This window comes from Pongo abelii, chromosome 3, assembly GCF_028885655.2.
Source record: "Pongo abelii isolate AG06213 chromosome 3, NHGRI_mPonAbe1-v2.0_pri, whole genome shotgun sequence".
NCBI classification, from domain to species: domain Eukaryota; kingdom Metazoa; phylum Chordata; class Mammalia; order Primates; family Hominidae; genus Pongo; species Pongo abelii.
Genome location: NC_071988.2, coordinates 64,082,463 through 64,226,641, shown reverse-complemented (window position 1 = coordinate 64,226,641; position 144,179 = coordinate 64,082,463). Strand labels below are relative to the sequence as shown.

The 144,179-nt window shown below is 40.1% G+C and overlaps 1 long non-coding RNA gene across 1 annotated transcript; it reads right to left on the bottom strand.

Annotated features, from left to right (window-relative positions):
• Positions 1-64,098: 64,098 nt before the first annotated feature.
• On the bottom strand, positions 64,099-96,803 carry LOC129058993 (uncharacterized). Its single transcript, XR_008524536.2, has 3 exons — positions 96,497-96,803; positions 74,098-74,372; positions 64,099-64,963 (listed from the first exon to the last, which is right to left on the bottom strand). It is a non-coding gene; the product is annotated as an uncharacterized LOC129058993 (long non-coding RNA).
• Positions 96,804-144,179: the final 47,376 nt, after the last annotated feature.

Genomic DNA, 144,179 nt, shown 5'->3' with positions numbered 1-144,179 from the left:
AGATGTAGGCAATGAAGGCCGCTGACATCCTATTATGACTGAGCAGCAAGTCTGCCAGGAAATAAACATTCTAATGTAGATTTCTAGGATTTGCTCCAATTTTTTCATGAAAAGAAAGCCATCTCTGACAATTTACAGATCATTTGGCTTCTCCACATGATGTGCTTTGATTCTCCTTTCTCCCCTTTCCTCTTCTTACTTGAGTCTGCCACCACCGGCTATTGCCCTGGTTGTGTTTGTTACTGTGTGTATGAGTGTGCGTGTCTCGGCATGTAAGTAACCTTGAACTTGTACATTAACATGCTTATGATTCTCTGGGATCGTTTTTCTTTTCAAATATGGAGACTGCCTGGTCCCTCCCCTCCCTGCCCTCTTCTCCTCTTCCTACCAAGCTGCTCTTCTGTGCCTCTGTTGTAACTGGGTCATGTTTTTGACTCTAGCAAGAGGAAACAAGGGGCCTTCAGTGGGAAAGCAAGAGGTTTCCAGTGCTCACCAAATACAGATGCTCAGGAAATGGGGGACTCATGTGGCTTACATATAGGGAACTTCACAGCTAAAATACCATGTCCTGTGTAGGAGGCCCAGATCACTTCTTGGCGTGTCCCAGCCTGCCTGCCTCCAAATGTCCTCTGGAATAATTCAACTTCTTATCTAAGGTACGAGCCAGCTTCCTTGAACTGCCAACTGCTCGATTGCACAACAAATCGGTTATATAAGAGGATCTTAAGAAAGAATAAAATCATGAGCGCCCCATAATTGCCTCTCTCCAGTCTTCAGCCCTAGACCCAAGGAAGAGGGCCCAGTAGGGGCAGCTGGTAGATTTGTAAACAGAAACTGCAGAGTGGACCGTTGGCTTTGTCGAATGATGTTCAAAAGCTGCACGTTGTCTTTAATGTTTCCTTGGACTTCCCCCACCCCCACTCCACCTCATCACCCCAAATGCAGGCCCTAATTATCCTGGATGAAAATAGAAGGCTTCTCATCATTTATTTATTTTTAGCACTTGCTCAAACTAATTGGTAGCCCTGCAACCCATACATAATACAGTGATCTGGAAGAAACTGACAGCTACTTAATGACAAATTCTATTGTACGAGGACAGAGAACGTGAGGCTTAATCTGCAGTAGGGTCTCGTTTCTGATACATTTTGCCTTTAAGGGTTATTACCAGAAAGTATTCAGCCAAAGCTCAGGGAGGCCAGCCCAGCCCTCTCCCTGCTTCTCCTGGCTTGCAGTGGTGGGTTGGCTGGATCTGAGCCTTTGAGGGAATGAGGCCTGGTATTTAAGAGGGCCATGTCCTGGAAAGGCCATGTCTTGATCACTGTATAAAGAAGGTCATGAAGAATCTGGGAAGAGCAGGAATTCTGGAGGCAGACAAACCTGGGGAAAATCTCAGCTTGAACATTCATCATCTATGTGACTTTGGAGAAGTTGCTTAACCTTTCAGACCCTCAGTTTCTTCATGTCTCAAAATGGGGAGCATAAGATCTGCCCTTCAGAGTGCTTTGGAGGATTAATGTGGAAACACCCATTATGCTGCATAATACAAGCTTAGATATCCAATAAAAACTTCTTTCACTCTATGAATTTACAGCATCCACAAGATTTCTTACATCTACAGCTATATTTCTTAGACCTGTTTGCTCTAGGGAGCTATGAACACCAAGATTTGCACTTCCATTTTGTTTTTTATTGGGAATATAATATAAACAAGATATCAAGCTACCATGCAAGACATCACCAAGAAGATTCTGGAATTCTATGACTGATTCCACTTGACCATGTGCTCAAGCACCGTGAAATCAAGAAGGCCTACTTTTGAATCCTGGACTAAATGTGTAATCTTTGGTAGATTATTTAATCTCTCTAAGCCTTAATTTTCTCTTTTTAGTTTTAGGAATTTTGTGAATATTAAAAAGAATAACAAGTATAAAGTATCTAATTAAGTGCTTGAAATAGATTAGGTGCCCTTAAAATATTACTTTCTTCTCTCCATTGATTAATCTTTCATATTAATTTTCTACTGTTTTGAACTGAAATAGATATTCAGTCATGTAACAAATGTTTATTGAGCATCTACTGTGTGGCAGAGATGGTTCTAGATGTTAGAGACCTAATATTCTGGCTGAGGGAGAAAGAAGATAAGCTGACAAACACAAATTTATATAGTTTTGTTTTAAAAGCATACTTATATAGTTTTTTTTAAAAAAGAGACCAGAGGAAGAGCTGAATTTGTAGACTGCACTAACCTGTTAGAGATTTTTTCAGACAGGCTTGCTCATGTGAGTATGCTATCTAGATCAAACATAAATGCTACATAGTGCTTACATCATTAAGCCTTCTAGGTAAGTGTCATGTAGCAGTAGCCCCTTGATTTTATTTGAAAACAATCTGAATATCAGACCTGTAAATTATTTAATGGACCTCCTTCCATGAGGTTTATGTTACATGTTACGTTTTTCACTCAACTATGTTTCATTTCATGGAGGAACATTTACATAAGCATATAGAGAGCTTTTTCGTCTGTTTATATAGCTGCTTATAATTCCAAAATATGTGTACACACACACACACACACACACACACACCCCATTATTTAGCCATCTCCTTATCGATGGGAATTTTCTACCTGTTTTGGGGGGAGGAAAATTAGAAAATTGATATTCTTGTTCCTATATTATTATGCTCATATGATAATTTGTGTAGGATATATTCTTTTTATATTTTGAATTTTCAAAATGTCAATCACATGAACCCAAAATAGTATCAACTGTCATGGTTTTCACAGGTAATTTCTCTTTTTCAATTGCATTCATCTCTCTTGACTATTTGCCAATAGTTCATCAATTATATTAGTTTTCTGGAAACTCTTGGACAAGGTTTTGTTGGGTGCGCCTTTCCGCTTTCCCATGGATTTCCTCTGGGTGGGCTGCAGAGCACTGGGTGAGTGCTGGATGCAGGGTGAAGCAGATTGGGGGTACAAGCTTCTGGGCTGCTTCTTACTAAGCATGATCATGGACACATTTCCTCACCTCTCCAGGTCTTACTTCTTTGTCTACAATCTGAGGATAATTCCCTCCCACTTTTATTCACTAATGCATGCTATTCTTTTGGCCATTCACCTGGGACATCAATCTCCAATTCCTAGAAGTATCCAGGAGAGTTGGTGCAGAAGACTCTCCCTCTTTACTGTCCTCCACAGTAACCTCTGTTCCCTCACATAGCTGCCTTCTGAGGAAATTTACTCTTTTAATTTTAAAAAATAGACTTTATTTTTTAGAGCAGTTTTAGGTTCACAGCAAAATTGAGCAAAAAATACAGAGAGTTCTCATCTGCCCCCAGTACACAGCCTGTACCACTAATAATATCCCTGTATCAGAGTGGCACCTTTGTTACAATTGATGAACTACATTGACACACCATTATCACCCAAAGCCCATAGTTTCATCGTTTATATCAGGGTTAACCTTTGGTGTTGCACAGTCTATGGATGGCATGTGTCTACCATTATAGTATCATACAGAATATAGTTTTGGTGCACTAAAAATCCTCTGTGTTCCACCTATTCATTTCTTCTTCCCCTCTAACTCCTGGCAATCAGATTTTTAAAATGTCTTCCTAGTTTTGCCTTTTCCAGAATGTTCTATAGTTAGGATAATATAGTATATAACCTTTTTTTTTTTTTTTTTTTTTTTTTTTGAGATGGAGTTTCACTCTGTCGCCCAGGCCGGAGTGCAGTGGGCAATCTTGGCTCACTACAGGCTCTGCCTCCTGGGTTCACGCCATTCTCTTGCCTCAGCCTCCCAAGTAGCTGGGACTACAGGTGCCTGCCACCACACCCGGCTAATTTTTTGTATTTTTAGTACAGACGGGGTTTCACTGTGTTAGCCAGGATGGTCTCAATCTCCTGACCTCGTGATCTGCCAGCCTCAGCCTCCCAAAGTGCTGGATTTACAGGCGTGAGCCACTGCACCCGGCTCAGTATGTAACCTTTTAAGATTGATGTATTTTACTTAATAACATGCATTTAGGATTCTCCCATGTCTTTTCATGGCTTAATAGCTCATTTCTTTTTAGTGCTGAATAGCTCATTTCTTTTTAGTGCTGAATAATATTCTATTGTATGGATACACCACAGTGTTTTATCCATATACCCACTGAAGGACATCTTGGTTGCTTTCAATTTTTGGCAAATATAAATAAAGCTGCAATAGCCATCTGCGTGCAAGTTTTTGTATAGAGATAAGTTTCAGATTAATTTGGGTAAACACCAAGAAGCTCAATTACTGGATTGTATGATTAAAAAATATGTTTAGTTTTGTAAGAAACCCCCATCAACTGTCTTCCAAAGTGGCTGCACTCTTTTGCATTCTCATCAACAATTAATGAGAGTTTCTGTTGCTCCCTATCTTTGAAAGCATTTGGTATTGTCAATGTTTTGGATTTTTGGTAATTCTAATGGGTGTGTAGTGGTATCTCTTTGTTTTAGTTTGTAATTTCCTGATGACATGTGATGTGGAGCATGACTCTTAATTTTCTTACTTCATTTTATTGATTTTTGGTTTGGCTTAGTTAGTAATGTCTTTATTGCAAAAAATAATACTTGCCTCACGGGATTATTATGAGAAATAAAGGAAAGAATCTGATAATTTCCAATACAGAGGTGAATTTATAGACTTCATTTCTACATCTTGCTCAAGTTTGATAAGGCTAGAGCTAGAGGCCACATAGGTAGAAAGTTAGTGCCCAGCAATGGTGTTTAAGTTGCATAGGACAGTGGATCTCAAATATTTCGGTCTCAAGATCCTTTTATACTCTTAAAAATTACTTAGGACCCCAAAGAGCTGTTGTTTATGAGAAATAAATTTCTTGATATTTACCATATAAGAAATTAAGAATTAGAAAAATTCTAAGTATGTATTAATTTATTAATAACAATAATAAACCCATTACATGTTACTATAAATAACATTGTATGAAAAAAGTCTATATTTTAAAAACAAAATAATTAATGAGAAGAATGGCATTGTGTGACATTTTTTGGAAATCTTTTTAATGTCCAGCTCAAGACTTCCAGTTTCTCAGATCTACTTATGCATTCAATCAGTTGCTGTATGTTGTTTTGTTTCAAGCACATAAAGAAAATTTGGCTGTACATAAATATGTAGCTGGAAAAAAGATATGTAGCTCCATGAACACCTGGGAAGGATCTGCAGAACTACAAGGAATTCTTGTGCCATGCTTTGAGAACCACTGACATAAGTGCATGGTATCTAGTCCACACTTTTACATATTCTCAGTTTGGCCAACAAGTTCCCACAGTTATGACTTTGCAGCAAAGATCTTGATAAAACAAAAAACTGGACCCTAATGTGAGAAATGATGTACTAGATTCTCTGAGGCTTTGAAGCCTAAAGAGTATTACCCACAAGACACGCTTACCACTTTATATTATGCCCAAAATAACGAACAGTGCTGAATAAGAGCACAGGCTCTGGAGACAAAAGAAGTGGGCTCTATTCCAAGTCCTACCATGTAAAAGTTGTGTGTCTTGAGAAATGGCTTAATCTACCTACACCTTAATTTCTTCATCTGTAAAATACTCAATGTCATAGGGTTCTCATGAAGATTAATGAGATAATGCATTTGAAGTTTTTCATATAGAGTTGATGTTAAATACTTCACAAATGTTAGTTCTTAGATCAACAGCACTCTATTTCTCACTAACATCAACATTCTGCGAGCTTTAATACAAGCCAACAACAAGACCTTTCTTTAAAAAGACACCAAGAGTGGCTGGCAGGATGGCCAAATATGAACAGCTCCGGTCTGCAGCTCCCAGTGAGATCAACACAGAAGGCAGGTGATTTCTGCATTTCTAACTGAGATACCTGGCTCATCTCATTGGAACTGGTTAGAACAGTGAGTGAAGCCCACGGAAAGTGAGCAGAAGCAGGGTGGGGAGTCACCTCAATCTGGAAGTGCAAGAGCTCGGGGAACTCCCTCCCCTAGCCAAGGGAAGCCATGAGGGACTGTGCTGTGAAGAACAGTGCATTCTGGCCCACATACTATGCTTTTCCCATGGTCTTCACAACCTGCAGACCAGGAGATTCCCTTGGACGCCTACACCACCAGGGCCCTGGGTTTCAAGAACGAAACTGTGAAGCCATTTGGGCAGACACCGAGCTAGCTGCAGGAGTTTTTCTTTCATGTCCCAGTGGCACATGGAATGCCAGTGAGACAGAACTGTTCACTCCCCTGGAAAGGGGGCACTGAAACCAGGGGGCCAAGTGGTCTAGCTCAGCAGATCCCACCTCCATAGACCCCAGCAAGCTAAGATCCACTGGCTCGAAATTCTCACTGCCAGTACAGCAGCCTAAGTTGACCTGGGATGCTCTAGCTTGGTCGGGGGAGGGGCATCCACCATTACTGAAGCTTGAGTAGGCAGTTTTCCCCTCACAGTGTAAACAAAGATGCCAGGAAGTTCGAACTGGGCAGAGCCCACTGCAGCTTGGGAAAGCCACTATAGCCAGATTGACTCTCTAGATTCTTCCTCTCTGGGCAAGGCATCTCTGAAAGAAAGGCAGAAGCCCCAGTCAGGGACTTATAGATGAAACTCCCATCTCCCTTGGACAGAGCACCAGGAGGAAGGGACAGCTGTGGGCACAGCTTCAGCAGACTTAGACATTCCTACTTGCCAGCTCTGAAGAGAGCAGTGGATCTCCCAGCACAGCGTTTGACCTCTGCTAAGGGACACACTGCCTCCTCAAGTAAGTCCCTGACCTCTGTGCTTCTTGACTGGGAGACACCTCCCAGCAGGGATCGACAGACACCTCATGCAGGAGAGCTCCGGCTGGCATCTGGTGGGTGCCCCTCTGGGATGAAGCTTCCAGAGGAAGGAACAGGCAGCACTCTTTGCTGTTCTGAAGCCTCCGCTGGTGATACCCAGGCAATCAGGGTCTGGAGTGGACTTCCAGCAAACTTCAGAGACCTGCAGCAGAGAGGCCTGACTGTTAGAAGGAAAACTAACAAACAGAAAAGAATAGCATCAACGTCTACAAAAAGGACGTCCACACAAAAGCCCCATCCGAAGGTCACCAACATCAAAGACCAGAGGTAGATAAATCCAAGAAGATGAGGAAAAACCAGTGCAAAAAGGCAGAAAATTCCAAAAACCAGAATGCCTCTTCTGCTCAAAAGGATCACAACTGCTTGCCAGCAAGGGAACAAAACTGAACAGAGAATGAGTTTGATGAATTGACAGAAGTAGACTTCAGAAGGTGGGTAATAACAAACTCCTCCAAGTTAAAGGAGCATGTTCTAACCCAACGCAAGGAAGCTAAGAACCTTGAAAAAAGATTAGAGGAATTGCTAACTAGAATAACCAGTTTAGAGAAGAACACAAATCACCTGATGGAGCTGAAAAACACAGCAAGAGATCTTCATGAAGCATACACAAGTATCAATAGCCAAATCAATCAAGCAGAAGAAAGGATATCAGAGGTTGAAGATCAACCTAATGAAATAAAGCTTGAAGACAAGATTAGAGAAAAAAGAATGAAAAGGAATGAACAAAGCCTCAAGAAATATGGTACTATGTGAAAAGACCAAACATACATTTGATTGGTGTACCTGAAAGTGATGGGGAGAATCGAACCAAGCTGGAAAACACTCTTCAGGATATTACCCAGGAGAACTTCCCCAACCTAGCAAGACAGGCCAACATTCAAATTCAGGAAATACAGAGAACACCTCAAAGATACTCCTCGAGAAGAGCAACCTCAAGACACATAATTGTCAGATTCTCCAAGGTTGAAACAAAGGAAAAAATGTTAAGGGCAGCCAGAGAGAAAGGTCAGGTTACCCACAAAGGGAGCTCATTAGACTAACAGCAGAACTCTCTGCAGAACCTCTACAACCCATAAGAGAGTGGAGACCAATATTCAACATTCTTAAAGAAAAGAATTTTCAACCCAGTGTTTCATATTCAGCCAAACTAAGCTTCATAAGCAAGTGGGGGCCAATATTCAACATTCTTAAAGAAAAGAATTTTCAACCCAGTATTTCATATCAAGCCAAACTAAGCTTTATAAGTGCAGGAGAAATAAAATCCTTTACAGACAAGCAAATGCTGAGAGATTTCATCACCACCAGGCCTGCCTTACAAGGGCTCCTGAAGGAAGCACCAAATATGGAAAGGAAACACTGGTACCAGCCACTGCAAAAACATACAAAATTGTAAAGATCATTGACATGATGAAGAAACTGCATCAAGTAATGGGCAAAGCATCATAGTTGGCTAGCATCATAATGACAGGATCAAATTCACACATAACAATATTAACCTTAAAGGTAAACACGTTAAATGGCACAATTAAAAGGCACAGACTGGCAGATTGGATAAAGAGTCAAGATCCATTAGAGTGCTGTATTCAGGAGATCCATCTCACATGCAAAGACACACATAGGCTCAAAATAAATGGATGGAGGAATATTTACCAAGCAAATGGAAAGCAAAAAAACAGGGGTTGCAATCCTAGTCTCTGATAAAACAGACTTTAAACCAACAAAGATCAAAAAGACAAAGAAGGCCATTCCATAATGGTAAAGGGATCAATGCAACAAGAAGAGCTAACTATCCTAAATATATATGCACCCAATACAGGAGCACCCAGATTCATAAAGTAAGTTCTTACAGACCTACAAAGAGACTTAGATTCCCACGCAATTATAATGGGAGACTTTAACACCCCACTGTCAATATTAGACAGATCAACGAGACAGAAAATTAACAAGGATATTCAGGACTTGAACTCAGCTCTCGACCAAGTGGACCTAATAGACATCTACAGAACTCTCCACCCCAAATCAACAGAATATACATTCTTCTCAGCACCACATCACACTTATTCTAAAATTGACCACATAATTGGAAGTAAAACACTCCTCAGCAAATTCAAAAGAACAGAAATCATAACAAACAGTCTCTCAGACCACAGTGCAATCAAATTAGAACTCCAGATTAAGAAACTCACTCAAAACCACACAACTACATGGAAACTGAACAACCTGCTCCTGAATGACTATTGGGTAAATACGAAATGGAGACAAAAATAAAGATGTTCTTTGAAACCAATGAGAACAAAGACACAACATACCAGAATCTCTGGGACACAGTGTTTAGAGGGAAATTTATAGTGCTAAATGTTTACAGGAGAAAGTGGGAAAGATCTAAAATTGACACACCCTAACATTACAATTAAAAGAACTAGAGAAGCAAGAGCAAACAAATTCAAAAGCTAGCTGAAGACAAGAAATAACTAAGATCAGAGCAGAACTGAAGGAGATAGAGACACGAAAAACCCTTCAAAAAATCAATGAATCTAGGAGCTGGGTTTTTGAAAAGATCAACAAAATTGATAGACCGCTATCCATTCTAATAAAGAAGAAAAGAGAGAAGAATCAAATAGACACAATAAAAAATGATAAAGGGGATATCACCACTGATCCCACAGAAATACAAACTACCATCAGATAGTACTATAAACACCTCTTCGCAAATAAACTAGAAAATCTAGAATAAATGGATAAATTCCTGGACGCATACACCCTCCCAAGACTAAACCAGGAAAATGTTGAATCCCATAACAAGCTCTGAAATTGAGGCAGTAATTTATAGCCTACCAATGAAAAAAAAAGCCCATGACCAGACGGATTCACAGCCGAATTCTACCAGAACTACAAAGAGCAGCTGGTACCATTCCTTCTGAAACTATTCCAAACAATAGATAAAGAGAGACTGCTACCTAACTCATTTTATGAGGCCAGCATCATCCTGATACCAAAACCTGGCAGAGACACAACAGAAAAAGTAAATTTCAGGCCAGTATCCCCGATGAGCATTGATGCAAAAATCCTCAATAAAATACTGGCAAACCAAATCCAGCAGCACATCAAAAAGCTTATCCACCAAGATCAAGTCGGCTTCATCCCTGGGATGCAAGGCTGGTTCAACAAACACATACCAAAAAACGTTATCCATCACATAAACAGAACCAAAGACAAAAACCACATGATTATCTCAATAGATGGAGAAAAGGCCTTGGATAAAATTCAACACCTCTTCAAGCTAAAAACTCTCAATAAACTAGGTATAGATGGGACATATCTCAAAATAATAAGAGCTATTTATGACAAACCCACAGCCAATATCATACTGAATGGGCAAAAACTGGAAGCATTCCCTTTGAAAACTGGCACAAGACAAGGTTGCCCTCTCTCACCACTCCTATTCAGCATAATATTGGAAGTTCTGGCCAGGGCAATCAGGCAAGAGAAAGAAATAAATCATATTCAAGTAGGAAGAGAGGAAGTCAAATTATCTCTGTTTGCAGATGACATGATTGTATATTTAGAAAACCCCATTGTCTCAGCCCAAAATCTCCTTAACCTGATAAGCAACTTCAGCAAAATCTCAGGATACGAAATCAATGTGCAAAAATCACAAGCATTCTTATACACCAATAATAGATAAACAGAGAGCCAAATCATGAGTAAACTCCCATTTACAATTGCTTCAAAGAGAATGAAATACCTAGGAATACAACTCACAAGGGATGTGAAGGACCTCTTCAAAGAGAACTACAAACCACTGCTCAAGGAAATAAGAGAGGACACAAACAAATGGAAAAACATTCCATGCTCATGGACAGCAAGAATCAACATTGTGAAAATGGCCATACTGCCCAAAGTAATTTATAGATTCAACGCTATTCCCATCGAGCTACCATTGACTTTCTTCACAGAATTAGAAAAAAACTACTTTAAAGTTCATATGGAACCAAAACAGAGCCCACATAGCCAAGACAATCCTAAGCAAAAAGAACAAAGCTGGAGGCGTCATGCTACCTGATTTCAAACTATATTACAAGGCTACAGTAACCAAAACAGCATGGCACTGGTACCAAAACAGCATGGCACTGGTACCAAAACAGATATATATACCAATGGAACAGAACAGAGGCCTCAGAAATAATGCCACACATCTACAACCATCAGATCTTTGACAAACATGACAAAAACAAGCAACGGGGAAAGGATTCCCCATCATTTAATAAATGATGTTGGGAAAACTGGCTAGCCATATGCAGAAAACTGAAACTGGACCCCTTCCTTACACCTTATACAAAAATTAACTCGAGATGGATTAAAGACTTAAATGTAAGACCTAAAACCATAAAAACCCTAGAAGAAAACCAAAGCAATACCATTCAGGACATAGGCATGGGCAAAGACTTCATGACTTAAACACCAAAAGCAATGGCAACAAAAGCCAAAATTGACAAATGGGATCTAATTAAACTAAAGAGCTTCTGCACAGCAAGATAACCTATCATCAGAGTGAACAGGTAACCTACATAATGGAAGAAAATTTTTGCAATCTATTCATCTGAGAAAGGGTTAATATCCAGAATCTACAAGGAACTTACGCAAATTTACAAGAAAAAAACAAACAACGCAATCAAAAAGTGGGCAAAGGATATGAGCAGACACTTCTCAAAAGAAGTCATGTATGTGGCCAACAAACGTATGAAAAATAGCTCATCATCACCAGTCATTAGAGAAATGCAAATCAAAACCACAATGAAATAACATCTCACGCCAGTTAGAATGGCAGTCATTAAAAAGTCAGGAAACAGATCCTGGAGAGGATGTGGAGAAATAGGAATGCTTTTACACTGTTGGTAGGAGTGTAAATTAGTTCAACCATTGTGGAAGACAGTGTGGCGATTCCTCAAGGATCCAGAACCAGAAATACCATTTGACCCAGCAATCCCAAAGGATTATAAATTATTCTGCTATAAAGACACATGCACACATATGTTTATTGCAGCACTATTCACAATAATGAAGACTTGGAACCAACCGAAATGCCCATCAATGATAGACTGGATAAAGAAAATGTGGCACATATATACCATGGAATACTATACAGCCATAAAAAAGGATGAGTTCATGTCCTTTGCACAGACATGAATGAAGCTGGAAACCATCATTCTCAGCAAACTAACACAAGAAAAGAAAACCACACATGGCACGTTCTCACTCAAAGTGGGAGTTGAACAATGAGAACACATGGACACAGGTAGGGGAATATCATACACCAGGGTCTGTTGGGGGTTGGGGGGCTAGGGGAGGGATAGCATCAGGAGAAATATCTAATGTAAATGACTCGTTGATGGGTGCAGCAAACCACCATGCCACGTGTACACCCGTGTAACAAAACTGCATGTTCTGCACGTATATCCCAGAGCTTAAAGTATATATAAAAAAAAGACACCAGGCCGGGCGTGATGGCTCATGCCTGTAATCCCAGCACTTTGGGAGGCCGAGGTGGGCAGATCACGAGGTCAAGAGATCGAGACCATTCTGGCCAACATGGTGAAACCCCATCTCTACTAAAAGTACAAAAATTGTCTGGGCATGGTGGCACTTGCCTGTAGTCCCAGCTGCTCGGGAGGCTGAGGCAGGAGAATTGCTTGAGCCCGGGAGGCAGAGGTTGCAGTGAGCCAAGATCACGCCACTGCACTCCAGCCTGGCAACAGAGCAAGACTCCGTCTTAAAAAAAAAAAAAAAAAAAAAAAAGACACCAAGAAGACATACACATATAATGACTGGTAACAAATAATTGCTTAAGGAGGAATTTTTAAAAGAAGCCTAGATAACTTGTTTTTATTATATCATCAGTTTTTTTTTAAGGGACACTGATAATGGCTATATCTACAAATGCAGAGAAAAGATGCAAATTTGGGTAAATTTCCAGTTATATTAGCCAATGTCCACAATTTTGTCCAGAAATACCTACATAATTAAAGAATTAAATATCAGGCAACTTGAACCATTCAACTAATTCCCTCAATTCCTCATAACATTTTATGATTGTAAATTTAACCAGTTTACAAAGAATTGGTCTTCCACAATCCAAATGGGAGCTGGTTAAGAAGCCTCTGTAAGGTGTTTGCTTCCTATCTGCTGCTGAAGCACAAAGTCTGCAGGGCAGGAATTCAGGAAGGGAAATTAATCACTATCAGGCCAGAATCCACAAGCATGAGCTGACCCTCCATAAGAATAGACTGAAACCATATCCATTCTTGTAGTTTCTAATCTTGGAGATGCAGGTATCCTGCTGAAGCTGGCCCCTTGTCACAGAGCTAAACAAACATACCTGGTCCAGGAGTCAGTGACACTGAAGGAAGATCCAGGAGAAAAGGGGAATAATTGAGGCCCAGCTCTGCTTTATTCCAAGGTGAGTTTGCAGATCAGCAACAAAGTGTGTGAGCTACAAAATGGCTTTTGCTTTCTTCCTGCCTTCCAGAGTAGCATGACACGTGGCTCATGCTAACTGGAAACATAGAAGAAAGGGAAGTCTGAGATGGGTAGTTCAGCCTAGCCAAACTGACACATTACAAAGCTATCACAATAAGTATGAATTTAGGCCTAGTATATGGTCAGTTTCCATCAACATTCCATGTCTGCTTAAAAAGAATGTTTGTTTTTCTATTGGTGGATGCAATGTTCAATGTATACACTCTGTCAAGCTTGTTGACTATGCTATTTAGATTTCCTTGGTTTTAATCACATTTTAGTTAGCTTGATCTATCAGTTACCGACAGAAGCAGATTAAAAATTCAAGTTGTTAGGAAGGATTTGATTTGTTTATTTCCTTAAAGTTCTGTCAATTTTCTGTTTTGTGTATTTGGAAGCTATGATATTAAGTAAACTAAGATGCTTTTAATTATATTGTTTGTCTCTGGTAATAATTTTTGGCTTGGGGCCTATTCACTCAACAGAGATAAACCCAGAACACAAAACAGTAAAACCATAAAAATTGCTCTTTTTTGGACTTTACCTGTCTTGACTTTAAATGATGGTGTCAAGGAAAAAAAACCACCTCTCATCTGAAAACTACTGTAAACCAAATAACTCTCTTTTGAAAACTACTGTAAACTTCTCGTCACATGATATACATCCAAAATTCACGCCACCTGTATGGTACAGACACTTTAGATAGATAATTATTTTAATATAATTCTAGGTTGATAAGTTGCCCAGGAAACTGGCAACAAGCAAAGGCAATCCCAGCCAGTAAGAATTCCAATAAATAGAGTGAATATGATCCAAAGAACATGATTTTGCAATAAAAAATTACAACACATATACAAACTAAATAAAATGAGTGGTAATCAGCATAAACAATAGCAAAATCAGATCCATAAAACTATTGGTAGTGGAATGATCACAGAGTTGTTATTTTATATATGATTATTTAATAGTAAGTTTCAGGAAATTAAAAAGAGGTTTGCAAATATAAGCAATTACAAAAGACCATAAGAATGAGCAAGTAGCTCTGAAAAAGAATCAAAGAACATGCCCAGAAATTAAAGTTATGATAATTGAATTTTTCAAAGTAATTGCAGCTGGCAGTTACTCGAAAGTTAAACATAGAATCGCTATATGACCCAGCAATTACATTTCTAGGCCTATACTCCAAAGAACTTGAAAGCAGGCCCTTAGACAAATACTTGTACATAAATTTTTATACCAGCACTACTTACAATACCTAAAAGCTAGAAACAACCCAAATGTCAATCAACAGATGAATGGATGACAAAATGTGGTATATCCATACAGTGGAGTATTATTTGGCTATAAAAAAGAGTGAAATTCTGATACATGCTACAACATAGATGAACCTTGAAAACATTATGCTAAGTAAAAGAAGCTACATACAAGGGGTCACATATTGTATAATTCTACTTACACGGAATATCCAGAGTAGGCAGACCCATAGAGAAAGAAAGTAGATTGGTGGTTGTCAGGAGCTAGGGGAAAGAAGTAATAGGGAGTGAGTGCCTAATAAGCACAGGGTTTTCTTTTGGTTTGATGAAACTTTTTTCAATGAACAAGACAGAAGTGATCATTGCAGTTATGTGTATGTCCTAAAAGCAATGGAATCATGCACTTTAAAATGGTTGATTTTATCTTATGTGAATTTAATTTCACCTCTATAAAATACTCATTGGGTATGTTCAACTGAAGATTTGGCACAGCTGAGTAGTGAATTAGTGAAATGAAAAAGTGATGCCATTAAACTACCCAGGATGACATAGATAGACACAGATATGCAGGATATGTTAAAATACACAGAGGGCAGAATGATATGGTCTAGAATTTCAAAAACAGATTAAAAATTAAAATGGAAAGAAGTATATTTGAAGGGAAAATAACAGAATTTTTCAGAGCGGTTTGTTCAAAGATTCTAACCCTCAGAACCAGGAAACCCAAAAAGTTCCAAGATAAAGGAAATTCACACCTAGACATATTCTAGAAAAGCTGTAGAAAGCCTAAGGCAAAGAGGAGATCCTAAAAGAAGCCAGAAAAAAATTGACTTCCAAAGCAATGACAATTAGACAGATGGCTAACTTCCCAACAGTAACAATAAAATACAAACAACAGGAATAAAATATTCAATGTGCTGAGAGAAAAAATGCTATTAGCCTAGACTTTCAAAGAAAGCAAAAATATCTTTCAATAATGAAGGAAAAATACTTTTTTTAAAGACAAGCCAACAAAAAATCGAGAATTTTACCACCAACAGATCCTCTCTGAAGACAATTCTAGTTGGACATCTGGTTATGGGTCTGACATGTACAGAGCTTAGAAGTTGCCACCCCATCTTAAAAACAAGCAAAAAGCTGAACAAACTGAAAATCAATCACCCTTCTTAGATCCAACAAAGAAGTGAGGTCATAGGGCAAACTGCAGTCCCCCAAATTGGAGAGACAGAGAGATGGGTTGAAAGAATAGCAACTTAACCCAGCAGCAGAAACCTTCGTGGGAACCAGTGCCAGTGTAGGAAAACCTGAACTGTAATTGATGAATTGCCAGAGGTTCAGTGTGGACAAGTCTGAGAGTTAAAAGCTCCAGGAAGACCTAGTCACAGGGGGCCCTAATCCTAGGGGGACTCCACACTTTTATGAGTTTGACCTCCAGGAGCTTTTGGCAAGGAGAAGAAAAATGGAACCATTTAAAAATGCACAAGGGCATTCTGTTCTTAACAAGACCTGATGTCGGGAGAAACTATTTTACCAGAATCTAATTTTCTAGGGTTTTATCAGAGCCTAACCTACCTAGGGAAAAGGAAATATCCAACTTCAGCTTAGACTTCCATGTAGGGAAAGGGAAATACTCAACTCTAGTCCTCTCTAGCTTTCTATGTGTGAGAAAGGAAATACCAAACTCTAGCCCACCCCATCCATCTTGATGCTTCTAAGGAGATTTTTAAAACTGAGAAAGAAGCACTGGTGACATTCACAGCCCAGTGACTTAGGCTCACCAAAAGACTGAGACCTAATCATAGGGTGATAGAAGGCTTTCATTCCCTCCCACACCTTACAACCACATTACTAAAAGCTTGCTTATACCAGTTCCTTGAAACCAGTATATTATGGTCACTTTTCAACAAAAAATTACAAGGCATACTCAAAGGGAAGACACATAGTTTAAAGAAACTGAAGAAGCATTTGAATCAGAGTCAGATATGGCAGGAATGTTGAAATTATTAAAGCAGGAATTTTTAAACAAACTACAGTTAATATGTTAAGGTCTTTAATCGAAAAAGTAGACAACATGCAAGAACAGATAGATAATGTCAGCAGAAAGATGGAAATTCTAGGAAAGAATCAAGAAAATTCTGAAAGATACACTTTCAGAAAAAAAAGTTTGGGATATTAGTTAATATTAGATAAATCTAAAAATAATTTGACTGGATAAAACAATAAGTTAATATCTAACTTGTGTGACTAAATAAAAGATATAACTGAAATATTTGATATGAAAGCATTTAAGTTGTGGGGAAGATGATAAGGGTTAAAGTGTCATAAGGTTTTTTATTGTCTGAGAGGACAGTAAAGGTGTTAAGTATATTAAAATACTAGAGTAGCCACTAAAGAAGACTGCTTAATGTCCCCTATATCTATCCTCTTTCTTGTATAATGATGAAGCCTCAATTTTTAGCTAAACACATTTATTAATCTGTTCTCATGCTGCTAATAAAGACATACCCGAGACTGGGTAATTTATAAAGGAAAGAGTTTTAATTGACTCACAGTTCCACATGGCTGGGGAGGCCTCAAAATCATGGCAGAAGGCAAATGAGGAGCAAAGTCACGTCTTACATGGCAGCAGGCAAGAGAGTGTGTGTGGTAGAACCCCCCTTTATAAAACTATCAGATCTCATAAGACTTATTCACTATCACTAGAAGAACATGAGAAAGACTTGCCCCCATGATTCAATTACCTCCCACCAGGTCCCTCCCATGACACACGGAAATTATGGAAACTACAACTCAAGACGAGATTTGGGTGGGGATAAAGCCAAACCATATCACCCCGTGACAAATTTTCAGCCTCTGAGGCTGTAGTGATTGAGATGTAGTGGACTGCATTTTTTATTTATCCTTCTTGTGGGAGGATTTTACCTCCCATTCTACTGACATGAGGTTTGGCTATGTAATTTGTGGTGCCCTTATTTTAGGAAGATTGTTTTCCCACTCTGAGGATGTCAGGCTTGGCCAAGTGACTCATTTAGCCAACGAACTCTCAGGGGGAGTCAGTTTTCAGCACCATCATGAAGGTTTTCAGAGCAGAGTTTGTCAGGACCATGATGAAGTTCTGCCATATCTCTTCCTTCCGCCACATTCTTAGCAATGTTTCAGAAAAAGACTGGTTCTTCAGCGTGGGCCCAAGAATGAAGTGGCAAAGCTGTGAGGAACATGTAATGTAAAAGAGAAATGAACTTGGGTTATGTAATGCCATCTAGATTTTGGAGTTGTTTAGTATTGCAGCATAACTTAGCCTGATACAGAAATTAACATTTACAAATACAATGCTTCTATCATAACAACAACTACAACAAAGCAAGCAAACAAACAACTTCATATTTAAAATATAGGTATTGGCTTTCAGACTGTGAAGTGGGTAGCAAGGCAACTTACAGCAGCCTGGAAAGATGGCAGTTTACACTATGCAGTGGTAAACCATTGAGTAAAACGATTACCTTTGCGAACTTGAAAGGCAAATAAGGTACCTAATGAACTTATGATTTAAGTGAAGAATGTGTGAAAACAGAATGAGATTCTAAATTTGTATTTTACCACAATATAATTCAGTCTGAAAGGACTAATAGACTACGTATGACTCATGCAACTAAATATATCAGTAATCACAATAAAGTGCATAGACGCTACCTTGAAAAGACAAGATTTTCAGATTAGAGATTTTAAAAACTCCAGCTACATGCTATTCCTAAGAGACACATCTAAAGCATAAAGGCACTGGAGAAATTGACAGCGTAAGGAAGGAAAACAAACAGGCCCACAAGAACAAAGGAAAACTGATAGAAGTTTCTAATTCCACGTACTTCAACTGCATAGATATAGCTAGAGCATTCTCAAACTAAGACAAATTTCAATTAAGAACAAAATAGTTCAATTTCAATTCAAAAACAGCCTCAGAGGTCTTTGTCATGGACTAAATGAATTATATCTCCCCAAAATTCATGCTGAAGTCCTAACCCCTAGTAGCTTTAAATGAGAAAGCATTTGGAGATAGGATGGTTTAAATAGGTAATTAAGTTAAAATGAGGTCATTAGGGTGGGCCTTCATCTAATACAACTGGTGTCCTTATAAGAAGAGGAGATTAGGACACAGACAGGTAGAGAGAAACCATGCAAAGATACAGGGAGACAGTGGCCTTTACAAACCAAAGAAAAAGACCTCAGGAGAAACAAACCCTGCTGACACCTTGATCTCGAACTTCTAACAAATTTCTGTCTTTCAAGCCACCCCCTCTATGGTACTTTGTTATGACAGCTCTCACAAGCAAATAGAGCCTTAAGGAAGAGTAATTAATTGTGATAGAAGCAATAACTTACTTGATCTTTTCAGGCCATTTGCTTTGGATAATTCTAAAGATCACAAAAGTGACCATGTGCTATGGAAAGATGTCTTCTGGCAACTCTGTCCTTACAAAGACACTTTTAATAATGGGTCTTGGCACAGAGGTAACCAGTATTGTGCCCTGGGGCAGGTCTCACCATTGTTCTCCTCTGTGGGCAGCCACAGAGAGCCAAAGATGCAATGCTGTCCAAGGGAGTGCCATCTGGGAAGAAGTTTCTAAAGAAAACAGGGGGCTCTGGCTCCTAGATTTGCCATTCCTATCCAGTTTAATTGTAAACATTTATAAGAAAAGAAAGTCCTCTTTCTTTCACATTACATTGGGCTGGAGCCAAATGTGATTCTACATGCTGATGGTGTTGAGTAATAGCAATATCATAATAATCATTTTAGAAAACAATTCTCTCCCATCAGCTCTTGCTGAACATATTTAGATGCCGGAGATAGCATTAGGGGGTGAGAAACATTTGTCCTTTAAAGACTTCAATTTCAAGACTTTGATTGTTCACTGGCTTTATCATTTGTTATTCATATGTGCTAATCAAGTTATTCCAATGTTTTTATTTCTTCCTACAAATGCATTCATTTAGAAAACACTTCATATCATCCCCAAGCTAATTATTTAATAAGAAAAGGCTTCTTTCATTTTTCACTTTCTCATCTCTCTTCTTTCAACACTGAGGTCAGGTTTCTCATCTGAAACTTCAATGTTTCTATAAATTCATACATTGAGGGCATTTTGTTTTGGTCCAGTGTTTTTTCCCCCCGGAAAAAGAAAGTTGTATTTATATGCTTCTAATAAATGCAAGACTTTGTTCTGCTGATCTTTTCTTTTTTCTCACCCCCTCAGGGGGGTGGCTAGAAATCTGTGCAATCCTTGTTTAAAAAAAAATAAAGAATGAAAGACAATATGATACAGTTGGTCTCTGTCGATTACTTAAGGAGTCTGGTGACTGTGAAAATCCTGATCAAAGGCAATGGACAATAAAAGCCAAGATTGTGGGGTTAGAAGCTGTAGGTCAGCAGGATTTAGCAAATAGCGACAGAGCATTGCTTATGATTTTTAACATCTTCTTATACCTTTCTTTTTCCCTTGTTTCTTTTTTTCTTCCTGCTTTTTTATCTTTCTGTCTCTCTTTATTTTCTGCATTTCATTTCCTCTTTTTTTCTTTCTTGTGAAAAAGGAACCTACTAGGCTGAATCATATATTTAAAATGGTGATATATCTGCCAAAAGCAATTGCAACAAAAACAAAAATTGACAAATGGGATCTAATTAAACTAAAGAGCTTCTGCACAGCAAAATAAACTATCAACAGGGTAAGCAGACAACCTACAGAATGGGAGAAAATATTTGCAAACTATGCCTCTGACAAAGGTCTAACATCCAGAATCCATAAGGAACTTAAACAAATTTACAAGCAAAAATCAAACAACCCCATTAAAAAGTGGGCAAAGTATATGAACAGATGCTTTTCAAAAGAAGACATACATGTGGCCAATAAGCAAATGAAAAGTGCTGAAAATTACTAATCATTAAAGAAATGCAAGTCAAAACCACAATGAGATACCATCTCACACCAGTCAAAATGATAGTCATTCACTATTATTAAAAAGTCAAGAAACAACAGATACTGGTGAGGTTGTGGAGAAAAGGGAACACTCATACACTGTTGGTGGGACTGTAAATTAGTTCATCCATTGTGGAAAGCAGTGTGGCAATTACTCAAAGAACTTAAAACAGAATTACCATTTGACCCAGAAATCCCATTATTAGCTATATATCTAAAGGAATATAAATAATTCTACCATAAAGACATATGTGCACATATGTTCATTGTAGCACAATTTACAATAGCAAAGACATGGAATTAACCTAAATGCCCATCAACAGTAGACAGGATAAAGAAATGTGGTGCTTATACACCATGGAATTCTATATAGCCATAGAAAAATGAGATCACGTGTTTTGCAGCAACATGGATAGAACTGAAGACCATGATCCTAAGCAAACTAACAGAGGAACAGAAGAAACCAAATATCATACGTTCTCACTTATAAGTGGGAGCTAAACAATGAGAACACATGGATACTAGGAGGGGAACAACAAACGCTGGGACCTGCTTGAGGGTGGAGAGTGGAAGGAGCGAGAAAATCAGAAAAAATATCTATTGGGTACTATGATTATTTTCCAGGTGATGAAATTATCTGTACCCCAAACCCCTGTGACCTGCAGTTTATCTATACAACAAACTTACACATGTATCCCTGAACCTAAAATAAAAGTTTCAAAAAGGTCAAATATCAGCAATTTTACATACAACAATCTAAGACAACAAACAAAATTCAAGATTTAAAATGTTTATTTATACATGCCAAAAAAGAAAATAAAAGTACTATTTTTTTTTTAATAGAGTTTTTTCCTTATTAGAGAAGGCAACATGATTTAGGACTGACAGCAAAGGCTACGGATTTAGCCAGGCCTGAGATGGAATCTCAGTTCTACAAGCTGCTCTTTGCAAGGCCTTGATCAAGTGACTTGATCTTTCTGAGCCTCAGTTTCCTCATCTATAAAACGAGATGAGTTATCTATCTTACAGGGTTGTTCTGAGGTCCAAATTGAGGTAAACATAAAAAGGCATGCCATCTTATAAAGTGACCCATTATTGTGGCATGAAATACATGTGTGTCTGTTTTATGGCATGTTTAGATGTTTTGATGATTAGTAAAATGCAAATTAATTCAAAAGCATTACTGAATACTTATAGTTTTTAGCCAATACATACAGGGTAATTCAAAAAGAATTAAACATTGAGAAATATGTTACTCAATGACTAGTAACATATAATAAGCACCAACTCAGAACCACTCTTACAGTTCATGTGTCTTGAGAAAGCTGTGAATCATTTTTGTTTGACATTGAGCCTAGCCCCCAAGAAATCAATAAAGAGGGCCGGCAGAGATCTCTGTGTTCCTCAGGCCATGGTCTAGAACATTCTCTGTAAATGGTAGAAAATGAAACCTTCTTGCACCCTCTGCAGGTCATGATAGAAGCAGATAAAGTAAAATGATAAAACTTCAGTTGTTGTTTCTAAACTCATGTGGACGATGAAGAGCTTGTCTCAAATTTAGTGAGGTCATTTCATTTCACTGGAAAAGTTAATTTCCATAGCGTCCATATATGAGGCCCCAGATAACAACCTGTCACTGAAATGTAAGGGATTCCCCAGTAGTTAATGCTGTTTGTGCTGTATCACACACGGGGCTTTGGGCCAGTGTGTGTGTGTGTGTGTGTGCATGCACACACACACACATGTGCACACGTGTGTGTGGGAAGAACATAGTGTCAGGAGTCATAAATCAGGATATACTGAATGATTTTTCCCACAGCTTCAGGAAATCTCTGGAAACTAAATTTTCCAGCAGAATAAGGGTCCCCCTCACTTCCATTGTACAGTCTAGAAATATCATCATGAATATATTTCAGGGCGCTGGGTAGGGCTTACTGCTTAAATATTTACTTGACTCTGGAATAGTGGCCACCCAGGTCCCCAGACTATCACACCATTGCCATCTTGTGGGGTGAGGCAAGAATCTCCCAGTCCTGGAGAAATGAAGGGCTGCATCCTGGCAGCCATTTCAGACATGGACATATGTGCCACAGCCTGGGGTGAATGAACAAGAGGAGTGTAGATTTGCCTGATTTTTGTAAGAATTATTGTGATAGTTCCTTTACAGCACCAGATTTGACTACATGTGATGATATAACTTGATTACCAAGTAATATGCCTTTAAATATTGTTAATTATTGTTGAATCACCTTTCATTTTCTCAATCAGCGGGTACCGACAGTGTGCTGTAGGTGTCTGCATGATTTTGGTGTTTGCAAAAGAGACTTCTATTCTCTAGGAAGTTCGGAACCCTTGCCCTAGGCCAGCTCACTGAGCTCTGCCTGGATCTCTGCCATGCTCTGGTCTGAACTGACCTGATATGTGAGCCTAATATTTGCCCCTGGGACATTTTCTGGAATGTGTTCTACCCTTGCTGGTGCAGAGTTCTCTAGAGCAGTGGGTAGCGTCTTCTCAGGACCCAGAAGGTCTTCTACAGGACATTTTGAAGAGCAAGGCTGACCACCAGCCCTGTGGCACCATTTCCTCTAGTTGGGTCTGAAGACCTGATTCTTTAAGGGAAGGAAATCATTTGCTTTTTAAAATTATGACCCCATTAAAAAAAAAAAAAGAAAGAAAGAATATGTCATATTCTAGCCCACAAGCAAGCAAACGCTGAGGACAAAAAAATATATAAAAAACAAAAAAATAAATAAATGACCAAGCCTAGATGGCCTAAGGAAACTCAGGATGCTTCCCTGGCTTCCACAGGGCTTCTGACACCTTTTAGAAGATTGTTCCCCCGACATCCACCACCTTTATTCATGCCACCTACCCTGCCTCTTGAGGCCTCTAGATGCCATCATCCCAAATGCCTCTTCTGACCTACAGCTGTAAGGAGGACATAGACAGACACACGTGGTCTTTCACAGCCCACACCAGATCAGGAAATATTTGGCTATGAGTGCTCTCTTATTTGTGGTTATTTCTTGCTTTTAATTTTGCAGCCAGCACCAAATCTCCTACTAGAGGATACTGCCTCACAAGCTGACAGCTCTCAAAGAGGGGAAAAACGTCAAAACTCAGCAAACTGCCTGAGCTCATTGCTGGAAGCAATAAAGGTTGTCTAATTAAAAGGTTGACAAAAGCTTGGTTTCTTGGAGCAAACCTGAAACACAAACAGAAAAGCTGGTGGACCTGACCTGCCACCTTGTTATCTGCACCTCCTGGGTGCTGTCTAGCTCTCTTCTTCTTTTGTTGTGGCCTAAGTACTTATTTGTCTTCATTCTTGGGGCTGCTGCCATTGTGACCCCTTTAGGTTGTGGGTACCCATTGTGTGACCTGCATTTTGTGTCCATTGTGTGACCTGCATTTTGCCCCAGGAGAGGGTGTCAGGTTGAATCCGTGGATTCAGATACTGAGTCTGCTGAAGTCAGATTGTCTGACTACAATCCACCTGGCATCCATCAAAGACAAATAAACAAGCTGTGCTTATCACTGAGTTGCCTGGTGTAGCCAAACTATAAATTAGAAATGTAACGGCCTCCTTCACAGTGTCATCTGGCTCAGGCAAGGCCCTGGTAGTCCTTGCTCTTAACTGCATATATGTGTCTTTGAACGTCATCCATCATGGGATTAGCTTGGGTGCAAACTTTGTTTGATTTTGTCCTTTTACATTTAGAATATATGCATTGTTTATATTTTGGCCTGAAAGCAAACAGGCCAAAATATAAACAAGGGTTGCCTTTGTCTGGTAACTCTAGGCACTTTTTTTTCCCTTTGGTTTTATTTTATCCAAAGTTTCTATAATGAGGACTGAATAATGCCTGTAATGTAGGAAAACATGAACAGTTCCTTTTATTTTTAAAATTTTGAAAATAAAAAATCCTAACTTAGGTGTAGATGAGGGGAGCTGGAAGACAAGGGGAACTTAGTTGAAGGAGTAGGCAAATTCTGACTGTCAGATCAGAGCACCCCTGGGAGAAAGTCAGAGCCAAGTTGCCACTCCAGCAAACTGCCATCAGCCGTTTTTGCACCTCAGCTCTGTGTCCTGTCGGAGGCCTGCCTATTGCAGCTGCCAGGCTCAGCCTTCCTGCTGTGACAGTGCTGATCTTCTTGCAGGATTTCAAACCAAGGAGTGATGTTAGTGAAGTGCTTTCTCCTACCTGCCCCCACCACACCAGTGCCAACTTTGCCTAAGGGAACAACAATCACAGGACTTCTAGAGTGAAGGCTGTGGGGCTTGTCAGTTATTTTTAAATGCACCCTTTGACTCTTCCTACTTTTTCTAAGCAGTCTCATAGGTGAGTATGCTGGAGGAAGGTGGTTTTCCAATGGGTTTTTGTTTTTTTAGAGTGCCTCAATCAATTTTTTGAAACAGAGGGCAGATCTGTGTCAAAATCTGTGTCCCTTTGACTAAACCCACCAGGTCACTCCCTTCCATCAGTCCTAGGGATCTCATCTACACAGAGCCTTGCAGAGTTGACTGAACAGCATGGTTGTTTTGGGAACTACGTACACACATTTCTAGTTAAAACATCAGTCCCTTCTGTAGGAAGATAAACTAGCCATACTGATTGTTTGTGGCAAGTGTATTTGGATGATGATAATATTTGAACATTCCCTTTTAATCTGATTGACTTGGTACCTGAATTGAGACTGAGGATGGAAAAGCTCACCCAAAATACTCTGATCCTTTGATGTAAGTAAAGATCAATAGGAGCTCCATTCAAAGCACATTTTTGACCAAAGGGTTTTTTTTTTTTTTAATTTAGAAGTTATTTCAGAAAACTTCTTCTATAGAATTTGAGAAAGTTAATTTTGAACTCTGAGAAAGCAGAGCCTTCATTTATTGTCTGCTTGCTTCTAAAATGGTTCTGCCAAAAGTTTTGCATACAAATACACTGCGAAGAGATAATAGTGATACAAGTCATGCAGCCAAGAATCACTGGGGGAAATGCAAATCCGCTGGCTTTTCAGCTCGGAGGCAGCAAATGCTGAAGTCATCTCATATTCACCCGAGGCCCTCAGATCTGCACATCGATATATGAAATTGGAGGCTAATATGCAGATATTGATTTCTCTAAGGGGGAGTGTCAATATTTACAGTCCCAAGAGGTGGCAACTGGCTGAGGCAAAACCAAAGTTGTAATGGTGACTGCCAAGGTCATGGCCGAACTGTAACCCTGCTCTTCACAAGACCGATCAGAGCCTACACCCCCAAAATAGTGCCAGATGATTTAGATGGAAGGTGAAATTTTCGTCTGGTCCTCTAGACATGACCAGTCCATCACTTCATATCCAGGTATCGTGAAACTCCAGATGACTGACTAGATGTCTTCTATCACATAAACTTAGTCAAATTAAAATCATCTTGGGCAAGGGGGGCTTTTTCAAATTAATTGTTCAGGACAACTGTTCCCAAAATTGTGATGCTACTATAGCAGTGCATGCCCCTTAGAAACATTGACATAATTTTCTAAGGAAACAACAGTGATCCCTAACCCTGGCTGCTCATTAGAATCTACCTCCAGAGATTCAGAGTTAACTGATCTGTGCCAGGGTGCAGGCATCTGTAGTTTTTAGGAGTGCCCTAGCGAGTCTAATGGGAGCTAGTGTCGAGGACCACTGGTCTACAGGTTCTCCACCTCCCTTTCCCATTTCATCCCCGCTTCTCCACTAGCTACACCTCATATCCGAGTCTTATGTTTGCACTTACCTACTTTTTATGTTTGTGTATCTTTGCTCAAGTTATGTCTCTTGTGAGAAATTATCCACCCATATCGGGGTACTTATTCTTCCTTATATGAACCATTCTCTGAGTAGGTCCCAACTCAAATCATGTTAGAATTTTCCCACTTCTCCATGCCTCCAGCAAGCCATGCATCACACCAGGGCAGTTTCAAGTGGACAGACCTGTTTCCCCTGGAAGTGGGTGGGCTCCTTGAGGTGAGAGACCATGCCTCGCTTCCCTGGGTGTCTAAAGCATGCCAACCCAGCTTAGTGCAAGTCACAGTAGCCACTCTGTCGATATTGGTTGCAAAGATGGATGAAAATGCAGGTTCATGTTTGGTATCAGGGCTTTTTAGAAATCAGGGAAGACTAGAATCATTGTATATTTGAGGGTAGTTAAAATTTTTTTTAAGTAAAAAAAAAATCCCAATTTTAAATTTGAGTTTCTTGGCGCACATGAGACCAGGGTCAAGTGTCCCCCAGAACCCTCTCTTTATGATGTCATCTTTGGATATCATTAGGATAACTCAGATTGGTTCAGCCCCAAGTGCCCCCAGTTACCTCAGTAACACATAGAATATAACTTTGTCCTCTAATGGGAAAAAATGACAGATTTCTATGCCAACCAGAAGATGGATGGATGTCAAGACAGATGGTGGAAAAGTTGTGAGGTAGACTATTTATATTGGGTGGGCGGTTCTTCCTTCTATTTCAAGACATGCCCCCACTTCAGATTCCTCTTTTTAAATTTTTTATGTAACTCATTATTGAGTGCAAAATTTTTACCACATGAATCTGCATCAACATAATATTTATTTCGTATACAAAAAGCGATGAAACAGAGCAGCAGGGTCAAAACAATGTCAGCATCAAAACTTTCAGGATGAATATCTGTGGCCTGAAAAAGATTTCAGAGACAACAGTGGTGCCTTGTTTGAAAAACTGCTGCATCACCAACACTGTTGACGGTAAAGAAGATAACTGTGTGAAAAATCACAGATTTTAACAAAGCATTTTAGAAAAGTTATACTCTAGGTGAAGAAGTTTTAGGAATGCCTTCACTCACGTATTTCGCTTATGATTTCCTTTTTGTGTATGCACAAAAGCTAAAGTAAAAAGTCAAAGCTGTGGTTCTTATTTAATTTGCTATGTTTATTCTTACTTCATGGTACATAAAATAGTGGTGTCTTTATTAGTTTGCCAGGGATGCCGTAAGAAAGTATCACAGATTGGGTGGCTTAAACACCACAGATGTATTTTCTTTCGGTTCTAGAGGCTGGAAGTCTGAGATGAAGGTATTGGTAGGGTTGGTTTCTTCTGAGATCATAGTTTGTAGATGGCCATTTTCTTTCTGTGTCCTCACGTGGTCTTCCCTTTGTGTGTGTCTGTGTCCTAATCTTCATTTTTTTTTTTTTTTTTTTTTTTTTTTTTGAGATAGGGTCTCAGTCTGTCGCCCAGGCTGGAAAGGATCCTCCCACCTCATCCTCCCTAATAGCTAAGACTACAGGCATGTGCCACCACGCCCAGCCAATTTTTGTATATTTTGTAGAAACAGGGTTTTGCCATATTGTCCAGGCTGGTCTCAAACTCCTGGGCTTAAGCCATCCACCTGCCTCAGTCTCCCAAAATGTTGGTATCATAGGCATAAGCCACTGCACCCTGCCCTAATCTCCTCTTCTTATAAGGACTCTTGTCATATTGGACTAAGGCCCACCCTCTTGTCCTCATTTTCACTTCATGACCCCTTTAAAGACCCTATCTCCAAATATAGTCTTGTTTTAAACTAGGAATTAGGACTTCACATATGAATTTTAAGGGAACACAATTCTGGCCATAACAGTGGCCTTACTTGATGGCTTCTTACTTTCAGTGAAATTTAAAGTATACACTTCAGAAGATTGTAATGATATTAAATGAGTGTCTGCAGCTGGAATGCACTCCCTGAGCCTTAGCTGTTTATCATTACCTATTTCATAGCGTGGTTGAAGGGACTAAATAAGATAGCACTTCCAAAGTCCTTAGCACAGAACCAAGTATATAGTGAGTGCTCAATGATTGTTGGCTACTATGATCATTATTAATTTGGAAGCATTTTCATATGAGTAAGAAGTTACTGAGGAAAAAAAATCACAGTACTCTCTTAAAATAGGTAGTGATCTTTTTAAAAAATCTAGAATTTGATGATGACTTTGAAAACCCTAGTGTACAATAAAGAAAGCACTAAGTTGGCAGCCATGATTCAGGCATAATGCTTACGAGATTACTTTAATGTACAAAAGTGTTTTGTAATTACCTAATTGTCTGGCACCACTTCAAGTCCTATTTTTTAACCCCTTTAAGCCAGGCCAGAAACATCGCCAGTGCGTGTGACACAGTGATGCAAAATGCATTAAGCTTTTACAGCAGAGCCTCAAGACCCCCAATAGCATCAAGAGATTAATAATTGGAGTAAGAAAGATAGATGTATTTTATGAATAATTCAGTCTATCATTAGAAATTAGAAACTTGAGAGCCTTGCTACATGGGAGAGTAAACAGAAGCTTGCCTTAATGGGTTATAATTTTAAAATGAGGAAGACTTTGCCAATTGTCACTTAGGTAAGCTTCAAGCACACTTCTCAATGAAAAGAAACTCCCTAGAAATGAGGTCACCCACTGGGGTCAAGTTCAAGATAAAGAGATGAATACTTTCCTGCTCTGGTTTACCAACTGGTTCTTTGTCATCTTGAATAAAATAATTAACCACTTTATAAGTAAACCTGTGAAGTTTTAAAGCCACGCACATGTTTTATCTCTAAACCAGGCATCCTTCACCAAGCCACACCCTCAGATTGCTTCTTCCATCCTCAACACCCAGAGTTTTTCATGGAGTCCACCTTTATTAAAATTTCCCAACCAACCCTGGAGCTTTCTAATACTGTCAACAAAAGAAAACTAGTCATGGTAATCCTAGGAAGAGTTTGTACACTTTGCACCTGGCTTTAGGTGTGTAAAACTCCCATCTTTGCCTTCAAACTCAAAGGAGTCACTCAAATGATGGACATTTCCATTCAAGCCTGAGGGAAGGATTTTGTTAAGAAAATACTGTACAAGTCTGTACATTTCCATCTATTAAAAACAGGGTATGGATCGGTGACAGAGACAAAGCTGTGTGCTCACTAAACCCATTTCACACTCTTCCTGGGTACATAGCAAAGCCACTCTTCCCAGTCTCCCTGTGCAGTCGCTGGGGCCTTGTTATGAGTTCTAGCCAACTTAATGCATAACACTCTCAGGTCTATACCTAAAGCTCCCAGAGTCATCCTGTCCTCTCTCAGCTACCATCTTCCACCTGGATAATGATGCAAGCTTGGAGACAAGAATGCTCAGGGCAACCTCCAGAGACAAGTACTGAAAATGGCACAAGCACTGTTTGGAAGGAGCCTGGATCCTGAATGTCTGCAGAGTGCATACTCTCCACCTTTACTGACCATATCACTTTATCATATATGGGAGAAAGTCATTTTGACTGTGGTTAAGCCACTGAGATATAGTGGTTGCTTTTTTACAGAAGCTAGTTGTGTTTACCTTGAATACTATAGGTATTGATTTTCCTGATAGGACTAATATAAGGATTAATTTACTTGTTCACTTTTTAATTTATTCAACAAGTATCCTTTCAAATCCACTAGCAAGAGTCATGCTGCTAGATGCCAGTTCATGAAGTAGAGTCAACTGTGATTCAGAGCTTGGACTTTGGAATCAAAATAGGGGTTCGGATCCTGGCTCTGTCACTTACCAGTTATGTGACTTTGAACATGTTACTTAATTTCTCTGTGCTTCAGTTTTTTCACCTGTAAAATAGGGGTAATAACACTATCTACCTCATGGGGTTGTTGTCCTGAGAATTAAATGAACTAATTAATGCATGCAAACTATTTTGTTCCTTATCCATCGGATATCTCAATGAAACTTGATATCATTGCAGAGTCAATTATTGCAAATCTCCAATTTTCTAAATTAAACATAAAATAAGCTGTTATTAGTAGTCAAATTTATAAGTACAACCTACTTGTGTAGCCAAGAAACTCAAATCCAGTGATAACCCTTGAAGGGACTGAAGGAACGGGATCACCAAGGCAGGTTCCCAGCACCTGCTCTCCTTTGGGTAAATAGGCATGGGCTCTGGCAGTGCATGCCAGGAAATCTCATTTTAGTTAAGGAAAAGTATAAAGTTACTGGTGAGTTTATTTGAAGATTTGGAAGAAGAGGAAAGAAAATGAAAGTTAGAGGAGGTTTTCCTTCCTTCAGGTTGCTGACACAAACATTTCCTTGGTTCTCTGGAGGTTTTTCCAGTGGGGTTGGCCCATTAAATAAATATATGTTTCTTTTTGCTTTTACAAAATCCAGTAATGCAAACTCTTATGTTTATTTAATATTTTCCTATTTGTTTTCATAGCCAAAATAATGTCTGCTGGGCAGGCGGTTCCTTGAGAAGATCCAGTATACCCTGTCCTGACACAGAGTCAAGAGTTTTCAGGAAGAAAATACAAAATGCCATTTTAGAGAAAGAATTAGATGGGCTGGTATTCAGAGAGTCCATTAACCTGGAGTAATAGCAAAACACACACACACAAAACAAAATAAAACTCTGGATAAACTGGCATTGAAAGACTCCAGGCCCAGAAAATATCTTTTCAAAACGTTTATAATATATATATTTCTGCGGGCCCTTTGTTCTGATTTCAATTGTCAGTAGCTAAAGAAAGTGAACTTTTATGATGTGAATAAAGGAACTAGAGAAAATGGGAGATTATGTTAAAACAAAAAGCTGGTGACTTGCTTTGGGAGAGAAGTAAAACCCAAACCAGTTTACAAATAAGCCCTCCTTGACTATACACAATGCCCATGGGTTGTACCAAAAAAGACAGTTTGAGCAAAGATCTCAGGGCATTAAAAATGGGAAGGCTGCAACTTCCTAAAAAGCAAACCAGGCAGGTAGCTTAATCTATTTTCCATTACGAACTGAAAGGATTGCATTGTCCCAAGCACCAAAAAAGGTCAGTGTGAGCTTTAAAACTTCCATTTTATTTGTTCAGCATTTTGCATGGGACAGAGCCATTTGTGAGCAAGAAAAACAATTTTGTGACTAGAACCTCAAAAAGTTGGAGGAAGATAGAAGCAGCCTCTTCTTGGCACTGCCCAGGATGTGACCAGATAGGTCAGCAGCTTTCTGTGCCTTTGTCCTCCAGTACTGTGCGTAGAAAAGGGTCTGGGCCAGGCGTGGTGCTGCATGCCTGTAGTCCCAGCTACTCAGGAGGTTGAGGCAGGAGAATCGCTTGAACCTGGGAGGCGGAGGCTGCAGTGAGTCGGGACAGCGCCACTGCACTCCAGCCTGGGCGATGGAGCGAGACTCTGAGACTCCATCTCAAAAAAAAAGAAAAAGAAAAGAAAAGAAAAGGGCTTGGGAACCAGCTGCCCCCTGTGGGATTAGATCCTGCAATTTCTGAAAAGTTTTTTGAACATTCTTGATTAAGGCGAACTAATCATGTTTACTTTTCAATGGTCTTTCACTTTAAACAGAGTGTTTTCTACTTTTGAAGAAAGAAAATCTGTCTACCATTTGAAGTCAGAAAATGAGCTTAACAAACTGAGTTAAGGGGTTACCTTTTGAAACCAGTTTTCATTCAGATTGGGCCCAGCATTTCCCTAGCAGACCAGGACCCCCAGGAGAAAGGAACAGCTCTGTTTTCATTTCATTCTCTCATGTTCACATTCCACCACAGTTGTGAATCTCTGGAGTTGTCTTCGGGGAATTTAGGACTGATCAAGACCTTAAAAAGGCTATACAGCAACAGGAAACTCCAGAACAAATCCTTCCCAAAAAGAACTTTGAAATAGCTCCTTCTCAACCTGACTACCTAGCCACCACCATTGGCTGTTCGTGGAACTTCAACCCCAAGTTAGAAATTTGGTAACAGATCAGATCTGTGTGTTTCATATGTCACCTCAATTTAATCTTCACAATAACCCTAATAATAAATAATAAATATATGAGGCAAAACAATAATAAATATATGAGGCAGAATGATTATTATCCCATTCTATAGGTGAGGAAGCTGAGGCCCAGAGAAGTTGGGTAACTTACCCCAAGCCATACAGCTAGTGAGTGGCAAAGCTGGGATTCATATGCAGGGAGCATGACCACAAAGCATACGAACTTAGCCACTAACTATATTACCTCTCCTAACATCTGAAATCTGTACCATAAAACCTAAAGTATAATAATAATAATAATAATAAGATAAAATAAAATAGCATACTTTCTGAGATCTCTAAACAGAAAAAAAAAAAGAGAGAGAAGAAAGAAGGTATCTCTGACATTGAAAATGCAGGCAAATTGATGGGGAGATTTTTTTTTTTAAGCAGAGTAGCACTCCTAGCACTCTTTATTTCACACTTTGCAGGGGCTTGTCCATTCCTGTAAGTCTCTCCTTGGTGACATCCACAGGACTGCTGAGCTTCAAGTAGTTTCTACTGGGTCTCACAGTACACTTGCCTAGGACATCATTATCCTGGCAGATCAAGTACCATGGGAGGAAGCTGCTCTCAGTCCCTCCAACCAAACAAGCTATTCACATTTTCCAAGATCCCTGATTATGTGCCTGAATAGAAAATTTGGTTTCTGATTAATAAGCATCCTTGCTTTTATGCTTCTACAAAAAGCATTTGTGCTAATAATGTGATGCTTAATAATGAGATGTCTGTCACAGGAAGGGAAATGGCAATGGGGAAACAATGATGTTGGGCCGAGTTTAAATGTCATGCTTTTGAAAAAACCTTCACCCCAAAGAGTCACACCGAAGTCACTTATGTGTGTTAAAGGTATTGCAAAGCAGAGATTGTTTTTTTTCTTTCCTGTTTCATTGGTGATTTCAGGGTGCTTTCCCATTTTTCAGAAGGGTCCTCGATCTAGAAGTGTCTAAGCATCAGGCTGGCAGAGCTTGGCAGAGTGACATTCCTGCCAAGTTCAGGACAAATCTATTTCTCCCTCTGTTACCATTAGAACCTTCATCTCTACATTTAGGACCTGACACGTGCCAAACTGCCCAATTACTCCTTGCCTGTCATTAAAGTGTGCAGCTAAACACTGGGTTTGGGAATACATCATTGCAACTGTCTAAACACAAGCCCAAGTGTATTCAAGAGCCCCAGAGAGGATCAGGGTACAGGACTAAAACAGTTCAAATGAGCCAACATTCAAAATGTCATATACAGTCATGCACAAAAAAAGGTTGTGCCTGTGGAGAAAACTGGATTGACATCCATAAAGCATAAAGGCATGAGTCTTGTGTTTTCTGAGCTTTTGGGAGGGCCCGCCCTCCTCTGCCTTGCCTGCATGGCTCATTGCCTATGAGGGAACAGTGGGAAAGGCTTTGTTTTGGAAAAAGCCTGGCCAGATAGATGACACTAGCCAAGTACCCTGGCAGTCCTGTAAACCAACTTGATTCCAGTCAAATCAGAGGGGACTGATAGAAATAAGAGGAGAGTGCTGGAGGGGGCAACTGGTTAGTATAAAAAATAAAAACAGCCATTTTGACTAATTATATTGGAGAATCTAAAATATAGAACCACTGCGAAGAGTAACCTAGCCTATCTCGTCAGCTTAGGTTAAATTATGACACAGTAATAAGCAACTCTAGATTTGTGGTGGCTAAACCTGACAAAGGCAGATTTCCTGAAATACTCCTTGTTCATCACTATTCAGTAGAGAAGCTCCACTCATCATGGCCCTCATAGATCCAGGCTGATGGAACAGCCACCATCTCCAATACCATGCTTTCCTTTTCCAGAGGGAAAGAAAGCCCTGTAGGGTCTCAAAGTAGCAACTAAATGATCTGGCCTGGAAGTGATGTCATCTCATCTGCTCAAGACTCATTGGCCAGAATTAGTCACATGGCCCCAGCAACCACAAGAGGGCCATGGCGTGTACTGCCATCTACCATTAATGACTACCACAGCCACCCTAGTCACATCTCTAAGCAGCAAAGTTGTAGTCCTAACTTTGCACAGTCTATGACTAACACAGAAGCAGGGGCCCACAGGCCTTTGGCCCAACCTGGCTATAGAGTTGATCTAGGGGCCTCTGATGATGGGGAGAGGCCCTTGAGAATGGGTTGCTTTCCACAGCCTAGAACTCTAGCTTTGGTCAGAGACCCCATTCTTACTCCTGAAGAGGTCAGAATCCCTAGCTTAGTCCTACAATAATTGATCCCTTGCTTGTCTTTGTGGAGTTCTCCAGATTGGGGAAAATTTGAAAACATATTGAATTCTTTGGACTCTTCCTGGCCCAGGTGCTCCTGCCTTCTTAGTAGGAGAGAAACAGATCCCCAGAGCAGGGGCTGTAGGGAACTATTTTCTGACATTGGTTCCAATCCAGAATTCCTGCAAGAGGTCTGTGATAGCTGCAATATCTGTAAACTGCTAAAGAATACACCTTCCCAGATGTGTATTGCTATTTTTAAAATGCATGCAGCAATTGTGATCCATAAAATATACATTCGATTTAAAAAAGGTACTGAATTCATTTTATCATTGCACATTTTCTCAATCTGCAGCTCCTCAAAGCAATTTTTAGCATAATTTGGGAGGGGTGTGAGAAGTGGTGGTGGTCTGCCAGGTTTTGTTTTGTTTTGTTTTTTGACATTATAAAGATATAAAGAAGACCTTGTACTGCTGGAAATCTCTGCTCCCTGAATTAAAACTGATTTACATAGCACCATTACCATATTACAGTATTCTGTATTTGCCTATATATTTATTTTATCAGTGGCTTTTATGCTTTCGCATGCTTTCATATTGCTTAGCATCCTTTTGTTTAACTTGAAGAGCTCCCCTTAGCATTTTTAATAAGGTTAGTCTAGTAATGATGAAGTCCCTCAGCTTTTGCTTGTCTCAGAAAATCTTTATCACTCCCTTATATTTGAAGGACAGTTTTGCTGGGCATGTTAGCTGCATAGGGTGCTTTGTGAGGGTCTTTTTTCTAGGCTTCTCAGACCTTTTTGGTGAAATTTCTGGACAACTAATAGCAATATGTAAACATTTCAGTGGTTGCTTTTGAAGCTGATATTTGTCTTCTGAGAGAATTATCCCATTGAGAGTGGGATAAGGCAGGAGGATAAGTAGCATCTTGAGAATACCAGACTAAAGCTTCGTATAAATAGAACCACTGCCTGCTGGGAGGTCAGTGCAGGTAACATTTGGTCAAGGGGCATCAACAGAAGTACTAAATCAACAATTAGGGAGCTGGAATAGAGGGGATTATACACACAAACCCTCCAGCGCCCATTGCAATAACTACATGGCTGGCATCACTTATTTCAGGTGGGTCAGAGTAATCTGCCCAAAGTTGTAAGTGGAGTGAAGGGCAGATGAAGGTCAGGATTATAGCAATATTCCAGCCCATGATTTTCTGTCATGTTAGCACAAAAGATAAATCCAACTGTCTGGCCACTTTCATTTGTGGGTAGTTTATCACACAAACTATGTCAAATAAACCAAGCCTCCTGCACCCATCACTGCATCACCATATATGGGACCAAGGAAAGTTTTATGTCCTGAAGGTCACTATTTGTGACCTAGGCCCAAGGGAGGCCCCCTGCTCTGAACCTTGCTTTGAACCCTGCCCCATAAGGGGTCACCAGTGTGACTGCTTAGCCAATAAGGCCAAGGACATGACTTCTTGTGTTACTCTGAGTCCCCATGTGTCTTTGTAATAAGTTCACATCAGTTAGTATGTGACTCTTACTTTTGACTCTCTCCTTAGAGGTCTGTCACCATTATTCATTTGCATGGTGGCAGTTCTTTTTTCTTAATGGTATACAATGAGCAAAAACCAGAATAGAAATTCCACCTTTGGCCGGATGCAGTGGCTCACACCTGTAAACTCAGCACTTTGGGAGGTCAAGGCAGGCAGATCACTTTAGGCTGGGAGTTCAAGACCAGCTTGGGCAGCATGGCGAAACCCTGTCTCTACTGAAAATACAGAAATTAACCTGGTGTGCTGGTGCATGCTTGTAATCCCAGCTACTCAAGAGGCTGAGGTATGTGAATCACTTGAACCTGAGATACAGAAGTTGCAGTGAGCTGAGATCGCACCACTGCACTCCAGCCTGGGTGACAGAGCAAGACTCCTGTCTCCAAAAAAACAAAAGAAAAAGAAAAGAAGAACAGAGAAAGAAAGAAAGAAAGAAAGAAAGAGTCCCTCCTTTGTGTCTCAGTCCTTCTTATTTACGTGATTTCCAGCCAAAACCCCAAGGTGGTTGTCCTAAGCTCCCCTCTCAAGGCTAGGAAAGAGAAAAAGGAAGATGGGGTTGGTCTGCAGCTAATGGGCATAGGAAACAGGAAGTCAAAGGCATTATTTGGTGAAAAGAGAGACTTGGAGGAAAGCTACAATCCAAAGCACCACATACACGGGGGGCTGGCAGGCCCCCAATCCCAAGAGAAGCACCTGCAATCTGCCAGATGATGGTAGCGAGGATTCTGAGAGCCGAAGGTGGAGAAATTACTCCAGCATTGATTCACAGAGCCCAGCCCCTCTTATGAGGCTCCCGGGTGCAGCTGTGGGTGGAGAAGGAACTGGTGAAGGAGAAAATGTTTGGACTTTACTTTCTGTGTTTAGTGCAAACCCAAGGGCCCCTTGGAGTCCAAAAATTATTGGAGAGTAAAAGAGCACTGGCAGCCATGGGGATTGCAGCCAGTCTTTGCTCAGCAGGCTGTCTTCCAGTAAGATTAGGATCACAGAGCTCATCAGGCAAAACCCATCTCTGAATGTCCAGGGTGAATGGTGTGCACACACAGAAATAATCTATTGCCGTGGCCCTGGGGGACAATCCTGCGGCCAGACCCGGGTTGAGGTCAGGGCCTGCAGGCTGCCTGAGAAAGCTAATAGGACATCATGAGCTAATGGTGTGAACCCAGATGAAAAGAAAGGGCTTAGGAGGGACAGAAGAATAGCAGAGCATCTCCTTGCTAATGAAACTCCTTGAGACATGCAGAAGAAAGAAAGTTTTGGGGGGAGCAAGAATCTGCATTCTTAACAGCTCCCAAAGTGATTCCACTGCAGGTGGTTCCACGAGCCACATTTCGGTAGATGGCAGGTTTCGCAGGACTGATGCGTGGCATCCTGTTGACATAGGAAGCATACTTTTCAATTTTCAAATGTTTTTGTAAATCTCCAGGAGATAGCAGTTTGCTGAGTTGGCAAATGGGCAGCACTTGGGCAGATAATGGGCTGAGCTTGTGGGGCCAGGGGCCAGCCTGCTATAATCTTCCAGGCCTCTACATTCTCTTCCCAGGCACAATGGCAAGACCAAAGGGAACAGTAAAAAGGATCTTTGGGGGACAGGGAGATAGCTGGGAGTCCTGTGCCGAGGGTATTGTGTACCGGCCTCCCGTGCGAGTAGGGCCCTGCACACAGACTCAATCACATGTAGTCATGGCAACTTTTGTGTCTAGGACATGTGCACGCCAGCTTGCTTACTCTCTTGTGCAGATTTGCCCTTGGCCTTACTGAATGTAAATCTGTGAAATGAAGATCAAAAGTATCTTCGTACAAGGACCTGGTCCTCTGCCTCAGGGTCTCACCTTCATCTTGTCATGAAGCCTGCATCCTGAGTCTATGACCTCAATGTTTCTGAAACTGGAGTCTGCGTAATTTTTAGAAACCCTAGACATTCTTCATTTGGGGTTTTGTCTTAATGATAATCGTAAAACAGAAGTTTTACCAGTTATAAAGACAACAGTTTTCTTTTGAAGTAGCAATTCCCATTTGGAAGTCCTCTTCCATCAAATAAAATTTGATTTTTTTTTAAGTCAGTCTCTCTCTAGCTGTGGTCTTCAAGAGAATAGCGGATCTTTCTGTACATTCTCAGTGATCTATGTGAATGGTCTTTTTCTTTCCTCTCTTAAAAGTGGAAAACAATGTTTTCCTTGCAATGTGACAATAGTTTAGATACAAGACCCAGAAGTGAAATTCTATTTGGCTTTGTAATGACTTTGGATGGAAAATCTCCAAAGATGAACTACGTCTTTTGCCAATTCATTTGAACTGAATTCAATCCAACAAGTATTTATGGAACTGTGGTCTTGATGCTATGGCAGGCGCAAGGGAATAGAGAGTGCTAAGGATCCTGGTCCTCTTGGGGGAGAATTATTGTACAAGGATCTATGGGAGCATTCTCCCTGGAGGAGGCAGAAAAAGCTTCTCAGAAGGATGAGTTCACCAGAATGACTGGGAGAGAGAGGGAGAGAGAGGGAGAGAGAGAGAGAGAGAGAGAGAAGCAACAGCAGCATGGGCAAAGGCATGGCACCACCAGTAGTCTACCATGACTAGAATATAAGGTTGGAGGGTAGATTGCCTAGGAAGGTAGAGAAATAGTCAAGAACCATGTGTGCTGTGCTGAGGAGCTTGAGCTTGTTGGCAGAAAAATGAGGCCACTGTTTAGGGTTATAATGCCTTTCTGAAATCTCTGCCTCTGTATGTCTTCATCACCCTGTTTTGATTGAAAAGCCTGAACTCTCTCAAGGGCCATGTTTTATTGGTCTCACACTCCTAGTTATAAAGAGGTAAAAAATACTGTCATCTTAGCAATCAGACCAGAGTTCCAATTAGGAAAAGACATGTCTTTGTGTGAAAAAAATATGCTGATAAGAACTCAAGGTAGATTCCAAATACCTGAGTACCTGAGAATTCAAGGTTTTAAACATCAGAAGAAGGGAAATCATTTTGCGTAGTTGGAGAGAAAGAATTTGGGGTTTTGGTGGAGATTTCAGTGGAAAAGGGAGTTGCTAAGAAGGGAGGGGAAAGGGATATGGAATATGGTGGAGGGATGTCTCCCAACTCAACAGTCAGGGAAGTCTTTAAAATTCATAAATGCTGTGTGCAAGTGATGTTTCTGTCATAGGATATTGAGGACAGGTTTGAATTTTAGGGCAGACTTGACCTGGGGTATAGAATGGAAGCTGCAAAGCAGAATGTGTTGTAGCACCTGAGGTGGCCCTGAAAACATAAGCCCCTGGGAAGTGCAGCTACTTTGGAAAAGGCTTTGCATTCCCTGGGCTATGGTTTTGGACTAGATCTTGAGGGTTTGACAAAGAATTTTATGTGTCAACTTGGCTAGGCTATGATGCCCAGTTGTTTGGTCAAACATAAATCTGGATGTTTCCATGAAGATTAATTTTAGATGTGATTAACATTTATAATCAGTAGGCTTTGAGTAAAGCAGATTACCCTCCATTATTGAGTAGGCATCATCCAATCAGCTGAAAGCCTTAAGAGTGAGCAAGCACGTGCATGCACACACACACACACACACACACAGAGAGAGAGAGAGAGAGAGAACTGAGTTGCCAAAGAAAAGGCAATTCTGCCTCCCAACTTCAAAATAGAAACCCTGCCTGAGTTTTTTGACTGCTGCCCTGCCCTGGAGATTTTGGACTCAAGACTGCAACACCGACTCTTACCTGAATTTCTGGACTACCAGCTCACCCTACGGATTTCAGACTTGCCAGTCCCCACAATTATGTCAGCCGATTTAAAATAAAAATATTGATAGATGATAGATAGATAGATAGATAATGATATCCTACTGGTTCTGTTTCTCCAGAGAATCCTGAATGACATAGTTCTATAGTAGATATTTCCAGGTTCGGGGGAGGAGAAAGCCTTTTCTCACAATTTGAGAACATGCCCAAAGGAAAGGGATTCAAACATGTCTCTTCCTCGGCTCGTTAGGATGTAAGTGCTCTGTGGCAGACACTGCTAGATCCCAACCCTAAAGCTATTTTCTCTTATTCCTTCCTTACTAAAATAACTCTAATTTGGCTGGCACATTTCTTTACTGATTTGGCCTTCCCTCTCTCCCACTCTTCCTGTCTGGAATATAGATGCAAAGCCTCATGGTACAGCAGCCATCTTGGAATCATGAAGATAAAAGCCACAAAGACTGGTAGCTCAGGAGGTGGAAGGACTCTGCATAGTTGAAGACACTATGATTAGATGTGTCAGCCCTGGACTTAAGTACCTCTGCTTTACTTAATAGGAGAAAAATAAACCTCTTCCTTCCTTATGCCAGTCTTCTCGAGTTCCTTGCTACTTGCAGCTGAGTCCATCCACTCTTGACTGATATCACCTAATCTCAGTTGCTATCAGATTAAACAATGGCATTACTTTCAGAGGGCCACCAAGAAAAAATTGCCTGGGAGAAGAGTAAGGAGCCTGAAGATCTGACTAACTTTCTCTGTAGCCCTTTACTGAGTAGCAGATTAGCTGAGCTCACATGATCATATCAACTAGTCATCACTTTGATTAGAACATAGGAGAAGTAAGTGTTCGTGGATTCAAACTGAAGAGTCAGATGGAGGAGTGTCAAGGACATGTCATCATAATGAGGCAGAAAGTGAGAGGGTATCTTTAACTATAAGTGATGGTTTTATAAAGTAGATGCACAGTTTTAGAAAGCAGGAAACCCACTACAAATTAAGTGTCTGAACCTATAGTCCAGAAGGTGTCTGGTTTAAACAAAAAAGAAATTACTACTTAGGGGCATGAACAGCACCCTATCTATAAATAAAGACTGCCATCATATCTGTTTTCTCCTACACTTGCCCTTCATGTTTTTCTCCTTATTCACTCAATCATTCATTCATTCCACAAACATTTATTAAGCATATAGGCACTAGGGGCACAAAGATGAATAAGACAAAGTTCATGCCATTCAAAAGGAAAAATTGGGTGGAAAAACAGAATTGTGAGCAGATAAATAACCAAATTTGTTTAAGTGCTATAGAAAAGATAAGAATAATAAGTCATGAGCCACAGACTGTTCCCAGAGGACTTAGGAATGACCCCATAGCATAGAAGACATTTGGAGCTGAACTTTGAAGTTTAAATAGGATTTTCCTGCTAGAGACTGGGGAAGGCCATTTCCATTTCCGACATCCCTGTCTTTGAAGCCATGAATATTGAAGGGTATTTGACCCATCCACTATCAGGAGAGGCTTCTCTGCAGTGAGCAGGAGTTAAGAGGAAGGAAGAGAATTCTGGGCAGAGGGAGCAGCTTACACAGAAGCCCTGTGGAAGCTGGAGTTTAACAGGCAAGAGGAAATGGAACTCAGATGGTGAGGGGGAGAGCAGTATGAGATGAAGCTGGGGACATTTTTAGGGGATCAGAATGATATGGGGATAGACCATGTTAGGGAATTGTTGGGTGTTTTGTTTTGGTTTTTGTTTTTTTCACAAGCCAATGAGAAGTCACTGAACTGTTTTATGTACGTAGACCACATGATCATCTTAACTGTAATCAGAAGCTCTTAGACTAACAAACTGTGGTTTCTTCCAGTAGCCTGGGATTCTGAGTTTTCCTTGCCACCTTTATAAATCTAAGGTGTAGACTCATTGGTGGGAACAGTTATAGGTATCAGAATTTCTTCTCATCTCTCATAGTCTTATATTTTTCTTCTCAATAAAGGCAGGCACAATGGCAAACTTTAATAACTGTCAGGTGTAATTAAGAACAGCCACTCTCCTTTAGACTTGCATAGGAAGCCCTTTCCACTGAGGAAGCCACCCAGTCAGTCTCTGGGTGGCATCCGATGAAGCCAAGGGTTAGAAAAAGCATCAGGAAAAGATGTAGATAATAGCAGGAGTTAATGATATCTACATATAAGACAATGTCCAAAGAGCAAGACCTGGAGCCCAGCAGATATCACTGCATTGACAGCTGCATTTTATTCATACCCTCCTGAATATGTCATTTTCCATAGTGTGTTGCCTGTACCATCAGCCATTAGCTTGCAGCAAGGCAGGAATTTAAGTATGTATAGTGGGGCTTGCATATTCAGTGTTTTAGGTAAGGAAGATGACTTGGATCTTGGCCCAGCTGAAAAGGAGTTGCCTTTCTTTTGCATTAATATGGTCTTACTTAAAAGAACATATTTACACAAACACACATAGAACACATAAAGAAAATTCTCAAAGGCTTTCTAGGGAGGACCTTTTAAGAAGCAAAGCTCTCAGAAGCATATTTTATTTGCAAAGGTAAGGAGCTAAATTGTAGGGTTAAAGGCAAGAATGAAAGGATTGAGAAATACTATGCCAGAGACATGATGATTCCTCTGGAATCTCAAATTTTTCTCTAGGGAAAGAAGGAAGCAAGGTCAAATAGAAAAGCATGGGAAAAAATTAAATATGGCTCTGCTTTAAATTGCAAGCAACACTTTCAGGAATGCTTGGCTGCACTATTGTTAGGAGGTAGGGGAACTAGGGTTCTTTTCCAGAAATCTGCTTAGGGTATGGGAGTGGATTTTGAAAACAAACAAAATCCATTTTAGCCTCAAACTTGAAAGGGCTAGGAGTCCTGTATTCCCAACTGCTGAACATACTCTAACTGCTTACCTGGACTTTGTTTTGCCCTGTGGCAAACAGGCCTTTTGATGACCAAGGCTGGCTGTGACACCCAGAAGTGAGCAAACAGATCACCATGTAATCGCTTAAACACATCAAGTGGCCAGGTCTTTTTTGAAGAACTCAGTCTTGTCATTTGACAGAAATAAGCAGTAGTTTCTAGACAATCTCTTCTGCTGCTGCCCAGCCCTCGAAGGACCCCTCTTTTCTTCCCCATTCCAAGCATCTTTGTGCTGTTTCTCATTCTTCTTACTTTCATCAAAACATTTTCTAAAGCACTTTTAACCAATGATAGCATTTTAAATGAAGAATCTATTCTATCAAAGCAGCAGTGGGAACATGGCTTGTTTGTGGGTTTAAGTTCTGAAATTTTAGTTACACTTTGCATTGAGCATCTACTATATACATCGAGGACTTTTTTCTTTTGTTGTTTGGTTCCCATATGGAAGTATGATTTGTCTGTTCAGCATGCTTTCCTTTGGAGAATTACCCCTCCCTAGTCTATAACAATTTTGCTCAGCCTGTATGATTTAGGTGAAATTTCCCTTCCCTTCCTCTTCCCCTAGGAAAGGGCTTTTGACCCAGTCCTGGCCAATCACAGTATTCTAAAATCTTTTGCTAAGTGATTGATTCAAGAGTGAGCATGTAGCAGTTGCTGGCATTTGAATATTCTCGTTTCTCTTTGACTGCAGCTCTCTGTGCCCTGTTGCAATAAAAAATTCAGTTAATACAGTAATTAGCTCTCTCTTTTGTTCCCAAACAAAATTGAAATTTAAAATGGATATGCATAAACAAATAGATTTTGCTTATAAATGGAAAACTTGGCTCAGGTAAGGGCTCCTGGGAGCTCCACAAGGACTTAAAAGACAAAACTGACATGAGCCATTTCAAATAAACTCTTTCACTCTCCCATCTAAATACACACAATTTGACTTAACGAAACTTGCATATACACTATTTGGTGTTTGTTTCGTTTTCTCAAAAAAGACTTTTGCTGCTGACGATAAAACAACTCTGAAAACATCCCATTTCTTTGGAATAGAGAATCAACCCCTTTACACACAGCTTGGGTTATGGAAACTGTTTGTGGGTCCATTTATTAGTAAATCCATAATGACACTGGGCATTTGTCATTTTTTCTCCACTTTCGACTTAAAATTGTAATAGTATACCTATGTTCAACACTCCTTTCACATTTATGGCTTTTTTACTTACTGGACATGATGAGGTTAATAACCTTTGGAAAAATGCCTCAGAAATCAAGCAGAAATCAGCAAAGTGGTCATAGGTGAAAATGACTGGACATTGTTGCTTTTGCCTTTTTTGGTGGCAAGCAGAATTGACACTTTTTTTCCCCTTATGCAAAGCTTTGTTCCTATTCATGTAATTAACAAAATTTCGCAAGTAGAAGAGCTTCTGTACTGATTAAGCCAGTGTTATGTTAGCCCTTCTGCAAAACTTAGGATCAGAAGATTTGAAAATTAGTTAACAGGTTTGGAATAGTATTGCTGTTCTAAGTTTGCTTTCCAACTCCAGGAAAGGCACTTACTGTAATGAAAAATAGAAAGGAAACTTTGTTGATATCCCCATGTGCAGAATACTAAAGAAGAAACAGAGATTGCACTGGGTAGATGCTAATGCCACCCCAATTCTGAGTCTTTGGTTCTATTTATTTTCTTTCTCCACCCATTGTGAGCAACCTTGATCATACAGCTTGCCTTTAGGGAAGCCAGAGAACATGAGGGCCTGGTCCTCTTTGCAGCTCTTAACAAGTGTTAAGAGCACAGGCTTAGTAATCAGAGAGACCTGGGTCCACATTCTGTCTGTTTTTTTTACTAGATGTGTGACCTCAAGCATGTGGTCACATTTCTGAGCCTGTTTTTTCAATCTATAAAATGAGAATACTAATGAATGCCTTCCTCATTGAGCTGTTATGATTAAGTGACAATGCTTGTCAAGTTCCTAGAACATATCTTGGAACATGATAAATTTACCCGTATTACTACTATTATAGATAAATCATTTGGAATTCTGGTTTAAATTTTTCCTTGTGGAAAAAAAAAAAGTTTTTGAGGGAAAACCTCAAGGAAGCAGAAAAGCAGAGAATAGTATAAAGAAGCCCCCATGTACCCATTACCCAACTAAGTCAAGTCATCAGCTAATAATAGTGACTCTTGCTTTATTTATGCCCCAACCCCCACCCCCACCCACCACTTATCCACCAAAATCCCAAACATAAATAATTTCATCTGGGGCTTATAGACGTCTTTGTTAGAGAGTGTCTGCCCTAAAAGACCAATCTACTCCAGCTGTGTTGGCAAGAAAGACTCTGGATTATCATAGTGAATTTTCCTAGGTTTACCTTTTCCAAAATGAATCCCAAAGAATGTTTTTCCACAGTGTGTTAATAGGTTTTTATGCCAAAAGTATACAGTTCTCTGGTCAAGTAAATTCTCAAATCATTAAATTAAGAAATGTGATTCTTCCTTATGCTACATGTTTTTTGGAACATTTAATAGGCTGTTATAAAATCAGCCTCTAAGAAGATGATAGAGGGTGCAGAGTTTCTTACACATTAAACTCTGCAACTACCTTCTCTAGTGGCATCTTGGGGAACAAATGCTCAATGGAACATACTTTGGCCAGCACAGAATCAGACAAATGTTATTTTGTGGGATTTTGCCACTATTTGAGTAGCCAGATGGCCTGCTCCAGACCACAGATCTGCACTTTCTTTGAGTTTCTTTGAGCTTCTGCAGTTTCTATTTGCTTAGTGCAACTAGAAAGAAGCCAGAATCTTGAGTTCTGGGACTACTGTGCTTATTAGTAAAGGAGACACGGTATAGATTCTTTCAGTATCTTGACACACAGGGAAGGGCCATCAAAACGACCTGGAAAGTGAGAGAAGAGTTGAATAGAATTGAATTGAATGTGAGATATAATATCCCAAGTGCCTCCCAAGTCCTGAATTCCTAAACAACAGCAGTCCACATAAGCAGAGCCCTGTGAACTTGAGGATTTGCATATTACACTGTCATTGACTGTTGGCATTAGATTGGGATTTGTGCTTAATGACTTAAAGAAGGGGAGAAATGGGGAACTTGGAAGATGTTTTAAAAATGTTGAGTCAGGCTGGGCTCAGTGGCTCACGCCTGTAATCCCAGCACTTTGGGAGGCCAAGGCGGGTGGATCAGGAAGTCAGGAGATCGAGACCATCCTGGCTAACACGGTGAAACCCCGTCTGTACTAAAAATACAAAAAAAATTAGCCGGTCGTGGTGGCACATGGCTGTAATCCCAGCCACTCGGGAGGCTGAGGCAGGAGAATCGCTTGAACCTGAGAGGCAGAGGTTGCAGTGAGAAGAGATCGCGCCACTGCACTCCAGCCTGGGCGACGACGGAGCGAGACTCCATCTCAAAAAAAAAAAAAAAAGTTGAGTCAAAGTTCCCCTCTGAAGTGTGCCATCAAGAACATGGGATGCCTCTTTGGTTATGAGATGACTGTGCTGTCCTGTGTGCCTCTGTGAATCTTACTTTTCGAATGATACTGAGAGAGAGTCACCTGGGAGAAAGGGGAAAGCTGTGAGATACAGTAGGTATTTACTGAAGTCCACTCACGTCCAGTTCTCCTCTCTTTCTGGGAGCCTTAAAGTTGTATTTCTCGACTCTCTTACAGTCAAGTGGAGCCATTTGACTAGTTCTCTCAGCCATTTGACTAGGAGCAGAAGTAAAATAAGTCACTTCCAGGCCTAGTTAGTGAGAGGCCCAGACATGATTCTACAGGCTTTCATTTCCTTGCTGCAATGACCAGGGAGTTGTCTGCATATTTTGGATGGTACAGCTATAAATGGAGTAGCATCTGCCAACCTGGGGAACCTGAATGACTCTGCCGAGCAGAGCTCCTCCCTCACCCATGATGGACAAATAGTGTGAGCAAAAATAAACTTTTGTTGTGTTAAGCTACTAGGTTTTGGGGGTTCATTTTTCACCAAGGCATAACTGGTGCTTCCTGATGATATAGGAGGCATAGCTGTGTGTATTATACCCCACTTATCTTCCCCACACTCAAACAGGCTAGCACCTAGCATGGGTGTCTAACAGCAAATCTTAATGAAATAGAATTATGAATACACTACAGCCTGGTCTCTGATGATAAGTTAAAATTATGAAAAGCGTATCAAAGGATGATATGGTGTGAATGTGTCCTCTAAAAGCTCATGTGTTGGAAACGTAGTCCCCAGTGCAGCAATGTTGAAAGGTAAGGCTTTTAGTAGGTGACTGAGTCATCCAGAGGATTGAATTAATTCATTATGGATTAATTGGTTATTGAGGGAGTGGGATAAGTGTTATGAGAGTGGGTTTTTTTTTTTTTTTATAAAAGTCAGCTTTGCTATCTCTCTCGTGAGCCCCCCTTTGGGACTCTACATAGAGTCCCCACAAGCAAGAAGGCTTTCACCAGATATAGTTCCTCAATCTTGGACTTTACAGCCTCCAGAACTGTAAGAAATAAATGTCTTTCCTTTATAAATTACCTAGTCAAAGATATTCTGGTGCAGCAACAGAAAACAGACTAAGACAGATGGATATATATTTCTGAGCCTCCTCTCTTCATAGTCACTAAGTAGTCAACTCAGCTGAGTTCTCTGACATTCTTCTTTATTTATCATAAAGATGAATCAAAGAGAGGGGTTCTGAAGCCTCTAATACCTGCCAAGTAATACATACTAATAGCCAACTAGTTTACTAAGTGATTACTAGTACCAGGCAGTTTCCCAGCACTTTAGACACATGTTTATTTCATTTAATCTTCATAACAACCCAGAAGTTAGTACTAATATCATCCCTATTTTACAGATCATTGCCTTACAGAGAAAACATAGGGAATTGAGTAACTTGCCCTAAGTCACAAAAAGTAAGAAGCACTAGAAATGGAATAAAATTCAAGACAGCCCACACTCTAACCACTATATTTTATGACCCTCACAATTATCTTTTAAAAGTAATGTCTCCAGCTATTTTTCCACTTCAATCTCTTCCTGCCTTCCCCTACTTCCCCATTAACCAGCCATTTCTTCAACCATCACTGATTGAATAAAGAGCAGAAGCATGAATTCCTAACTTCATCTACTTTTTAAATTGACATACATTATTTTACGTAGGCTGAGGTTGTTTATGTGATAGGTGGGGGATCCTGGTGCAAAGGTGGATAAACTGAAAGGGCCCATCAGGGTGTGCAAAGCCTGACCAACTAAGGTTGACCTTCTCATTCTTGTTTAGCTATCCTACTAGATGGGGAGGACAAAGTATGCTGAGTATTTGAAGCACACAAGACCAAATTGTTGATTAATGAAAAGAATTTTTAAAATATTTTATTTTTTGATATAAAAAAGTAATTCTTTTGTAAGAAATATGAAAAATACAAAGAGGTACAAAGAAGCAACTTAAAATCACCTATAACTGCACCTAACATGCATTTAACCTACAGTTAATCAGATAGTCCCATAGTATTTGTTGAAAATATTTTCCTTTCTCTGCTGAATTGCTTTGGTGATCTTGTTGAAAATCAATTAGCCATATATATAATGTATTTATTATTAGACTCTCTATTCTGTTCCATTGATCTATTTGTCTATTTTTATGAGCAAAAATAATGTCTAGATTTCTGTAGCTTCATAGTAACTCTTAAAATCAGATAATGTGGGCCTCCTCTGTTCTTTTTTTTCCCATTTTGATTTTTAGTTTATTTTTTCGAGACAGGGTCTGCCTCTGTTGCCCAGGCTGGAGTATAGTAGTGTGATCTCGGCTCGCTGCAGCCTCAACCTCCCAGGCTCAAGCAATCCTCACACCTCAGCCTCCCAAGTAGTGCGCACCACCATACCTGGCTAATTCTTGTATTATGGGGGGAGATGGGATTTTACCATATTGCCCAGGTTGGTCTCAAACTACTGAGCTCAAGCGATCCACCTGCTTCAGCCTCCTGAAGTGCTGGGATTACGGGAATGAGCCACCACGCGTGGCCCAAAGTTATTTTGACATTCTACATCCTTTGTTTAAATATACATTTTACTATTAATTAACATGGCAATTTCTTTTAAATAAATGTCTGTTGACATTTTGATAGAGATTGTGTTGAGTCTATAGGTCAGTTTGGGAAGAATTGTCATCTTACCAATATTAAGTCTTTCAGTTCAGGAGAATAGTATATCTCTTCATATATTTAGGTATTTTTAAAATTCTCTCAAGAAGTTTGCTATTTTTAGTCCAGAAGTCTTGCACTGCTTTAGATACATCTTGCAAATTTTGATATGTGGTTCAAATATTTTATAATTTCACTTGCCATTCCTTCTTTAACACTTGGGTTATTTAAAGGTATATTGTTCAATTTCTTAATATTTTGGCTTTTTTCTTTTAGATTTTTTACTGACTTCCAAGTTAATTCTCTTGAAATAAGAAAATATGTTATGTAAAATTTTAATCTTTTGAAATTTATTGAGACATTTTGTAGCCCTGCATATGGTCTATCTTAGTGAGCATTTGATGTACACTTGAAAAGAAGATGTATTCTGCTATTTTGAGATGTTGTGTTCAAATAGGTCAAAGAAATCAAGATGACTAACAGTGTTGCTCAAATCTTCTGTATTTTTTTTATTTTTTTATTTATTTATTATTATTATTATTATTATTATACTTTAGGTTTTACATGTGCCATGCTGGTGCGCTGCACCCACTAACTCATCATCTAGCATTAGGTATATCTCCCAATGCTATCCCTCCCCCCTCCCCCCACCCCACAACAGTCCCCGAAGTGTGATGTTCCCCTTCCTGTGTCCATGTGTTCTCATTGTTCAATTCCCACCTATGAGTGAGAATATGCGGTGTTTGGTTTTTTGTTCTTGCGATAGTTTACTGAGAATGATGATTTCCAATTTCATCCATGTCCCTACAAAGGACATGAACTCATCATTTTTTATGGCTGCATAGTATTCCATGGTGTATATGTGCCACATTTTCTTAATCCAGTCTATCATTGTTGGACATTTGGGTTGGTTCCAAGTCTTTGCTATTGTGAATAATGCTGCAATAAACATACGTGTGCATGTGTCTTTATAGCAGCATGATTTATAGTCCTTTGGGTATATACCCAGTAATGGGATAGCTGGGTCGAATGGAATTTCTAGTTCTAGATCCCTGAGGAATCGCCACACTGACTTCCACAAGGGTTGAACTAGTTTACAGTCCCACCAGCAGTGTAAAAGTGTTCCTATTTCTCCACATCCTCTCCAGCACCTGTTGTTTCCTGACTTTTGAATGATTGCCATTCTAACTGGTGTGAGATGGTATCTCATTGTGGTTTTGATTTGCATTTCTCTGATGGCCAGTGATGGTGAGCATTTTTTCATGTGTTTTTTGGCTGCATAAATGTCTTCTTTTGAGACGTGTCTGTTCATGTCCTTCGCCCACTTTTTGATGGGGTTGTTTGTTTTTTTCTTGTAAATTTGTTGGAGTTCACTGTAGATTCTGGATATTAGCCCTTTGTCAGATGAGTAGGTTGCGAAAATTTTCTCCCATTTTGTAGGTTGCCTGTTCACTCTGATGGTAGTTTCTTTTGCTGTGCAGAAGCTCTTTAGTTTAATTAGATCCCATTTGTCAATTTTGGCTTTTGTTGCCATTGCTTTTGGTGTTTTAGACATGAAGTCCTTGCCCATGCCTATGTCCTGAATGGTAATGCCTAGGTTTTCTTCTAGGGTTTTTATGGTTTTAGGTCTAACATTTCAGTCTTTAATCCATCTTGAATTGATTTTTGTATAAGGTGTAAGGAAGGGATCCAGTTTCAGCTTTCTACATATGGCTAGCCAGTTTTCCCAGCACCATTTATTAAATAGGGAATCCTTTCCCCATTTCTTGTTTTTCTCAGGTTTGTCAAAGATCAGATAGTTGTAGATATGTGGCATTATTTCTGATGGCTCTGTTCTGTTCCATTGATCTATATCTCTGTTTTGGTACCAGTACCATGCTGTTTTGGTTACTGTAGCCTTGTAGTATAGTTTGAAGTCAGGTAGCATGATGCTTCCAGCTTTGTTCTTTTGGTTTAGGATTGACTTGGCGATGTGGGCTCTTTTTTGGTTCCATATGAACTTTAAAGTAGTTTTTTCCAATTCTGTGAAGAAAGTCATTGGTAGCTTGATGGGGATGGCATTGAATCTGTAAATTACCTTGGGAAGGATGGCCATTTTCACGATATTGATTCTTCCTACCCATGAGCATGGAATGTTCTTCCATTTGTTTGTATCCTCTTTTATTTCCTTGGGCAGTGGTTTGTAGTTCTCCTTGAAGAGGTCCTTCACATCCCTTGTAAGTTGGATTCCTAGGTATTTTATTCTCTTTGAAGCAATTGTGAATGGGAGTTCACTCATGATTTGGCTCTCTGTTTGTCTGTTATTGATGTATAAGAATGCTTGTGATTTTTGTACATTGATTTTGTATCCTGAGACTTTGCTGAAGTTGCTTATCAGCTTAAGGAGATTTTGGGCTGAGACAATGGGGTTTTCTAGATATACAATCATGTCATCTGCAAACAGGGACAATTTGACTTCCTCTTTTCCTAATTGAATACCCTTTATTTCCTTCTCCTGCCTAATTGCCCTGGCCAGAACTTCCAACACTATGTTGAATAGAAGTGGTGAGAGAGGGCATCCCTGTCTTGTGCCAGTTTTCAAAGGGAATGCTTCCAGTTTTTGCCCATTCAGTATGATATTGGCTGTGGGTTTGTCGTAGATAGCTCTTATTATTTTGAGATACGTCCCATCAATATCTAATTTATTGAGAGTTTTTAGCATGAAGGGTTGTTGAATTTTGTCAAAGGCCTTTTCTGCATCTATTGAGATAATCATGTGGTTTTTGTCTTTGGTTCTGTTTATATGCTGGATTACATTTATTGATTTGCGTATATTGAACCAGCCTTGCATCCCAGGGATGAAGCCCACTTGATCATGGTGGACAAGCTTTTTCATGTGCTGCTGGATTCTGTTTGCCGGTATTTTACTGAGGATTTTTGCATCAATGTTCATCAAAGAGATTGGTCTAAAATTCTCTTTTTTTGTTGTGTCTCTGCCAGGCTTTGGTATCAGGATGATGCTGGCCTCATAAAATGAGTTAGGGAGGATTCTCTCTTTTTCTATTGATTGGAATAGTTTCAGAAGGAATGGTACCAGCTCCTCTTTGTACCTCTGGTAGAATTCGGCTGTGAACCCATCTGGTCCTGGACTCTTTTTGGTTGGTAAGCTATTGATTATTGCCACAATTTCAGCTCCTGTTATTGGTCTATTCAGAGATTCAACTTCTTCCTTGTTTAGTCTTGGGAGGGTGTATGTGTTGAGGAATTTATCCATTTCTTCTAGATTTTCTAGTTTATTTGCGTAGAGGTGTTTGTAGTATTCTCTGATGGTAGTTTGTATTTCTGTGGGATCGGTGGTGATATCCCCTTTATCACTTTTTATTGCATCTATTTGATTCTTCTCTCTTTTTTTCTTTATTAATCTTGCTACGGGTCTATCAATATTGTTGATCCTTTCAAAAAACCAGCTCCTGGATTCATTAATTTTTTGAAGGGTTTTTTGTGTCTCTCTTTCCTTCAGTTCTGCTCTGATTTTAGTTATTTCTTGCCTTCCACTAGCTTTTGAATGTGTTTGCTCTTGCTTTTCTAGTTCTTTTAATTGTGATGTTAGGGTGTCAATTTTGGATCTTTCCTGCTTTCTCTTGTGGGCATTTAGTGCTATAAATTTCCCTCTACACACTGCTTTGAATGCATCCCAGAGATTCTGGTATGTTGTGTCTTGGTTCTCGTTGGTTTCAAAGAACATCTTTATTTCTGCCTTCATTTCGTTATGTACCCAGTAGTCATTCAAGAGCAGGTTGTTCAGTTTCCATGTAGTTGAATGGTTTTGAGTGCGTTTCTTAATCCTGAGTTCTAGCTTGATTGCACTGTGATCTGAGAGATAGTTTGTTATAATTTCTGTTCTTTTACATTTATTGAGGAGAGCTTTACTTCCAAGTATGTGGTCAATTTTGGAATAGGTGTGGTGTGGTGCTGAAAAAAATGTATATTCTGTTGATTTGGGGTGGAGAGTTCTGTAGATGTCTATTAGGTCTGCTTGGTGCAAAGCTGAATTCAATTCCTGGGTATCCTTGTTGACTTTCTGTCTCGTTGATCTGTCTAATGTTGACAGTGGGGTGTTAAAGTCTCCCATTATTAATGTGTGGGAGTCTAAGTCTCTTTGTAGGTCACTCAGGACTTGCTTTATGAATCTGGGTGCTCCTGTATTGGGTGCATATATATTTAGGATAGTTAGCTCTTCTTGTTGAATTAATCCCTTTACCATTATGTAATGGCCTTCTTTGTCTCTTTTGATCTTTGTTGGTTTAAAGTCTGTTTTATCAGAGACTAGGATTGCAACCCCTGCCTTTTTTTGTTTTCCATTTGCTAGGTAGATCTTCCTCCATCCTTTTATTTTGAGCCTATGTGTGTCTCTACACGTGAGATGGGTTTCCTGAATACAGCACACTGATGGGTTTTGAGTCTTTATCCAATTTTCCAGTCTGTGTCTTTTAATTAGAGCATTTAGTCCATTTACATTTAAAGTTAATATTGTTATGTGTGAATTTGATCCTGTCATTATGATGTTAGCTGGTTATTTTGCTCATTAGTTGATGCAGTCTCTTCCTAGTCTCGATGGTCTTTACATTTTGGCATGATTTTGCAGTGGCTGGTACCGGTTGTGCCTTTCCATGTTTAGAACTACCTTCAGGAGCTCTTTTAGGGCAGGCCTGGTGGTGACAAAATCTCTCAGCATTTGCTTGTCTGTAAAGTATTTTATTTCTCCTTCACTTATGGAGCTTAGTTTGGCAGGATGTGAAATTCTGGGTTGAAAATTCTTTTCTTTAAGAGTGGCGAATATTGGCCCCCACTCTCTTCTGGCTTGTAGGGTTTCTGCCGAGAGATCTGCTGTTAGTCTGATGGGCTTCCCTTTGATGGTAACCCGACCTTTCTCTCTGGCTGCCCTTAACATTTTTTCCTTCATTTCAACTTTGGTGAATCTGACAATTATGTGTCTTGGAGTTGCTCTTCTCAAGGAGTATCTTTGTGGCGTTCTCTGTATTTCCTGAATCTGAATGTTGGCCTGCCTTGCTAGCCTGGGGAAGTTCTCCTGGATAATATCCTGCACAGTGTTTTCCAACTTGTTTCCATTCTCCCTGTCACTTTCAGGTACACCTGTCAGACGTAGATTTGGTCTTTTCACATAGTCCCACATTTCTTGGAGGCTTTGCCCGTTTCTTTTTATTCTTTTTTCTCTAAACTTCCCTTCTCGCTTCATTTCATTCATTTCATCTTCCAGGGCTGATACCCTTTCTTCCATTTGATCGCATCGGCTCCTGAGGCTTCTGCATTCTTCACGTAGTTCTTGAGCCTTGGTTTTCAGCTCCATCAGCTCCTTTAAGCACTTCTCTGTATTGGTTATTCTAGTTATACATTCTTCTAAATTTTTTTCAAAGTTTTCAACTTCTTTGCCTTTGGTTTGAATATCCTCCTGTAGCTTGGAGTCATTTGATCATCTGAAGCCTTCTTCTCTCAGCTCGTCAAAGTCATTCTCCGTCCAGCTTTGTTCCATTGCTGGTGAGGAACTGCATTCCTTTGGAGGAGGAGAGGTACTCTGCTTTTTAGAGTTTCCAGTTTTTCTGCTCGGTTTTTTCCCCATCTTTGTGGTTTTATCTACCTTTGGTCTTTGATGATGGTGATGTACAGATGGGTTTTTGGTGTGGATGTCCTTTCGTTAGTTTTCCTTCTAACAGACAGGACCCTCAGCTGCAGGTCTGTTGGAGTACCTGGCCGGCCATGTGAGGTGTCAGTCTGCCCCTGCTGGGGGGTGCCTCCCAGTTAGGCTGCTCGGGGGTCAGGGGTCAGGGACCCACTTGAGGAGGCAGTCAGCCCGTTCTCAGATCTCCAGCTGCGTGCTGGGAGAACCACTGCTCTCCTCACAGCTGTCAGACAGGGACATTTAAGTCTGCAGAGGTTACAGCTGTCTTTTTGTTTGTCTGTGCCCTGCCCCCAGAGGTGGAGCCTACAGAGGCAGGCAGGCCTCCTTGAGCTGTGGTGGGCTCCACCCAGTTCAAGCTTCCAGGCTGCTTTGTTTACCTAAGTGAGCCTGGGCAATGGCGGGCGCCCCTCCCCCAGCCTCGCTGCCGACTTGCTGTTTGATCTCAGACTGCTGTGCTAGCAATCAGCGAGACTCCGTGGTGGGCGTAGGACCCTCTGAGCCAGGTGCGGGCTATAATCTCCTGGGGCACCGTTTCCTAAGCCCCTCGGAAAAGCACAGTATTCGGGTGGGAGTGACCCGATTTTCCAGGTGCCGTCTGTCACCCCTTTCTTTGACTAGGAAAGGGAACTCCCTGACCCCTTGCGCTTCCCGAGTGAGGCAATGCCTTGCCCCTGCTTTGGCTGGCGCACAGTGCACTCACCCACTGACCCGCGCCCACTGTCTGGCACTCCCTAGTGAGATGAACACGGTACCTCAGATGGAAATGCAGAAATCACCCGTCTTCTGCGTCGCTCACGCTGGGAGCTGTAGACCTGAGCTGTTCCTATTCTGCCATCTTGGCTCCTCCTCCGTTACAATCTTCTGTATTTTCAATGAGGTTACACATCATGTGCACACACACACTCCCCATCTTCAGTTTCAAAAGTTGTATTTTTGCTGAGTACAAAACTCATGATTAACAATTTTTTTTTTCTTCTAACACTTTAAAGACATCATTCCAATTTTTTCTGGGCTCATTTTTTCTAAGGAGAGGTCCATCATCATACAGATTGTTATTTTCCTATGTGTAGTGTGTCTTTTTGCACTCTGGCTGCTTTCAAATTTTTTCTCTTCATCTGACATTCATCTGTTTGATGATGATGAATCTATTTGTGATTTTGTTTGCATTGATTCTGCTTGTGCTTCATTGAGCTTCTTGGCTCTGTGTGTTGTTATTTTCATCAAATTTAGAAAGATTTTTCACCATTATTTTTTCAAATATTTTTTCTCTCTCTCTTCTCCACTTGGGAAATCAATTAAATGTGTGTTAGGCTTTTTGATATTGTCTCACAGGTCACTGAGTCCCTGTCTATTTTTTTCAAACTTTTTTTCTCTGTTACTTTGATTATATTGATTTGTCTTCAAGTTCACTAGCATTTCTGCTGTCTGCAGTCTGTTCTTAAGCCTAACTACTCAATTTTTCATTTCATATATTACACATATTAATTCTAGAATGTCTTCTTTTTGATTTTTCTACTGAGTTTCCACATCTAGTCTCTTTTTATTACCATGTTTTTACTTAAATCTTTGAGAATGTTTATAATAGCTGCTTTAAAGTATTCTTCGGCAAATTCAAATGTATGAGAAATTTCAGGAGCTGTTTGTGTTGGCTTGTTTTCCTGTTTCTTTTCATGTCTAGTAAGTTCTAACTGTATACTGGACATTGTGGATAATATACTGTAGAAACTCCAGATTCTGTTGTCTTCCCTGAAACGGATTTTTTTTCTTTCAACAGTGTAATTGCTAATCATTCCCCATGAATATGTAATTGCTTGGTTTTAAGCTTTATTAGTAACCTGCTTCAGTTTTTCCCTATTTTAAAGCTTTTACTCAGCCTTGAGGGACATAGATTTTACTACAAAATCATGGTCTTCATGGAATTTCAAAAGGAAAGCCTTACCCAGCAATTGCTCTCCTGGACATTTAGTTCAGAGAAATAAAAACTTATGTTGCAGAAAAACCCATACACTAATGATTATAGAAACTTTACTTGTGATAACCAAAAACTGGAAACAACCAAGATATCCCTCATTAGGTGAATGGCTAACTACACTGCATTGTAGCCATACCATGAAATGCTGCTCAGCAACAAAGTGAAACTACTGACACATGCAACAGTTTGGGTGGATCTCAAGAGCACTACACTGAGTTAAAAGACAAAAAAGCCAACCTCAAAAGGTCACATACTGTATGACTGCATATATATAACATTTACTAAATGACAAAATTAGAGAGATTGAGGACATTTTAGGTCACTGCCAGGGGTTAGAGAGGGTTGTGGAGAAGAGGTTGGGCATGACTATAAAGGATTCACATGAGAGGTTTTTTCGTGGTGATGGAGTCGTTTTGCATCTTTTTTTTTTTCTTTCTTTTTAGGGACTGAATCTCCCCTTTCACCCAGGCTAGAGTGCAGTGGCACAATCACTGCTCATTGCAGCCTCTAACTCCTAGGCTCAGGTAGTACTCCCACCTCAGCCTCTTGAGTAGCTGGGACTACCATTGCACCGCACCATGCCTGGCTAATTTTTAATTTTTTTTTTTTTGGTGGAGATGGGGTCTCACTATGTAGCCCAGGCTAATGTCAACCTCCTGACCTTATGGTCTTATGCTTATGGAGAACACAGAGAGTGAAGCACTTGTAAAAGACTGAAGAATGATCAGAAAATGAGTAGGAGGCCCAGGGTAATTTGTAAAAAAGGTTAGATATCTTTCTGCCTTGGCCTCCCTAAGAGCTAGGATTACAGGAGTGAGCTACCATACCTGGCATAGTTTTGTATCTTGATTGCAGTAGAGGTTACATGAATTTACTCATAGGATGAAATGGCATAGAACTGTACACATGTATTGTGCTAAGTTTATAGACTGGTTTTGTTATTGTATTCTAGTTATGTAAGATAACCATGGGAGAAACTGAGTGACAGGTACATGAGACCTATCTTTGTAACTTCCTGTGACTTTACTATTTATTAATTCTAAATAAAAGGCTTAGAAGAAACAAAGAAAAGCCTGAGATTTTTGCCAAGCCCTTCCAACTTCAAAGTCTTTTTCCTCTGTATTGAATAACAGCTAAAATTCTGCCCAGCTTTTTCAGACTTCTAGCTATTGAGTTCTGCTCAGCAAATTGGAATCTTCCTCTTGCCTCTAGTTTATCCATGGATTTGAAGAGAGTTTGTCATCAGATCTGCAGGTTTCTTCTTTTACAAGTGCCTCCTTTTCAGGATTTCCCTCCTCAATTTCCAGCCACTCTTGCAGGCCCACATTGCATCTTCAGATACCTCAAGTCAATAAGATGGTAGCTTTTTCTGCTTGATTTCCAGCCACTCTATACTTTGTAAAATGCAGAGTGCCCTCAGAAGAACAGTCAGATAAATGCAGACCTCACCCACTGTTGTTCCCTTCTTCCAAGGGTTGAATCCCTTAGAAATTCTGCCCACTTTTTTTCAATCTCCAGTGCCTTCAAATCATTATGTCACATAAATGTATAGGCAAATACACACATATAAAACAGTGCATGCATAAAAGCCAATTACAAATTCATAATATTATTCTACATCTTTAGAATTTTTTACAGATTACAAACCACTTTTCCATTTTATGAATATCAATTTTGTGAGTTAAAAGGAATATTATTATACACTGTCTGGTTTTTATACAAATTATCCTGGGCCTCTTTCTCATTTCCTGATCATTCTTCAGTCTTACAAGTGCTTCACCCTTTGTGTTCTCCATAAGCATTTTGGTTCACTAGAGCTCGCCCCTCATTCTCTGGCTATTTTCACTTTGCCTATTACCCATAGGTAATCTCATAATTTTAACTACTTCCTATGAACTACCAGATTCCATCACTGTATGTAAAGTCATGACCTCTGATTAGATACCAACTCATAATTGCCTATTGGGATTCTGAGTATTGAGAATCAGAATATCTAATTGCCTACTGGAATCTCCACAGGCATGCACACAGACCTCAAAGAGCATGTTCAAAATTCAACACTATATCTTCCCCTAAGATTTTATTTTCTTCCTATATTTTCTGTTTCTTGGAGCGGTACCACCACTGTTAGCACTCACGCTAGAAAAATATAAGTTGTCTCTCACCCTTCAGGTCCAAATACTCATCAAGTCCTGCCAAGTTTACACCTTATTTGAGCTCCACCTCTCCTTTCCATCCTACCTCTACCCTAGTTCAGTATCTCAGCATTTCTCAACTAGACTATTGCAATAAACTCCCAATTGGTCTCTTCATTTCTAATCTTGCATGGTCTAGGCCAGGGGTTATAGGTCTAAGAGGGCAGAAAGCAAACTTGGACTGTGATCTAAGTTAAAGAGGAACCATGGATTAATAAGTGTCTCTATGGCAATATAGAAATCCCCCAAATTAGATTGTTAACATCAGCAAAAATTAATATGTTTGTTCTCTTTTAGTGAAGGCAGACAGATTTAATAATAGTAGGTTCTTGGGTAGACCGTGGGTAGGCAGACCACAGCTTCTGATGGCCCTGGTCCATTTGAGAAATAAAGTTGTATATAATATATATAAAATATTACGTATGTAATAAGTTATACATAAAACTTTATTTCTCAAATGGCTAAAGTTGAGGGATCTCTGAGGATTTTTCTACGACCTTCATGCTAGGATCTGGTGCTATTTTATAAGGAATAAACTTATCAGGAGCAAAATAAGTCCCAGATATACTTCTGCTATGGATGACCAAGTTTGAGGCAAAAAAAAAAAAAAAAGCCAGCCTCCTCCCTAACCCAAAAGGAAAGGCTCCAAGCTCTTGTTTTCTTACTTCTCCCCTCATCTTATTATGTTCTACCAGCAAGTTTCTGGTTAAAAACTTTCACCAAACATCTTTGCATCAGGCACCATGCATATCAAAACGGAACAATAAAAGTGAGGCATGAAGAAGGAAGCAAACAGAAATGAGCAGCAGGTCCATTGAGATTTCCTCAGTTTATGAGGATCAAATCCCACACATGGGAACATCGTAAGGCAGGATTGCATCCCAGCTTGCAAGGACCAAGAGTGTTTCTTCATGTCTCCTCTTTTTCCTGTTTCCCTTTCCCAATACATATTCCCTTTCTTATTTGTTTAAAGGGAGAAATTAAATGCATACTCTGATGAAATCTTTGGGTCCTGGTCAATTCGTTTTCAATTACACTGGAGTAGGGAGGATGCGGTGAAGGGGAGACATATCAACTCCCTCAGCTCTTTCTTGTTTTCAGTAAACTTCCTGAGTCATGCTGGAGGCAGTCTTGGCCACAGGGAATTTCATATGCTGAGAAGATGGTTTTCTAGAGCAGTGCTTCTCAAACTTTAATGAGAACGTGAATCACCCAAGCATCTTCTGAGTCAGTAGGTCTGGGCTGGCACAGGATGATCTGCATTTCTAACTAGCACCCAGGTGATGCCAATGCCGATGGTCCCTGTGCCACACTTGGAGTAGTGAGGTCCTATCATTGACATCATAGGACATAGCATTTGCTGAATATCTACCTGCACTAGGCTCTGACCTAGATGTTGAATTGACATTTATTTTCAAACCAGAAACAGTCTCCTAGGTCCTGGGGAAGGTACAAAGATGAATATTTGATTTCTACCCTCAATGAGTTTCCAGACCATATCTAAGCTCAAAGCCAAGGACATAAAATAGCACTATGATTATAACGTGAAAAGGCCCTATAATAAGGGCATAGGACTTACTGCCAAATCCATGGTAAGCAATTTAAAATGTACCTGTAAATGAAATTCTCTTTTTCTTTTCTCTCTCTCTCATTCTCACCATTCTTAGATCTTAAAGTTAGTTATATTCTATTTACCTTTACACAGGGGGCGGGGGAGAAGTAACAAATTCTGAAGGTAGATCTTGAAGGGCAGGAATGTAAAACACTGGAAATTTTTTAATTGAAATTGTCCCCAAAAACCTGTTTTCTGGAATATCCATAGTAAGTATTTCCTATTGCCCATTACTGCTAAATTTGGTCATATCTTGGATCTTACTCTCAATTTTGCTGGAACCCCTGTTCTTCATTTATATGTGTGGTATAAGTTCTGATATTAAGGCCCAATATTATGTGCTGCCTTCAGGTGACATCAGAAGGGCTTTGAATGGCCTAACTGCAAGTTCCCCTCCCCAGTCTGCTTCTGTGAATAAGGTCCCTTAGCCAAACAGCCTGCCTTGTCAAAGGGACCAGGTGCAATTCCTGCTTATCCCTGAGTAGTAGATTTTGTTTCCTTTCCAGCCTAGAGAATTATTCAAACAAGCCAATCACTCCTCCCATGAAAACCAGGGGTCACCCATCCTTTTGATACTACAAAGCCTGCCTCACAGCCCCTGATGGCTCATTATGCTCTTGAGTGCGATCCCCATGTGGCCCTTCAGGGTGTGCGCTGCCCTTCTCTCCCAGGGTTTGAATTTATGGACATGGAGTATAATACACTCCTGTAGATCTCATCTGTCCAGTGCTGGATGTTTTGTGTTCAACCCCAGAGCAGGAATCCCAATGAAGTGAATAGGAAGCCATTAAAACATGTGATTTAGCTTTGAGTGGGATTTTAGTTTGATGAGTGTACTAAATGGCATACTGGTGTAAGTTTGCTGCACAGAACATGGATTTCAGAAAGCTTTGAGATTCCCTTTATTACCATCATTACCTCCAACATTCAGGCATGGGCTTATGCTAACTCCCAGATGCCTTGGTATTTAAAACCTTTTGACTGGACATTGGATTTTCATCTCAGTAATTCTTTCACTTATACTAATAGTGTTCACTGTCTAACACAAAGTTAGAAACATTTTAACTGTTCGTATGTATTATAATTTATCCTGAAATCAATTTGGACTATGTTAAACTCAATGTCGTAATCAGTACTAAAATGCAAATACCACAGAAGGATGTTTATGGCAACACTATTTGTAAGAGTCCCAAACTGGAATGTCCATGAAGAGCCAATCTCTCAAGCAAAATGTCCATCAAGAGAAGAATGAATAAATAAACAGGAAATATGTATAGAGTGGAATACTATTCAGTGATGAAAATAAGCAGGGCCAGGCACAGTGGCTCATGCCTGTAATCCCAGCACTTTGGGAGGCTGAGGTGGGCAGATCACTTGAGGTCAGGAGTTCAAGACCAGCCTGACCAACATGGAGAAACCCTGTCTCTACTAAAAATACAAAATTAGCTGGGCATGGTGGTGCATGCCTGTAATCCCAGCTACTCAGGAGGCTGAAGCAGGAGAATTGCTTGAACCAGGGAGACAGAGGTTGCAGTGGGCCAAGATTGCACCATTGCACTCCAGCCTGAGCAACAAGAGGGAAACTCCGTCTCAAAAAAAAAAACAAAAAACAAAACAAAACAAAAAAAAGAAAATAAGCAAAGTACAGCCACATTAAATAACTTAGATAAGTCTCACAAATATAATACTGACCGAAAGAACCAGATACCAAAGAAAACATATGTGTGATTACATTTTGTAAAATGTTAAGAGTCAAATTAATCTATGGTATTAAAAGTAATCCTAGTAGCTAGTTTGGGGAAAGAAGAATGAGGTAGCAATTAGGAAAATAAATGAAGGAGAGATTCTATGAATGTGTTTAATGTTCAATTTTTTTTTTTTTTTTTTTTGAGACAGAGTCTCACTCGGCCACCCAGGCTGGAGTGCAGTGGCATGTACTTGGCTCACTGCAACCTCCACCTCCCAGGTTCAAGTGATTCTGTTGCCTCAGCCTCTGGAGTAGTTGGGATTACAGGTGTGTACCACCACACAGGGCTAATTTTTGTGTTTTTAGTAGAGACAGGGTTTCCCCATGTTGGCCAGGCTGGTCTCAAACTCCTGACCTCAAGTGATCCAGTTGCCTTGGCCTCCCAAAGTGCTGGGATTACAGGCTTGAGCCACCGCTCCTGGCCTTAATGTTCAATTTCTTGACCTGAGTGATGGTTTAATGAGAATATTCATTTTGTGATAATTCATTGTGCTGTACACTATTCTCTCTTTTCTGTATGTTATATTTCAATAAAAAGACTTATAGCAGTAAAAAAAAATCAATATCCATGTAACAATTATTTATTAAGTGCTTTCTATATGCTTAATATGAGGATGAGGTTTCTATGGTTACCAAGACCAGCATGGTCCCCTATAGTGTGTCAAGATGAGTATTGGTCACTAAAAATTACTGCCCTAGGAAGTAAGTGATAAAGCCCATAAGAAATGGAAGTGCAAACTGTTGCAGGGGTTCAAGGGAGGGCACGATCAGTTTTGGCTGCGGCATCAGGAGAGGTTTCATGGAAGAGGTGACACAGCAGGTGGGCCATGAAGGACAGGTGAAATTTATATATGTGGAGATGGTAGAAGACTTTGCAGGTAGAGAAAATGGTACCCATAGGGTAAGTATAAGGTGAATGGGGAGAGTATAAGATGAAATGCTTTAGGGTGGCTGAAGCACAGGAAGATGGCAGAGTGATGGGAAATGAAAACAAAATCCAGTCCTGGAAGTCTCTTAAGGTTAGGCTAAAGAGTCAGGCTCCATCCTGCGGAGGGTGGGGTTTTAATGAAGGAGAAGTGAGCTTTAGGAAGATAAAAATAGCCACAATATGGCCATTAGATCTTAGGTGGCAAAAGCCAGCTATGGAAAGCCAGGTAAGAGATTGGCTACAATCCAGATCTGAGGTGTTAAGTGCTTGGATTCATGTACCTACAAGTGTGACAGAGAAAGGTGCTGAGTATGCACTTCAAAGGAGCAAATGAGTCAAATGGATCTGATGTTTCAATCCCAGGTCTACCACTTTACTTATTTGTAAACCTAGGGGAAACTGGCTGGGAGCGGTGGCTCACGCCTGTAACCCCAGCTCTTTGGGAGGCTGAGGCGGGCGGATCAGGAGGTCAGGAGGTCAGGAGATCGAGACCAAGGCGAAACCCCGTCTCTACTAAAAATACCAAAAACTCGCCCGGCGCAGTGGCAGGCGCCTGTAGTCCCAGCTACTCAGGAGGCTGAGGCAGGAGAATGGCATGAACCCAGGAGGCGGAGCCTGCAGTGAGCCGAGATTGCGCTACTGCACTCCAGCCTGGGGGACAGAGCGAGACTCTTGTCTCACAAAAAAAAAAAAAAAAAAAAAACTAGGGGAAACTAACATTTCCAAGCATTAGTTTTCTTCTTTGTAAAGTGGAACTAACATAGAGTTGTGATAAGGGTTATGAATATCAATGAATATAAAGGAGCAAGTACACTGCTCATAATAGCAAGCTGATAAATGGTAGTGGTCATTGCAATCATTATTACCTCAGTTTTCTTTGTGTCTAGCCTAAGTTAGATTCCTTTCACCCAGAAGTTGAACATCAACCTTTAAGTGTTGCAACCCCAATTTTGGGACTCCCCTCCAGAAGATTCTTGGTTTTGCCTAAGAAGGAATTCAAGGGCGAGCCAGTGGTGGAAGGAAACAGCTTTATTGAGGGAGTAGTATTAGCGCTTCATGACTGCTGCTGCAGAGCAGGGCTACCCCATAGGCAGTGTGTGAAGAGTAGCAGCTCAGGGCAGTTCTACAGCCACATTTATACTCACTTTTAATTATGTGCAAATTAGGGGGCAGGCTATGCAGAAATTTCTAGAAAAAGGAGTGGTAACTTCCAGGTAGAGTTGTTTCCAGAAAATGAGTAAACTGTCATGATATTGGAAGGCCTGTCTTATAGAGCCAGTCTTCAATGTGGTCCAGAGCCGAGCCCTGCCCCTTGAGTTGAGTCCCATCTCCTACCCCATAAGGAGGCAATCTCTTTCAACAAATTGAAGCCCTCATGAAATTCCTTCCAAACATAGTGTATAAAAGAAGACAAAAGAAAAGAAAAATGTGTGTGTGTGTGTGTAAATGTCTCACTGCAAATTCCCAGCATTAACAAAAAAATAACCATGCTCTAGAAGTCAAAAACCATGATCAGGTCTTTAGGTGGACTAATGACCATCTTCCACCAAGTCCAAATGCAGCTTCAAGGTCATGAGTCACACCAGTGACTGCCCCTGACTAAAAGAGATGATTTTTCACAAGAGAAATTTTTATTTATTTATTTAACATCAGACACCACTCTGTCTGACTCAAAATGTGGTTAGCTTCTGTAACAAAATCCATGTAAATAGATCTCCCATGAGCCATTGCAAAGACTCTCAGCAACTTCATGCATAATGGAAGCTTATGTGAGTGTGGGTTGCCTCAGGCGGGCGCTTTTTCAGATCTCCTTGGGGTTTCTCTTGTGATTTTTGTGTTCTCCCTCCTTCAGATGTTTGGGTTCTCCGAGATGTCATCCCACAGAGATGATTTCAATCCTGGATTGAAGAGCCAGTCAAGAAAGAAAAAAAAAAAGAAAGTGAATATTTTTCCTTTTGGAATTAATTTGTCTGACATAAAACTCACAAAATGGATGTCAAGAAAATAGGCTTAGCTTCACCAAAAACTGAAAAGTTGTCTGTATTTTAAAAGGTATCTTGTGAAAATGATAACTTTAGGCTGAAAGATTAATTTCCACTAAATATATTCTACTTACTGGCGTTTGTTATTTTACATTTTACATATTCATGACAATTAAACAGACTCAATTGAGTTCTGGTTTGGCTTAAATTTGGGCTGAGTTTGATACATTGTCTCTTCTCTGGAGGCCATTTATCTGATAGCCATATCAACCTAGAATTTAGGGGATAAACATTCCCCATCACTGTATACACAATTCTAACCAGCTTGAATATCTGGTTTCCCATGTTAGAGAAGGTTAAAAGCAAGAGGGAAGCTAGAATTAGATGCATTGACAACTGTAAGCAATGTTAGCTGACAACCTGACACAGAGGGAAATAAGCACATCTATGAAAACATAAAACCTAAAGTTTGGAGTCATTACATGTAGGGATAAATCAACAGCTACTGACCTCCAAAGCATACTGAGAAATGTTTCAAATAGTCATCATACATACATCATAAAGTCATCATACATTTAAAAATGCTCTCCATTCAAAATGATTTAAATTGATTTTCACTGTTCCTGGGGGTAATAATCAGACATTTAAAATGCTTACTTATGTGTACAACACTTATTCTTCAATGTCAATGGATAAAAAAGATGTTAGTATATATTTATAAATATGGCAGCATCTATCAGTTTCATTAGTTTTAAAAATATAAACACATTGTGAGAATTACTAAAGCATTTCTCTTTTAGGTCAATTTCCAATACAGTGCCTAACACTGATACTGTATTTCTTTTTTTCTTTCTTTTTTTTTTTTTTTGAGATGGAGTCTCACTCTGTCACCCATGCTGGAGTGCAGTGGTGTGATCTTGGCTCACTGCAACCTCCGCCTCCTGGGTTCAAGCAATTCTCCTGCCTCAGCCTCCCGTGTAGCTGGGATTATAGGCATGCACCCCCATGCCCAGTTAATATTTGTGTTTTTAGTAGCGATGGGGTTTCACCATGTTGGTCAGGCTGGTTTTGAACTCCTGACCTCAAGCAATCATTCCCCCTTAGTCTCCCAAAGTGCTGGGATTACAGGCATGAGCCACTGTGCCCGGCCCCTAATATTGTATTTCTAAAATAACTCCATAGTAGTGTTTCTTGGAAAACTGGTTGCAATAGAAGTTTTATAGAAAAAAAAAGGCCATGAAAGTTTAAGGTATATCACAAAATATATTACCTATATAAAATGTTTTAAGATGTCCTACAGTAAAGAAACATCCCTATTTTTGTTAGATTTAGTTTTTCTTAAACATTTGACCAATGAACCTTCTTCAATGTGAAAATTATCTACATTTTACAGTATTTGTCTTCTACTAATTGCACTTCTGAAAGTACTGGTCTCTGGAGATGGTGCCTGTATCAGTCAGGGATCCAGTAGGAAACAGATGTCAACTCAAAAGGATTTGACTGATGTGAGTCTAATGAAGGGACTATTCTGAAGGCATGGCTAGAGTTAAGAGAACCAACAAGAATCCAGGTGTTAACAGTGAGGGGAAACCGTTATCATCCATAGGCCTGAAGACCCAAAGGCAGGCCGTAGCATTCCTAGGGCCTGAAGAGAGCTGAGATAGTGGAAGAGGAGCCGTTCATAGTAGCTGGAGCCAGTGGTGTGCCTCCTGGGAAATGTTTAACAGCCTACTCTTCAGGAGAAAAAAAAACCTACTTGTAATACTGATTTTTATGCAGTAAATCCTCCCACTATGGACAATTTCAAGCTACCAATGTGGTCAGTGAACGTGGAGTTTGGAAGAGATGCAGAGTATCACATCATTATGTATTTTGATCACACAGGTAGACGTAAGGAACTTCAAAAGCATAGATAATAGTAAAATGCAGTAAAATAATTAGGAAGTCATGGGTTTTGAATATTTGTTATTTTTAATGTAATATATTTAACTGTACATATATATGCGCTTTACTTTTTAATACTGACTATGTTTAGCAACTGGCCCACAAAATTACTGGAAATTTAACAAGCCACAGCAACAGCAAACCACTGGCTGTGGCCATAGAGGGAATAACCACTATCCAAACCAGAACTCCGAGAAGGATCCTAGGAAAGAGATACCAAGCCCTCTAATCTCTAACCAAGGAGCTGAGAGAACACTGCATCCATGAGAGTATGCTTTCTGCATGAGTCAGCCCCCAGGGTACAGGGCTGGCAGTAAAGGATAGAGAATGAATCTAGTGGGTGGAGATAAATGACAAATAACCATTGGAATTCCTAAATATATATGTTTGAGATTCAGGGTTAGGCTAGTTGTGTGAGGATTCCCCTAAAGTACCTTTAAAAGTACATAATGAGGCAAAAATCACCAGGAATCTTTTTTTTTTTAATGCTCCTTAGGTGATTATGGTATACAACAAGATTTAGAGTAAGGTCTTGCTTGAATATGGCTCTCAAGTATTAACGGTGCCACAAGTGACTGTTTTTCTTTTTATTTGAGCTTAACTGTTATCTAACTTGTCCATTTGAGAACATCTTCCTAGATTATCTCATTACTTCAGGAGGTGAGATAAACATAAGTGGTGGTTTTAGGATTCTAGGATTCAGATGGGAGTTGTACTTTAGCCAGGAGCTGGAAAGGCTAGAGCCAGGACAGAGAAGAGACACTTAGGCAATTTAGAGCCCTGCCTAAGCAGCCAAGCAGAGTACAGTGGTCTTTCAGAGCTGAGGAGGCAGAGATCAGAATTTGGGGCAATTTAAATGGGTAGAATCTGCAGAAGAGGTATCTTAGCACGGGCTATTATAACAAAATACTATCAACTGGGTGGCTCAAACAACAGAAATTTATCTCTCACAGTTCTGGAGGCTGAGAAGTCCAAGATCAAGGTGCCCACTGAGTCTGTTCCCCAGTGAGGGCTCTCTTCCTGGTTTGCAAATGGTCACCTTCTTGCTGTGTCCTCACATGGCATAGAGAGATGCAGAATGCTGATCTTTCTTCCTCTTCTTCTAAGGACACTAATCGCATTATGAGGCCCCCCACCCTCAGGACCTCATGTAAATCTAATTACTTCCCAAAGGCCTCAACTCCAAATAACATCACAATGGGGGTTAGAAATTGAACCTATTAATTTTAGAGGGACACAAACATTCACCCCATAACAAGAGCACAGCAGAGAAGAAGGACCTGTGCAGAGGAAGAGCCCAGGAGTTCTGTGGTTCTATGGATTTCATCCATGAGTTTTTGACTGAGGTCTAGTATATACAGGCAAGGGGAAGACTTCCCAGAGAGTGGTTACTAAAGGATTGATAGAGGAAAAGAGATCGTAGAGATCAAGCAGTACTGGAGGATGGGAATAGTAGCTCAGCTGAAGAGAAGAGATCTTGTTTTGTTAACACCTCTCTAACAACCCAGGCATTCAGCTGAGACATCAAAAAGCACATGGCTTAGGGGTAAGTACTTTCTCTCTTAGCCTCCTCAGCAGAGTTCCAAGAGAGAATTAAGGCCTAACACCCCAATGAATCCATTGAATATAATGAATTAACTTCCTTCCTAAGCATCTAGAACAAGGGTCAGCAAATTTAAATGGGCCAGATAGTACATTTTTGGTAGGCTTTCAGTCCAAGAGGCAAAACCTAGACCATTACATAAGCACTTAAACTGTATAACCATTTACAAATGTAAAAACTATTCTTAGCTCATGGGTCACACAAAAATAGGAGATGGGCTGGAGAGGGACCAAAGGCAATAGGATGTAAAGTGAGTCTTGGTGAACAGATGGTAAATTAGTGACAGAAATATAATAGGAAAGGGTATTTGTTGACAGAAAAATATATTTAAAGGGCACAGACATGGATAAGGGCTAGGAGCGAGGGGGATGGAACAAACAAGGACACTATGGCTGGAACAAGAGTTAGTTGCCGGAAGCGGAGGCTCAGAGATAAGCTGGATGAACACTTATATGGGATGCCAGAGTTAGTACGAAGTGGAAATAAACTTCCACATTTCTGGTTGGATTGTTGATTTCCCACCTCTTAAAGTTAACTCTTAGTTTTCCTTCTCAAAATTTTCCTCCCATCACATATCTATTTTAGTAATGATATCGTCTATTCTGTTATTTATGAAGGAAAGCAGACTCCTAAATACTGCACTTCTCATCACTCTATAGTCAAATCAGAAAGACTCGCATTTATCCATCTTCACTGTCACCACCCAAACCTCACGTACTGCATCTTTCTAACCCAACTACTTTGCTAACGTCCTGTTTCCATTTTGTTTCCCTTGCATCCATCCTTCACAGAGTAGCCACAATAATTATTTAAAAACATAAATTGGAGTCTGTTTCTTTCCTATATAGTACCCTTCAATGTTTTCTCCTTTTGCATAGAGTAAAATCCAAGCTCTGTAATTGTTCTTCACACACTCGTGTATGTTTTCAGCACATGCTTTCCTCTCCCACTAAATCTCACATGTCCCCAGTGCTGTCCTCCCTCAAGCTCTCTGGTCTTCTTCTGGTTTTGCCAGGTACATTTGTCAATAGCATTCCCTTCTTGGGTCTTCCCCCTTCTCCTCACATAGCCAGATTCTTTTCATAGTCTTTTCCTTCAAGTTTCATCACAAAGTCACATTCTCAGAGAGACCTTCTTTGAACATTAATTTTCTATAGCGATTACAGCGATTATAGGGTTTGTTTTTTAATTTTAAAAAAATGTTCTTACTTGTCGTTGTCAAATAAAACACAAATAACACAAACCTGCATAAAAAATATTACTTAATGAATCACTATATAGTGAACACCATCGCAACCACAAACCAGCTGAAGAAATAGACCATTGACAGCCTCCCAGAATCCTTTTCACTGGCCCTGTACCCAACACAGTCCTCTCTCATACCACTAAAGTAACTGTTACAATTGCTTCCACACATTTCTCTATAATTTCATCACTCAAGTCCTCATCCCTAAACATTATAGCCTTGTCCATTTTTTTGTTTAACTTGATATGTCTTTTAATTCTCTTTATTTACAGTTCCTTTTTTTATTACCATTTTTAAAACTTCAACAAATTAAGGAACAATTTACATATGATAAAGTTCATGAATTTCCAATGTATAGTTCTATGAGCTTTGACAAATGTATATACCTATGCAACTACCATTCCAATCAAAACACAGCCTGTCTCATCTCTCCAGAAAGTTCCGCCTTGCCCATTCCAGTCAGTTGCCTCCCCTACAGGCAACCACTGTTCTAATCTTTAGCATTCTTTCTGTTTATCTCATCCTAGAAGTATGCGTAAGAGAAGTCACACAGTATGGACTCTTTTGTGTCTAATATCTTTCACGCAGCATGTTTTTGAGATGCATCTCTATTGTTTTGTGTATCAGTTCTTTTCTTCTTCATATTGCTAAGTAGTCTTCCATTTATGAATATACAACAATTTGTTCATTCTTCTGTGGATAAACATTTGGGCTATTTTTAGTTTTTGACTATTGTTAATAAAGCCATTATAAACATTCTTGTAAAAATGTACATTACAATATTATTTAACACCCAGAAATGACTTAAACATCCAACGATAAGGGATTGGTTAAGCCAATCTTAATATAATAATACGAAAGTATGAAATCATTTAAAATTCTGTTTACTAAGAATTTTTTGAGGGATACAAAATATTTATAATAGAAGGTTAAAGGAGAAAAGTAGAATGCAATTTTTTTTGCAATATTATTCTCAACTCCGTTAAATATATGCTTACGCATATATGAATATATATTTTATATAAATGTGAATGAAAACTCACCAAAATATTAATGAAACTTTTCTTAAATGGTTTGGCTACTGGTGACTTTAGTTTTATTCTTTATATTTCTTTGTATTTTCTCAGCTATTCCCAATCAGAATATTATTATAAGAAGTTATAATATACATATTATCTATAAATATACACTTATAGATAACTATGGTAACTTTATAAGTTATAAATATTATTTAAAAATAAAAATGCTGTAAGGGAAATTTGTATTTAGCTATAATACAAAAAATAGTATACTAGCTACTTGGCTAAATGGCTAAATGACAGAGCCATTTTAACCCAAAGTTACACTGAATGAATATTTTACTTCTGGGATCCTGATGTTTCTTTGGCACCACTGTCTACAAACCCAAAACAGGATATGTAAGGAGGTTGTTAGTATTTGTGAAAACATTTACAACAGTAAAACAAACACACACAGAAACAGTGTGGATTTGTAGGGGTGGGAGCGCTCATAAACCAGCATTAAATTTCTGCATTACTAGGCACCCAGTGCCTAACACATAGCAGGTTTTCAATCAACACTTATTGAATTCATGAACAGACATGTACAAAACCTAGTGAAATAATTTGACATGATAAAAAGACTGTATACACACCAGCGTAATTAAAGAGATGCTGATATGATGATATGAGCACAAAGTTTTGGAAGATGAGGGAGCAGGACTTGAATGAAATCTTTAAGAATTAGTGGGAAATGCATGAGATAAACAAGAGAAGAGATGGCCTTCCAGGCAAAAGAAAACCCATAAGGAAAGAGACGAATTTGGGTCAAGCCTATCACATTGCGGGAAATGCCAGGGCTAGAATAAAGGGTTTACCAATGCAGACAGTTGGAGTTCAAGCTTGAAAGAGTTGGGAGGAAATAAAGAATACCAAATACCAGTTTGAAGTAAAGTGAGCTTACTAGTCTATTTGATGAGTGAGTTGCACACAGGAAGGTAGCATTCAGATATCTCATAGCCCATGCAGGGCTCAATATGCCTGGCAAAGACGAGGCATAATACTCATGCGTGAGTTCAGCCAGTTTCCCAACAGAATAGGTTGCATATAGGGTGAAAAGAAGGAATCACATCAGATCAGGCAAAGACTATTCTGATCTCAAGTCTCCGATTGGCTCCAAGGTGGACTCTAAATTTTGCATAATCAATTGGCTCCCTTCAGATTTCATGTCACTGATGCTGGAAAGATGGATTTTAAGTGTTGTAGGATGAGTTGGGTGAAATTCAAGAGGGGTAGGGTTATTTCATGGACACCTTTGATTAAATTTGCCCAATGTTCTTAAATAGGAGAACACAGAGAGAGTGTAGCAGGACCCTGTGTGGCATGCTAAGACATTTCAACTCTTTTTCCTGGTCTATTCTCCAACTTCCTAACTGGTCTCCTTTCCTCTGGTCCCGCCCTCCTCCAATACATTTTCTGTAGCTTATAAACCACAGGTTGTTGATGTCCATTCAACAGATATTGACTGAAGACCTAGCAAAAATGGGATGCTCTGATTTCCTTGCTCAAAATTGTTCAGTGGTCCTTGTTGCATATTTACAAAGTCCAAAGTCTTTAGTGGGGCAGCCAAGGATGTCTAAGATCTGATATCAGCCTCCATTCCTGCATTGTCCTTCACCCTCATTCCCCTGACTAAGTTACCTCTCAAATGCTACTGGTGCTTTGAAGTTAGACATGGCTATCAATTTCAGCTGCATCACTTACCTAGTCATGTGACTTTGGGCATATTTCTTAGCCCCTTGAAGCCTTAGCTTCTCTATCTGTAATATGCAGACATAACACTACCTTCCTTATAGGATTGGTTTGATGATCAATGCTGATCTTGTTCATAAACTAGCCCAGTGCCTGGCACATAGAATTCATTTTATGTCAGCTATTATAATTACACCAGGTAGGGCTCCACAGAGGACCAAAGGAGACATATAAGTGCCTGCCTGCCCCCAACTTTTCCCCAGTAAAGCTGAACAACCTGATGCCACTTCAAAACCAATAGTCTTTAAATGTTCAATATTCATTTTGAAGAGTGTTGAGCCCTGCGTGGGCTGTGAGTTAGCTGGGTGCTTCCCTCCTGTATACATCTCACTCATCAAAGCAAATACTCAGCCACTGATCAGCCCACTCTTCTCAGAAGGTAGCTTATCATCCTCCAGCATTACTTGAACTTCTCCCTGGGAAGAAGATTGTAAACCCCTCTCACTCAACTCAATTACCCTCTGTCTCAGGGCTATGAGAGTTCCTTGGCAAGGGAGAGATACAGAGGAATTTACCACCAGCCTACAGCCAAGTAAGCATAATGTTCCAGCAAGGGGAGCAGGGAAAAGGCTTTCTTTTCTTATGTTTCATGGAACAGATATGCAATTACAACTTTCTTTTACCATATTTGGAATAGAAAATAACAGATTCTTTTTAAATTTTAAAGAAATGCATAAAACAAACAAGTATGTGTAATAGTGTGTTTACAGATTTTAAATGTTCTCCCTTATTGTAGATATGCAGGTAATATTTTAGAAAGTCTAAGCTGTCATTTGCCCGAGACTAACATAGAGTGGTAATAGCCTATTAATAGTAGGGTCAGGGTTCTAAAACCCCACCTACAAATTGTTCCTGAGGACCTTCCATAAGCAGATGCCTAGGCTACTTCACAGCCCAGGCCTTCACTGTGCTGAGTCTTCTGTCTACTGTTTACTTCCATGTGCAATCTATATTAGTTTCCTAGAGCTGCCATAACAAATTGCCACAAACTTGGATGGTTTAAAACTGCAGAAATGTATTATCTCGCAGTTCCAGAGGTTAAAAGCCCAATGTCAAGGTGCCAGCAGGTTTGATTCTTTCTGGGGTCTAGAGGAAGAATATGTTGCATGCCTCACTCCTAGTTTCTAGTGGTTGCTGACAATCCTTGGCATTTTTTTGACTTGTAGATACATCACCCCAATCTCTGCCTCTGCCACCATGTGGTGTTCTCCCCATGTGTCTCTGTGTCCAAATTTCTTTCTTCTTTTATAAAGATACCAGTCATTGGATTGGGGCCTACCCTAATCCAGTATGACTTCATCTTAACTTGATTTAATCTGAAGACTCTTTATTTCCAACTAAGGTCACATTCACAGGGGGGTTAAGAGGAATATATATTTTGAGGAGGCCCAATATAACTCAAACCACCATCCATCTGGATAGCTTTTAAACTTCAGTTTAATGGTACCTTAGAGACGATGCATCTGATTCTGTCCTCCCAGGTAGAATTGTTCACTCCTTTTTTATGCTTTTTCTGAGCCTCTGTTCAACTTTCTGTTGCCTATATCCTATAACTCTCTTTGCCCCTGTCAAAATATTCAAGCAGCAAAAAACATTCAAGTGTCAGCAACAAGAGCTTTCCTCTTCCTCTTTCCGCTGCTCCTTATCCCACTCCAGCCACCTCGAAGAGTATCTGTGTTTGTGTTGTGATCCTTTATGTGTAGATCAGGATAACAGGTAGAGCTGAAAAATAGACAAAATCTAAGGTAGGTGCTAAATTGATTTACATTAGCAATGGAATTAACCTCTATAGAGGAAAATAATATATTCAGTGGTCAAAGGGAGGATGAAAGTGGGATCTGAAAGCCTCTTGATATTCAACACAATGTTGTATATCTTTTTGACTCACCAGTAATAGCATAGTACCTGGATCTTGGCAGGTAATCGTTGAATAAATGGTGTTAATCTTACAATCTTTGGGAGCTACTGAAATATGAGGTTGTGAGAATGAAGGCACAACAAGTTTTGTGCTTTAGAAAGATCACTGTTGCAGAATGCTGGAATTTGCAGAGCTATATCCCAAGGATCTAGAACTCAGATTTCTTTTTTTTTTATTATTTGAGACAGAGTCTCACTCTGTCACCCAGGCTGGAGTGCAGTCACGCGATCTCGGCTTACTGCAACCTCTGCCTCCCAGGTTCAAGCAATTCTCCTGCCTCAGCCTCCCAAGTAGCTGGGACTACAGGTGCCCGCCACCACACCTGGCTAATTTTTCTATTTTTAGTAGAGACGGGGTTTCACCATATTGGCCAGGCTGGTCTCAAACTCCTGACTTTGTGATCCGCCAGCCTCAGCCTCCCAAAGTGCTGGGATTACAGGCATGACCCACCACGCCTGGCCTAGAACTCAGGTTTCTTATATCTTTCATAAATTGTGTTTGGTTTCAATGTAAATTATTTTGTCTTCTTAGAGTTCCGAATCTTTATAGAAAAACAGCATAAAAATCTAAATTGACAGACATTCAACAAAATGCCTGACAAATACCCCTCAAAACTATCAAGGTCATCAAAAACAAGAAAAGGCAGAGAAAACTATTAGAGACTCGATGAGGCTGAGAAGGCACAACTGCTAAAGTAATGTGGTATTTTGAGTAAAATCTTGGAACAGGAAAAGGACATCAGGGGAAAACTAGTGAAATCTGAATACATTGTAGAGCATAGTTAATAATAATGTGTCATTATTGGTTCCTTAGCTGTGACAAATGTCTCATAGTAAAGTAAGATGTTAACAGTAGAGGAAACTAGATGAGGGAATACAAGAACCCTCTATCTTTGCATTCTGTAAATCTAAAACTATTATAAAATATAAATGTTTATTTTTTAAAAGTTTGAGGAAAAATGATTTTATTTACTTCCTAGAAATAAAACCCCACTCTCCTGCCTTACTAAATGTTTTAAACATTCTTGAGACTTTCTTTAACATTTGAGGATCTTATCTAAAGCTCAGAGACATCATTCTATTAAGGGACACTTTACAGGATTGTGTAATTGTGATATGAAGCAGAGGCCTCTCAACTCTCGAATTCAAAAACCAGTGAAAGTTCAGGAAAAAACTAGGAATCTATCAGAGTGTTTCATATTATTCATTGTGTCAAATAAGACTAATACTCTTTTAGAAAGACTACTATTCTATTATTGCTAACACATTATAAAAGACTGTTTTAACAACACAAAATGAAAAGAATAAAAGTAAGAATAAAGAAAAGACCTTTTCACTGAATGTTATCATTATGAAAAACTTCCATATAGTTCTTATATGTCTTAGTTTGCTGCAGACTGGCCAAAACTATTTCCTAGGCATTGACCAGCATTTGGGAACCACTGGATAAGGGATGTGGCTGAATCTGTACTGAACCCAAGGAAGTCACTGGAAGGGCCTTCTGTTTTGCTTTGTTTTTAATAAAAATTGCTGATATCCTTGATTTAGCTCCTTTTATTGATTAAAAAAAGATCTTTTTGGAGCATTTTCTCCTTAGAACATCAAATCAGAGTTTACTGCTGGTTTTTTAATTTGCTAGTTTTGAGGTGTTGATCAATTTGCTTACTCTCTTTAACCTCCCTTTTTCTTCCACTATAAAGTGGGGATGATAATGCTATGGTAAGCAAGTCCTAACGTGGCCCCCAAAAGTCCTGCTTTCTGTTATTCATATATAATCCACTCCCTGGAGTGTGGGTTGGATCCAGTGATTCACTTCTACCAAATACAATATGGTGAAAGTAATAAGATATCACTTCTAACATTAGAGTACAGAGACCGTGCCTCCCAACTTAAGAACTCGCTTCACTTTCTTGCTCACTCACTGTGAGGGAAGCCAGCTACCATACTTTGAGCTGCCTTACGGAGGAACCCACGTGGGAATAAACCGAGGGAGACCTCAGCTACGTTAAGATCTGAGGTCTTCTCACAGCTATGTTATGAGTTCAGAAGATGATTTTCCCCCAGTCAAGCCTTTAGATGAGACCACAGCCCAGACCGACAGCAGGACTGCAACCTCCTGAGAGACCTTGACCCAGAGGTACCCAGCTAAGCCACAACCAGATCCCTGACCCACAAAAATTGTGAGGTAATGAATATTTGTTGTTTTAAGCTGCTAAATTTGTGTAATTTGTTATATGGCAATAGATAAATAATACATATGCTTTTGCAAAAGTTTTGTGAAGAATGATAGGGAAACTGGGTTTAATTAGATTCCATATGCTAATGAACTCAAATATATGAAGAAGGGAGCACCATAGCTGGCTCATAAAATGCAGTCTACAAATGTTAGTTTCCCCTCCAGTCCCCTCTCAAATGAGAACAATGATACCTGCTCTATTGTGAAAATGTTTTGAAAACTGTAATGTACTGGGCAATTATAATACATGTAGCAATGTAAGGTATTATTGTAATAGTAAAGAAAACATTGTTACTTTAAAAGCTGTTTGCAGTTTACACTAGTTGACTCAGAAGAAAGGCAAAAATTATTACGAAGAAAGCAGTTGTTTTGTTCAAGGAGGGAGGGAGACTAAGCAGGTATGATTATGAAAGGGAAGAAAATTTTAATGGGAGCTGGAATTCAAAACAGGAGGTGACCCTGATAACGTGTCACCCCTGAGAAGTACTGGCAATCTTGGGAAGGTGTGGCCTTTTCATAACACAGGAGAGGGGGCCTCATACTATTTAATGTGTATGTGAAAAAAAAAGCCTGTCTCTAGAAAGGTGGAGAGCCTGGAACATATGGGCAGGGCATACATGGATTACACAGGGCATACAGGACTGCAATTTAGCCCCAGAATAAAGCTTAGAATTGAGTCTGGGGACAGAATCTAAACTGCAGGCATAAAGCAAATTATTCTATTAACACTCAAGAAATGTGGTCTTTCTCAAAGCATGGAGGACAATAAGGTTTTTACTACATCCTCATTTTATTTATTATTATTAATTATTAATAGTATGAATTTCAATTAATTAACCCTATTACTCTCTTATTAATGAGATACAAAGGAGATGTGTTATTTACTAATCAAGGAACTAAGTCAGCAGTAAGTTAAAATTTTCCATAACTTACATCATTTTAATAAACCTTTGTAGTTTCTTGGGTTTTTTTTTTTTTAGTATATATATTTTTAAAAAACTAAGAATCTAGAAGAGTTCAGAGAATAAGACACTTATATAATCACATTCAGTGTTTTGTTCTGAGATGCGGCTGTATCTCTCCTTTATTTAACTCTTTCACAAGCCTTAGGACAAAGTCTAAGCTGCTGGGTACAGCATTCAAGGCCTTTATGATCTGCCTCATGGGTATCTCTCCAATCTCATTTCTCACCCAATACTTACTCCTCCTACAACACACTCCAGCAACACCAAACTGCTAGAGTTCCAGAACTCACCCTGCTATTTCAGACTTCTCTTCCTATAATTTACCACCCACTTCATCCTTAGGAACTCAACTCCAAGGTCACCTGCATGGGGAAGCATCCTCTACCTCCATCAATCCTTTCTCCTAGCCCCTGCCGTCCTGGGTTTTCTGTTTCCATAACTGCACTTATGGGTCAGAATGCGGGATGTTTAGAGCCACCACTTACTGGCTGTGTGACCTTGGGCAAGTTACTTAACTATTCTATCCTTCAATTCCTTGCTTACAAGAGGAGGATAATACCGGGCGCGGTGGCTCCCGCCTGTAATCCCAGCACTTTGGGAGGCCGAGGCGGGCGGATCACGAGGTCAGGAGATCGAGACCATCCTGGCTAACACGGTGAAACCTCGTCTCTACTAAAAATACAAAAAACTAGCCAGGCTTGGTGGCGGGCGCCTGTAGTCCCAGCTACTCGGGAGGCTGATGCGGGAGAATGGTGTGAACCCAGGAGGCAGAGCTTGGAGTGAGCGGAGATTGCTCTACTGCACTCCAGCCTGGGCCACAGAGCAAGACTCCGTCTCAAAAAAATAAATAAATAAATAAAATAAAAAAAATTAGGATAATACTAGTGCCTGTGACATAGCTTTATCATGAAGATTCAGTGAATTAATACTTGTAAAGCACTTAGAACAGTGCCTGGCACAGACTTAGTGCTCAATAAATGTCAGTTATTATTTTTATTGAAATTCTTAATTTACTTATCTTTCTGTTTGCTGATTTGATTCTGAGCTCCTTGAAATAATAATAATAATAATAATAATAATAATAAAAGATAGAGTAAAAGAAAAAAAAAAAAAGAAAAGAAATTAAGGACAACACAATGCCCAGCACAAAGTAGAATCTGAAAATACATTTCATGCTAATCAAAATTTTAATTTAGGTAAAATACGTGCGTGTGTGTATATATGTCTTTTTTAATTAAAAACTTCTGTACCTATGCATACCTTGGTGAATTGTGAGCTAATAATGCCCAGAGGTTATACACTTGAACTGAATTTCTTTTTTGATATTCCATGGGCATCTATTAATAATAATAATAAAATTCTATTTTTGTTTAAAAACAAGCTCTAAAATACAATGCCCACAGTCCATGGAGAAGCAAACAAGGTAATCCTTATATTTTCCTTCATGTAAACAAAACACCAAATTTAATTTGTATCCGCATGAAGAAGAGGTTTTCTTTTAAAAAAAATCATTAAAAGCAAAATATGGCATTTAGAAAGAATAATTAAATGCATCTGAAACTCAGGAGATAAAAACGGATGAAGAGTTTTGTAATAAAAATGGCCTAGCCAGATCCCCTCCCTCTCCCTCTAACTTTAAAAATGACGGTACTTGGAAGACAGAAGGAGCTTTTCTTTTAGCGTATCCCTGAAGGCTCTGAGTGTGGATTTTGACTCTGAGAGCCTCTACCTCCTCTTAACGCACAAAGTAGATGTTGTCACAGAATTAGCTTTGACCCCTAAGAAGAAAGATGTTGTCACAGAATTGGCTTTGACAACTTAGGAAGTTTGGTTTCTTTCACCTTCCTTCTCCTTGCCTCTCTTAGAGAAACATTATGGGGCTTGTTTTCCATCCCTCCCTCCCTCTCTCCCTCCCTCCCTTCCTTTCTTTCTTCCTCTCTCCTTTCCTCCCTCCCTCCCTCTCTCTCTTCCTTCCTATCTTTTTTGTATGTATTTTGGACTATATTTCTGAGAGAGAAATTTCCTATAATCTCACTGAACCAGCTAACAGAACGCCAGCAATGATTAGTGGAGACTGACATCCCCAGGAGAGACTGCCAACCTTTTTCCTGTCTCTGGTGAACTTCCTTAGACAGCACCCACTCCCCCTCCTACCCTTAGGTCATCGATATCTCTTTCTTCACTAGATCCTTCCTCTCTGCTGCCAAGCAGGCTCATATCTCATATCTGTCTGTCTTTGTTTTTTTTTCTTTTGAGACAGGGTTTCACTCTGTCACTCAGGCTGGAGTACAGTGATGTGATCTTGACTCACTGCAACCTCTGCCTCCTAGGCTCAGGTGATCCTCCTGCCTCAGCCTCCTAAGTAGCTGGGACTACAGGAGCAGGCCACCATGCACAGCTAATTTTTGTACTTTGTGTAGATATGGGGTCTGACTATGTTGCCCAGGCTGGTCTTGAACTCCTGGGCTCAAGCCAGGCCTTCCAAAGAGCTGGGAATACAGGCATGAGTCACTGTGCCTGACCACATCTCCTTGCCTTAAAAAAACCAAATAAAAGCTTCACTTGTCTACCTCCTCAAGCTACCGTACTATTCTTTTCTTCTTTCGGAGCCGAATTTCTTGATTATGTCACAGACTACTTTTGTCTTCCTCACTACCTATTTAATCCATAACTCCCTAACCTTCACTGCTCCACTAAAACAGCCATCTAGAAAAGCTGTTCTTAAATTCTGGGGAGGATTCAAAATCCCTTTGGGAATCTGGTGGATGTTTAGATCATCTCACTGTGGGTGGGCAAGAGGGTGTAAACTTTTTTTGCATACAAAATTTTGCACATAATTGTAGGGATTAAAAAACTTCCTGAAGTTTATCCAGAGAGCCCTTAAGAACCAAAAGTTAAGACCCTTTGCTCTAAATGGTCACAAGAATCTTCTAACCATCTTCATTTCCACTCTTGAAAGGTTTAGGGGAAGAGCAAACACTTTGGATTAAAACTTAGCACCTGGGTTCAAATTCTTCCACTTGATATCTGAATGACCTTGGCCAAGTTACTTAGTATCTCTGACCATCAATTTCCTCACCTGTAAAATGAGGAAGAAGCCATCTTGCTCAAAGTGTGTTGTAGATAATCCATGTACTGACATGTAAAAAATACCTAAGACCATACTCTACACCTATGAGGCACTAGATCAATGAAATTCTCCAGCTTCCTTCAGTCCACCTTATAATATACTGTCCTCTTCCAAGCTTTCTGACTGTTCCTTCTTTGTTTAATTCATTGGCTCTGTCTTATCCTGCTGCCCCACCAGATTAGGTGCTCCCCACAGTTCACCGTGTAGCTGGACTTTCACACCCACGCTTTCCCTCAGAGTATGTCCTCATCACCAGTCCTTCACCTCTTACCTCAGCACCAACCAAACCTCTGCCCCTGGTCTTTTTATCTCTAGTTCTCACTGCAATGGCATATTTCCACCATGACTGAAATTCGATACATCAAAAACCAAACTTACCTCTTGAAGACTTGCAAAATGGGGTCTTCCCTCTTGGCTTTCCTCTGTTTTCCCATCATTCCCCCAGCATCCCAGCCCTGTGAGATCCTCAGCATGTTTTCCGCCTCCTCCAACTGCCTCACATCATAAGCAACCAGTGGCTGGAGTCCCTTGTGTCTTTTGTGGCATCTCTTCTTGGCTAGAGTCCTGTGTATCTTTTGCTGCATCTCTTTCCTTTCATTCTCATTTCCACTGCCACTGTCACCACACACACTACAGCTTCTTCTAATAGCTTCCCTGGCCATTCCTCCCTCCAATCCATCCTGAATAACACTATAAAAATAATCTTCCTAAAATGCCACTTGCTTTCCTACCTCACCACTGCTCTGTACCAAGAATTTCCCCATTGCCTGCTGCTTGAACCCCAGTTCCTTTTCCATTGCCCATTCCTCCAAACTCAACACTATTACCAATTGGGTTGGGGAGGAAAATGATTAACAAAATTGACCAGAAACTTTATTAACATGTTCATGTTCAAGCACTCTCTAGAAATTGATGTGTGTTCTGTGGAGAAGATATAGACTTGTTCCCCAAAAAAGTATGAGAGAAGGACAATTTTTTTTTCAGACGGAGTCTCGCTCTGTCGCCCAGGCTGGAGTGCAGTGGCGTGATCTCAGCTCACTGCAACCTCCGCTTCCCGGATTCACGCCATTCTCCCACGTCAGCCTCCCCAGTAGCTGGGACTACAGGCGCCCTCCACCCCGCCTGGCTAATTTTTTAAATATTTTTAGTAGAGACGGGGTTTCACTGTGTTAGTCAGGATGGTCTTGATCTCCTGACCTCGTGATCCACCCTCCTCGGCCTCCCAAAGTGCTGGGATTACAGGCGTGAGCCACCGTGCCTAGCCGAGATAATTTAAAAATCGGTTTGCTTAACAGCAACTAATGTCACTCAGACGATGAAAACAGAATTTAGGGTTTTGGAGAAATTTAAATGACAGAAGCATATTGCGGTTTGCCATGATGAATGCCAGCTGGCATTGGTACTATTCACCAAGGAAGAACAACACTGGCACCAAAGGCATAGACCAGTGCACCAAACCACTCTCCAGAGTACAGCATGTGTTTTGAGATTCTGGAGGCTACTCTGCTCTATGGCTGCTGGCTCCACAGTGTGGGTCCTGCCTGGCACAAAAGCAGTCCTCAGCAGAAGCCTGTGCAAATTCAAAGAACAACCAAAGAGAACAGAGAAGTGGAAGTTTTGAATAGACATGTCAATCTAAACATATATTCTTCATGCATTTTAGAAAATCTTGAATAAGCAGCCACATCGTTTCCCTGCAGACCTGTCTCAGATTCCATGTCCTTCACATGACCTTAACTGACCTCTCCAGGCCTCTCTGAATTCATAGTACTTATTACATAACCCAGAGGTTTCCCAAACTTCCTCTATTCACAGGGTCCTAAGTGTCTCTTCCTTTCTTCCATGGGGTCTGTAGACCAAAAAAAAAATACCTAATAGCTTCATTACTAAGTAGTTATGCCCAAACAACTTAATAAGTAATCATGTTCTAAAAACTTAGCAGCTGTTTAAAAAAATAGTGCATGTAAATTGAAAGAAAGTATATGATCTTATTGCTGGAAAACCCTAAAGACTCCACCAAAAAAACTCTTAGATTTGATAAATGAATTCAGTAAGTTTCAGCATACAAAATCAGCATACAAAAATCAGGAGCATTTCTATATACCACTAACGATCAAGCTGAGAACCAGATCAAGAAGGCATTCCCATTTACAATACCTACCAAAAGAATAAAATATCTAAGAATATATTATATTAACTAAGGAGATGAAAGATGTCTACAAGAAAAACTATAAAACACTGTTTAAAGAAGTTAAAGATGACACAAATAAATGGGAAAACATCCCATGCTCATAGATCAGAAAAATCGATATCATTAAAATGATTCTATTGCCCAAAGCAATCTACAGAGTCAGTGCAATCCCTATCAAGATACAAACATATTTTTTCACAGAATTAGAAGAAACCTTTTTTTTTTTTTTTTTTTTTTTTTTGAGCTGGAGTCTTGCTCTGTCTCCCAAGCTGAAGTGCAATGGCGCAATCTCAGCTCACTGCAACCTCCGCCTCCCAGGTTCAAGCGATTCTTCTGCCTCAGCCTCCTAAGTAGCTGGGATTACAGGCACCTGCCACCACATCCAGATAATTTTTGTATTTTTTAGTAGAGACGGGGTTTTGCCATGTTGGCCAGGCTGGTCTCAAACTCCTGACCTCAGGTGATCCATCCATCTTGGCTTCCCAAAGTGCTGGGATTACAATTCTAAAATTCACATGGGACCAAAAAAAGAGCCCAAACAGCCAAAGCAATTCTAAGCAAAAAGACAAAGCTGGAGGCATTACATTAGCTTACTTCAAATGATACTGCGAGGGTAGAGTAACCAAAGCAGCATGGTACTAGCATAAAAATAGACACATAAATCAATGGAACAGAATAGAGAACCCAGAAATAAAGTCACATGTCTACAGCCAACTGATCTTTGACAAAGTCAACAAAAATATGCACTGGGGAAAGAAGCTCTTCTCAATAAATGGGGCCGGGAAAATCAGATTGCCATATGCAGAATAATGAAATTGGGCCCCTTTCTTATACCGTATACAAAAATCACTCAAAATTGATTAAAGACTTAAATGTAGGACCTGAAACTATAAAAATACTAAAAGAAAACCGAGGGGAAACTCTTCTGGACATTGGTCTAGGCAAATAATTCCTAAGACCTCAAAAGAACAAGCAACAAAACCAAAAATGGACAAACAGGACTTAATTAAACTAAAAACTTCTGCACAGCAAAAGGTATACATCAACAGAGTGAACAGCCTACAGAATGGGAGAAAATATTTAACAAGTATGCTTCCAATGGGGGACAAATATCCAGAATTTACAAGAAACTCTAACAACTCAACAACAAAAAACACAAATAACCCCATTTAAAAGTGGGCAAAGGACATGAATAGACATTTTTCAAAAGAAGACTTACAAATGGCCAACAAAAATATGAAAGAATGCTCAACAACAGTAATCATCAGAGAAATGCAAATTAAAACCACAATGAGATATCATCTCACACCAGTCAAAATGGCAACTATTTAAAAACTCAAACAAATTACAGATGTTGGCAAGGTTGTAGAGAAAAGAGAATGCCTGTACACTGTTGGTGGGAATGTAAATTAATATCATCTCTATGGAAAACAGTATGGAGATTTTTCAAAGAACTAAAAATAGAAACTTCTACTGCATCCAGCAACCCCACTATTGGATATCTACCCAAATGGAAAAAAAATCATTATATTAAAAAGATACTTACCCTCATATATTTAGCACAGCACTATTCATAAGAGCAAAGATGTGGAATCAATGTAAGTGCCCATCAGTGGATGACTGGATAAAGAAAATGTGATATAGCTGTATATATATGCGTGTGTGTGTGCGCACGTGTGTATATATACACGGTGAAATACTATTCATCCATTAAAAAGAATGAAATTATGTATTTTGCAGCAATGTGGGTGGAACTAGAGGACATTATCTTAACTGAAACAACTCAGAAATAGAAAGTCAAATACTGCATGCTCTTACTCATAAATGGGAGCCCAATAATTGGTACACTCCAAAGTGTGGGAGGGTGAGAGTGAGGTGAGGGATGAAAAAATAACTTAATGGGTACAATGTACACTATTTGAGTGATGGTTACACTGAAATCTTAGACTTCACTGCTATGCAATATATCCATGTAAAAAAACTGCACTTGTGCTCCTAAAATTTATAAAAATAAAGAAAAAAATGTTATTCTTATATAACCACATTTGCTTACTAATGGGATGTGTGTGCCTGTCAGGCCACAGCACAACTTCTCAGACTTTGGGCTCAGATTGGACACCACAACCCTCATTGCCTGTTCCATATTGATTTTTGCACATTACTTGCATTTTCATCACAGCAACTGCCAAGAATCCAACATTGCAAGGATGTGATAAGATTGAAAGGAATGTAGTTTGATCTAATGTTAAAACTATACATTACCTCAAACTAGTAGTTTACATGGCAGAGGATGAGCATCACTGTGTTTTGTTTTATTTTAAATTTTAAAATATCTCGTGGTGCCCTTGTGAATTTAGTACAGCACCTGGGATACCTCAGCATACAATTTAGGGATCTTAAATCTAATCCCCTGCTACTCATGGGCCAACAACATTGGCATCAATGGGGAACTGATTCTCACCTTATTTCCACTCCCAAAGACTTCCTGAATCAGAATGTGCAGTTTAACAAGCTGCCTAAGAGATTCATGTGTATGTGACAGTTTGAGAAGCATAGTTATAAACCATTACTCATCACCTAATCACATCCTTCTGTTGTAAGATCTCTGATATTATTATACATTTCTAAAATTCTTGCATTATTTAGCCTTTTCTGTGCAACCTTCCCAAGTAGATAGTTATCTAGATGGAAGGCAGAGGTAGTCTTGTGTTTTGAGATTCTCCCAAATGTCCAGCACAGAGCCTTGCATGGAGTAAGAGGCTCAAATATCTGCTGAATGAGTACATCCAGTATCTAGACCTCCCAGCTGTCCTAGGCAGAGTTGTTTATGCAACAAAATTATTGACAAAACCAGATAAAGCCAAGATCCCAAAGACACAAAGAATATTTTTCGTAGGTTTAGAATGAACATGGCATTTTTAGAATGTCAGTTTGATCATGTTAGTCCTTTAAAATGGACACACCACATAATTTGAGTCATGGCAAGAAGAAAATTATATTCTACTGTTTATCTCAATAGGAAGATAATTATGTTTTAGGAACAAGTGTCCAAAAACTACAGTGAAATGACTAAATAAAAATGAAAGCAGAGTATAAATTGTTAAAGGTTAGGTAGACTGCATTTCCTGAAAACATAATGCACTAAGTGTTCCAAAATAATGCTGCCATTTATTAATTGCACTCACGAATCATTTGAATGCCAAGATCTGCATGTGTGCAAAATGTCATGGAAATTGGATTCAATTCTGTTTGAAACAGCTGTCTCTACTACAGCCAAACTGAATGTACCAAGTTCTTGGGAACAAATTTGAAAGGGAAAGGAAGCAGAAATTTGCTTTGTCAGAGGGTTCAGGTTTGCCTGAATGCCACCACTACTCCCCACTTTGATTTTCTCTCCAGAGATTATCTCTCACATTGAACATTCCATTGGCTCATTGAGATGAGGCAACAAGCTAACAGATGCAAGGTCTCTCTGTGATCTCCCTGTAGGCTAACTTGCATTAGTCTTACTAACCACAAACCACCTTTCTCACCCCAATCAGCCACTGCTTAGATGTGGGAAGAGAGAGAGGCAAATTCAGATAGGAGCATAGAACAATGGAATCTTAGAGGCCAATAGCTCAGTCTCATAAACATCCACTCCTCAGCAAGCACTCACAACTACAGCTCTGTAACATATCCCAACTCTTTTTCCCACCACCTCCGTGGCTACCATCATCTCTCACCTGGATTACTGCAGCAGGCTCTTATCTAGTGCCTGCTTCATTTTCACCCCTGCTACAACAGTCCATCTCCACAAGCAACCTTAAAAAATAAAGTAAGACAAAAAGAGACCCCATCCCTACTTGCCTAAAACTGTCCAATGGTCCAAAATTGCTCATGAATATGAGAATAAAATCCAAACCCCTCTCCATAGCCAACCAGACTCACAGGATCCAGCCACTGCCCACCTGTTAGCCCTCACCTCATGTCACTTTCTCTCTCTCATTATGCTTCAGCCATGCTGAGCTTCTTATTCCTGGAATATGCCAACCTCCTTCAGTATTTGGGACCTTGCTCTAGGTAAACACTCCTAGCCTAAATTTTGTATGGATAACTATTTCTCATCACTCAATCTCAGCAAAGCAGGAACCTCATCAGAGTTTTCCTGACTACCACTGTATATAAATATTTTATTTGCAAATATAAATGTTTACTCCCAACAAACTCACATCTCTTTATATGCCTTTCTTCCATTTCTTTTTCTTTATACTCTTACCCTGTCTGAATGTATCCTATTTGTTTGTTTGTCAATGGCAGTTTTATAAATCACGTTCCCTCATAAGAGTGAATGATCAATGTGTTTTATTCATTCCCACACCCCTAGAGCACAGCCTGAACATAATAAGCACGTGCTTGGAAGGCCTTAGGAATTATCTATTCCTGCTCCCTTGTTTTCTGAGAATAATTGAGATCCAGAGAAGCTATTGGTTCGTGATGCAACACACACAGCCAGTTAAGAATGAAGCCAAAGTGAGGGCATGGTCCTGTAGTTTCTAGACAACTGCTATTTCTGCTACACCTTCTTGCTGTTCATTTAAATGAAAATTAATCTTATTTTGAGTAGTTTTTTAAAATTGTTTAAAATAAGTTCAGGTGACTCTGATTCAGGAATGCCCCATCTTTAGGTATGAAAAAAGTTCTGTGAAAGTTCATCATCCACGCCCTTCTGTGCAAAAACTTCTTTAATTCACCAGACTTCCTTAAGGTATTAACATACAAGTTTTTTTAGACTTCAAGGTGGAAAGCGTTTTTTTAAACTTTCTTTTTCCATTATTGAAATAAATCTGTTGACGAAATTAACATATCAGATGGAACAACAAAACTAGAAATAACTAAGATCTCTAAAGATAATTTATTCATTAAATTAGAACTTTTAAATACAGGCAAAAGAGAAAATAACTATTATTAAAATGTTCCAACCAAATTGCTGCTTATCTTACACTATGCTAATTAGTAACAGCACCCAAAATTCACTCTTTCACAATAATCAGAGAAAACTGGAGATTATAGAAAGGCTGTGGGAAGAGGGAGATGGTGGGGTGCTACTAGTTATTAGAAAGGCTCAATAATCACCATTAAGGTTTGAGTTCAAATTCCATCCTTTGGGGTTTGTGCCTGGATTCTGAACACCTTTATCCTCTTCCCGTTACTCTTAGGACAGCCTTTTAATATTTGCATGATAGGTTTCTCATACAATTAAATCCCCTCCGACCCGTTCTCTGCACTGCAGATAGAATGAGTCTAGTAATACACAAGTCATATCAGGTCCTTCTGCTACTTCCAACTCTTCCAAGTCTTTCCATTACCCTTCTGAGAGAAAAAATGCAGACTCCTTAATACGAACTGCCTGTCCCATTGCAGTCCTATCCTGCTCATTTCTCAAGTGTAATCCATCCCCTGTGCTGTCTGCCTCCACCACACTGGGGTCTATTTAGTGCTCACCTGAGAGCCATGGTAGATGCTGACTTCTTTGCTGGATGTGTGTTTTTCTTTTAAATTCTGGAGATAGTACATGCTGTGAATTAAATTGTGTCTTTCTCCAAAAAAGTGTATGCTAAAACCCTAACCCCCTAGTGTGGCTATATTTGGAGACAGGGACTTTAGGAGTGGTCCTAAGGGTGGAGCCCTGATTCAAAGGGATTAGCGTCCTTATTAAAAGATACCAGAGAGACTAACCAGCACACACACTGTCTCTCTCCCCACCCTGCCTCTCTCTTTCATCACACATACACAGATCCTTGAGCACACAGTGAGATGGTGGCCGCCCACAAACCAAGGCAGGAGTCCTGAAAATGAAACCTACATTGCTGGCACCTTGATTTTGAATTTAGCCTCCAGAACTATAAGAAATATATTCTGTTGTTTAAGCCACTCAATCTATGCTATTTTGTTATAGCAGCCCAAACTGACTAAGATATTATACATAATATTAAGATATAATATCACTATAATAATAATCTACTTTATGTGTTTCAGGCATTGTGATAGCCATTTTATATGGGTTATCTTACTTCATCTTCAAGACAACCTTTAATGTGGCTATTCTTGTCTCCATTTTCCAAATAAAACAACTGAAGTTCAGAGAAATTATATTTTTCTTTTAGCCATGATAAGCCTGAAATTGAGAATGGTTAGGTGATATAAATGAAGCACGGCTGCCTTCGGGTGCACTGAGGAGCAGAGACTGTGGCTTGGCTCTATCCGGCTGCGTGTCCTTTGCACTAAGTAGCTACCTGACCCAGTCTTTGCCCTAAAGGGGATTAAACCCTAATGTCCCATGAAGGACTGCTGAAGAACCTTGAGGTGCTTTGCCTGGAAATATGCCATAGCTGCCTCAAGTATCTGAAGGACTTGGAAGAGGGATTAGATTTACTTGGAAGAAGGATTAAATCTATTTTACAAGAATTTAAGTGAGGGCATTTGAATCATTGGCAGGAAGTTTCATAAAACAGCTTTCGCCCTAGTATAAAAAAATTTGTCTAACTGTCCCTAGGGGGAATGGGGTGTCTGGAGACCTAGACCTCTCTTCATGGATGGGTTCAAGAAGGACCTGCAAATTAATTTAAGGGCAGTTATGGAGATGATCCGGCAGCAGGTAGTAGTTGAACCAGGCTGCCTCTAAAGTTCCATCTAGTTCTGGGACTAAATGACACTTGGTTTTCACAACTAATGGACTCTTCATGATCTTATTATTGTTACAATCACTACAGTTGGCAAAACACACAGCTCTAAACCAGCCAGACCAGTTTGGTGAAGATGTGGTTGCATTTTTCAAATATTATTATAACCAGCCCTCATTTTACTGAATGCCTGAGCACTGGTACAAAGCTTTCCCTCTTGTTTAGGAATGAGTCATCCTGCTTGTGAGTTGGTGCAGACCATTACATTCTCCACCTCATTTTATCTTCTTTCCCTGCCTTCCAAAGCCCAAACTAGGATGGTGAACTACAACAAGGCTCAGGGAAGGGAGTTAAACTCCCCAGTTTTCATACTTAATAATCAAAATCACAATTATATCATTTTGTTAAAGGTAGGTAATGGCAATTAGATAAGAAGGAAAGAAAAGGAATATTTCTAGCTTTCTATAATTCACTTTGCCAAGTTGGCAACAGATTCATTCTTTTTCCAGAACTGTTCTGCTTTTCACTATTTTGTCTCACATTGAATTGTACAAATCATCAAGTTCCTGTTCTCTCAATCACCTAAGTGACACTGGATTTTTTTTTTATTTTTTAATTTCAAGCACAGTCCTCAGTAAATTTAATTCGACTAATTTATATTTTTCTTCAAAGCAATAAATACCTTGAGTCCCTACTCTGTGTGAAGATCTATAGTAGTCTTTGTGATACAAAAATGAAAAATTCCTGACCTCTTCACTGGAGGAGAACCTTACAGGATTCTTTTTTTTTGTTTTTCTTTTTATTATTATTATTATTATTATTATACTTTAGGCTCTATGGTACATGTGTGCAACGTGCAGGTAAGTTACACATGTATACATGTGCCATGCTGGTGCGCTGCACCTACTAACTCGTCATCTAGCATTAGGTATATCTCCCAATGCTATCCCTCCCCCCTCCCCCCACCCCACAACAGTCCCCGAAGTGTGATGTTCCCCTTCCTGTGTCCATGTGTTCTCATTGTTCAATTCCCACCTATGAGTGAGAATATGCGGTGTTTGGTTTTTTGTTCTTGCGATAGTTTACTGAGAATCATGATTTCCAATTTCATCCATGTCCCTACAAAGGACACGAACTCATCATTTTTTATGGCTGCATAGTATTCCATGGTGTATATGTGCCACATTTTCTTAATCCAGTCTATCATTGTTGGACATTTGGGTTGGTTCCAAGTCTTTGCTATTGTGAATAATGCCGCAATAAACATACGTGTGCATGTGTCTTTATAGCAGCATGATTTATAGTCCTTTGGATATATACCCAGTAATGGCATGGCTGGGTCAAATGGAATTTCTAGTTCTAGATCCCTGAGGAATCACCACACTGACTTCCACAAGGGTTGAACTAGTTTACAGTCCCACCAACAGTGTAAAAGTGTTCCTATTTCTCCACATCCTCTCCAGCACCTGTTGTTTCCTGACTTTTGAATGATTGCCATTCTAACTGGTGTGAGATGGTATCTCATTGTGGTTTTGATTTGCATTTCTCTGATGGCCAGTGATGGTGAGCATTTTTTCATGTGTTTTTTGGCTGCATAAATGTCTTCTTTTGAGAAGTATCTGTTCATGTCCTTCGCCCACTTTTTGATGGGGTTGTTTGTTTTTTTCTTGTAAATTTGTTGGAGTTCATTGTAGATTCTGGATATTAGCCCTTTGTCAGATGAGTAGGTTGCAAAAATTTTCTCCCATTTTGTAGGTTGCCTGTTCACTCTGATGGTAGTTTCTTTTGCTGTGCAGAAGCTCTTGAGTTTAATTAGATCCCATTTGTCAATTTTGGCTTTTGTTGCCATTGCTTTTGGTGTTTTAGACATGAAGTCCTTGCCCATGCCTGTGTCCTGAATGGTAATGCCTAGGTTTTCTTCTAGGGTTTTTATGGTTTTAGGTCTAACATTTCAGTCTTTAATCCATCTTGAATTGATTTTTGTATAAGGTGTAAGGAAGGGATCCAGTTTCAGCTTTCTACATATGGCTAGCCAGTTTTCCCAGCACCATTTATTAAATAGGGAATCCTTTCCCCATTTCTTGTTTTTCTCAGGTTTGTCAAAGATCAGATAGTTGTAGATATGTGGCATTATTTCTGACGGCTCTGTTCTGTTCCATTGATCTATATCTCTGTTTTGGTACCAGTACCATGCTGTTTTGGTTACTGTAGCCTTGTAGTATAGTTTGAAGTCAGGTAGTGTTATGCCTCCAGCTTTGTTCTTTTGGCTTAGGATTGACTTGGCGATGCAGGCTCTTTTTTGGTTCCATATGAACTTTAAAGTAGTTTTTTCCAATTCTGTGAAGAAAGTCATTGGTAACTTGATGGGGATGGCATTGAATCTGTAAATTACCTTGGGAAGGATGGCCATTTTCACGATATTGATTCTTCCTACCCATGAGCATGGAATGTTCTTCCATTTGTTTGTATCCTCTTTTATTTCCTTGAGCAGTGGTTTGTAGTTCTCCTTGAAGAGGTCCTTCACATCCCTTGTAAGTTGGATTCCTAGGTATTTTATTCTCTTTGAAGCAATTGTGAATGGGAGTTCACTCATGATTTGGCTCTCTGTTTGTCTGTTATTGATGTATAAGAATGCTTGTGATTTTTGTACATTGATTTTGTATCCTGACACTTTGCTGAAGTTGCTTATCAGCTTAAGGAGATTTTGGGCTGAGACAGTGGGGTTTTCTAGATATACTACAATGTCATCTGCAAACAGGGACAATTTGACTTCCTCTTTTCCTACTTGAATACCCTTGATTTCCTTCTCCTGCCTAATTGCCCTGGCCAGAACTTCCAACACTATGTTGAATAGAAGTGGTGAGAGAGGGCATCCCTGTCTTGTGCCAGTTTTCAAAGGGAATGCTTCCAGTTTTTGCCCATTCAGTATGATATTGGCTGTGGGTTTGTCATAAATAGCTCTTATTATTTTGAGATACATCCCATCAATATCTAATTTATTGAGAGTTTTTAGCATGATGCGTTGTTGAATTTTGTCAAAGGCCTTTTCTGCATCTATTGAGATAATCATGTGGTTTTTGTCTTTGGTTCTGTTTATATGCTGGATTACATTTATTGATTTGCGTATATTGAACCAGCCTTGCATCCCAGGGATGAAGCCCACTTGATCATGGTGGATAAGCTTTTTGATGTGCTGCTGGATTCTGTTTGCCAGTATTTTATTGAGGATTTTTGCATCAATGTTCATCAAGAAGATTGGTCTAAAATTCTCTTTTTTTGTTGTGTCTCTGCCAGGCTTTGGTATCAGGATGATGCTGGCCTCATAAAATGAGTTAGGGAGGATTCCCTCTTTTTCTATTGATTGGAACAGTTTCAGAAGGAATGGTACCAGCTCCTCCTTGTACCTCTGGTAGAATTCGGCTGTGAACCCATCTGGTCCTGGACTTTATTTGGTTGGTAAGCTATTGATTATTGCCACAATTTCCGCTCCTGTTATTGGTCTATTCAGAGATTCAACTTCTTCCTGGTTTAGTCTTGGGAGGGTGTATGTGTTGAGGAATTTATCCATTTCTTCTAGATTTTCTAGTTTATTTGCGTAGAGGTGTTTGTAATATTCTTTGATGGTAGTTTGTATTTCTGTGGGATCGGTGGTGATATCCCCTTTATCATTTTTTATTGCATCTATTTGATTCTTCTCTCTTTTTTTCTTTATTAATCTTGCTAGCGGTCTATCAATTTTGTTGATCCTTTCAAAAAACCAGCTCCTGGATTCATTTATTTTTTGAAGGGTTTTTTGTGTCTCTATTTCCTTCAGTTCTGCTCTGATTTTAGTTATTTCTTGCCTTCTGCTAGCTTTTGAATGTGTTTGCTCTTGCTTTTCTAGTTCTTTTAATTGTGATTTTAGGGTGTCAATTTTGGATCTTTCCTGCTTTCTCTTGTGGGCATTTAGTGCTATAAATTTCCCTCTACACACTGCTTTGAATGCATCCCAGAGATTCTGGTATGTTGTGTCTTGGTTCTCGTTGGTTTCAAAGAACATCTTTATTTCTGCCTTCATTTCGTTATGTACCCAGTAGTCATTCAGGAGCAGGTTGTTCAGTTTCCATGTAGTTGAGTGGTTTTGAGTGAGATTCTTAATCCTGAGTTCTAGCTTGATTGCACTGTGATCTGAGAGATAGTTTGTTATAATTTCTGTTCTTTTACATTTATTGAGGAGAGCTTTACTTCCAAGTATATGGTCAATTTTGGAATAGGTGTGGTGTGGTGCTGAAAAAAATGTATATTCTGTTGATTTGGGGTGGAGAGTTCTGTAGATGTCTATTAGGTCTGCTTGGTGCAGAGCTGAGTTCAATTCCTGGGTATCCTTGTTGACTTTCTGTCTCGTTGATCTGTCTAATGTTGACAGTGGGGTGTTAAAGTCTCCCATTATTAATGTGTGGGAGTCTGTCTCTTTGTAGGTCACTCAGGACTTGCTTTATGAATCTGGGTGCTCCTGTATTGGGTGCATATATATTTAGGATAGTTAGCTCTTCTTGTTGAATTAATCCCTTTACCATTATGTAATGGCCTTCTTTGTCTCTTTTGATCTTTGTTGGTTTAAAGTCTGTTTTATCAGAGACTAGGATTGCAACCCCTGCCTTTTTTTGTTTTCCATTTGCTTGGTAGATCTTCTTCCATCCTTTTATTTTGAGCCTATGTGTGTCTCTGCACGTGAGATGGGTTTCCTGAATACAGCACACTGATGGGTCTTGAGTCTTTATCCAATTTTCCAGTCTGTGTCTTTTAATTGGAGCATTTAGTCCATTTACATTTAAAGTTAATATTGTTATGTGTGAATCTGATCCTGTCATTATGATGTTAGCTGATTATTTTGCTTGTTAGTTGATGCAGTCTCTTCCTAGTCTCGATGGTCTTTACATTTCGGTATGATTTTGCAGTGGCTGGTACCAGTTGTGCCTTTCCATGTTTAGCGCTTCCTTCAGGAGCTCTTTTAGGGCAGGCCTGGTGGTGACAAAATCTCTCAGCATTTGCTTGTCTGTAAAGTATTTTATTTCTCCTTCACTTATGAAGCTTAGTTTGGCAGGATATGAAATTCTGGGTTGAAAATTCTTTTCTTTAAGAATGTTGAATATTGGCCCCCACTCTCTTCTGGCTTGTAGGGTTTCTGCCGAGAGATCCGCTGTTAGTCTGATGGGCTTCCGTTTGATGGTAACCCGACCTTTCTCTCTGGCTGCCCTTAACATTTTTTCCTTCATTTCAACTTTGGTGAATCTGACAATTATGTGTCTTGGAGTTGCTCTTCTCGAGGAGTATCTTTGTGGCGTTCTCTGTATTTCCTGAATCTGAATGTTGGCCTGCCTTGCTAGGTTGGGGAAGTTCTCCTGGATAATATCCTGCAGAGTGTTTTCCAACTTGGTTCCATTCTCCCCGTCACTTTCAGGTACACCAATCAGACGTAGATTTGGTCTTTTCACATAGTCCCACATTTCTTGGAGGCTTTGCTCGTTTCTTTTTATTCTTTTTTCTCTAAACTTCCCTTCTCACTTTATTTCATTCATTTCCTCTTCCAGGGCTGATACCCTTTCTTCCATTTGATCACATCGGCTCCTGAGGCTTCTGCATTCTTCATGTAGTTCTCGAGCCTTGGTTTTCAGCTCCATCAGCTCCTTTAAGCACTTCTCTGTATTGGTTATTCTAGTTATACATTCTTCGAAATTTTTTTTCAAAGTTTTCAACTTCTTTGCCTTTGGTTTGAATATCCTCCCGTAGCTCGGAGTAATTTGATCGTCTGAAGCCTTCTTCTCTCACCTCGTCAAAGTCATTCTCCGTCCAGCTTTGTTCCGTTGCTGGTGAGGAACTGCGTTCCTTTGTAGGAGGAGAGGTACTCTGCTTTTTAGAGTTTCCAGTTTTTCTGCTCTGTTTTTTCCCCATCTTTGTGGTTTTATCTACTTTTGGTCTTTGCTGATGGTGATGTACAGATGGGTTTTTGGTGTGGATGTCCTTTCTGTTTGTTAGTTTTCCTTCTAACAGACAGGACCTTCAGCTGCATGTCTGTTGGAGTACCTGGCCGGCCATGTGAGGTGTCAGTCTGCCCCTGCTGGGGGGTGCCTCCCAGTTAGGCTGCTCGGGGGTCAGGGGTCAGGGACCCACTTGAGGAGGCAGTCAGCCCGTTCTCAGATCTCCAGCTGCGTGCTGGGAGAACCACTGCTCTCCTCAAAGCTGTCAGACAGGGACATTTAAGTCTGCAGAGGTTACTGCTGTCTTTTTGTTTGTCTGTGCCCTGCCCCCAGAGGTGGAGCCTACAGAGGCAGGCAGGCCTCCTTGAGCTGTGGTGGGCTCCACCCAGTTCAAGCTTCCAGGCTGCTTTGTTTACCTAAGTGAGCCTGGGCAATGGCGGGCGCCCCTCCCCCAGCCTCACTGCGGACTTGCTGTTTGATCTCAGACTGCTGTGCTAGCAATCAGTGAGACTCCGTGGGCATAGGACCCTCTGAGCCAGGTGTGGGCTATACTCTCCTGGGGCACCGTTTCCTAAGCCCGTTGGAAAAGCACAGTATTCGGGTGGGAGTGGCCCGATTTTCCAGGTGCCGTCTGTCACCCCTTTCTTTGACTAGGAAAGGGAACTCCCTGACCCCTTGCGCTTCCCGAGTGAGGCAATGCCTTGCCCCTGCTTCGGCTGGCGCACGGTGCACTCACCCACTGACCTGCGCCCACTGTCTGGCACTCCCTAGTGAGATGAACACGGTACCTCAGATGGAAATGCAGAAATCACCCGTCTTCTGCGTCACTCGCGCTGGGAGCTGTAGACTGGAGCTGTTCCTATTCGGCCATGTTGGCTCCTCCTCCAAACCTTACAGGATTCTTAAGTTGCAAATTATAAAAACAAAACTTAAATTAGCTGAGGCAAAAAAAAATGTATTGACTAACATGTTCAACTGCAGAAGTGGAGACATGAACTAGACCCCCCGAGCATTTTCCAGATGTTTTCTTCCCATCTTGTTATCTCAGCTTGCCCTGTGTTCTGGCAATTCTCCCCTTGAAGGTGACATCATAACCACCCAGTTGACACCAGGAACTCCAGGTTCCACCTTTCCAGATTCACCACCCAACAGGAAAAGTCTCCTCTACATATTTGCAGGCTAAAAACTAGTAGGGAAGCACTTGACTGCCCCAACATGGGTCACCTGCTAGCAATCACTATGGCTGAAGAGGAAGAGACAGCTATTATTCAAATCTCATATTGGAACAAAGAGTTTTGGCAAGGAGTGAGAGAAGGAGGAACTTTCCTAAAAAGAAGAGGTGGGGTGCTACTCCTTGAATAAAGAATGGCTGCTGGGCAGAGAAAAGACCACAAATCTACCTCAAGTAACTTACTCTTTTATAGGGAAAACAGATATGCAAAAAAAGTAATAATAATGCAATGTTATACATGCTTCAATGGAAGTACATTCAAGAGTTAGGCTGAAGGTTATAAAAACATGAGAAAGGAATTAATTCAGCCTAAGAGTTTAAGTAAAACTATAAAGAGGAGGTAATTTTTGAGTTGTAAAGTTTATGAGAAAATGAGAAAAGATGGGAAATATGCTGAAATTGAGTTGTGCTTGTCCTTGGGTACAGAGGTGAGAAGGATAGATACCATTCAGTGGGCTACAGAGTGAGACTTCAGAACTTTACACAGACTGAGTGGCATAGTGGCATAGTATTGTCTTTAGACTGAGACAAGAGTGATCTTCACTGGAACACAGCCTTTAGGAGACCCAGCTCTGACTCTCTTATACCACACCAATTTCCACAAGGTGAGGAGTCCATAGGGCCAACAGGATATGCCTATCCAGAGCCTATACTCTAGATCACAGTCTGCTTTCTCGACAACTGACATTTTCTGGTGAGAAAATCATAAGCCTGTTTTTGGGGTTTGTAAATTGTGCATTCCTCCACAGGTCCATCCTTTATGCCAAGAGGTGGCTGTTTTTTGGTGGGATTTGGGAAAGAGCTTGGATATGTAGGCTGAACTGTCCACCTATGTGAGGCCCTTTGCAGTGGGACGGCGATTGGGTGGGAAAAGAAGGAGTTGGGCAATGGACTAGAAACCTCCATTTTAACTCTTCTTTGGACCCCACAAATGTTAGGAGTGGGACTGAGATGTACATTATCAGGTAACAGTGTGGGAAATGCCTGGTAGTGGGGAAATGGTGGAAGCAGAAAGGAGCATATGGGTTTGAGAGAAAATTCTGAAGTAGCTTGCTAGGATTTAATGATCAATTGAATGTGAGGCATAAGGAGAGAAAAGAATTTAAAAAGGCTTGAGTTTCTAGCTTAAGTAACTGTGATGCCATAACAAAATGAATAGTATAGGAGGGTAAACAGGAGTGGAGGAAAGATAATATTATGATAAAAATTATTTTCTTGTGACTTCAGTATGAATGTGGATTACCAGTGTTCCTTTGGAGAGATGGCAATAAGAGCCAGAAAAAGTTACGTAATTATTTTAAAATACATATTTAAAACTCTCCTCTCAATCCTAATTTACTTTCATATTTGACCACTCACCTATTCTTTCAACATAATCATGCTTCATTACTTCGAGCTCTGGTTACAAGGGATAGAAAACCAACTCAGTAGCATAAGCATAAGCAAAAATAGGATTTCGTGGCTTACGTAATTTAAAGGTCTAGAAATAATGTTGTTTTCAGATCCAGCTTGGTTCGGGGTTTCAAAGGATGTCATTAGGCCCCAACCTTTTTTATCTCTAGGTTCAATTTCCCTTTGGCTGGATTCCATTCTCCTGATGGCTGCTGAGAACATCAGGCTTATGTCCTCACAGTGCCAATCCTTTAGGAAGAGAAAACACTCCTTTCTCTGTCATTCACAAAACAGGGCAAAATTAACTAGATTGGACCTGACTGGCTAGACTTGTGTCACATGCCCTTTCCTGATCCAATGACTTTCCTGGGGAATGCCATGCTCTAATGGGGCAGGACTGGTCATATGTCTACTCCTGAAGCAAAGAATGGAGTCAACTTCATCTGAAGCACATGCCTGAAAGTAAGGGTGATTGACTAGGGCAATGTTACTAGGAGAATGGGGGAACAGAGCCCAGGCCACGTAAACAACGGATGTCCACTAGACTCACCATAACACTAAGTCTTATTTTTTTAAGTGGATATAATAATTATAAATCTCACTGGGATGTCAGGAAAGTTAACTGTAAAGTAAAATTGACAAACCAACTAGACCTTACAGTCACCTTTAGAACATTCCACCCAACAACAGCAGAACATGCTTTTCTCAAATGCTCATGGAATATTCTCTAGGATAGACTACAAGCTAGGCCATAAAATTCAATAAAACTCAATAAATTTTAATGAATGAAAATAATATGAAGTATGTTCCCGTACTGTGAAGAAATGAAATTAGAAATCAGCATCGAAAGAAATTCGGGAAATATACAAATATGCAGACAGTTCTAAATAACATGTGGATCAAAAATGAAATTAGAAAATACTTTGAGACAAATGAAAATGAAGGCACAGCATGCCAAACTTATGCAATATAACTAAAGCAGTGCTCAAAATGAAATTTATAGATGTAAATACCTCTCTTAAAAATGAAGAAAGATCTTAAACTAATAACCTACCATTTCACTTTCTGATACTGGATAAAGAAAAATAAACTACATTCAAATCAAGCAGAAGGAAGGAAATAATAAATATTACAATGAAAATTAATGAACTAGACAATAGAAAAACAATAGAGAAAAATCAGTATAACCAAAAGCTGATTCTTTGCAAAGGTAAAGAAAACTGGCAAACCATTAGCTAGACTGGCCAAGAAAAAAAGAGAGAAGACTCAAATCACCAGAGTCAGAAATGAAAAAGGAGACATTACTATCAACCTTACAGGATATAAAGGATCATAAATTAATAATATGGACAATTGCCTGACAGTAAATTAGATAAATGAAATGGACAAATTATTAGAAAGATCCAAACTACTGAAGCTGACTCCAAAAAAAAGTAGACAATATGAACAGACCTGTAACAAGTAAAGAAATTAAATTAGTAATCTGCCCACAAAGAAAATTATAGGTCCAGATGTCTTCACTGCTGAATTCTACCAAACATTTAAAGAAGAATTAGTACCAACTTTTTCACAAACTCTGCCAAGAAATAGAAAAGAGACAAACTACACCACTATAAGATCAATATGACTCTAAAATCAAAACCAGACAAAACCATCAGAAGAAAAGAAACTATAGACCAACGTCACTTTTAAATGTGGAAGCAGATATCCTCAATAAAATACTAGCAAACTGAATCCAGAAATATATAGAAAGAATTATACCCCATAATCAAGTGAGATATATTACAGGCAGGCAAGGTTGGTTTAACAAAATAAGTGTAAAACTTACACTCTAAAAACTGCAAAATGTTGTTGAAAGAAGTTAAAGATCTAAATAAATGCAAAAACAACCCATGTTCATGGATTTAAAAATGTAAGATTGTTAAAATGGTAATATTTCCAAACTTACCTACATATTCAATGCAATCCCTATCTGAATCCCAGCTGATTTCTTTGTGGAAATCAACAAGCTGATTTTAAAATTCATATGGAATTGCAAGATACCAAAATAACCAAAACAATTATGAAAAAAAACAAAGACGGGGTCTCAAACTTGCGGATTTCAAAACTTACTACAATGCAATGGTAATCAAGACAGTGTGGTACTGGCATGTAAATCAATGGTATAGAATTGTAAGCTCAAAAATAAACCATGTGTCTATGGCCAACTGAGTTTTGATAATTGTCCCAAGACCATCAAATGGAGAAAGAATAATATTTTCAATAAATGGTGCTGGAACAACTGGATATCCACATTTCAAAAAGAAGTTGGACCCTTATTTCACATGATTAACAGAAATTAATTCAAAATGTATCAAAGACCTAAAAGACCTAAATACAAGAGCTAAATTTTAAAACTCTTAGAATATTGGTGTAAAGCATAATGACTTCAGATTTGTCAATAAGTTCTTAGATATGATATCAAAAGCGTGAGCAACAAAAGAAAAAATACATAAATTGCACTTCATTAAAATTAAAAACTTTTGTGATTCAAGGATCACTACCAAGAAAGTGAAAAGACACAGAATGACAGAATATATTTGCAAATCAAATATCCGATAACAGATGTATCTAGAATACATAAAGAACATGTACAACTCAATAATTAAAAGACAACACAATTTAAAAATTAGAAAATAATCTGAATTAACATTCTTCCAAAGACAATATATAAATGGCCAATAAGCACATAAGATGCTCAACCTCCTTAGTCAACAGGGAATTGCAAATCAAATCTACAATGAAATATTACTTTACATCCACTAGGATGGCTAGAATTAAAAAGTCAGATGATAACAAGTGTTGAAGATCTGGAAAAACAAGAACCTTCCTCCATGGCTAGTGGCAATATAAAGGTGTAGCCACTTTGGAAAATATTTTGACATTCTTCAAGTGGTCCCTATGACCCAGCAATTACACTCCTAGGTATATACACAAGAGAAATGAAAACATGTCCACACATAAACTTGTACACAGATGTTTATAACCAAAAGGTGGGAACAACCCAAATGTCTATCTCTTGATAAGTGCATTAACAAAATGTGGTATATCTAAACAGTGGAATATTATTTGACCATGAAAATGGATGAGGTATTGATACATGCTACAACATGAATTAACCTTGAAAACAGTGTGCTAAGTGAAAGAAGCCTAACACAAAAGACCACATATACATGATTCTATCTAGATTAAATGTCCAAATCTATAAAGACAAAAAATAAAGTAGTTGTTGCTTAGGGCTGGGGGGGGGATGCAAGGACAGGGAGATGATAGCTAAAGGGCACAGGGTTTTTTCAAAAAGTGACAAAAATGCTCTAAAATTGGGTGTTGTGATAGTTGCTTATAACTGTGAATATACCCCAAACCATTGAATTGGATACTTTAAATGGATGAAATGTGTGCTATATGATTTATATCTCAGAAAAAGATGTTTAAAAAAATTAAGGCAGTTTGATAGGAACAGAAATAAATGAATAAACAAATAAATACAATTGACACATATTTATGACAAAATGTCCATATTCTCTTTGAGGACAAGAATTGCCAGAGATATTAAGTTATTCTGGAACTAAATAGACAAATAATATTTAGGAATTAAAATTCATAATTTCTTGAAAGCTTAAAAATAAGAGGCGTTCCAGCCAATCTAACTGCATGTGATGAGGTAATCCACATTCTCCAGGGCTCAAGTTTCCATGTGGGGACTACTTCCAGTGTAACCCTGCTGGCTTGTCGTAGTCCCCTCCTGGCTTGTCATAGTCCCCTCTCCCCAACTCAGGAACAACTTATCTGATTGGCGAATTTGAAAAAGAAACGAAGCATTTTCTGTCCTGGAGCCCTGCCTGCCTGCAGAGAGGGCAGTTAGTAAGCTTCTTATATCAATCTTTGGCCTAGAAGAGGTAAGTTTACTGCTTGAGGCTAAGTTCAGTTCAAGGGGAGAAGGTTCTAAAGACTGATGTGGTGGTTTTAAAACATGTCTGCAAATTCCTTGACATTCTTCCCATCAAGATGTGTAGTGTATGATCCCTCCCTTTGAACCTGGGTGGGACTTTGTGACTGTCTTAATAAACAGAATGCTGTGGTCGTGGTTCAGCTTGATTCCTGGGGCTGTTAGAAAGCCACGCAGCTTCTGTTGGTTTCTCTCGGGACTCTCACTTTGGCACCCTTCGGTCTCTGTGAAAGAAGTCCAGGTGCCCTGAGGTCACCATATGGATAGGCGTAGGGGAGTGATGTCATTCCAGCCCCAGCTGATGGAGTCTTTCCAGCTCAGTTGCTAGACGTGTGCATGTATACTCCCATTTCCAGCCACTTTTAAGTGCAAACACAAGAGAGACCTGAGTGAAACTTACCCTGATAAGCCTGGCCAACTTTCACATCAGAAGGAAATAAATGATTACTTCATGTCACTGTTTTGGGTGGCTTATTACATGGCAAGAAGAAGGTAAAAAAGAAAAACATCTGGAACATACATTCTCTACACCCTAGGCTTTACTAGTAATGAAGATGTACCTCCTTTTAAATCCCCTTTCTTATTTCTCAATTGGTTACAAACTCAGGAAAGAAAGAAATCTATTTTGTGGCTCCCTAAAACTCCAACTGTAATTGCCCAGTATACGAATTTCTCCCGCCCCACTCTGTAGGCATGGATGGGCCCTAGGTCTCTGTCTGACTCTCTCTAGTGATTGAAAATGCCTCCTAAAATGTTCAAATTACAATGGCTGTTTCTTAGAATATTCTTTCTTAAGTTTATTAAAAAGCTTCTGAAACAGCACAGAACAAAACTGTTCCATCTTCTACATACACATCTTTCAAACCTTTCATGACAGACATCACATATTTCTCAGTCAATTATCTCAATTTCCTTCCACTTTTCCTCTTATACAAGGTTAAAATAGTGCAATGGTCCTTAAATTCGAGCATGCATCTGAATCATCCAGAGGGCTTGTTACAACATGGATTCCAGGACCTCATCCTCAGAGTTTCTGATTCAGGAGATCTGTGGTAGGACTGGAGAATTTTCATATCAAACAAGTTTCCACGCACTGCTGATGCTGGGATCCAGGGACCGTTCTTTGAGAACCACTGGGCTTGAGATGTATAGGATGGTAGAAAGAGTCTTCAATGAGAAGTTGAAAGACATGGGTTGTCATACTGGCTGTGCCATCTTCTAAAAAAAAAAAAAAAAAAACCAAAGGTTTCTAACGAAACAGAGATCCCTAATAAAAACTAAGGTCCCTGCCAATATCACACAGTTGTGAGGATGGACAGTGATAACAGCACATAAGTGCTTTGCAAACTGTCTGGGGCTATGTAGACAGGAAATATGGCTTGAAGAGATTTGCCTATAGACTCCATCTAAGTGTTAATATCCTTTTTTCAGAGTGATGTGAGAATTCAGCAGCACATGACAGCTGAAGACTGTAGCAGAATCCACTAACCCATTTCCTGTTTGCTCCTTCTACAGATTCCTGTTCTTCCCAGAAGCTCTTGTAATCTGGAAATAAAAGTAAATTGTGAACATGTACTGAGTGGTTTCCACATGCACATGGAAGAGGTTACCTTCCAAAAGGAGAAGAGCTGAGCTGCTTCCTAGCTGGAACAATTAATTATTCTGAGCCTCAGTTTCCTTTGGGGAAAGGGATAACAATAGCCCTACCTCAAAAGTTGTTGTGAGGATTAAATGAGTTAATATATGTAAAGCCCTTAGAAACAGGCTTGGCAAGGATTAATTACTGTTGTTATTGTTGTTTCTCCATTTTAAAAATGAGGATTGAGACTTTGAGAGTTTGAGTAATATAGCTTAAACTCTCACAGCTGGGAGCTCTCTGCAAGCCTCTTTCTCAGTTAAACAGAGAAATTAGAGCAGGGATGTCAAAATAAAATGTGAAGACTACACCTCTCGCATCATCACCTCTGCTGGTGAAAGGCATTGCTAATTGATCACAGCATTCTGCCCTGTAGAGTCTGGACAAGGCTTCATAACCCTTTTGGAGACTGTGCTGTGGTTGGTGAGAGCTGCTTCGGACTCCATGAGACAGACATGTTTGGCCACACCAGAGCAGGAAAACTGAATCCTGGGACACTTTTAGAACACTAAATTGGAAGCACTAAAACTCAGTAATGGAAACCAGGAATTAAAGTCTCAGGCTACCAACTGATGCGGGAAAAATCCTAGTGCTGGCCCCTCTTCTCCTTCTAAATTCATTTCCCTGACTCAGAGCCTTCCAGATCTTGGAGTGAAGTCAAAGAAAAGAAAGCCATTTCTACTGCCATTCTACCTTTGGTATATAGGCCAATGGTTTCTTTATCACTTAAAATAAAACTTCGTGTTTCAAAAGACACGCTTCAGTGACTCAATTTTGTCCAAGGCAAACTTCATATTAAATGCTTCCTGATCAGCAGCAGGAACTCCATTAAAACCAAATAAAAAGAAACACATTTTAAGGATCAAAGAAGATGAAACATTACAGAAATGCCACCATCATATTCAAAGGTCCAGTAGTTCTACATTGTGAGTCCTCGATTCTTTACAATAGTTCTAGAAAAAGTAATTGTTAATCATGATGAAGACATGGCTATAAGTAATATTAATTAATTTGCCTTGGGCCTACATTTAATTCTTCTACCATACTGAGAAGGGGATTATTATGCATAGTAACGGATTATCTTCAAAGCAATGTTTTAGCATTCCCCCACCCCTTCTCCACCATACCCACACAGGCACTTTCTCTTACCACAGTTTCCTGGCCAGCTTCGTAAGTTCTCATTCTAGTCCAGAGCTCAGAACAGAGCTAAGTTCTCCTTGAAGGTGGACACACTTATAATCAGAACTAACATGTATTAAACTCTCAGATGTTCCAGGCAGAGTTTTGTTCATTCAACAAGCACTCATACAGTGCCTTCTAGGTACCAGCTTACTTTTTTCTAAGCATTTCACAAATACTAACTCATTTCATCCTCACAACAAACGTATAACATTTTACAGAAGAACAAAACTAGGCACAGAAAAGGCAAACAACTTGCCTGAGATCACACAACTAGAAAGTGGCACAACAATTCCATGAGGAGCAGGGGTGATAATATAGCATGGTGAAGGTGTAATATTAGGTGTTCATGGCTATCTGCAGATGAACTTAGCAATTTTTAGTTAGCCCAACAAGGTAGGCACTGTTAATTCTTTCCATTTTAGAGTTAACAAGAACCAAGACTAAAAAGGCTAAGTAACTTGCCCATTACCACACAATTAATATACGCAGTCTCTCAGAGTGCAGAGCAGGCACCTGTACCCAACAGGCTGTATAGGAGAGACTTCCACCTCTGTTCCTGCTATGGTTTGTTACAGACATAATTCCCCTGTTTCTGGCTCTCCAGTGAAGGCTTTCTGCCACCACCATCATCACCAATGCTGCTACTGCATTGTTATGTGGCTCTTGAATAAACTGTTTCAATCATTCGAGCAACCCAACTTCCCACCTCCCGGGTACCACACACAGTTGCCCTCAAGGCAAGTCCAGACACAGGAGTCTGTTTGTCTCCCCTCAGGGTGAAGGTTAGTCCTGCAATAGCCGGGACTTAGTCATGCTAACTGCCAGGCACTCCTCAGAGCACCTCATCAAACCTGCTCAAATATAATTGTTGTGCCAAGAAACAGACAGCTTCGTATCGCATAACCCTTAACCTAAGAATTTGCATTTCCCCAGCAATTAAATTTTCTGGCATATACAGTTATCTATGGCAGAGTCTGAAACACATAATGCAGTTAAGTTTAGCCTTAAATTGAAATTGGGGAGAGAGAATTGCAAAACAACGAGCAATGGAAATACAGTATTAGCTGCTCAACCCTTTAATGTATTTACCATTTGGAGAACAGGGAGTTTCTCTGGAGGTGTTGGTAACCAAAACACTTGGATGGTAAGGAACGGGCATAACCAATAAGCCAGGGGGTTGGGCTACCTTTGAGATTCTCTCTCTCTTTTTGATTCACAGAAGTGAAGCAGCAATTCCTGTTCATTTCCTGGCGGCCCACTCCTAGGAGTTGCAAACAAGATGTTTTCTATGGATGCTCTTTATCTTTGGAATCCTCTTCCTTCCTGGACTGGCAACTGCAGAATCAAAATCTCTTGGCCTTCCACAAAGCCTTTTCCAAGGTTTGTCTTTTTAATTGAGCTTCCACTTAAGGATACTTAAGACTCTCTTTGTTTACTACAGACAACACCATGAAACTTCACCATAAAATGGTGCGGGATCCTCTTTTTTTTTCTGATTTTTGAAGATCCAACTCAAGGCTAAATTTAATAACCACTCCTTCCTCTTGTACTTTTCTATTAAGGATTTTTTTTAGACCCTAGAAAAGGTCTTTACAATAATTTGCTTAGGACTTAGTTTTGACTCCCAGAGGAGTTTAGCCCTTTCTAAGAGGAATGCACAGACATAAAGTCTGTGGAAGTCAAAGTCCAATGGTCATGCTAAGCCAAACCTAGGCATCAGTGTAAGTTCCAACTAATTCCATAGGGGAAAAAATGTTTTTAAACATCCAGGACAAATGAGAAGCCATAAATTAATTTTAAAATGTTTTTCATGACTTTAAAAGCTTAGGAAAGTTAGCTGCTTTTTCTAAGCTTGTCTTGCACAAAAAAATTGAAATACTGTTTATATGTCCATATTTGAGAAACCAAGCTGAGCTAAGATCATTAAACTTTTAGGAAAAAAAAGATCATATAAACACAAACTTTCCAAAAGCAACATATTTAGTAATGAACGAAGTTTATTTCCACTACTGAAATTCATTTTATTGTGTGTCCCATTGTCCTAGTAAAACTTTAGTGAGGAAATCAACATGGATGTTAAAATAGGGATATGACATTTTGTGATCTAGCTGGCTCTTATTAACTCTTGATTTGCACATTTCCACAGGGTTCTGTTAGTCAATATTGCCCACTGCCTGCAAAACCATTCATCCCTTTTTCTAAAACCCATTTATAGCCAGGACGCAGATTCACACTCACACCGGTTTGTCATCATACTGCTATTTCCCAGCACCTGTCAAAACCCTGCGATGGGCTTGTAAAGCACAAAGGTCACTTGTGGTGATCCAGGAAGGCAGGAAGGCCCCATAATGCTTTCAGATTAGAGTATCCTCTGCACCTTGGCTTCTATACTCCTGCTTCCTGCCTGCCTGCCTGCCCTTGAAGGCGTCCTGGTGGGACCATGGACTGGAGGATGCCGTTTCCACAACTCACACACTATGAAGACTCCAGTTCTTGGATTTTTGATGACCTCTGGGTCCCTCACTTGCCGACTCCCCATCTCCACCCCTGCTAGCCTTGTGTTTGAAATGACAAGCTGCTGTTTATTTATAGCTCCCTTTCCCACTATTAAAAGAAACCACTGGTTAAAGATGTGCCAGGTGGTGCTGTTGATAAACAACAAGTTCTAATACCAGATTTCCTCCTGGGAATTCAGACCCCATTTATTCTGGCTGCTGATCGACATGGGAGGAAACTTGGCTGTGGCTTCAAGACATTTTTCCTTTGGTAGCTCATCTCCAACCCCCACAGAGTGACAGAAACTGGCTGTGCAGGAGTCCCTGGGGCTATTTCTGATAGTGGCCAACATTTACTCTAATGTTACCCAACTTAAAAAGTTTCTGAGGCCAGGCCACCTCCTCCCTGAGCACCCAGTCTTAGGATGGTAACTATGTGACTCCAGGATTCCCCTGGTCATGCCCCTTTATCTGCCATAGCCAACCAAAATCCATCCTTTAGACCTATTGCACTTTCCACCAAAACATTTATCTCTGTTCCTGGACATAGTATATGCTCAACAGATATATTTCAAAGTTGAACGAACTCTATCCATTCTTTTCCAGTTTCACTGATATTCCCTCATTCTAGAATTAGTGCATCAATCCATCAACTGTTTTTCTTATTGCTAAGCTTCATGAGAGACAGTGGGGTGCGCTGGAGCCTGAAGGTCTGATCAAGATCAGCTTTGCCACTTCTTGATTATGTGGTCTCGGGCCAGCTTCCTTACACGTGCGAGCAAGCACTAATTGAGCGGTTACAGGTCAAGGACTATGCAAGACACAGGAGATGGAGAAATGAAAGACAAAGTGCCTTCCCACAAGCTGCAAAGATCCCACAGCCTAGTGGAGAAAGCATAGAAACAACAATTGCTGTATAGCGTGGTGGAGGCATGTGATAGAGACGTTATGGATGCACAGTGAAGGGTCTGAGGCCAGCTGTTGGTGGAAGGGGCTGCAGTCAGGGAAGGCTTTCCAGAGGGAATGTCACAACAGCTAGGTCTAGAGTTATGAATTAGCCATTTGGAGAAGAGGAGAAAGTAATTATCTGGCACACAGCACAAAATATGCAAAGTCAAGAAATTTCAGGGGGCTCAGTGTCAGTTTGAAAAATCTGGCGCAAAGAGTTCATATGGAAGAATGGTTGGAGATGATGCTGGAATGCGCGGTAAGCAGCCTGTGTTCTACAACAGGGCATTTGATTTTTACCCCATAGATCGTGGGGAGCAAATGAAAGATTTAAAAACAGAAGTAGCCTGATCAGATATGCATTTTAGAATGCTCACTCTAAGGAACAGAAAGCAGTAAAGGGAGTTAAAATGCATTCATTTAACAAATATTTAGTGACATCTTCTGTGTGCCTGGCACACATTTGGCAGGCACGGTTTCTGCCAACCAGAGCGTGCAGTCAAGTTTAGAGACAAGAGGAAGACTTGGAGGCCAATATAAGGCAGTGTGAATGAAGAGAAGAATATTGATTTGAGAAATATTTCAAAGGCAGAATTAATAAGACCCAGTGACAGCTTAGCTGGGTGAGGGGAGAAGGGACAAGCAGAGATCTTGGATGACATCCAGGTGTCTAATTTGGGCAATTGTGTATCCAATGATGACATCCATACAGTGTTTCTTAACAGAAGTGCCAGTAGCATTTTTGACAGGACAATTCTTGGTGTATGGGACTCTCTTGTGCATTTTTTAATGTTTGACATCCTTGGCTACAATCCATTTAAATGCCAATAGTATTGCCTGGTCGTTGCAACATCAAAAAAGTCCCCTCCCATACCCCCACAACCCCAACACACACATTTCCAAATACCTCCTGAGAGCCAGAATACAGAAGGAAGAATGGATTGGGTTTGGGGAGGAGAAATTAAACCAGTTTAGGGCGTGTTGAATTTGCAGTTCTAATCAAAGCCTTCCATATCTGTGGAGCATCCAGTATGTACCATCACCTTTCCCTACTTATTACCAGCAGGACATAGGCAAGTGGAGATGTCAACTTCCTACTCTAGGGACACTGGTACTGCCCTCACCTACAGACCACATGATTGGCCCACCTGCCCAGCCACCACAGAATTCACCTTCTCCCATCAAAAAATATTTTTTAAGCAATTACAATTTTCCTTCTTACTACTTCCTTCTCCACATTCTGCCAATACCAACATTCCAGAAGTTGTCCAGGGCTAAGAAGAGCTGTGGTCCAGCATTGCATCTGACATGCTAAGGAGATGTATCAAGGGCAGGCTCACTCTCAATCTCAGCTTTTTGAATCCTCCAACCTAACTTGGTTCCACAGCTCAGCTCGGTTCACCGTAAGCTTCTTTCTTCTGATAACCCATTCAAATGCCCTTGAGCTTGTTCTCACTGTTTCCTTTACACGTGATCTGGTATTCCCCTCTGGCTCTGGTATTAGAGCTATAAGAAAGAGATGCTCCCACATCCCACTGCAATCTCTACAGGACTCACTTCATTAACTGATGAAGCCAGTGGCGTGAATGTAATTGCCCAAAGCACATGTATTAGGTAAAATGGTCCAAGGACAGAACTTTGTGAACACCAACACTGAAGAAAGGAACAGTGGTTTAGGCACCCACAGAAGTTGCAAGAAGCAAGAGGCACAGAGCAGAAGGAAAACCAGGAGGAGCTACAAAGGAAAATATCTCATGAAGAAAGGACTGATCCAGTATTAAATATGAAAGGAAAGTCAAATACAATAAAAACTAAAAAGAATATTCTAAATTCAACAATGGGGAAGAAATGAGTATCTTTGGTTTACCAGTTGAGATAAATAGATTATGTTGCGTTAACGAATGGCCTCACATACCAACAGCTCGTGATATCAGAGGCTTATTTCTTGCTCTCATTATGCGTCCACTACGGATTATTGGCTACTGATCTGTTCAGGTCTTTCTCACTCTAAGATCCAGGCAGAAAGGATAGCCTCCATCTAGAAGGACAAGATCAATGGAGCAATCATGCAATAAATCTTAGAGCTTCTGCTTGGAAATGTGGCAAACATGACTTTTATTCACATTTTATTGCCTCCATCTAGAAGGAAAAGATCAGTGGAGGAATCATGCAATGGATCTTAAGGCTTCTGCTTGGAAATGTGGCAAACACGATTTTACTCACATTTTATTGGCCAAGGCAAGTCATATAGCCAAGCTTGATGTCAAATGAACAAGGATAATCAGAAAGTTGTCTGGTAGAGAGGAGCTGATAAAAAGAAGTTCCACAGGGAGTGACAGAAAACATTTGTGCACAATAACACAGTCTCCCACACTAGGCAAAAGACATGGTGTATATAAAAAATTACTATGGAAGATGTATTTCATTATGGCTTTATCCCTAATTTACCCAATGCAGAGCTATTATTATCATTATTAACCTTCTGTGTCTCCATCATGTCATCCCCATATTCAAGAGCCATTGCTCCCTCTATTTTGTTCAACTCAGACCTGAGGCTTGTTTACATTCAGCTCCTACCATCCCTTTTCCCACCTACAAAGTTACTCATACCACTCTCTATCTCAAGGGACTTTCTCTTTTCCCCCAATCCCTTTCTCTCAGCTCCTTATGAGCCCACCTCAAAGCCGCTCTGCAGAAAGTCATCTTAGATTAAACCAACTCAGCCCTAACAAACTCCTCTGTTGTACAGTATGTCCTGTATTATTTGGTCCCAATGCAATGTGGTATGTAAATGCCTGATGGTGGTTTCAAATGTGAATGTGTGTATAAAACGTTTTGGGAAGCCTGAGATTGAGGTGCAGGAGAGGGGTAAGGTGGGAGAATATGGGTTCTGGGCTAGTTACCCTCTGGGTTTCTCTCTAAATCTGTTCTCCATCATTCCCTGCTTTGTTCTGTGCCCCAGGAGGCTGACTTCCATAGATGGTAAAACCAGAATTCCTTACCTTCTGGCTGCCAGTGGGTTCAGCCAATGGGAGGCACCAGTATGAAGACTGGAAGATCAGAGAGGAATCAGGGTATTTATGCTCTCCCACACCCAACCGCCCGCCCCCCCCACCCCCCGAAGGCTCTGACCTTGGCAGTGGCCAGATGCTGTGGATTGAGCTCCTGTCAGGCAACCACTCTTCCACTACTCAGGCTCCAGTGGCCCTATTCCTGTCTCTTGTTTCTTCAAGCTAGGTCATGGTCTTTTATATTGCAAATTCCGTAACTGGAACCTGCGAGAAGGAGGGCCAACCCCTTCCACTCCTACCCATAACATTCATACACTTTAAGGCATTTTGTTGGTCACCTTTCATCTATACTTCCCTCTGGATCCTTACATCCTCCTCTCTAAGGTCAAGTCGTCTAGCTGTGTTGAGAGTCTAGCATGAAGCCTCTCTGATGGCTAAACAAGACGCCTGCCTCCCAAAGGACAGATGCCTGACTGGAGTGATGGCTCATGTGGTCTAGATAATCTGTGTTTCTAGAAAGCCATTGGCCTGAATCTAACTATATAAGCATGCATTCATAAAATCATGATGCAGAAGACTTAGTAATCCCAGTAAAGTTATCTAGCCTCATTAAAGTGGAAAACAACATAGTGACTATCCCTAGACGACCATGCTAAAGCTTTAAAAATCAAATTGAACAAAGTATATAAAAGTCCCAAAAAAATGATAGGTTTAGAAGTCCTCAAAGGTCACCTTAATTTCCTCATGCTCCAGTAATTCCACTTTGGAAAAAAATAGGGTATAAATTAATCAACATGTGGTCATGGAAGTTATCTAAGGCCTTGCCACTCGAAGTGGCCTACAGACCAGCGACATCAGCATACCCAGGAGCTTGTCAGAAATGCAGACTCTGAGGTGCTCCCAGACCTGCTGGGTCAGAATCTGCATATTAATCTAAGGATTACCAGGTGATTCCTTTGCCCATTGACACTGGAGAAGCATGGGTCTAAAAGAGCTCTCAAACTATCCAGGATGAAGAAGCAGTTGTTGTTTTTTTTTTTTCATTTTGTTTTGTTTTTTTGGCTGCCCCTCCCCCAGTCTGTTGTGCACTGATACCTTAGAAAATATAAAAATGAATTACTAGAATAATGAAAAAAGAGATCTACAAAATACAAAGTCAAACTTTTTATTAGTAGATTCAGACAACACATAATTATGCTATCAAATTGCTATAGAAGTCTTTAAATGCATGCAGTCTATTTCTCTAGATTTATCATCGTTGACCAATATCAGGTCACAGATGGGCAGCAGACTATGGATCACACTGAGTAGTGCTACTCTAAGTTATTGCCATTTTGTAGGCAATCAACAGAGGAAACCGAAGCCCAGACAAATAATATACCTGAGGTGACAGAGCTGCTTCATAGGAGAGCCAGAATTGAGACTTATATTCCCAAACTGTTTCCACAGACCATATTAATCCTAAGAAACTTTTAAACATTTATTTAACACTTGATTTGAGCCAGGTGCAGTGTTTTACAGGAATTGTCTTGTAGTCATCCCCATTCCTATGAAGTTGATGCTGTCAATGCCCTCATTTTACAGTTGAGAAACCTGAGGTTTAGAGAAGTTAATACCTTTCACAAGTTTCCATGACTGAGTGGTGAAGATGAAATTTGAACCCAAGTTTAACCACAATTAAAGAAAACGTGCTTGTATTAGTCAGGGTTCTCCAGAGAAACAGAACCAATAGGATATATACTTGTCTATCTATCTATCTATCTATCTGTCTGTCTGTCTGTCTGTCTGTCTATTTATTTATTTATTTAGAAACAGAATCTTGTTCTGTGGCCCAGGTTGGAATGCAGTGGCATGATCTCAGCTCACTGCAACCTCTGCCTCCTGGGTTCAAGTGATTCTTGTACCTCAGCCTCCCAAGTAGCTGGGACTACATGCCCCCACCACCATACCTGGCTAATTTTTGTATTTTCAGTAGAGATGGGGTTTCACTGTGTTGGCCAGGCTGGTTTCGAACTCCTGACCTCAAGTAATGCACCCACCTCGGCCTCCCAAAGTGCTGGGATTACAGGCATGAGTCTCTGTGCCTGGCTGAGAGATTTATTATAAGGAATTTGCTCTAGTGATTATGGAGGAGAGCAAGTCTTAAGGTAAAGAGCATAAGTCAGCAAGCTGGGGACCCAGGAGAGCCAATGAATTAGTTCTAGTTTGAAGGCCAGCAGGCTCAAGGCCCAAGAGCTAATGTTTCAATTCGAGTCTGAAATTAGGAAAAAAGTTGCTATCCCAGTTTGAAGGTAGTCAAGCAGCAAGAATTCTCTCTTACTTGGAAGAAGGTCGGCCTTTTTGTTCTCTTCAGGCCTTCGGCTGATCAAATGCGACCCACCCTCATGAGGGAGAGCTATCTGCTTTATTCTATCCACTGATTTAAATGTTAATCTTATCCAAAAACTGCCTCACAGAAACACCCACAATAATGTATTACCAAATATCAGGGCCACCTGTGGCCCACTCAAGTTAATACACAAAATTCAGCATCACAGTACTTAACCACTATCTCACTCTGCCTCCCCTCTCCACTTTGTTCATGAATTATTAATTATAGCAACAAATGCATCAGTTATACAGAACTCATAGGCTTGGGCTTGCAGGCAATTCTACTTCACATGAAAACAATATTCTGGCCCAGTATCCCTAGGGGTGTCTAGAATTCTAATTGAGAAATCTGTAGGGCTTTTGAATATATTCAAACATCACTGTGTCTGTTACTGGTGCATTACTGACAGTGAAATCCAGTGCCTGAAGCCACCTTCTCTTCTCTTCGTTCACATTCCCCAGCTGTGGTCTGCATGCCTGGTGAGTGCTCAAAAAGTGAGACTTACTGCCTGGCACACTCTTAAACACAGCCTTGAGAATTAGATTCAGGGTTGACTCTCAAGTGTTGCATTACATAAAGACCCAGTTCCTGAGGCACTGGGTTTTGGGTGTTTCAAGGATGCTCGAGGACCTTGTCATCACATCACATTTCTTTGAGGCTTAAGGAGCTCTGGGGTGCTCCTGCTTAAAGGAAAGGCCTGGACTGGACTCACATGATTTGGGGGCTAAAAGGGAATGGACAGAGGAAGGCAGGAACTATGTTTCTCTCTCTATCTCTATCTCTCTTTCCATCTCTCTCTCTTTCTTTCTTTCTCTCTCTTCAACACAAACACACACACACACACACATGCATAGATCACCAATTTTTATTTAGCCTAGTGCTTCTCATGTGATATGATCTGGATCTGTGTCCCTGCCCAAATCTCATATCAAATTGTAATTCCCAATGCTGGAGGTGGGGCCTCATGGAAGGTGATTGGATCATGGGGATGGTTTCTCATGGTTTAACACCATCCCCCTTGGTGCTGTCATCATGATAGGGAATTCTTGTGAGATCTGGTTGTTTAAAAGTGTGTAGAACCTCCTCCCTCTCTCTTGCTCCTGCTCCAGCCATGTAAGACATGCCTGCTTCCCCTTCACCTTCCACCATGATTGTAAATTTCTTGAGGCCTCTCCAGAAGCAGAAGTCACCAGGCTTCCTATACAGCCTGCAGAAATGTGAGCCAATTAAACATCTTTTCTTTATAAATTATCCAGTATCAGGTATTTCTTTATAGCAGTGCAAGAATGGACTAAAACATCATATAGTCACAGATCAGTAAACCCCAGCTCTTTCCACTTATGAAGAACTGTTTAAAGGCACAGATTCTGGTGGCAGACAATGAATCCCATTGAAAAGGCCTTGCTTTAGCTGTTTTCTCTGCCTAGAATCCTCCCCCACTGATACCTCCTTGGCCAATTTCCCCACCTCTTTGAAGTCTTTATTCAAATCTCTCCTGCTCAATCTAAACAGCTGAATTAATTTCCTAGAGCTGCTGAAACAAAGTATCACAAACTTGGTGGATTAAAACAACAGAAATTTACTCTATTACACTTCTAAGGGCTGGAAATTTAAAACCAAGATGTAAGCAGGACCATGCTCTCTCTGAAGGCTCCAAGGGACCCTCCTTACTTGACTCTTCCTAGATTTGGGTGGTTGCTGTCAATCCTTGGCATTCCTTGGCTTGTAGATATATTACTCCAATCTCTGTCTCTGTCTTCATGTGCCATTCTCCCTGTTTGTCTATTTTCTCTTCCTAGAAGGACACCATTCATTGGGTTAGAGTCCTAATCCATTATGACTTTAAATTAAATCATTATATCTGCAGACTTTATTTACAAATAAGGTCAAATTTTGAGGTGCTGGGTTAACATGAATTTGGGGATGAACATGAAGCCTTCCCTCTGGCTTCCAAAAATTCATCTCTATCTCACGTGAAAAATGCATTCACCAAATCCAACATCTCCCAAATTCTTAACCCATTGTAGCATTAGCTCTAAGCCCCAAATCTCATCTAGTTAAAATCAATTCAAAAAGTTCCAAATCTCATCTACTAAATCATTTAAATCATGTATGGGTGAGACCCTGTGTATGGTTTGTCCTGGGAAAAAAATTCTCTCCATTTGTGAGCCTGTGAAACCTAAAAAACAAGTTACTTGCTTACAAAACACAATAGCGTGGCATAAATAGGATAGACATTCCCATTTCTAAAAGGGACAAAATAGAAGAAATAAAGGGTTTAGTGATCTAAGGCATATTTGCAACCAAGCAGGGCAAATTCCACCAGGTTTCCAGGCCTGAGACTAATTCTCTTCGGCTCATTGCTCTGCCTCTAGGCCTGCTGGGGCAGCCCCACCCTTTGGGTTCTTTGTGGCAGTCCTGCCCTTTGGGCACCTGACTCTGCCCTCAAAGTCATTCTTTCTTCATTTCATCTCATCTCTATTTCATTCAAGACCAGCAGTGTTTCTTCTACTCTCAAAACTCATATCAGTCTTCCCTGGATGTCAAGGGGATCTATGCCATTAGACACAAGGGTTTTTTACAGATCCTTCCTAGATAACTCAATCTCTATTGTTGGTTTCTGCTGAGATGGTTGATTGGATCTGTGAGTCACACACCTAATCTCCTTAGCAAACAGTTGTTCAATCACACCCTTAGCTCTGTTTACAGATAGATGTAGAATTTCTCAAATAATCAAGTGCTGGTTCTTTTTTGCCTAACAGTTTATTCCTCAACTTGTATTTTTCTTCTCACAACTTACTATAAGTAGCAAAGAGAAGCCAGGCTGTACCTTCCATACTTTGCTTGGGAATGTCCTCAGCTAAATATCCAAGTTCATCACTTACAAGTTTTACTTTCTGCTCAAAAGCTGACCACAAATGAGTCGAGTTTTCTGCCACTTTATAACAAGGAACACTTTTCCTTCAGTGTACAATAACATGTTTCTCATTTCCATCTGGACGTAATTGAAGCACTTTTAACTTTAATAGCTGTAGCAGCATTCTGTTCATTAGAATATATATAATTTCTATAAGATAATAGAAGTTTTCTCTGCAATTCTCCTTACTTCTTTTTGAGTCCTCACCAGAATTACCTTCATTCGTATTTCTGCCAACAATATCTTCAAGGCAATCTAGGCTTTTTCCATCATGCACCTCAAAATTCTTCCAACCTCTATCATTACCCAATTTCAAAGCCACTTTCACATTTTTAGGCATTTATTATAGCAGTACCCCACTCTTGGTACCAAAATCTGTATTGGTCAAGGTTCTCTAGAGGTTTGTTTTAAGGAATTGGGAAGCTTGCATATCCAAAATCCATAGAGCAGGCTAGTAAGCTGGAAACTCATGCAGAAGTTAAGGTTACTGTCTTGTCTTAAGTACAAAATTTGTAGAGCAAGCCCACAGGCTAGAAACTCAGGCAGGAATTAAGTCTGTGTTCTTGAGGCATAATTTCTTCTTTTCTGGAAACCTCAGTTTTGAAGGCTCTTAAGACGCTGAACTGATCAGGTGAGGTCCACCTTCATTATCAAGGATACTCTTTACTTAAAGTCAACCATAGTAGATTTTAACCACAAAATGCCTTCACAAGAATACCTAAATTAGTGTTTGGTTAAATAACTGATGCTATAGTGTATCCAAATTGACACAAAACTAACTGTTACAACTGCTGACCAACACCCCACCCCTCCCTGGCACTCCTATTCCCCTACCTTGACCTTTATTTACTTTTTGCCACAGCACTTAATATCTTCTAACATATCCTATAATTTACTTATTTATTATGTTAATTACTGTATCCTTCTTCCTTGAATTTATGAAAATAAGGAATCTTTTCTATTCTTTCACTGATATATTCCAAACACCTAGAATAGTGTCCAGCACTCAATAAGTACATGTTGAATGAATGAATTCAGACTGTGGAACTAACTGGAAAGTTACCATCATTGGATGAATTATTTAACGCCACTGAACAATTAAAAGCAAATAAGCAAATGAGAATCTACCTCTTAAGGTTGTCATAAAGATTAAACAAAATAATGTTTATAAAGGGCCAGGCACACAGAGAGCACTCAATAAACGACATCAATGATTGTCATCACATGTGACAGCTCCCTCCCATTATTCTTTCAGCAAATGCTTACAAAGCACCTATTATGTGTTGTGTACAGTTTCAGGCACAGGGGATTCCACGGAGAGTGTAACAAAGTCTCTGCCATCTTGGAACTTACTTTCTTTTGTAAAAATAAGGTCATGCACAAATTTCCTGCCCTAGACGACTATTTGCTACCTTTTTATTACAACCTATGGCTCTACTGCAAGGTTAGGTTCATGGGCAATAAGAAGATCTTGCCCAGCAGGTGAAACACAGTTGATCAAGGACACGATGGGCATCTACTTCAAACTTCATCCCTCCTTCACTGTCAAATACTTTGCCACACAACTGTAAGGCCCTGCCTGTCTGAGCAGTGGGATAACACTTGGCCTAACAGTTGGATGGTGGGGCTTCCAAACACACATGGTCAGGGTAATTTGCATCACATCCAAAGCCTCCTCTCCTTCATTCAGGGTGAGCAAGGGATTATTTCATGTATGACCTAAGCAAAGAAAAAGAAATCATTAGAGTGAAATCAAGGAGAGCTTCCCAGGCTGGTCCAGTCTGCACAATGCTAGTTCCAGCATTTTTGAATAGCATTTTGAGGATTCCCTACCTACCCAAACCCAGAGGCAGATTCACATGTCTGGGTATGGCGACGTGGGTGACCCCTGAGAAATTGCCGAGGGCTGCAGAGTATCCCCAGTTCAATGGTTCTCAACTTTGACTGCTCTTTACTATAATCTGGGGAGCCCTTAAAATTTCTGATGTCCAGGCTGTAAGTAAATCAGAATCTCTCTGTGTGGGATCCAAGCATCAGTGCTTTTTAAAGTTTCCTGGAGATTCCAACGTGTGGTTGAGATTCAGAACTACACCCTTAAAGGCTCTAGGTCACACTTTAGACCAATGTTTCTAAAACTTTCACGTGCATATGAGCCACCTGGGGATATTGCTAATGGTGCGGACTCTGCTTCAGCAGCTTTGGAGCTGAGATTCTGCATTTCTAAGAAGCTCCCAGGCAGATGCTGAGGCTGCTAGTCAGCAATTACATTTTCAGTAGCAAGACTATACTAATTTCTTATCCAAAATAGGCCCTGAAGGTTTGGGTAGTTTTAAAACTAATACAGGAGTTGGTATTGACTCTAGAAAGAGTGTAGGATGGCTCCAAAACTCACAAAGAAATGGGTTTTTCTACAAGCCTTCTTTTGTTGTTCCTTTTTTTTTTAATTTTTGTTTTTTGCTTTTTTTGAGATAGGGTTTTTCTCTGTTGCTCAGGCTGGAGTGCAATGGTGCAATCAGGCTCACTGCAGCCTGGAACTCCTGGACTCAAGCAATCCTCCCACCTCATCCTCCTGAGTGGCTAGGACTGTAGGTATGCAACCACCACACTCAGCTTATTTATTTATTTTGAGACAGGGTCTCACTCTGTCACCCAGGCTGGAGTGCAGTGGCGTGATCTTGGCTCACTTCAACCTCCATCTCCCAGGTTCAAGTGATTCTCATGCCCCAGCCTCCCAAGTAGCTGGGAGTAGCTGGGACTACGGGCGCGTGCCACCACACCTGGCTAAATTTTTGTATTTTTTGGTAGAGACAGGGTTTAATCATGTTGGCCAGGCTGGTCTCGAACTCCTGGGCTCAAGTGATCCTCCTGCCTTGACCTCTCAAAGTGTTGGAATTACAGGCATGAGCCACCAAGCCTGGCCCCTAAAAGCCTTCTTAAGCTGTACCTATGGCCTGAGGTATGCAAGCTGGCATAGCTAGAGAAGTACATGGTGGTGATCCAGAAATGTGACTTCTAGGGGTAAATTGAGCAGATTCAAACCCTGATTCCACCCATCCCCAGCAGTGTTGTCTTTGGCAAGTCATTTAATTTCTTTATGCCTCAATTTCTCCATCTGTAAAATGGGGATGTTAACCATATTTACCTCATAGTCTTGTTATAAAAATTAAATGACTTAATATAGATAAAGCACCTAGAATAGTGTCTGGAAAATAGTAAGTTATTTCATCAGTTGTTAGCTATTGTAATTGTTAGAGTTAGGTTTTAGAGTCAAGACAGACATGGGTTTGAATCTTAGCTTAGCCACATAACAACTATGCAAGACTGATCAGGGGATTTGACCCCTCTAAGCACTGGTTCTGTCATCTGTGAATGCCTAGTCTACCAACTTGCTGAAATGGTCAAAATAAGTGTAAAGCATATGGTGCACAGTAGGCCTCTAAGTGGTACTTAATGAAGGGTCAGATCTGGGCTAGACTTCTTCAGGTGCTAAGAGTGTGGCTTCTGGCTAACTATGTGACTGGAAGCAGGGTCACTACCTCTCTAAGTCTCTGTTTCTGCATCAGTGAAATAAGCGATGACAGCAGTGTGGTTGGGAGGAAAAATGAGGTGTATGAAAAGTGCTTTATAAACTGCAAAGCTAAAAACGCACGTATAGGTTTAACAGTGTAAAGATATTTCTTTGTCTCCCATTGATGGAAAATGGAAAGTGAGACTATTTTTTGTGCTGACTGTTGTGGGACTGACAAACACTTTCCCAAAGATTTTCTTTCAATGAAGTGGGAAGTTAACTCAGGTAACATCTCACTTTTTATTCAAGACTGGTTACACTTTGAAAAAAAAGTCATCACTCATTTAAAAAAAATCTTTTTTGCTTTTCAGTGGCTTCTCTGCAAATAAAGTTTGCTTCCATCTCACCCTCTTTTCTTTTACAGATTTTGGTGGTACCCCTGAGCCAAGACCTCTTCAAGCACATCCCAATAAGTCCATTAAAAGGGGATGGGCAAAGGCTGTGTGCCTAATGAGTCTCTAAAAGCAAAATCGGATAATGCACTCCAGAGGGAGCCCCCAGAGGGGGTGAGGTGGCACCCAGCAGTGCCAGGCCACTTGTCTCAGCTAATAAAATTTCCCTAGCAGCCGTTCCACGTGCCCAGCCCCTAAGTGCCATCTGGCACCCACATCTTGAGATCTGCCGCTTCTGTGTGTGATCCAGACAGCTACAGCTCACTTCCATGTGGCAACACAAGTGTATTGACATTTATCATTGGCTTACACTTTCCAGAGCAGAGAGAGACAGGCCTGGCAGACACAGAGGATGTACATCTCTGTGGTATCACACCCAGCAGCTGACATGGGGGATTACTTTTCTATTCTGTCACCCTTTGGCACAGACGCCTCTGCTCAGTGCTAATGACAATCACTAGCTTGTGCTTTGAACAAGGAGAGGAGAGAGAGTTACTCCAAAATCTGTGCTCCATGCAAGCACTTCTCTCTAGGACAAGATTATGCAACTTTTGCAGATGCAATTCACATTTCCAAAAAAAGGAGAAGGAATATATATCCATATGTTTCTGTTAAAAATACTGTGGCATTATTTGAGCATGTATCTGTGCATTTGTCAGCGTGTTCACATATGCGTGTGTATGTGGATAAACAGCATATAAAAATACAGGTTATTTTCCCACAAACTGTGTCCTAATGTTGCGTTAAGCAGCACACTTAGTTTTCCATTATTAGGACTCAGACATTTGTTTCCTGATCCCCACGAAAGAACTAAAAATCTGCCAGAAAGCCAAAACGTTTTCCTTTCTGTTTAAACTCATTGTAATTCCATTAACAAGAGTCTCAAATGAGCCCTGAGCAAAAGAGAAAACATGACTCAACTTTTAGAGCCCCTGAAAATGCTATGTAAACCAGAATGTTCCCAAACATTGCCTCGTTTATGCAGGTGTTACCCCATTCTTCCTAGTGTTTTTTTTTTTAGCCACAAGCCATTGTTTTAAGGGTGAGCTCATGGTCAAAACAATGCGACTTACATAACTGTGGCTATCAAAAAAGAAACCTCTCACCCATGTTATCAAGCGTTCTTATTTATGGTGAGCTCACAGTCAAATAATCAGCCTTAAAACCAGCCAGTGAATCATGCTGCCGTGGTGGCAGGAAGATGACAACAGGGTCGACGTTTTGAATCCTCCAGAGAGGAGACCAGGGAGGAAATGCTGGTTGGTGAACAAATGTTTGCGACGGAAAACAAAAAGACCTTACCAGGAGGAATAATGGACATAGGCTACTATTATGCCAAGTGTGTTACCATGAACCATGGAGTAGCTCAATAAATATTATCCGAGTTGAATTGAAAGATCTCTATCAGCCTGAACAAAGGCAAAGACAGAACTCAAATTCTATTAAGGATATGCATTTGCAAGGAAAAGATAATGAAGCAAAAGAATTCTACTTGAATGCACTTGACTTTGGATTGACCTTCCTGTCCACAGGTATTGAGGAGGAGCTGACAAGAATGTTCCCTGAAATAAGAAGATAAAGGATCATGGAAACTAAGAGCCAGAAGTAAGAAAGATGAGGTGCCTTGAGTCCAGGGATATGAGTAACTCCAAAGACAAGAAAAATAACTCTCATCCAGGATTTTTGACTTAAAATTATTTTGCCTCCCTGTGGGTCTGTTATGGGTCCAGGCCTTCTGGTGCTTGCAAATGATGGCCCAAACCTTCTTGAGGGAGATTAATCAGTCCACTTAAGTGCCAAATGGAAGAAGTTACATTCTCACCGTAGAAACACAAATTAAGGGTCAGAAGAAATCTCAAGAAGTCTTCCAAGGCAAGGACTTTGCAATTATAATAATAAGAGAGATGATGTGGAGAAATGGGCCTTATCATACCCCACTGAGAGGAATGTAAATTGATGGAATATTTCCAGAGGACAGCTTGGCAATATGTACACCCTTTCACTCATCTAGAGTATAATTGACCCAATAAAGTCTAGCACTTTATTAATAGGAAATAAGCAATTAAGGCTTTGTACAAAGTTAAAGCTAAAATGGAGTTCATCCTGCTGTTGTTTGTAATAGTGAAAAATGGAAACAATTTAAATTTTCTGTAACATAACTGGATGAATAGTTAGTACATATATGAACTGAAATCCTGTCATCCATTATGTTGATGTATAAGAAGATTAGCAGGGAAACACTATATTATTCAATCAAAAAAGTTCTAAAACTATATATCTGATATGATCCCATTTTTGTATAATGCATGTATAGAAGGGTACACACCTAAATATTGAGAATAGTTATCTCTAGAGGGATAATGTTTGAATTTCATTTTCTTCTTTATATTTATTTTTAATTTATAAATGTGCTACAGCAAATATATTATTTTAATTATTTTCTAAATGAGTATTTTTAAAGTCATGTGTTCCTGCAAACATTGGCACTTAAATCCCACCAATTTCCCTATTATTTGGAGTGGGGGTGGGGAGTGCGGAGAAGGAGGATCAGCAGAGATCAAAACCATCTTTTAAAATTACTATTATTGATATAGTTTTACCAAAAAATGAAGCCAGAAAATAGGGTCCTAGGTCTGGGCTGGGGAAGATGCAGCTCAAACCAACTGCTCTGAGAAGTTTCAAAGTTCCAGGCACCCCTCCAGGGACCTTTTATGGCTACTCCCTCCTCCCTCTCCTCCTGATGAGACAGTAACCAAGTGCAATTTCACATCCTTATGGTTGCAGGTGGAGCCTTTGTTTCATGGGTGGTTGTCTCAATTCTAACTGACCTTTGCTGACGTGTCCTTGGCCCCACCCTGTCACTGGATGCTGTGCACAGGTACCCACCTGGTCTTTCATGGTGCCATGCCTTTTCACCGATTCCACTTGAGAAGTTCCTGCACTCTCCAGCCTCCTCATGCTGACCCCGGCCTTCGCTCTCCCTGCCGGTCTCAAACCTTCTCCATTCTTCAACTGTGGCCTAGAGATGAACCTGGATTTTCTTCACATCTTCCGCAAGATGGGAGGACCTGGGGTACCATCCTTGACTTTTCTCCTGACTAACCACAGTGTCCATGTTGCCCCTTGGTGCTGCTTCTAGACCATTCTCCTGTTTTCCTGATCACCAACTCTCATGCCCACCCAGTTTTAAAGTTTATGTCATTAAATAACATCACTCACTACCCCTTCCTGTCAAGTTCATGCACCAAACCTCAGGTTGCACCCTTCATTCCTTGAAGATTTTGCAGTGTGCTTCACAGTCACTCTCTCCATTACTATTTCTGGTATAAGAATGTGTGGGTTCAATATTCAGGCAGATAAACTTTCCTCAGCTTTGGATTCTTAGTTTCTTGATCCCTTCTCTTCTTGTGATATGGTGCTCCAACAACTTTATCTGTTCACTCTCATGATCACAACCTAAACCTTGTTCCCAATAACTGAAATCCTCCATCATCTCAATTTAAGTCTACTGTCACCTCTTGTCTTTCTAGCTCTTTCTCTCTAGTACTCTTCCCTCCAAACCCTTCAACTCACCAGGATCTAAAATGCTTTGATTCTATCACATTTGTGCTATCTCTAACCTCTCTCATATTCTTACTTCCCTCCTAACCCAGCTTAAATTCCATGATCAATTATTACAATCACTTCCTTGCATAGGCACTCAAGTTCTTGCTTCTTTCTTGCTTCTTTCTCTTATTTCATTTTGCTTATTTCTTTTCTCTTATTTCTTTCTTGCTTCTTTCTCTTATTTCATTTTGCTAACTTAACAAAACTCCAACCCTGGTTAGATCCAATCCTCTGCCTATTCTGTGCCTGCACCTGTGCAGCTGAATGAACCTGGAGAAAGCCAAAATTATTTGGATGGTTTCATTTAAATTCATGATTTAAATTCATGATTGCAGTTTTATGATCCACACTCTCCTTAAACCTACTTCTCTACATTCACTCTCATCTGATGACCTTAACTCCTATTTCACTGAGAAAACAGAAGCAACTAGAAGGGAACTTGCACCACTACACCAGCCTTCTAGCATCGGTGTGCATGTACCTTCTGCTCTCCAATTGCTATGAATGAACAGTCCATGCTCCCAGCCAAGGCCAACCCCTCCAGTTATGCACTAGATCCCATTTCCTCTCACTAACTCAAGGTCATTGCTACAGAAGTTCTCTCTTCTCTCCTGCATTATTATTTTTTCTCTCTACTGGCTTTATCCATCAGCTTATGAATATTGTTATTTTTCCTACCCAAAGTCTCCCCTGATTCCACTTCTCCCTCCAGCCACAACCTCACACTATTATTCCTTTTATCACAAAACTCCTCAAGGAGGAGGACAAAAACTTGTCTGTATTCACTGTCTCCAATCCACTCACCCTCCAAATTCTCTAGAACCCACTCAATGAAGCTTTGCAACTCTGAAACCACTCCAGTGAAGGTCTTCAATGAACTTTCCTTTGCCACGTTCAGTTTTCAATTCTCAGCTCTCATTGTAGTTGCCATATCAGCAATATTGAGCAAGGTGACTGCTTTCTTCTTGAACCACTCCCTTCATCCAGCTGGAAGAACACTATTTTTTCCTAGATTTTCTCCTACCTCATTTGCTGCTCTGTCTTAGCTTCCTTTGCTGGTCCTTCTCTTCCTCCTAACCAAGACCTCTTAACACTGGAGGATGCTACGGCTTAGTCCTTGAACCTGTTCTCTTTTCTATCCACACTCCCTTTCCTGGTCTTCTCATCCAATCCCATGGTTTTAAATACCAGGTCTATCCTTATACTGCCCACATTTATATCTTCATCCCTGGCTTCTCCCCTGAACTCCAGGCTCATAGATCCACCTACTACTCAACATCTGTAGTTGGATGTCTAACTTGACATGTCAAAAAGCAAGTTCCTGCTCTTAAGCACCAAATTTGCTTCTCCTTGGCATTTTCCACATCAAATAATGGCAACTCTCTTCTTCTAAGTGCTCCGTACAAAATCCTTGGCATCTTCCTCAATTTCTGTTTTTCTCTTGTATTAGATATGAGATAACCCATCAAAAAATCCTGTTGGCTCTTCCTTCAAAATATATACAGACCCTGACCACTTCCTATCCTTTTGTTGCTATTACCCTGGGACAGGCTACCATTATTTCTTGTCTGGATATGGACACAGGTTTGCCTTCTCCATCTAACAATCTATTCTTTATTTAGCAGCCAGAGTGATCCTGCTAAACGCTAGTCAACTCGGGTCATACTCTTACTAAAATCCTCCAGTCACTCCTCATTTCTCCTGGAGAGTAAGCCAAATCCATTACAATGATCTCTAAAGCCCTGAATGACCAGGCTGTCCTCTTGAATACCAAATCTTTCTCTATTTTTTCATGTGGCAGTTGTAAAACATGGTCCTCAAGTTCCTTGACAGTCTTCCCCTTGAGAGGCCAGTGGTCTTTGCCTCCTACCTTTGAATCTGCTCTCTAATTACCTGATCAATAGGTTACAGCAGTTTCCACTTTCTGCCTTTTGGGACAGTTGCTCTTTGAACCCAGCCACCATGGGTGAGGCAGTCTAGCTGCCTGGAAAGCAGCCCATGTGGAGAGGAACTGAGGCACCCGGCTAGTAGCCCTGCAGAGCCCTCAGCTGACAGGCAGCACCTCCTTGCCAGCCACGTGAGTGATCCATCTCAGAAGTGCATGTCCCAGCCCCTCACTGATTCACCCCAGCTGATGTCACACAGAACAGAGAGAAGCCATCCTCATCAACCCCTGCTCAAATTGCAGATATTGTTAACAAAGAAGTGATTATTGTTCTAAGCCATTAAGTTTTGCAGTGGCTTATATTAGGCAGCCATAGAGAATTCCCTCACTGCAGTTCCCTCGCTCACTCCCCACTGGCCACTGTGCCCTCTTGGCTGTTCCCTGAACACCCGCAAATGCTTTTGTCTCTGGGCCTTTGCACTTGTGGTTCCCTTCTACTTCCCATATATACACATGCAGCTCTCCCATTCACCTCCCTTAGACCATTAACCACTTATCTTTTCAGTAAGACCTTCCCTCCCGAACTGGCAAATCACATATGCTCCCACAATGTTTCCCCCTCTTTTACTTTATTTTATTTTTATTTTTTGCCAGGGTAATCATCACTGTCTAATATACTGCATGATTTATTCATTTGGATTGCTCATTGCATGTTGGGCTCACTAGAAGGTAGACTCCACGATGGCAGGAATCCTTGTCTGTTTCATTCCCCGTGGCTTCCCTTTAGTCTAGAATAGTGTCTCTCCCACATGTTCTTCAATGAATATTCATGATTCTACTGCAGTCATGTGCAGGGGACCCTGTAAAGAGTGTTTTTGTTGTTGTTGTAGTTTTGTTTTGTTTTTTTTCCTCAGCTTTCACCTTCCCTTCCAATCTGTCTTCTCTCTAGGATCTGTGTCTTCTCTCCTCCTTCCCTTTCTACCTTCCTACTGGACTAAAGCAGCATCTTTACTTCAGTCTCAAACAAAGGAAGACCCTTTACAAGTTATTCCCCACCCTGGAAGGACTTTCTCCTTCCTGGTATCACGAACCTCTTTTGTATCATATCCTGTGTTCATTCCACATTCGTATTTATTTTGAAACTTTATGCTCAGACCTCCATGCCTCATTTTTGCTGGCAAAAAGAGTAAACACTTCAGCTAGTAAAATAAATGAGCAAGACCAGAGAGCGCACAGTGCTTCGGCTACTTATTGCTGTGTAAAAACCACCCCAAAACTCAGAGGCTTGAAACAACAATTATTTATTTATTTATTTTGTTCATGAGTCTGAAATTTGAGTAGGGATCAGTGGGGACAGCTTTCCTCTGCACCACATGGCATCAGCAGGGGCAAATCAATTAGGGGCTGGGATGTCTGCTTTCAAGTGCTTTTTAGAATTTAGAGATTCCTTCTCTGTCTCAAAAAAAATCTGGCTTCCAAACTTTATCAGACTTTTTCTTAAAAAAAAGCTCTCATCTGAAGCTCAGAGGCGAGCTTAGCCACTTTTCTTAGACTGCATCTGCCACGTCTTTGTGAAGCAAAGAATGCCACTGACCAATGTGCAGGGAAACTGAGGGCAAGGCATTTTATGACCATTGAAATGTGCAGTCTCTACTAAAAATACAAAAATTAACCAGGTGGTACATGCCTGTAATACCAGCTACTCAGGAGGCTGAGGCAGGAGAATTGCCTGAACCGAGAGTCGAAGGTTACAGTGAGCTGAGATTGCACCACTGCACTCCTGCCTGGGCGACAGAGCAAGATTCTGTCTCAAAAAATAAAAAATAAAAAATAATGCAATTACTCAAATAATGTATACTATTGCATTTCATTGATTCATTAATTCATTTAATATTTTGATTATGAAAATGGGCATATAGTTACATAGCTATATACAGCTTATAACTATGTAACTATATATGTTAGTCTCTTTATGTTGTATATCCATTTCCTAGAACACTGCCTGATATATGAGTGCTTTAACAAAAGTTTAGAAAATTGAATAACAATAATAATAGTTAATATGTATAATAGTTAAATGTATTATGAATTTTTGCTAGGCACTATTCTTAGCACTTTATATGAATTACCTTTTTAAAACTTTCAACAAGCCAATGAGGTAATAATACTGTTATTATTAGTATCCCTGTTTTACAGACAAATAAACTGAGACACATTAAAAACCTGCTGGGGGCTGTGTGCGGTGGCTCACGCCTGTAATCCTAGCATTTTGGGAGGCAGAGGAGGGCAGATCACCTATGGTCAGGAGTTCGAGACCAGCCTGACCAAAATGGCGAAAACCCATCTCTACTAAAAATATAAAAATTAGCCAGGAATGGTGGCAGGCACCTATAATCCCAGCTACTCAGGAGGCTGAGGCAGGAAAATCACTTCAAACCTGGGGGCAGAGGTTGCAGTGAGCTGAGATCGCGCCATTGTACTCCAGCCTGGATGTGCAGGGTTTTTTTGAGACTTTAGTCTCAAAAAAAAAAAAAAAAAAAAAAAAAGAATCCTGCTGGGAAGTGGCAGGCTGGGATTCAAGCCCAGGGAGTTAGACATTGGTGTGTACTCTCTTAATCATCCTATATGCATAGGATGATTTGGAGACTACATAGGAGACTACTAGCTTTGAGGGGTCACTTCCCAAAATGGTGATTTCTGAGCTGAATCCCAAAGGACAAAAAGGAATAATAGAATGAGAGGTTGATTCTAGAGACTGAGGAAGGGCTTTCTTGGCAGGATTTGCAAGATTGCCTGCTGAGTTCCAGGCATTAGGCTAGGGGCAGGAAATACAAAGAGGAATAAGACATGTTCTTTGACTTCTATACAGAAAATTTGGGCAGATTGCCAAAACAACGTGTGTTAAGAGCGAATGTAGATGTACATAAGGTGCTGTGGAAAGATAGAGACAGCAGGAATCAAACCAGGGTCAAAAGTTCAGTGAGGGCTTCCCAGAGGAGGTGGCATTCGAGTTAACTGTTGAAGGATAGATGAGTTTGCCAGACAAACAAGGAGTGGGAGGGGCATTTCAGGCAGAGAAAATGACACAGGCAATAAGAGAATCAGATGGCTTCTGAGACCAAGAAAGCCTCAAATATGCTAGGAAAATCATCATGTTTTTCTTTCTTTAGTATTTCCAGAAAATGAGTCTGCAGTGTTGCACAGCATTGTCTCACACCCCTTCAGAGTAGAAGGTTGTGTTTGATGTTTGATCTTTGTTTATCTGCCTGAGATATAGACAACCCCATACGAGCCCTTGTTCTCCAGCCAAGGTACATGAGACTCACCATTCTTGTCATTCAGGGGACATTGCTAAACTAGTTTTCCTTTCTTCACAGACTGGAGGCATTCAGTTCCTCCTCGGCCACTTCATTCAGTAAGCAAGGAGTGCATATTGAAAGTCAGCCTGTGCATAGAATGAGGCTGGATGCTGTAAGGAATAAACAAGAATGCAACGTATTTTCCTGCCTTCCAGAGGCTACTTACCCTCAGTCTGTAGGGCCTGCTTTTCAAACCTCAAATCACAGCACTGTTACCCTTTTGACGCTCTCCAATGTCCCTATATAACATAGAAGTTAAGGACCCGTGCTTTAAAATCATATGGATAAGTGATGTGACAAGCAACTTTCTAATCTTTTCGAGTATTAGTGTCCTCATCTGTGAAATGTGATAATACTATTAACATCATGAGCTATTTCTGAGGATTAAAAGAGTTAATGTATGTGTACGAAATTAAGACAACTTTGGAAATAAGTCATAGCAGCATGACTCAAAAATGTGGTTTAAAGATAAATGAGAATTTGTTAATTTACATGACTCAAAAATTCAGGGGTATTCCAATTACAGGACAAGTTTGATCCAGAGGCTCAAATACTGTTACAAGGACTTTGGCTTTCTCCATCTCCTTTTTCAGCTTTGCTTGAGGCGCCAGGTGATATCAAGATGGCAGCCAAGTAGCCCAGACCGCATCCTACCATGTTCTAGCCCAACAGTCAAATGGAAGTTCTGGGTCTGACATTCATTGGTCTGAAGATGCCCATCTCTGACCTTAATACTGTGGCCAAGGAGTGGAACATGCTGAATGGGGTAAGCCATGAAGTCATCCCTGGAGATAAGCAGGTGTCAATTCCACTCAAACAAGGTCTAAAATTGGGAATGGGAAAGTTACCCAGAGTAAAATTGGGGTACTGTTTTAACAGAAGAAAAAAGGAGAAAAAAATAGCAATGTAACTATATGCGAGTTATTCTCTTCATGCCTCAATTTTCCATCTGATAATTGGGTATAATGATAGTATTTACCTCATAAAGTTACTGCTAGAATGAAAAGAGTTAATATTTATGAAACATTTAGAACAGTGCATGTTAGTATAAGTCTAACATGAATTTTGTGTTTTTTAAGATGTTTTATGATATCATAAAACAATATGTCCACGACAACATTTAAGACACCCCTATCACCATAGCTAAAACATAATAAATACTTAATGAAAGGTCAACAGGGATTAAATTTCAGTTGTCAGTATCCCAAACAAACATTAACTCAACACTCCTCTTAAAGAAGAGCCTGCCCAGTGCTGAGTAAAAAAAAGTATATTATCTGCATCAGACATTTGTTATTTGTGGCTACCTAAAACCTCTTGAATACTCTTTCTACATTTTGATAGTTTCCATTACTTTTCAACAGTGTCTCATGAATTCTGGCTACCCCTAAATAGGATACAAAAAACACTTTATTTTTCCCACCCCTTCCCACACTGCCCTTCAGTTTCTTTCAACCCTGTTGCATCCATGAGAGACTTTCACTTGGAAGTGAGTTAAGGAAATGAGGGGGGTATGGAACATGCATTGTGCTGGTGCAGGTGGTGGGAGCCATCTGGTTGGTCCCAGGGTCAGTGTGAGGCATCACCCTTAACAGGTCAGTTCTCTACAGTAGTGTTAAGCATTGTTCCTAGAGCATTAGCCCAGAGATTATTCCTCTAGCTCTTCTGAAGATTCTAGGAGTGTTTAATATTCCCTTAACAACACTTCTTACATAAAGCAGGTAGAGTGATAACGTTATCTGCAAATAAGAACACTAACTGATACTGCCTAAGAATTCCCACAGCTCTGGCACTGCACAAGCTTTCATTATAGCTGTATGCATACATTTTATGTATCCCTTGCATACAGCTGTATGTATCCCTATGCCTGTGTCTCATCTTCTTATCAGACTGTTCCCCACAAAGCTAGCAAGGTGCCTTTTAAAAAACTAACGCCAATCCCAGCACTTTGGGAGGCCAGGTGGGTGGATCACCTGAGGTCAGGAGTTCGAGACCAGCCTGGCCAACATGGTGAAACCTCGTCTCTCCTAAAAATACAAAAATTAGCCAGGCATGGTGGCGGATGCCTGTAATTCCAGCTACTAAAGACGTAGAGGCAGGAGAATTGCTTGAACCCAAGAGGTGGAGGTTGCAGTGAGCCGAGATCACACCACTGCACTCCAGCCTGGACGGCAGAGTGAGACTCCATCTCAAAAAAAAAAAAACAAAAAACTAATGCTGGAAAAACACCAATTCTATGTATGACTGAATAAATGGAGACATCACTGACCTGAAAGATCATTTGGGAGAATATAAGAATCTTAAAATGTGAAAGGATTAGGAAATTATCTAGCTCTTACCAAGCACTGGGCAGATGAGAAGTTGAAGAACCGGAAAAGTTAATTTGGCTTGAAATTTTACCCTTATATTTCTAGTTGATATTAAGGATAATATAAATTATTTTTAAGATTCTCTAATTTTATTTTGTTGCTATTATTTGAAAGAATTGAACTGGCTTTGGACATCTATTTTTCTTTTCATAGAGACTACGAGTTTTATGACATTTATTGCAAAGAGCTTCAGCCAGTGATAACATCAAACAGGAACATACTCTGCATTTGTTTTGTAGTGGCTGTACCCCGCTGCTGGCTCAGAGGAAGGCCCAGCCTTCGGAGCATGGATTCTGGAGCCAGAATGGCTGAATTTGAATTCTGACCCTGGAACTTTCTAGCAATGTAACTATATGCAAGTTATTCTCTTCATGCCTCAATTTTCCATCTGATAATTGGGTATAATGATAGTATTTACCTCATAAAGTTGCTGAGAATGAAAAGAGTTAATATTTATGAAACATTTAGAACAGTGCATGTTAGTATAAGTCTAACATGAATCTTGTGTTTTTTTATGATGTTAAGCTTGCAGTTAACCAAACTCTCGCATGTCTGTCAAGTATGTGGCTGCCAATTTAGTCTCTCCCAATCTAAAGTTGTGCCATCAATTTCATTTTTAGAGCCCAAAGGTAAGACTTCGAGTCTCCCTTTGGTGGTGCTGGCTCAGCATCACTTTCATTTTCCTTCACTCTCTGCACCCCACCCACCCACTTCCTGGTGCAGGTGCTAACAAGAGAGTTGGAAAGAGAAGGGAAAGAAGTCTGCTGCAAACTAAGCATGCAGTGTGCAGTCATTGAGATTTGACTGCATCTTAACATTGGCACTCAACCAAATTTAAGTGGCTCTAAGTACTTTTAAATTAGGCATATAGTTAAAATTTGACAAGCACATAAACTTAATAGCTGATTTCCAGGCAAAATTACTACCAAAACTGATTTTAACTGCCAGTAAAATAAGCCCAGGAGGTTGTTATTCAAGGTAGCCCAGTAAAACGAACTAAGGATTAGGACAATGGGAACAGTGGTGAAGATGACAAAACTGTCATGTCTACAGGTGGAACTAAGTGTCTGCCCTGTTAATGGATATAGACACAATTCAGGAAAGCAAGCCATCCAAATGCATCACTTGAATCCTGTTTGGCTGTTCTGATGTAGAAGAAGAAAAGAAACAGAATCAATTGGGGAAATGTAAGATGCGGAACTACAAAAATAAACTTGCCGTCCCTGACATCTGTGTTTATAAATGCATTATATTAAACAGCAGAGATTTTCCCCATTGTTAGCCAACACCAAGATGGCGTCTTGCATGCTTTGTTTTTTTCTTCACCCCTAATCGTACGGGCTTTCCTTACTCTCTCTTTGCTTCCAGCTTTTGTCTTATTCTCCCCACAAAGAGTTGGCAGAGCATGGCTGGGCAATTTCAGAAACATGGTTTATAAGTGACTTGCTCTATTATTTTGCTATTAAAAGTGAGTCTGTGCTAACTATTCTTTGATGAAGAAGCAGTCCCTTCCAGCCCCCAGGTGGAGATTTTCCCTATCAATAACCCCAGAACAAGTTTGAATCAAAGAAATGACACATACAGTGGCCAGATGTTTGGAGAATAAGAAAGGGAGCTAAGTTCACACAATTGTTCTGCCTTCTTGCTTTCCGCTGAGGTTCTTTCCTGTGGGCTGTAGGACTCATTAGCAGACAGCTCTGCTCTGGGCATGCACACCGACAGCCTCAGCCTAGCCCTTCAGTGAGAGGCTGCTAACGGGCGGCCTTCCTTTTCCTGTGCAGCTGGTGTTTGCAGAAGGACATGATTTGAAAGTTGATTTATTTACCCTGTCTTTAAAAAAAAAATGAATGGACATAGATGTCTGTTTGTTGAAACAATTAATAAACTCTAATAATATGATTAGAATTTAACAGAAAAACATCCTTGGCTTGCAGGTGGAAATCCAAGGTCTTCAACTTTTAGGATGTTCATCTTGTAGCTGTCTCACTCAGAACAAGATAAGACGACGTGTTTGGTCTTTAAAAACAAAACAAAACAAAAAAACGGCTGATCAATTCTTGTTTTTTACTCTACAGCCTTTGAGTCATGAATGAAGAAAATCACTTTCACTTGTGGGAGCCAGTGGGCTCCAGTTCGTGTTGTCTCTGTTGTCCGTGGAGACTTTGAAGATGTTTATACGCACCTCAACTATCAAGAGGAAGAGCACATGCCAGAAAGGGCCTCTTCCTCTTAGGCTAGCTCCTCCTCTCAAGTCCCTTCAAAAAGTCAGTGTGTCTGAGACACAATAGACATAGCTTAAATAAAGTGAAGACGGGTTGGCCATAGAAGATGTAGTTTCTGTCTTTAAAAAATGTATTCATTATTTTGGGGAATAATATAAACATGCACACCAATTTAAAAAACTTTAAAGGACTATTCAGTGAAAAATCATTCTCTCTCCCACCCTCACTCCCCATCAGCCACCATGTTCCCAAACCAGAGGCAACTGCCATTATATTCTAGAGTATTCTTCCAGAGACATCCTATGTAGATATAAACATTCATACATACACATATATATGCTTTTAAAATATACAAATAATAATGTACAATACACATTGTTCTGCACTTTGCTTTTTTTTTTTCACTTAACAATACATCAGACAAAGATGTTTTTTCTGCTCAAAGTGCCATCAAGAGAGAAAAGTCATTCTTTAGTTCAATGATCTGCATCTGTTTCTGGCTTATTGTATTGACAACAAACAAAATGCAAGTCAAACTCTATTGTAGCCACAGGTAATCTCGGCCTGGAGAAATGTGAATCCTCTTTAAAACCTTACAACTTTGAATAACAGAAAGTGTGGAGTGCATAGACGAGAAAGGGAAGAATGAATTATGTTTAATAGAATGTTGTGTGGAACTGACAGTTGAGCCGAGAGACATTTTGGATGCCGTCTTGCAAAATGATTCCTTGCCTAGCTCTAGTAAGTAGAATGCAAAGTTATTGGCTATAATAGCATAATTTTTGCTAGCTAAGGATCTCTATAGGTAGCATAGGATCAATATTCTGGATACAACATGAGGGAGGTAGAGAGAGAACAGGCTTTGGAATCAGGCAGACCTAGATGTTAATACTGGATATACCAGTTATTAATTTAAACTAGTTTTCTAACCTCTCAGACCCTTGGTTTTCCTTTATGTAAAATGGAAATACTGTACATACTTTAAAGAGTGGTTGTGACAATTTGTTTTCTTAAAAAAAAAACACATCATGGATGTCCACTATTACTGTGATGCTGCATAACAGATAATTCCCCCATTCTCCATGACTTGAAATAATGAATATTCATGTTGTATTCATGTTTCCATTCACTGTAGTTTAGATGTACCCAGCTGCTCTTGCCTGAGCTTTTCTGGACTCTAGGCTTGGGTCTGGTTCAGGTCTGCTTTACACATCTTGATTTCAGGTCAAAGGGTGACAATTGCCTGGGGGCATGCTTTTCTCTCATGGCAGAAGACAGAACCTCAAGAGGACTGGCAGCAACTCATCATGCCTCTTATAGACTCAGCTGGTCTATAAGACCAGAACATTGTTACTTCTGCCCACATTCCATGGGCCAAAACATCACAGGGCCAGGGCCAAGGCCAAATTCAATGAAGTAGGAGGAATACTCTCCCTGTAGTGAACCACAGCAAAAGCAGGAAGGGGAGGAAGAATCATAAATAATAGATTCAGGCCCCCAGTGCAACACCAGGCATCTAGAGTGTTCACATAAATGGGAGCTATTATCACTATAGTATCAAATAGGAGAGGTATTAGAGACAGCACTGAATGTATAATAATTCTAAAACACACCTTAAAAGCAATTTTTTTAATTTAAAAAAAAAAAACCACTTTAAAAAGTCAATCAGTTTGTAATTTTGTTCTTCCCCTAATCAGAGTAGGCATATATGGTCCCTCTGTGTGAATCTGAAAAAAATGTGCCTCTCTAAGCAGACAAACCCTAGGGCCAACAGCTAGGCAAGTGCATAACAAGATTCCCCTTCCGTGTGGCAAATGCAGCTCTGCAAAGGGCCCCTGGCTGGGCTGGGAGAGCTGAAAGGGAGCTACCCTCTCCACTGAGCCTATTGTGCAGTGCACGACCTACACACCATATGTTGCAGCACAGCTCCTGAGAGTGGAAGGTGGCCTGGGAGCCTCATCCTGCTTTTGATTCTGGTTAGTTGACACCATTGCTATAAACAATTTCCTTGGAGCTTTAATTCACAGCTTTCTTTCTGCTTTCCAAGTTATGGACTAGAAAATTGGAGCTTTGGGGACACACTGGCACCTATTTCCCAGAGCTCCTGCGGCTTTTTACGTCTCCCATCTGAATCCAGACCCAGGTGACCTAGCAGCTCCCAGACAGCTCTAGGGCCTGGAAACTGGGATCACAGAGAAATGTACAGACTTACACAACTTAATTTTCTTCATCCTGACTGACAGGATGAGGACAGAAGGGAAGAGGAGGGAACTCTAAAGAAGCTTTAGAAGGCACTGACATTATAAGCTTGTGGATAGATAAGCAGCTCATGGGGAGTGGAGTGCGAAGCAGCAAACATGGAGGGAGAGATTGAGGGAGGCACCCCAGGGTGGGGAGGGGAGAGATCCTTATGTCTACACATAACAACTGCTGTGAGAAAAGATGTGCAATTCAGTCCTGCATTGCTTATTTGGAAAATTAATTAGTAAGTGGTTAGCAAACAATCGTTCCACTGAACAGAATATTAATCTTTCCCCAAATTTATTTAGACCCTAGGCATAGAGGGGAGAGGAAGAATGAAGGATCTGGGAGAGGAGGAGGGAGGGAGGGAGAGAAAGAGAAGGGTGCAGGATGGGAACGGATAGGAGAGGAGGGGAGGGAAGGCAGGACCTGTATCTGCTTTGTTCCCCAGGATCAAGCACAGGGCCTGGCCTGGAGAAGGTGCTCATTAATATGAGAGTGTATGAGTGAAAGAGAGGGGAGATTGCAATATTGACATCCGTGATTCTACTAAAAGCATCGCCAAGTGACTACAGTGAGATATCTTACGTTCCCACTGATCTGCTAAATATATTATTTGGAGAGTCACCCCACACTCTTTGTAGCATAACTCATCAGTCTTGTCTACCGCCTTTCTCATCATCCTAGATTTAGTTCTTTTCCCCCTCCTGCAGGCAGTGTAAAGGCCAGCATCCCGTGCTCACTTGCCCTCTCGCCCTCTCCTGCTTCGGTTTTCCTGTTTTCTTGCATGTTAAGTGTCTGTTAGACACTTCCTCTGAGGTTTATTTGCAGTCTGACCTGTGAATCTTTGAAATATTTTCTCTCATGGTCTCACTCCAGTGACACCATGAGCAAGGCATTGGTAATGACAGCTCATTTGGAGATATTAGCTGCTAGGCTGTTTTCTTTTATGCTGTCTAGGTGTAGGCTCTGGAAGAAGACAGAAGCACTGAAGGACGTTCCCTGAGTGAATTTGAACACTGTGCAGAAAAAAAGCCTGGCTTCCTTTCATCTTTGAAATGTAATTGCGTCCAATCAGGTCTAAAATGATTGTATCTGGAAGTCCACTCTCAGGAATGAGTCCTACCATTGGTCAACCCAGCCTCCTTGCCAGACCTTTCCAGATCTGTTTGGAACCCAGCTTCTGGAATGGAGATTCAACATTCTGGGTATGGCATGTTTATTTCGAAACAATCATGAAGCTTGATTTGATGTAGTGAAAGAAATTAGTGCTTGCTGAATACGGCCCAATTATTACAGCATTAATTCATAAGGATTAGCAGCTGACATCGGCTATGAAGCACACGTCAGGACATTTCAATACGTTTGGCTAAAAAGAGCTGCCTCTCCATGGCTGCTGAACTCCCCAGCTCCACCCCCAAGCCCAGATGATGACTCCATATGTGGAATGACTTTCACATCAAGGGCATATAGCGTTATTTTAATATAAGCTGGCAAGGGACAAACAGAAGCATGGTTGGGAGATGCCCCGAAAGCTGGTCATCAAACAGATCCCCTTTAAGACCTACTTTTTCCCAAACCCAGGTTCTAACCACTAAATGACTCTTCAAAGATGGAAGAAACTGGTACATGCTAATAGGAAACATAACCAAACACTTTCTTGTGAAGTATCAAATTTAGTATGTGAATCTACACCTTGTGCAAGCAGTTAAGTATGTTCTCAGCTGCAAGTAACAATAGCTTAAACAAATAAAGGACTGTTTACTTACTGTTGTGAAACTGAACTGAGTCCTGCCAAAATTCATATGTTGGATCCCTAATCCCCACAACCTCAGAACGTGGCTGTATTTGGAGACAGGGCCTTTAGAGAGGTGATTGAGTTAAAATGAATCATGGCCCTTGGCTGGGCCCTTTATTATTCAGAATTCTCCACAGAAGCAGAACCATTAGGATATGTACACACACACACAGACGCAAACACACACACACACACACACACATACACATTGTAAAGAATTGGTTCATACAATTTTGGAGGCTGGTAGGTTCTAAGGTCCAAGATCTACAGGATGAGAAGGAAAACTGGAGACCCAGGAGAGCCCGTGTGTTAATTCCAGTCTGAGTTCCAATGCCTAAGAACTAGGAAAGCTGATGGTGTAAATAAATTCCAATCTAAAGGCCCAGAAAGAGCTAATATTTCAGTTAGAGTCCAAAGGCTGGAAGAAAGCTAATGTTTCAGTTCAAAGGCCATCAGGCAGGAAAAATTCTCCTGTACTTAGGGGAGGGCCAGCCTCTTTGCTCTCCTCAGGCCTGCAACTGATTAAATGAAGCCCACTTACATCAGGAACAGCAATCATTTTATTCAGTCTACCCATTTAAATGTTAATTTCATTCAGAACCACCCTCACAGACACACCCAGAATAATGTTTGACCAACCATCTGGGAACCCAGCAGCGCAGTCAAGTTGACACGTAATATTGACCACCATGGCCCAATCCAATCTGACTGGTGCCCTCATAAGAAGAGGAAATTTGGACATACAGAGAGGCACTGGGGATGTACCCATTAAAAATAGCCATCTGCAAGCCACAGAGAAAAGCCTCAGAAGAAATCAAATCTGCCAATACCAACAGCTTAATCTTGGACTTCTAGCCTCCACAACCATGGGAAAGCAAATTTCTGTTGCTTAAGGCATCCAGTCTGTGGTATTTTGTTATGACAGTCCTAACTAACTAATATACACACACAGCAAGAAGTCAAAGGATAGACAGCTGCTGGTGCTGGTTCCACAGTTCAGTGGCATCCAGACACGTCTTTAGGATTCTTTTTGGCCTCTTTTTATGTATTAGCCCCATGGTCACATGATGGCTACTGCAGCCCAGGAAGGAAGAAGCAGTAGGAGATAGGAGTTTATCTCTGTGAGGCTTCAGGAAGAAATAACCTCTCCAATACACAGCTGCCTATGTCTATTGGCCAAAACTGCATGGCCACTGTGATTTGTAAGAGAAGCTAACAAATAAAGTATGAACCTTCCCAGACTTTAGAGTGAAAGAAGGCAAGGGAGAGGGAGTTGGGATTGTATGTTGAATGAGCCTTCCTACAATACATGTCACAACTTGGTTAGCAGAAAGAATTTCATGCCAGGAATGTTTTGCACACAGTGGACTCTAGATAAAGTTTTTGTGACTGAAATGGTTAAGGTTGAGTGTTCGTGATTCTCATCAGGCATGTTTTCTGTCCCTCCTCAGATCCCCTTGGTACCATCATTTCTGGGCCCTTCGGCCACTGGCTCTATCTCACTGCTGTAGAGACCCACCAGATCCATTTGGGCCTGAGCAGTTTCAGCATTTGGGGTTGCTTGCCAAGAGGGTCAGACCCTCCCTGTAGGGACTGCTGTATCCCAAGGCTCATTAGCCATGTGGCCTTCTGTTTCTAGGTTTTTGTTGTTGTTGTTCTGTCACTCCTGGTTTTGAATGAAACATTTCACCTTATGGTTCTGGCTTCCCAAGCAGCTCCCAGCAAAGCCAGGTATTGCTGGGAGATGTGAGAAGAGTCAATTCCCCTGTGGAGTAAAATTTGACCAAAGGCAAATAGGGAATGAGAGAAAGTCCAGTAAATTCCCTCTGTCTTTCCTCTGTGGACTTCTGCAAGATATGGTTTCTCTGTACATCCTGATTGGAGATGTCCACACAACTGAGTAGACACTGGATTAATTTTTTTATGGCTGCTATAACAAATTACCACAGACTGGGTGGTTTTAAACAGGAATTTATTCTCTCACAGTTCTGGAGGCCAGAAGTTCAAAATCAAGTTATTGACAGGGCCCCATTTCCTCCAAAGACTCTAGGGGAGATTCAGCTCTTTGCTTCTTCCAGGTTCTGGCAGCTTCAAGCACTCCTTGGTTTGTGGTCACACCACTCCAATCATTGGCTCCATGGTCACATTGCCTCCTCCTCCTCTGCTGCCTGTAAAATCTCTCATGTCTCTTGTGAGGACACTCAACATTAGATTCAGAGCCCATCTAGATAATGCAGGATGTTCTCTTCATCTCAAGATCCTTAATTACATCTGCAAAACCCCCTTTTCCAAATGAGGTCACATTCATAGGTTCCAGGAATTAGAATGTGGACATATCTTTTGAGGGGCCACCATTCAGCCCACCACGGACACCCTCACTGAACAATGAACAAAGATGTGTCTCTTCACAGCTCATCATGAAGCAGTGGCTGGAATAGAAACATGTCAACCTTGCATTGCTCCCCTGTCATTTCTTTCGTTCTTGTTCTCACTGTCTGGAGAATGCACCTCTTAAATGAAGCATCAGTACTCAATATTGTGATAAGGTTTGGCTGTGTCCCCACCCAAATCTCATCTTGAATCATAGTTCCCATAATCCCCACGTATCATCTGAGGGACCCAGTGGGAGGTAATTGAATCATGGGGGTGTTTTTTTCCCATGCTGTTCTTGTGATAGTGAATAAGTCTCACAAGATCTGATGGTTTTATAAAGGGCAATTGCCCTGCACACTCTCTCTTGCCTGCTGCCACATAAGACGTGACTTTGCTCCTCCTTTGCCTTTCCCCAGGATTGTGAGGCCCCCTCAGCCATGTGGAACTATGAGTCCATTAAACCTCTTTTACTTTATAAATTACCCAATCTCGGGTATTTCTTCATAGCACTATGAAAATGGACTAATATACCTTGCCTCAGGCTCTGTTTTCAAGAAGATGAAGACTTAAATAATAATTAAACAATAATGTTACAGATCCTAGTTGTCTTAGTCAATTTAGACTGCTATAATGAAAGACCATAGAGTGGGTGCCTTTTAGCTGGGTTTTCACATGGTAGAAGCAGCAAGCTAACTTTCTGGGATCTCTTTTATAAGGACACTAATTTCATTCAGAGGGTCCTACCCTTATTATCTAATCACCTCCCAAAAGCCTTGCCTCCTACTACTGTCACTTTGGGGGTTAGGATTTTAACATATGAATTTGGGACAGGACATAGAGGATACAAGCATTCAGTCCATAGCAATAGTGTATACAGACAGACCCTAAGCTCTGACATCAGAGAGACCTAAATTCAAGTCCAGGCTCAGCAAATTGGTAGCCATGTAACCTCAGGCAGGTCATTCATTTATCCTCTCTAAGCCCAGAGTTTTCACTTTTTAATATGAGTAATACTAATTCTTAGTTGTAGGGACATTACAGAGATAAAGTGAAACTATGTTTGCCAAATACTCAGAAAAAACATGTAATAGGTACCCAATACATGTTCGCTATTATGAATATTAATACAGGCATACCTCAGAGATATTGCAGGTTCAGTTCCAGACCACTGTAATAAAGTTAATAATGCAATAAAGCAAGTCACACACATTTTTTGGTTTCACAGTACATATTAAAGTTATGGTTATACTATACTGTAGTATATTAAGCGTGCAATAACATTAGGTCTAAAATAAATGCACATACCTTAATTTAAAAATACTTTATTGCTAAAAAATGCTAACAATCATCTGAGCCTTCAGCAGTTGCAATTCTGCTGGTGAAGGGTCTTACCTTAATGTTGATGGTAGCTGACAGATCAGGGTGGCAGTAGCTGAAGGTTAGGGTGGCTGTGGCAATTCATTAAAATAAGACAGCAATAAAATTTACCACATCAATTGACTCTTCCTTTCATGAAAGATTTCTCTGTAGCATGTGATGCTGTATGATAGCATTTTACCCATAGTAGAACTTCTTTCATAATTGGACTGAATCCTCTCAAGCACTACTGCTACTTTATCAACTATGTAATATTCTAAATATGTTGTTCTCATTTCCACAATGTTTACAGCATCTTCACTAGGAGTAAATTCCATCTCTAAAACCATTTTCTTTGCTCATTCCTAAGAAGCAACACCTCATCCATTAAAGTTTTATCAGGAGATTACAGCAATTCAGTCCCATCTTCAGGCTCCACCTCTAATTCTAGTTCTCTTGCTATTTCCACCACATCTGCAGTTACTTCCTCCACTGAAGTCTTGAGCCTCTCAAAGTCATCCACGATGGTTGGAATCAATTTCTTCCAAACTCCTGTTACTGTGGATATTTTGACCTCCTCCCAGAATCATGAGTGTTCATAATGGCATCTAGAATGGTAAATCCTTTCCAGAATGTTTCAACTTACTTTGTCCAGATTCATCAGAGGAATTATTATGTATGGCAGCTATAGACTTACAACATATATTTATTCAATAATAAGACTTGAAAGTCAAAATTACTCCTTGACCCATGGGCTGCAGAATGGGTGTTATGTTAGCAGGGATGAAAACATTTCTCTTATACATCTCCATCAGAGCACTTGGGTGACTAGAAACATTGTCCATGAGCAGTAATATTTTCAAAGAAATCCTTTTTTTCTAGCAGTAGGTCTCAGCAGTGGGCTTAAAATATTCAGTAACTATGCTCTAAATAGGTGTGCTGTCATTCAGGTTTGTTATTCCATCTACAGAGCATGGGAAGAGTAGATTTAGTATAACTCTTAAGGGATTTAGAATTTTCAGAATGGTAAATGAGCATTGCCTTTAACTTAAAGACACCAGTTGCATTAGCTCCTTACAAGAGAGTCAGCCTGACCTTTGAAGCTTTGAAGTCAGGCATTGACTTCTCCTCTCTAGCTATGAAAGTCTTAGATGAAATCTTCTTCCAAAAAAGGCTGTTTTATCTACATTTAAAATCGGTTGTTTAGTGCAGCCACCTTCATCAATGATCTTGGCTAAATCTTCTGGATAACTTGATGCAGCTTCTACAGAGTTAGGGCCTTTCTCTGGATTAGGCTTTGGCTTATGGGACTATTGTGGCTGGTTTGATCTTTTATATGGATCACTAAAACTTTTCCCATATCAGCAATAAGGCTGTTTCACTTGCTTATGATTCATGCATTCACTGGAGGAGCACTTTGAATTTCCTTCAAGAACTTTTCCTTTGCATTCACAACTTGATTAACTGTTTGGTGCAAGAGACTTTGCTTTTGGCCTATCTCAGCTTTCGTCATGCTTTTCTCACTAAAATTTCTAGCTTGTGATTTAAAGTGAGAGACATGAGATTCTTCCTTTTACTTGAAGGCCATTGTAGGGTTATTAATTGGCCTAATTTCAATATTGCTGTATGAAAAGGAATGAGGAAGACCCAGGAGACAGGCCTATCAGGGATGCAGTCAGAATATACACAACATTAATTTATTAAGTTTGGCATCTTCTATAGGTGTGGTTTGTGGCACCTCAAAATGATTTCAATAGTACTCCATCACAGATATAATAATAATGAAAAAGTTTGAAATATTTGGAGAATTACCAAAATGTGATACAGAGTCACAAAGTAAGTGTATTTTGTTGGAAAAAAAGCGGTGCCAATAGACTCGCTTAACACAGGGTTTCCATAAATCTTCATTTTGTAAGAAACACAGTATCTGAGATGTGCCACAAAGCAAAGTGAAACAAAATGAGGTGTGCCTGTGTACAGACGGATATTAGCAAAATATTCCCTAAGGCCATCTGCAGTGAAGTAACTCTCTTCAGGCTCTGGGACAATGGTAGATGGTGTCCACAGGACAATGTGGGCTCACTCCCACAGTGTAGACAAGAGATCGTAGTTTCCTTGCAGCTCCCAACAT